Here is a 144179-nt window from a genome sequence, read left to right as displayed (position 1 = left end):
AGCAGGTAACCTTAGGTGATCTCAGTATTGAGAGCACGCACATGGTCTGAATAAAATGGCTGATGATGGCACGGCTGTTAGCTGCTTTGGTAAAACTGGCTTGCATAGCTCTCGCTCCAGCCCACTCACACAACCCCTGCTTGGAAGCTTGCTCGCAAGACTCCTGCTCAGATAACCCCTTTGTGATGGACCACCTTGCACCATGACTGGGTGCCTCCGCCAATCGTTGCTTCCTAGTCGCCTTGAGTACCATAAGCACCGCACTGGACACCATCAGCACCGTAGTCCCCCTAGCCACCACAGCTTGGCTGGGGTCTTGCTGTCCCTTCCCACCCTGGACCAAACTCCAGGATCCAGCTCTCAGTGGAAAGGCCTCTCCAAGAGAGTATAGCAGGTATAGCTCTTACAAGAACTAGTGATTATAGCCAATATAGTAATCCAAAGAGCAATCCCAAGAGCAGGGATAGCTGGTATACCTGTTCCCTACAATCACAAGATGATGCTGCGTGTTGAGGGTGAAGAGAACAGGTTAAATGGTAGCCATACTGGCCTTATATGCAAGTCCCCATGCAAGGGTGACACCCACATGGACCTTGTTGGGGACAGGGACACAAACTTACACACCAATAATAACAGAGTTACAATATAAGGCACTCCCAGACATGGCATACAATCCCTTCCCTCTGCCTGGGAGATAATTGAGTCAATTACCGCATTATCTCCAGGCAGAAAAATCCAACATTTCTAAAAAGTCCCAAAAGTACCCCAGAACACATAATATCCCCACAAATGTTACATCCCCTGATAGCCCTGATCTGGGTGACCAACATATCCAGAATTCACCCAGATCTGTTAAGGGGTTCAGAAATTCTATGGAAGTCATTTTTTGACCGACAGCAGGCATGCCCAAACAGTTCCATAGAATCAGGGCTTGCGTTCGGTCTAGTTCAGTAGTTTGAAAACGAACAAACTGCCGAAAAGAGTCAAAAGTCTTACCCTGGAGCTTGTCCCTTCACCCAGATGAATGATCTCACTGAACAGTGCCTTTCTAAGTTGAATAGAATCGAACGCAGGTGATGATGGAAGTCCAGCGGTGTTCGGGAGTATCTTTTTTTTTTACATTTTTTATTTTGCATTTTCAGATACAAAATGGTAACAGTTTGCAAAGTTAAAGTGGTGGTAATAGTACATTTACGTGTTTGGGTAACAAAATACCCAATTCTCTTTAGTTGTGTTTGGGAGTTTCTGTATCAGATTTCAGTTCCATGAGATTCATGCCCAAACACTGCTGCCATCCTTTATTTATTTATTTTTTAAAAGTCCCCTTTTTTTTAAAATTAAAATTACACATGCTGCTGCTAGGGCACAGTTTTTTTTTTATTTTATTACTTAAAGACAGTCACTGACACTAAAGTTTGCAAGTGTAGGAAAGCTTTGTTCTTCTCAGGATGGAAAGAGTGAGTGGGTTGTTAATTTCTCGCTGACTTTTCCCTTTTGTTTAGTAAAAAATAAATCCTGTTTTTCTTCTGTTGCAGCTTTGTACAATTTTAAGTTAATACAAGAATCCAAGATAGCAAAATGAAAAAGATTACAATCATTAAAAGTTCTCTCACTTCCTATTTTTTTTTTTTACTCCAGATATATAATAATCAAATGTTGGCATTGCAAAAAAAATGTTGATATTATATATCTATTAGGCCAGGCAGTCGTGTAGCAGTTTTTGCATGTCTGTTCAATCATAGGCACCATTTGTGTGTCGGTTTCTGCTGAAGTGGTTTGGAACATCCAGTATTGTTCTCTACAAAAAGCTTACATTGGAGAATGCTACAAAAATTATACATCAAAATGTTGCAGGAGTCTGCTACATGAACAGTAACAGTAAATCACTGTGACCACAATGATTTCCTAATGTTAAGCCATGAGATTTGGCCACCAGGTAATTAACAAACCTGTAGAGATAAAATAAAAAATCAATATTATAGAAATATGTGCAGATCATAATTTCTATTCATACCAAAATATTCAAAGCCGTTGAACTCTTTTATTTAAAAGAGTTCTCTATTCTTTAAATGATTTTGCCTTATACTACCCTATGGGTCTAAAGCTACACCATATCTAGATAGCTCTTGCTCAAAATTGACTAATATTTATGTAATATGTACTTTACAGTGGAATTATTAATGCCTTTGTTTATGTTTCCTTTCACATTATCTATTATGTTTCCATTGTTCACATGTCAGTCATGATTATTGAGGGGAATACTCATGCTCATTACTTATTTGGATATCTATTTATTGACACATAGTGGATGTGTATATCAGGTTTAATAAAAACCTTATGTGCCCAAAATGTCACCTTTCAGTTTGGCATCTTAATAAAGGATTACATTCTGGACATCCTCTTCAATTTCTCACTCAATCCTCAGACAAAGGAGCAGATTGGGCATATCAATCAGACTTTGGAGTAGTGTCTTCAATGCTTCAGATCTTACCTCCAAAATGTCTGGCATTCCCTTCTAGTCACTGCAGGGTTTGCAGATAAAAACTAGATGAACCAATACAGTAAACACACACAATTCTTTGACAATTACAGATTCCATCCAGTAGCTCTTCCAAATGTACCATCCTCTGCTGAAGTCCCTGATGTTTCCTTAAGTCTAAATTTACGTTGATGCCAACTTGGCTGCTCAAAAACAATACAAGTCGCAAGCAGAAAACAAAAATGCAACCTTGCACTTTTCCACAACCCTGGTAATAAGTTGTGGGTTTCTTCTTCATTGTTTACCTGGGAAAGAGATGGTGTAACGGATTCATCCGCACATAGAAACGTTTATGAGGGTATTCACTGTCCTGATAGTAATAGTTGTGCCCATCTGCAACCATGCACCCTGATACCTGATAAACCAAGCATGTGACGTCACGCTCGCGCCCGTTTTGGGGGTTAAAGACCGGTTACAACCAATCGGAATAACAGGAGGGTTAGTTAAACTACTGATTACATTCTTTAATTGCCCTATCGTGGTTTCTGCCTGATGGTAATCCGAGAGTGCGTTCCTGATCTTTTGGCATTTGACTTTGGCATCGTTCTGACTTCCCTGATTTCTGGTATCCTTGACTTTTGGCTTTTTCTCATCGTTGTATCTGATTCTCTATCCCTGACCTCGGCAAGTATTCTGACTATTCTTAGATACGTTAAGTCTGGCCATTCTAAGGTCCAGTTAAATGTTATCCTTAGTCCTAGGTGTGATACAGTTCTATGTGCAGGATCAGTTAGTAGTCCTAACATTATGACATGGCCATAAATCCTGTAGAATTGTGTCAGCATATAGCTGCTTGAGAGAGAAAGCTAGAGTAGAATGATCACCGTATGGATCAATTTACCCAAGCCTTCAGTACACTTCTTACTCGAACAGCACATCTGCAGCTTGTCTGACTGTGTCTCCTCCAACTAGTGTACCTCCACCTATTCAATCAGGATGTGGAATTCTCTGCCTGAAGAAGTGGTTTTATCAGAGTCCATACAGATGTTCAAACAGCTACTAGATGCATACTTGCAAAGACAGAATATTCAAGGATATAATCTTTCAATGTAGGGTAATAACTGCTTGATTCAAGGATAAATCTGACTGCCATTCTGGGGTCAAGAAGGAATTTTTTGTCCTAGCTTGTTGCAAAATTGTGCTTCAAACTGGGTTTTTTTTTGTTTTTTTTTTGCCTTTTGGATCAACAGCAAAAAACAGGTGTGAGGAAGGCTGAACTTGATGGACGCAAGTCTCTTTTCAGCTATCTAACTATGTAACTATGTAACTATGTATATTAAATAAGGCACTATCTCCCTATCTCATCCCCCACATTTTGATGGTTATATTCAAGAATGTCAGGGATTCCTAAATCAAATTGAGTATCATTTTGAGACCTCACCGGTATCTTTTCCCACAGACAGAGCTAAAATGGGTTATCTGATGAAGCCTTAGCTTGGGCCAACCCATTATGGGAGAGTAATAGGAGTATTTCTTATAATTACCAGGAATTACTTGCGGAATTCAAATTAAAATTTGAACCATTAGGCAGGGAGGATGATGCCTCTACTGCCTTAATGAATATCAAACAAGGGAACTGGTCTATCTCAGATTATTCCATAGAATTTTGCACATTGTCTTCTGAGGTAGACTGGATTAACAACGGATCAATCGTTGCTTTTAAAAAATAATTATCGAAGAACATACTTGACAAAATTGCTGCCAAAGATCTGCAAAAAAAAATTAAACAATTCATTACCTTTGTGATGCAGATTGATAATAGAATTAGGACCAGAGAAATTACTAGAAGTAGGAACAGACATATGACCTTGCCACTAGCACCTCGATTCTCCAAACCTGTTGTCCCTGACCTACCGGTGCAACCTGAATCCGAACCCATGCAACTAGGGGTTACGAGAATGTCAGAGGCAGAGAAACACTATAGGAGAAAAGAGGAGATAAAAGGGTTATCACTAGGGTTATCTATCACTAACATTCTAAGTATGGTTCTGCACATAGAGTCACTCTAATCTCTGTTTTTTCACCTCCAACTGGTCACAATTATTTGTCTACTAAGGGTGATTCCCTTTGACGCTAATCTAGGACTCTAAGTATATAGAATGCATGTCTCCTTGTAACTACTGTATGTAACCTATATATACCTAGTGTTACATTCATCTAGCACGTCTCTAATAGGGACACTATCAATCCCCTACAGGTGCTAGATACCTATTTTACAAGGTATTACTAGCATGCAGTCCCACTGTGCCTGCATGGTTTTAAGATATGGTTGACCATTGTGTCTTAGTATGTGTAATTACAGGATACTAATCACATTAGCATCATCATTAGCCACACGGCATACTCAAAACCATTCAGGCTTCGTTCAGTGACCATTTCACAGTTACTCATGTCATTTAAATGACATTTACCTACCTTACACGCTCAGAGCTACTTGACTTGACCGTATGCATTTTTGAATAAAGTCTCTAGTCAGTTGCATTTTCTGAGCCAATTTGGTAAATAGGGTATTACTGGGTTCCCTGGAGGTGAGCCACTTAGGCTAGTTTGCACTTTCTTTCACTATTTGTCCTATTATCATTATTCATCCAATTACACTGATTTGAACATTTAATATATTCTATCCTCACAGGTGGAAATTCTTTTGTTAGGGTTATTTAAACTACTTTTTACATTCTTTCATTGCCCTGTCGTGGTTTCTGCCTGATGGCAATCCGAGAGTGCGTTCCTGATCTTGATATTTTGGCATTTGACTTTGGCTTCGTTCTGACTTCCCTGATTTCTGGTATCCTTGACATTTGGCTTTTTCTCATCGTTGTATCTGATTCTCTATTCCTGACCTCGGTAAGTGTTCTGACTATTCTTGGATACGTTAAGCTGGCCATTCTAAGGTCCGGTTAAACGTTATCCTTAGTCCTAGGTGTGATACAGTTCTGCTTGTGGGATCAATTAGTAATCCTGACAGCAGGATACACTATGGGAAGAAGGCAGGCTGATTGAGGCAGTGTTGTGTTCTGGGAAATGTTCTGCTGGGAGAACATAGCTCCTGTTATTCATGTGGATGTTACTTTGACATGTACCACCTAGCTAGAGATTGTTGCAGACCAAGTACACCTATTCATGACAATGTTTTTTTCTTGATGGCAGTGGCCTCTTTCAGGAGAATAATACACCCTGCCATATTGCAAAAATTGTTCAGGAATGGTTTGAGGAACATGACAAAGATCAAGATGTTGCCTTGACCTTTAAATACTCCAGATCTCAATTTGAATGAGCATCTGAGGGCCCAATCCATGGAGGTCCCACATCACATCTTAAGGACTTAAAGGATCTGCTGCTAATGTCTTGGTACCAGGTGCTACAGGACATGTTCAGATAGTTTGTGGAGTCCAAGCCTCAATGTATCAAAACTCTTTAGGCAGCACGAGGTGAACCTATGTGAGATTAGGCAGGGGGGTTTAGTGTTGTAGCCTATCAGTGTAGAATGAGGACTTAGCACAGAGTACCAAAGTTGTGCATCCATTGCCTTTTTTTTGGTGGTGGTGATGTATCTGGTGATGAGAATTATTTTTCCAGACATTGCACCTTTTCCTCTGGCCCAGGACCTGTTTAATTATACATTTGATTTAACAAAAGAATGGTGGGCATACCCGACTGCCAACCATGTGCAATAGATTCATGTAGTCAATACAAAAATAAGGGTGCTCACTCTAAAGCCTATTTCCTGAGGCTAATTTGACAATTTACTATAGTAATAAATGAGGAGCACAATCAGCTAAAAAAAAATACACTTTATTATACAGGTACAAAAAGCACAGGTATCACCAAATATCTCACTGCAAATCTCAGTATAAATAGAATCATACATATACAATCAATATGAGGGCTATAACCCAATCAGAGGATAAGCATAATCAATCCTGGATATGCGGACTAAATAGTACAAATCCAGGTACAAAAGAGAATGGATTCCTGTATACAAATGTTCACCAAACAGTACATACCAGATACAATTGAACGTATCAGAGTGAATGAGAGGAGGGTGAAGAAGTCACAGAATAGCTCCCAACGTTTCGGCGTGTACGGCTTTATCAAGGGAGCTATAGTCCTCATTATTATTATTATTATTATTATTGCCATTTATATAGCGCCAACAGATTCCGTAGCGCTTTACAATATTTTGAGAGGGAGGGATGTAACAATAAATAAGACAATTACAAGAAAACTTACAGGAATAATAGGTTGAAGAGGACCCTGCTCAAATGAGCTTACAGTCTATAGGAGGTGGGGTATTAGAAACATTAGGATAGGAAATATCAAGTAGGAGTGAAGCAGAGCTGGAGGAGAGAGCAAAGCACTATCCCATAGGAGAGCAAGAGACAGGTATGTAAGGGAGAGATTACTCTGGGAGGCCATACGCTTTCCTGAAGAGATGGGATTTAAGGCCCTTCTTAAATGATTGAAGACTAGGGGAGAGTCTGATGGCAGTAGGCAAGTTATTCCATAGGAGAGGAGCCGCCCGTGAGAGGTCCTGCAAGCGTGAGTTGGCCGTACGTGTGCGAGCAGCGGTCAGGAGGTCGTCGCGGGCAGAGCGGAGGGTACGAGGAGGGGCATACCTCTGGATCAGTGAAGAGATATAAGAGGGGCTGGAATTGTTCAGTGCTTTAAATGTATGGGTTAGCACTTTGAATTGACTCCTATAGGATACAGGGAGCCAATGTAAAGACTGTCAGAGGGGCGAGGTGTGAGAGGACCGACTGGATAGGAAAATCAGCATTCATTACAGACTGTAGCGGGGCAGTACGGCTTTTGGGGAGACCAATCAGGAGAGGGTTACAGTAATCCATGCGGGAAATTACTAGAGCATGGACAAGCTCCTTGGTAGCATCTTGCGTAAGAAAGGGGCGGATGCGGGCTATGTTTTTGAGTTGGAACCTACAGGACTTGGCAACAAACTGGATGTGAGACTCAAAGGTGAGACAAGAGTCAAGTATGACGCCAAGACAGCGCGCTTGTAGGGATGGACTCATGTGGATATCACTGACTTGAAGGGAGAGTGAGAGAGGAGGATCAGTATTAGGAGGAGGAAAGACAAGGAGTTCAGTTTTAGAGAGGTTAAGTTTGAGAAAGCGTGACGACATCCAGTCAGAGATGGAAGAGAGGCAAGCAGTGACACGTTGCAGGACGGCCGGGGAGAGGTCCGGTGAGGAGAGGTATATCTGAGTGTCATCAGCGTACAGGTGGTAGTTGAATCCAAAAGAGGCAATAAGTTTTCCAAGAGAGGCAGTATAAAGAGAAAATAGAAGGGGACCAAGGACAGAGCCTTGGGGAACTCAAACCGAGACAGGGCGAGGGGAGGAGGTATCCTTGGAAAAGGAGACACTAAATGAGCGTCATATTGATTGTATATGTATGATTATATTTATACTGAGATTTGCAGTGAGATTTTTTCATATTGGTTTTAATTTTTGGATTTTAACTATTTTTATGTTTGCAGATTATCTTTAATCTGTGATTATGGTGCTGGGGACTTTTCTACTAAATGCACATAAATGAACTCTGGACCAGTCAGGTATTTATCTCTTATATTCTATAATATAATTATTTTATATATATATTCTATAATATATTCTATAATCTAATTATTTTAATATAGATCTCTGATTTATTGAATACATTTTATCATTGTTTTTTCACTCCTATGCACTTTATCTTAGATGAATGGGTTTCACACCTGCTGTTTATATTTAAATGGTCAGACAGTTACTTTTTATTGTGATATTTCATATAAAACACTTCAACACTTAAAATATTACTAGGAACTAGAACTATTCACAGCTTTGTAATCTGTCTATTAACATGTACACTGTCTATCCAAATTATATAGACCTTTTTTTACATACAACACATATCTTTATATATAATTATTTCGTTATTCTATTGAATTTTTGGAACACATATATTGATTATCTTTATCTCTTTATATATATATATATATATATATATATATATATATATATATATATATATATATATATATATATATATATATATATATAATATATGTATATTTTTTCTATTATATATAGGTCAGATAATCAAATATGATCATACTAAAGTTATTGATAGTAATGCTTGAAGAGAAATTGGAACCGATCTGGCTTTAATTCATTTTATTGTTTATTTTTTAAAAAAAAATCAAATTTTGTCTCCATATCCCAGAAATGGTACTTGGTGAGAAGGATTCCAATTGAGTTAATTTGCCCTTGTGACACAGCTGTTAGCCTTTACTATCAATGTGGCTATACTGGGGGTTGGATATGGATGTAATTTTAACTAATTGTTTGATGGGATCTTGTTAATTGTTAATCACTTGTTTTCCTATAAAAATGAATGTATACATGCACTTAGTAGCTTGACAAAGACCGTGTAGGTCGAAACGTTGTGATGGAGTGGGTTCAATAAAATTGCCTTGCTTGTACCTTGGAGTGCCTGGACCTTTCTTCTATTTGTTATTCAGCATTTGGTCTCTGGTACTGAGACTGTCTGAGTTGCACCCAGCTACATACTACTTAAAGGGCTGGAGTGCAGTTCCACACCCTACCATAACATTTTTTTTCTGTCAAAGTAGTTCAGGAGAACCACAATTATTCTCCTGTACAAATCTTATACAAAATTCTGCAGCACATATAAATTTCATTTATTGCAAATTCTTATCACTTTTTGCATTATACACATTTTGCAACTGCTTTATTTTTATAACCTATTTATTTGTTCAAACAATGTGGACATGTGACAGTTCATTAGAACTTGAAAAATTAGTCACTAACGATCTTTGTCTGATTATGAGGCTATTTAAGCAGAAGCAGTGAATTTTCCATGCACCTAACATTATTGTTGCATAAAATTATTCTGAAATCAATACACAGTATTAGCACTTGCAATAGCTGAGATTTTTAACATGAAAATGTTATTAAAATGATTTCTTGCCTTTCTTGACCTCCTCATATTAAACAATATATTTTGAAACAATGAACACGATTTGTTTCCTAGAAACAAGACCTTTGTAAATCTCAAGGAAACAAGCTTAATACAAGCAGACTTTTTTATAGTTTATTCCATGATGGAGTCGCATACTGCGGAAATTAGATTTTGTTTTGCTAGCTAAACTTACATTATGTTACCTGTATACGAACCAACACCATTTCTTACTGACTTACTTGCCATATATACAGTGAAGAATCAGTCCAGTCTGCCTTTGCTTGTATATCAATATAACATACAAAATACACAATCCAGTGCACTCGCTTATTCTCTAAACAATGAATTAAAATCTCACAGATTGATATAGTTTTAGTTAAAAACATCTCACCTAGGCAAAAAATAATGGGGGTTTAGTAACATTATACGATCATATATTGCATAAGCCTGCCATTAAGTTAATGTACCCTATTCTTGGCAGGTCCTGCTCTAGCAGCCTAATGCCTGCTGTTATGAGATCAATCCACTTACTTGGGAACTCCTGGGACTCTCTGTTGGTCAAGGCTAAATAGGATCCTGAAATGAGGCATCTGTGACAGGCAGGGGTGCAAAACCAAGGAGTTGGCCTGGACTCCTAAATATATAAGTAAATAAAACTAAAGATGTTTTGTTTGGACAGCAGTGGCTTCCTCTGTGGTATCCTCCCATGAAATTCATTCTTGTTTAGTGTTTTACGTATTGTAGATTCGCTAACAGGGATGTTAGCATTTGCCAGTGACTTTTGTAAGTCTTTAGCTGACACTCTAGGATTCTTCTTCACCTCATTGAGCAGACTTCGCTGTGCTCTTGCAGTCATCTTTACAGGACGGCCACTCCTAGGGAGAGTAGAAGCAGTGCTGAACTTTCTCCATTTATAGACAATTTGTCTTACCGTGGACTGATGAACAGCAAGATTGTCTATTGTTGTGACTTAGATGATGATCAGATCACATTTTATGACCAATTTGTGCAGAAATCCATATCATTCCAAAGGGTTCACATACTTTTTCTTGCAACTGTATATCTAGAGTTAGTTTAAGCATTGGGTAAGGGTATGTATGGTATAGTGTTAGTGAAGGGATTGATATAGAATTAGTATTCACTACAGAAAATCAATTTTGATCCTAGCCATAGTAGAAATTTATTAAACAAGACTAATACATTAATCTGTTTTGAGTTATTTTTATTAATTTGCACTGGATGTGTAAAAATGATTATAAGCAAAAATGTAATTTTTCCATTTTAAATATTTTATTTACACTTGGAGTTGTGTTTGATAGACATATAGGATATTAAATAACAACTCTTTCTATCATTTCAAAATCAATATTCAATATGTATGGGGCACATAAAGAGAAACTTTATGTTAAATATATACAAAAATATCAAAATATTACATATGTTGAGGGCACTTGGAAATAATGTGCTCATGAGATGAGACATGTGGTACCACCAAGAAAAAAGCTTATAATTTGTTTCCTGAATAACTGAAGTGATAGATGAATGAAGAACATTGCTGCCATACTACCATGATATTCGGGCACATACACAAATGCACGCACACACATACTGATACATGTATAAATTCAGATACATGCACATATAAACACATTTTGATATTTGCAAACACTTACACAATGATGTACAAAGACACACAATGAGACCCAGATACACACATATTGACAGTTACAGATGTCAAATGACAGCAAGTGTCTTGTTGTTATGTATTGATACCGCCGTGTGCATGTCTGGCATTGTGTAGCGGTATAGCGTACATGTATCTGAGATTGTGTGTCTGCCAGTAAGTATCATTGTGCATCTCTGATGTGTAAATCTTTGTGTATCTGTATCCATGACTAGAATGCATATCGGTGTCTCCGTTTATATATGTGTCTTTGAATGCATATGTATGTGTGGGGGCTGCTTGTAGTCGTGATGTGTGTGTCGGTTTTTTTTGTATTTCTGTGTTGTGTGAGTATGAGTGTTGCTATCTGTAGAGTATTTTTTTTTATCATTGTTTAGCTCACCACCCTCTTTCTTACCTTTTTCTTGCAGGGAGGGAGATTCTAATTCTTATTCCCTGGTAATCCAGCATTTTCCATGGTGGTATGGTGGGTTCCACATGTCTGACTCCAACTGGGAGGAAACAAAGTAAGTGAGCTGCTCCCCACTAGAGATTAAGCAGACAGAGAGCAGAAAGATATTTGGTTCTCCCCTGAAGCCTGTGCTGCTGTGAATGGAGAAATGGCTGCTTAGCATGGCAATTGTGTTTACACATGTAGTGGCATCGATGGCTTAATAAAGGGGTTCCAGACAGTAAAGTCCTCACATTACTGTCACTAAAATGATTAAACATTAAGTCATATCAAAGGCTACATTTCCCTCCAACAGTTAAAGGGAATATAACAACATGGATACTCTAGTATAGTACAGATAAACCTAGCAAAGCTAAGGATAGCTTTCCCACAATTTAAGCCCAAAAATGCAATATCACCTAGTACTACTACTACAAAAAAAAAGAAGAAATTAAAGTACTGCAAGAAAAGATGGAGAGGCAACCATAAGCCTAATGCATTACTCTGGCACTGTGCAGCACTGATCTGCACACTGAACACATTTGAAAATACAGACAACGTTTATAATATTTCCATGGGTCTCTGGCTCAAAAACCCGCCAACTGCTACTGTATCAAGTAGCTGGCACAGTAACACAGAGTAGCAATAACAGTAACTGATTAATGTAATCATAATATGATATAGTAGCAACTATAAGACCCCAGAATAAACAGACTAGCAATTATTGCTAGTCACTAGACAAATACAGTGGTAATCAGTCTGCCATGGGAATAGGGACAAAAAAATGTTCAGAAGAATAAATGAAAGGTGAATCTAGACAAAGTCAGTTTATGTTCTGTAGTCTTGTAATCAACACCAGCTACTTGTAACTCTGCCCACTTCTCTCCTGGTTCCTGTTGCCTGGAGCCTGAAAGATACTGTCTATAAGTATCGTTTGACCATCTGAGGATTTCCTTTGTACAATTACAGACAAGCAGGAAATACAGGACATGTGAAGGAATGTTAAAGGGACCCTCCATAGTCCAAAAAGCACTTACAAATCATGTTTAGTCCATATACCCCAAATGAAAACCTTTGCGAGCCCTCCCTTTCTTCTTCAGCCCAGACTTCCTATGACTGTCCAATCGCAAACTTCCCAACATAACTCATTGAGAAATCTTTGGAAGATAGGTCCTCTAAACAATTGCTGCCTCTTGATGTTATCGCCACTGAGCTAAACAAACCAGGAAGTAACAATACCTGTTTTCTGCTTGAAAGCCAAGGGCATGCAACAAGGTTAATATGTGAAAGTGCCAATTTCTATTAAAATCTGCACTTTTTGTAAATTAAAAAAAGAGAACACACTTTACACATAAAGAATTTCAGAAAGCTAATGTGCCTTAGGGTCCAGAGTGTTCCTTTAAACACAGACTTTATTGCTAAAAAATATGCTTATAGGATAAGGCAAGTGTAACGGACCGTTTCACTTACAAGAGGATAAAACCCAGTTTAGGCGATATCCCCCTTTCCAGATGCACAGGCAGCTACTGCAAACACCACTCTCCCGACTGGAACCACACGAACTCTGGAATCAGCTGAACAGGAAAAGCATACCATCCGCTTACACTCCTGGCAGTCAGCATACAATCCAATTCCCCCAAAGAACGAGACGACACATCGCTTTGAGGGTTAAGCAGGAACTCTGGACTGGCACATCCAGCCTGGTTTTTATTACAATTTTACACTTACAGGCCACACCCAGGGGGAGGCATACAATAACCAATGACATAGATGTTAGCTCCCACACATCCCCTCCCCTTAATGTGACACATAATCCCATTATGCATACAGTGTAAAATATACTTTTTACACAATATTTATAACTTCAAAACCATACATCACATTCACACAAAATTACATATCCACAATCAATCCATTCAGGGGAACAACATATTAAAAATGGCATGGATCAGACCAGGGGTTCAAAAGTTAGTAAAGTATCTTTTAAAACCCCTAGCTTTCCAGCTCAGACCGGGGCCTTCTCTGTGCTGGAGAAGTAATCCAATTACCTCCCAGCACAGAGACAGACTCCATTAACCACATGGTTACAGAAAGACATAAAACACTTTAAAATACAGAAAGTTACTTTTTATCCATAACACACAGACATTTCACATATCCCCAGATAGCTGGGATCTGAGCGCACAAAACTACTGAATAGCGCGCAGATCCTATTCACACAGTACAATTGCCATGGAGCTAAAGTCTTTCCCATAGTCTTTCATTATATGAATAGGCTCCATGGTATAGCTATCTGGGGTATCACATTCCCATAAAGTCTGGTCCATAGTCCAAAGTCAAGAGGCGGGCAATCAGCCCCCTCCAAGGACACGTGGCGAGGTTGGTTTTGCCACAACAAGTATCACAAATTACTATGAATGCAGTATACTAACCATCTCAAAATTGAGAGGTCAACTCCACAAGGCTCTGTACTCTGTTGTCTGCTTGTTACCAGTGAAAACAAGACATGTTTCATCTCTCTACATATACAGTATAATTGCTTTCCTGCTTATACAGCTATTAAACTATTATACTTTAAGTGACATATTTAAACTATACATAGATCACCACCACATTAAGGATGGAATGCAACATATGTAGAGGAAGAATAGATAAATCATACCTAACAGCACTATAACATAATACGCAAATATAACACAACATGTACACATAGAAAAAAGGCTAAACCCACTTTGCTGTTGATTAGAAGTAATTGGGGTGAAAAAACTAAGTTTTAACTAAATATTTTCATGATTTGGCACAGATGCCATCAATATGTCTCCTTTAATGGGCTCCTCACCTACAATTATTTCGCTGTCCCATAGGACGCATATTGTAAATGTTACCTTGCCCGGTAACAGACAAATACCCTTTCTTTTTAGACACTGGGGCAGTCCTTTCCATTGTGCAGGAAAAATATGTTTTTCCCTATGAAAAATAAAATTATGTATTAACATGTGTGGGGGTAGAGGCGACTCCGACTGACATTCTACTACTGATAAAATATCATTATTATTCATATCTCAATTTGACTCAACTTGGCAATTAAAATTGCTATTTATGCATATCTATACTCTAGAATTTTAATTCTATTTTCAAAACATATTGCTAAACAGTTGAAAGAACATAAAGGGCAACATGTTCCAATTTTTCTTAATAATATTGGAAACTTTCTGAGCTTGGTTGTGAAATGTAATGGGAAAGACCAGTGCTGGTCTCTTTAAGGGGTCCTGTGGCTTGGTTGCTTTATCTTGTGCTTTTTCCAATGCTAAATCTAGGACTGTACCCCCATATCCACGTTCCACGAATTTGGTTCTCATCTGTTCTAATTGTTGTTGTCTAACATCATCTTTTGAATTGTTTCTCATAACCCTAAGAAATTGGGCTTGAGGGATGGAGTTTTTCAAATTTCTCGGATGGGCACTGGTATAATGTAAAATTGTGTTCCGATCCGTAGGCTTGGTATACAAAGAGAACTCAACTTTATTGTTTACTACAGAGAGTTCCACATCCCAAAAATTCAATCATTTTGATCCACAAAGTAATCGAGCAAGTATTAAAATGTTTTTATCTACTGTCCAGGCTGAATCTGTCAAAGCATTACAACAATCAGGTCAGATACGGAGTAATCTGAGTAAAAAACAGCATGCTCTTATTAACAAATTAGCACAGGACTCTTCTATAGTTATACGCCCCGCCGACAAGGGTGGGGGTATAGTCATAATGGACTATGCCAAATACGCTGATGAAGTCAAAAGACAACTCAGGGATGGTAACACTTACCAAGAACTTGAGGGGGACCCTACCACCATGGTACAGGCAAGAATAGAAGAAATACTGAGTATGGGATTAAGAGCCAACTACATAGATTTGAATTTGTATGCATACCTTACTCAAAAATCACCTAGAACACCGGTCATGTACACAATACCTAAAATACATAAAGACCAAACCGCACCACCAGGAAGACCCATAGTATCGGCGGTAGGTGGAGTCCTTGAACCTCTGGGGAAGTGGTTGGATGCACAGTTTAAGGAGACAGTCCTAAACCTACACACGTGCATTAAGGATACCCCCTCACTGTTGCAAGCCTTACGGCAGCTTTATGTGGAAGTACAAAATCCAGTCCTGATAACTATGGATGTGAGTAGCCTCTATACCATCATCCCGCATGATGATGGTATAGAGGCTATGAGAAGAGTCCTGTGTGCCTCATCTACATACAGTGGTCCACCGATCGAGTTTACTTTGGAGATATTGGAGACTGTATTGAAAAATAATTACTTCAGGTTCGAACAACAGTGGTACATGCAGATCTCGGGCACTTTGATGGGTGCGCCGATGGCACCCATGTATGCGAATACATACATGTATGTATTTGAGGAAGAGCACATACTGAAACCATATGGACACAACATCATAAGATACTTTCGCTTTATCGACGATGTTTTGATTCTATGGAGTGGTACCATGGAACAAGCACGGCAGATGGTTGAATCCATCAATGAGTTAACCACACCAGTACGGATGACAGCGGAGCACAGAAAAAGTCCATTTTTTGGATGTGGAACTCTCTGTAGCAAACAATAAAGTTGAGTTCTCTTTGTATACCAAGCCTACGGATCGGAACACAATTTTACATTATACCAGTGCCCATACGAGAAATTTGAAAAACTCCATCCCTCAAGCCCAATTTCTTAGGGTTATGAGAAACAATTCGAAAGATGATGTTAGACAACAACAATTAGAACAGATGAGAACCAAATTCGTGGAACGTGGATATGGGGGTACAGTCCTAGATTTAGCATTGGAAAAAGCACAAGGATGTGTGCGATGCCTAGGATGCGTGACGTGCGGCCATATGGTGCCAGCATGCACATTTTCTCATCCGCATAAGAATAAAATCTACAGGATAAGATATACAATTACATGCAAATCCACGTATATCATATATAAATTATCATGTCCTTGCGGCCTGTGCTATGTCGGCAAGACGGAGACACAAATTTGTGAACGTATCAGGGGACACAGGTCCAATATCAGAACAGCTTTCAGGGACGGAGTCACAGACAAACCGGTGGCGAAGCATTTTTTGGAGTATAAACACTCTCTGGCCACCCTAAAGTTTGTGGCAATTGACCATGTTCCACTCCCAAGAAGAGGTGGTAATAGAGGCAATATGTTGCTACGCAGGGAGGTGTTTTGGATTTATGAACTGGACACAGTTGCACCTAGGGGTTTAAATGAGCAGTTGTCATATGCCCCATTCATTTGAATAAGACTATATGTTAGTCCTCTTGAGTAAAGCTATGTTTTAAAGAGTAGAATTATCCCCAATAGCAGCACAATATAGGGCCTCAGTTATATGACCTAGTAGGTATTAAACGATGGAATAAAGGGGGTTTGACTTAATTAAGTATGCTTTATTATAAGGGCAAGTAGTATCATTTTAAGAACTGTATATAAATAGCACATAGTATCACTTTAATATTCAAATGTGAGCACTTTAATGTACATAAACGCAAGTAGTATCACTTTAAAAAATGTACATAAACAGCACAGAGTATCACTTTAATATTTAATGTGAGCACTTTAATGTACATAAACGCAAATAGTATCACTTTAAAATTTGTACATAAACAGCACACAGTATCACTTTATTATTCAATGTGAGCACTTTAATGTATATAAATGCGAGTAGTATCACTTTAAAACAGATAATGCAATTTCAAGCATTTATTCACTTAAAATCACAGGCATATACTTTGATGCATACAATATATTATTATAAGCACTTTGATGTACATAATTGATCACTGCAAGCACTTTAATGTACATAAGAGCACTTAGTATCACTTTAAAACAATATTTTGCACTTTGAATGGCTATGTTTTTAACACTGTGGATAGGATCCTTATTATATAGAATAATGGGTAATTTCCCTTTAAGAGGCACAGGAAATACCTTTAAATAGACTTTATTTCTCTGAAGGTTGTTCAAAATCAGATTTAGATGGTCTTGGAATTTTAATAGTATTAACTCCAATAATTGTACCATTGTCATATATTATAGATAGGACACTTGAGAACTTAGAGCAAGGATGAGTAGCTGGCACTTTTCTGCACATCGTAGGTGGCATAGAGCCAGTGAGTTACATGTAGATTGTGCTGCTATATCAGGGGACTAGGATAAAACGAATGATCGATTTTAATTGTCTGATGAATTCACCTAGTAGGCGCCCGGGCAGTGTGCAGCAGCATTTCGGTGCCGGGGAGCTTGTTTACATTGCAGGTTACCCTGACAACGGCAAATGATGCGAACACGCTACTTCCGGTTTCGGAGTGTTCGCACATGCGCACATGGAAGTGAGAGACGCCGGGCGCCTGAATACACAGGTGGTAAGTGTTTTTAATTTTTCTTATGAGTCTGTTCAGCTATATATAAGCAGTTATTTGTATATGCAATGTTTTTGTAAGCTGAGTTGATCCTGATGAAAGCCACTGATGTGGCTGAAACGTCGATAAGATGACAGCAACCATGTTTTAAGCAATTTTAAATAAAGAAGAAGTGTTTTAATTCAAACAACAGACTGTGAGTGCAAGCCTTCATTTTTGGTATTTATATATATATATATATATATATATATATATATATACATACATATATATATATACGTATGTAATTTAATCTTAAGTGTATTTTTATATTAGTATGTGTATATATTAATATAAAAATACACTTAGTATGACATTATATATATATATAATTATATTTTGTATTAACATTTTTTTTTTACACTTGCAGGGAGACTGCCTGTCAGCACAGCGCCTAGCAACGGTGGAACGCAAACAGCGTGGGAACCAGTTGGACTATTGGCAGGTCCATATTGGCAGTTACTGCACAAGACACACATGATAAGGGTGAGCATTTCATTCCTTTGGATGTCTTTCTATGCCTGTAATGTCATATTTGCCATCCTGAGGAAGGCTCCTGATGTGTGCCGAAACGTTGATGTATATTCTTTTATTTTTTTGATATGAATTAAAAGTTACATTTTATTATAATTTAAAAGACCCTTTGCATTCCGTTTACTTGGATACCTACAAATTGTGCTGGATTTGCACCAGGCAACAGTGTCATTTACACCTGGAGTGCAAGCATACTGGATTTTTTTTATATATATACATATATAATATATATATAATATATATATATATATTTAAAAAATAGCAAAAGTTCTTTAGAATTTTCCCACGCTGTGTAATTTGACTCATAACTCTCTGATTGGTTACTTAATCCACCAATCAGAGAGTTATGAGTCAAATTACACAGCGTGGGAAAATTCCAAAGAACTCTCCCACGCTGTGTAAAATGACACAGAGCACTCTGATTGGTGGATTTCAAACCAACCAATCCGAGTGCTGTGACAGTTAAATGTAGAGACTTACCTGTCAGTCTCTTCATTTACCTGTCAGAGCACTCTGATTGGATGGCTTAAATCCACCAATCAGAGTGCTCTGAGCCTAATTGCAGGGCGGGGCAAGGCTTTATAAGCCTTCCCCCGCACTGCAGAGCTCAGTCTGCGCGGAGCCCTACATGGGTGAAGATGGATTTATTTTTTTTGCACTCGTTTTTTTTTTTTTCTATAATTGCATTGGTTATTATGGATTTTTATTTGGCCTTTTTTGGGGCTGTAAAAAGAAGATTTTAGAAGAAAGAAAACATCGAATGGTAAGTTGTTTTTATCTAATTTTTTTTTTACAGGTTTTTAGTTAAAGGTCCCCCCTGCATTATTTTTAGGGTGAGGGGGGTAGGTAGGGTATCATTTTTATTGGGGGGAGGGGTGACTAGGGGTTTGGGGACCCCTAGTCACCTGGGGGGAGGGGACATTTTTTTAGGGCCCCCACCCGCCACCTTAGGTCCCCCTCCTTATTAGTATTTAGGGCCCCCACCCGCTGCTGAGGGGTGGGGGTCAGGGGGGAGGACACTAGGACCCCCCCTTATTTTACTGTAGGGCCCCCACCCACCGCTGAGGGGTGGGGGCCAGGGGGTAGGACATTAGGTCCCCCTTATTCTTGTTTTGGGCCCCCACCCACCGCTCATGGTTGGGGGCAAGGGGGGAGGGCATTAGGTCCCCCCCTTATTCTAGTTTAGGGCCCTCACCCACCGCTCAGGGGTGGGGGCCAGGGGGAGGACATTAGGTCCCCCCTTATTATAATTTAGGGCCCCCACCCACCACTCAGGGGTGGGGGCCAGGGAGGAGGACATTAGGTCCCCCCTTATTATGATTTAGGGACCCCACCCACCGCTCAGGGGTGGGGGCCAGGGGAGGACAATAGGTCCCCCCCCTTATTCTGATTTAGAGCCCCCACCCACCGCTCAGGGGTGGGGGCCAGGGGGGAGGACAATAGGTCCCCCCATTATTTTACATTAGGGCCCCCACCCGCCGCTCAGGGGTGGGGGCCGGGCGGTTACAGGTTACAGTGGTTACAGTGAGCAGCCTCAGGCTGCTCACTGTTTAATAGACATGCCCCTACTCGCGCTATAGCGAGTAGGGGCATAATTTACTAATACTAAGTAATCTTTACTTAGTATTAGTAAATTGGCTGAAAGACCAATATAGGTCTTTCAGCCTTTTAGTAGATAGCTCCCTAATACCGTGGGAATTAGGGAGTTATCTACTTATTCATTCCTGTCATTAAACTGACTGGCCAAGTAACTTACATTTTATATGAATGTATGTTACTTGATTGTTGTAAGTGTTGCAAATGCTTACAGGTGAATCCTGGCTATGTTTGTATACTTTTTATTTAAAATTGTATACAATGTAACATTCTTCTTCTTTCACTGGGTAAGTATATTAGTACTTAGGCAATACTGTGCTTCGGCACTTCGGCACTTTGGCACTTTGACACTTCGGAACTTCGGCAACTTTGGACCTTCGGCACTTCAGCACTTCGGAACTTCGACACTTCAACACTTCGGCACTTTGGTAATTTTGAAACTTCGGGACATCGGCAGTTCGGCACTTCGGCAATTCGGCACTTCGGACATTCGGAAGCACCCGAATGTCCGAATTGTCCGAAATTCGTCCGAATTCCTATTCGGACCAAAACGAATTGCACATGTCTGCTGTACAAGAAATACTAAAAAATCCCCATTCTCTACATAAAGAGATATATTAAGGAAGGCTATTAATAGAGTAAGAAACACTGTAATTCCAATTAACAAAAAATATATAAGTGTAAGAATGGGGAATATCCCATATTCGATTGGAAACATAAAATGATGTGCTGAAGTGTATTATTTGTATAATGAATCTCTATTATTAAAGAGATATACATGAATAATATTGAAAGTTTACAAAGAATCTTTTGGATGCAAATGGTAGTAACAATTACCTACAAAGTGTAAAATTTTTTGGAAAAATATAAAAAAATATAAAAAAAAATTTATGAAATAAATATAAACAGTGTTGTGCACAAAGAGCCTTCCATAAATACAAAAATGTTTTGAAAAATTATTCAATACAATATATATATATATATATATATATATATATATATATATATATATATATATATATATATATATATTTTGTACTCGCATATTACATACAGAAAGAGTGATACAGTTATATTACATTTATACTTAGTTACTATTATGATTGTTATAGTTAAATCCAAAGTTGAGATCAAGAGACACAAAAGGATGTCTTCTCAATACTCTGGAATGTTAAAGTCATAGTACTACTTTTTGATATATATAGAAGCCACCTATTATCCCAGATTAACTTATTTAGCAAATAACTAATAGTGTATCTAATTAGACCAATAATACTACTTATTGCCAAGATACCTATGATTTGACTTGCAATCAAAACATTGCTCTTCTATAGCACACTTATGTAACAAACTGTAATCTGCCACTCTAAGTTAAAAACAATATATACAAGCAGGACTCATATTAGAGAAAAGAATGATATGATATCATGTCATTGAGGCCTTTTGGTGCAACTGTATCAAGAAGAAATATCTAATATGATTCTCTATTTAGAAGCATCTTGCCACGATTTCCTCCACGTCGTGGTTCAGGGATGTGATCTATGGCTGTAAACTTGAGGGATGTCAGTGGATGCTGATTATCCCAAAAAAAAATTGCGACCAGTTTGTCGCTGTTCCCATCTCTGTAGGCTGTACGGATATTAGATCTATGTCCTCGAATGCCATCACAGAGAGGTGTCTCAGTTTTACCTATGTAGGATAAACCACAAGGGCAAGTGAGTTTGTATATTACAAACTATGTTTTACAGGTAATTGTATGATTTATATGGAACTTCTTACTAGTATGGGGGTTATTGAAGATTCTTGACGACACCATATGGCTACATGACACACAGCCTGAACACCTGACACTGCCTCGTTGTTGTGTCTTCCCTTCCCGCACATAACTTTGTGTTGGATCCGTTTTTACCAATAAATCACGAAGATTGCTGTTTCGTTTGTAGCATATTAGAGGTTTCAGTTTGAAAGTTGATGGAAGTGTAGGGTCATAAGCCAGCATGTTCCATTTTTTTCTGATGATGTTAGATAACTTCACAGATGTATCATTATATGTTGTTGGACACATTAAGTGATTCTGTGTCTTTATAAAATTTCTTGGAGTGAATTCTCTGGCCTGCTGTAATGCCACATCCAAATGTTTGATGTTGTAGCCTCGATTTAAAAATTTCATTTTCATTTGTTTAAGTTGTTCTTTCCTTATTAGCATTGTTCCGAATAGTTCTTAAGAACTGTGCTTTGGGTAATGAAGCCTTCAGACATTCAGGATGTGCACTTTGTGCATATAAAATGGTGTTGCGGTCAGTGGGTTTAGTGTACAATGAGTACTGTATTATCAACCCAAATTTGTAAATGAAGAAAATGTACTTTATCCATACTGATTTCAGATGTAAACTTAATAGGGCTATCCAATTTGTTAAGATTGTTGACCATCTGTTGGGCTTCTTGTGTAGTGCCGGTCCAAATAATAAGTACATCATCGATAAATCTGAAAAATCTAAGAATCTTGTCTCCATAACATGGGAGAATATAAGTTGTTTCATATATATATACAGGAAAATATTCGCATGTGACGGAGCCATGGTAGCCCCCATCGAAGTGCCGGCTATTTGCATAAACCAGTCTTCCTCAAATCTGAAATAGTTGTTGGATAACGCCAAATCCAGTAATTGAAGAGTGTATTCAATAGGTGGACCTCTAAAAGATCTGGATTGTGTCAATACTTGCCTCATGGACTCAATGCCTTGTACATGAGGGATGACTGTGTAAAGGCTTTTAACGTCCATAGTTATAAGCACAGTAGATTTCCCATTAAGTTGTAGAGATGACAATTCTTTTATTAATGATGGTGTATCTTTGATACATGTATCCAATTCCAGAACCAGTTGTTTAAATAATGATTCTAACCATTTAGCAATAGGTTCCAACACACCTCCCACAGCCGAGACTATTGGCCGTCCACGGGGGTGCATTGGATCCTTATGCATCTTGGGAATAGTATATATAATTGGTGTGGAGGGAGTTTTATTGTACAAGAAATCAGAAGTTTTAGGTTCTAAGTATCCAGCTAACAATCCCGTATTCAAAATATCATCAATTTTACGTTGTATCTCTTTTGTAGGATCTCAAGATAATTTCTTGTAAGTAAGAGGACATTGAAGTTGTTGTCTAAGCTCTTGTGCATAGTTATCATATTGCATGACCACTATTCCTCCTCCCTTATTTGCAGGGTGTATAATTATACTTGGATCCTCAGCTAAATTCTTAATCAGCTTCCTCTGTTTAAAAGTGAGATTTTGGGGGGGCGTGGCTGACCACCGAGCAAGATGGCCGCATAAGGACTTACTCCGGCACTGAGCTCTTATAAATGAGCTTTTAAAGGCAAGAATTAGCGAGAAAATAAACAGGCAAACGACACCAACAACGATGTCAACCCACAGAACAAAGAAAACGACCGCTAAAACGGACAAAATTATTTTTCGTCAACAGAGGCCAAGCCTCGCAAACGGGTGTGCAGCCAGGCGCCCAAGATGGCGACGGGGATTCGGATACAAGCCTCCACATGGCGGACAACACACAGACCGACCAAATCACAAAAAGCTACCTGGAGCGCGCACTAAACACCCTATCCAGCAAGCTGATAGCCTCATGGCAGCAAACAGCAGAGACCATGAGAAAGGAAATGCAAGAATTGGGAACACGCACCTCTAAAATGGAAGACAAAATGGAGGACTTCGCTTCGGCCCACAATGATATGGCGGACCACGTCCAACACTTGGAGGAAAAGGTGGAACGTCTGGAGGCACAAATGGCAGATGCCGAAGATAGGGCACGGAGGAACAATATCCGACTGAGAGGAGTACCAGAGTCGGTGCAACCGGTGGATCTTCAGGCCTATGCACGAGGCCTACTGAGCGCCTACGCGCCGGACATACCAACAGATATGATGTTGATTGACCGAATACACAGGATTCCTAAGCCCGCTTACCTGCCAGATTCCACTCCACGAGATGTGCTGATGCGCGCCCACTATTTCCTCATGGCAAGCCGAAACCGCGCTCACCCACATGAAGATTACCCCACAGTGAAGATCTTCAATGACCTTTCGGCGGCAACGCTGAAAAAGCGACGGGCGTTCCAACAAGTTGCAGCAGCTCTAAGGCACCACGGCACCAAATATAGATGGGGCTATCCAACCAAGATGCTAATCCAACGAGGAGGTGTCTTCAAACCCGTCCATACTCCGGAGGAGGGCGTCAAACTTCTAAAAGAATGGGACATACCGATCAACCCGTCAGAGTCTGTAGCAAAACCGATTAACAAGGCGGCAAGGGAGTGGAACGCTGCCCACAAGAGACTTACCTAAACAACACGATGGCAGGGGTCGCAAGTATTATCCACACACAACACCACAGCTACATTGTCCTACGCTTCACTCTAAAACTCATATACACATGTTAATTACAGATGCTCTTCATTTAGCTTTCCTTTCCCATACACATACATACCCCCACACCACACATAGTAATGGAGCGGATGACCCAGATTATGGGCCGCAGAGCAACATGCCCTGATTGCCAATCGTGGACACTATCACTCAACCTAACACACCTGGACTGGCTACAGTTTGTTAAAATCTCACAGTGGCTATGCCACTGGACACCTAATATCGTTAATACTGTTATTTTTTTTAGTATTATCTATTCAGATTCTGCATATGTTTATTATGATGCCGTGGGCGCTGGGGATTTAGAGTCATTATGCCAGGAATAATGTAATGTTACATGTATGGACGTCTAGCTAAGTTAGGTCCCATAGACCCCAGGGTGCACTGAAAGCATAGCCGCGCTGTGGGCCGGCGTCCCCCGTGGGCCCTCGTGGACCAGGAGATTCTGGGCCTTGTACGGTCGGAGGCCATGAGGGTTGCGCGGGGGGGCTGGTCCTGGATGCGGCCCTGTCATTGGACGCACTCTTTTACGCGGCCGATGAAGCAGGCTAGCACCACCCCTATGCACGGCAGTGATCTTGTCGTGCATATCGGCCGTGGCCCGGGCAGTGGCCAATGTACGAAGTGGCTGTGTGCGGGGACGGTGGTGGCCTACCTGGGCTATGGTGGATACAGCCCCACTTGAGGAGCTTCAATTGTGCTAAGTGGTATATGACACACCCTGTTATGCCAAGGTCAACAATTAGAATGGAAGCCAATAGAGCCCATATGTAACTCGCCTTTGAGCCTTTTTATGATGTTAAATATGTTTCACAGAGCTCGACAGCCACATCATGGGAGAGCCCAGGAACTCCCACACCCGAGGTGTGGACCCCCCGCACCTCACCCTCCCAGGAGGGAACCATGCTCAACTCCTCCAAGTTCGACCACCCAAGTTTTACCCCCTCCCCCACCCCAACCCACAGAAGAGAGGACCAAATCCTGACATGCCTACCCACTACGTAGTACACCATTATCCTATGCCGCAGTGGAAACTAACCCAGCTGGTACATCGTGTCTCAATCCAGCATCTCATTCTACACCCTTGTCCACAACGATACGCTCCCACAACACTAGAGGGTTGAACCACCCGCATAAACGACGCATTCTATTGGAAGCAGCAAATCGGGATAAAATAGATATACTGTGTGTCCAGGAGACCTACTTTGTGACAAATAGAGTCCCCAAATTTGGTCTACGAGACTACCCAACTCAGTTCCATGCCACACACTCCTCCAAATCCAAGGGGGTGTCTTTCCTGATGCACCATTCACTGACGTTTGAATCGCTGAGTGTACGCAAAGATGCGCAGGGGAGGTTTATAGTACTACACTGCATAGTAAATAACACTGAATATATTTTGGTGGGGGTATACAGCCCAAACACGAACCAAAAACAATTCTTACAGAAAGTATTGAACAAATTACCCGTCTCCATCACGGGAGATATCGTTATCTGTGGAGATCTAAACCATGTGCTAAACTCACACACGGATACATCCCTCCCCAGTATTTCCCCACGACACTCCGCAACGAGGACACAAAGCAAGGCCCTAAACGACCTACTAATGGAACATAACTTATATGACACCTGGCGCATACTACACCCTATGGACAAGGAGTTTACTTACCACTCACAGGTACACAAATCATTCTCCAGAATAGACTATGTATTGGTATCAGGGACACTGGCGCCAAGACTAACTCACTGTCAGATTGGAGACATTGTGTGGTCGGACCACGCGCCGGTCACGGTGACCCTAAGAGACACCTTTCCCCATAGAGGACGAGCGCCCTGGCGACTGTACGACTCCCTACTGCACGACTCTACATTTCGGACGCGACTGACACAGGATCTGGAACAATATTTCCAGACCAATGATACTCTGGACATATCCCCCGGCTCACTGTGGCAGGCTCACAAGCCAACCATACGAGGGATACTGATTAGCAGAGCCGCCTACATTAAACGCACATCCAACGAGGAATACATGACACTGCTACGAACAGTTAGGGATGCCACAGCCGCGCATACATTAAACCCAAATGCTGCTCATCTCACATTAATAGCGTCCGCCACTAAACGACTGAATGACATCCACCTAGCCAAATCATCCTACGCTATGCAACGCTTAAAAATGAGACAATACTCCCAGGGCAACAAAGCGGGGAAAGTTATGGCAGCAATGTTAAGAAAAAAACAATCCCAATCTAAAATCCCTTACCTACACACTAACAATGGGGCAAAAATATACAACCCCCAAGATATTAACAATGAGATGGCAAAATTTTACCACGCACTATATAATTTGAAACAAGACGAAACAACCCACCAACCTACAGACACTGAAATCAGACATTTTTTAGACCTCACCCGACTGCCTTCACTAACGCATATTCAAGCAAAACAACTACAAGCTCCCATAACGACCCAAGAGATACTTAAAACCATCAAGTCATTACTGACTGGCAAGTCCCCAGGACCAGATGGTCTAACAAATTATTATTACAAAACATTTGCTGAAATATTGGCCCCGCACCTGACAACATTATATAACCACATAACCACCACGGGCAAAATGCCGGGGGAAATGCTAATGGCACATGTGGCCACACTCCCTAAACCTGGGAAACCACCAAATAGATGCCAGAACCTGCGTCCAATCTCGCTCCTCAACACGGATACAAAAATATTAGCTAAGATTTTCGCCAACAGACTGTCATCAATCATTCCTACTCTGGTACACGCAGACCAGGTGGGGTTTGTGAGTGGCCGCCAGGGTGCAGACGGGGTGAGGAAAGTGTTGGATTTGCTGGGTGCACTGCGGGGAGGGGGAGCGCCGAGCGTGTTGGTGTCGTTGGACGCTGAAAAAGTGTTCAACCGCCTTCACTGGCCCTTCCTCCACGCGGTCCTAGGGAGATTCGGATTCCCCCCACGATTCAAAGCATTGGTAGAAGCGCTGTACTCATGCCCTTCGGCACAAGTGGTAAACGGGGGCTTCTCATCTAACAACTTCCACATATCAAATGGTTCTAGGCAGGGCTGCCCCCTATCCCCAATATTGTACATACTTGCCCTGGAGCCGCTCACGCACCTGATTAGGAATGATCCCATGATCCAAGGAATTAGAGTTAAAAATGAAGAATATAAAATAACACTGTTTGCGGATGACATCCTCCTCACGCTACAAAACCCACACTCCTCCCTGACGACGCTACACAATCTGATACAACAATATGGAAAATGCTCATACTATAAATTAAATATCACCAAAACACAGGCATTGGGCATCCATATACCGCAACCCGAGCTAAGCCGCCTTAAAACAAATTTTGCGTTTGAATGGTGTACGGACACACTTAAATTTCTAGGGATAGCCTTAACAAAAACATTGGTGGGCATACACAAAGCAAATTACATCCCACTTCTCGCGGAACTAAAATCCCTTGTCCATAGCTGGAAGGGGAAATTTATATCATGGGTGGGCAGGGTAGCTGCTGTAAAAATGCTACTCCTCCCAAAGATACAATATTTGTTCAGAACCATCCCGCTTGCAATACCCAAACGTTACCTAAGTGAAATGCAAACATTGGTATCCTCGTTGATATGGAACAACACAAAACCTAGAATAGCAGCAGTTGTCCTGCCCTTCATGAAAGGGGGTATGGGCTTGCCGAATATAGCTCAATACTACAAAGCGGCCATACTAAGCCCAATCCTGGCGACTACTGGCAACCCCAACCCCCCACAGTGGGTACGTATAGAAGCATTTTACACTAACGACTTCACAATACCTGCTTTGGCTTGGATGTCTAGGAAATTACGGCCTAAACATAAGGACATCCTCCCCACTACCAGACTCACACTACAAATCTGGGACCAGTTTGGGAAAACACATATATTGAAGGGGGGCACATCTCTGGCAACGCCAATAGAGACGTTGTCCCTGATCATACCGGGATTCCAATTTCGCATATGGCACAATCACGACATTAAATATCTATACCACATATGCCAGGGCCCAAGCTTGAATACCTTCACCGAGATACAAAAACAATATGGGGTACCCGACACAGTTTATTTCTCCTATATGCAATTAGCGTCATGGTTTCGGATGCAAACAATCTGCTCCTACCATCCGGAGGGTGGTCTACAATTAACGGAGTTGGAATTAATATGCCTCAACTTAAAACCAAAGAAAAAACTTATCTCATTACTTTACGCAATATACAACACCACAGTAGGCCCCCAAACCTACACCTTCACAAAAACATGGGATAGTGATCTGAGTACTCAAATAACTGAGAGTCAATGGGCCTGAATATTTAGGGGACACAAGAATCTCTCCTTATGCGCCTCACATATAGAGATTACACGTAAAATAATGTATAGATGGTACATGGTCCCAACAAGGCTCAACAAGGGGAACCCAAATATTCCAGATACCTGCTGGCGATGCACAGGTAGCAAGGGATCCATGCTACACATCTGGTGGTCATGCCCAAAACTTAAAACATATTGGAATGCTGTAACACAAATAATACAGGACAGCACGGGCGTCCACCTAAACCAAAAACCTGAAACCTAGCTATTCCAACTATTTCCCAATGATCTCACGAAACCCCAAACATATCTCATATACCATACCATAGTAGCAGCCCTACAAACGATAAGCAGACACTGGCGAGATCCGACCCCACCGCCTGTGTCCCAATGTCTCACAGCAATACAGATGACGAAACAATACGAACTAATGGCACGTAAAAATGCACCACCAAAGCAATTTATAGCAGTAGCCTGGAACACATGGGAATGCTACATGATGAACAACAAGGGGGGAACCCCCGCATCACCGCAATTCAACCTAGATACATAGTTATGAGAGGTGAAGACCACGGTAATAATAACACTCAGACACGCACTACACTGTTTCCAGCCTTCGCAGGCAAAATGCATGAGCTCCTGAATTAAACTGGGTTAGGCAAAACACTACTCACTGATCATTGAGCACAACCACCTTCCCTTCCCTTCCCTTCCCCCTCGACCCTCCCCTTTTCCCCATTTTATGTTAATGTTATACTGTTTGTTGTACTGTAAACTGCATCAACTGTATCAACTGGTGGAAACTATATAATGTAAGCACTACTGGATATATGTTTCACAACTCTCCTCCACTGTAATATTCTCTTATTGTACAAGATGATACATGGTATGTTGATGCTACAAAAATGCAAAAAAAAAAAAAAAAGTAAGATTTTGTCGTTTGTTCTTATGTTTGGTAATCTGTTCCTTAGTCTCATACATAACTGAGGACATTCCTTCTATTGTTTTTGCTTTCTATCTATCCACATGGTGTCTGTTCACTACTCGGTTCCGTTTTGTATTGATGTTTCAGACGTTATCCATGGCGATGCGTACATTGTTGCCGTGGTAACGACGTATTGTGACGTCATCGCGCATTGACTATGGGTAAACGCAAGGGCGCGATGTTTTCGCGCATGCGCGATGGCGTGTGGAAAACGCAGAGGTTTAGTCTTTGCACCTGGGGTAAGTCACTTTTCTGTAATTATTGCTGCTATATATTAGATTTATTTGTGGGGTATTTGTATGTCATTTGATCCTGAGGAAGGTCCCTGCGTGGACCGAAACGTTGATCTCTCTCATTTTATGGAATAAAGAAACATTTTTCATTCTAAGACCGTGAGTGCAGTCCTGGATTTCCTTCTTTCTCTATGTTTATCTACATCCCCATGGGGACTGGCACCCGGCAAGTACTAACAAATTTAATGTACATATGTGAGCGTGAGTGCATGGATCCATATATTTTTGGTATCTGATATATATATATATATATATATATATATATATATATATATATATATATATATAAGTAAATAAAAAAATTATAAAAAAGAACAAATAACAAAAGCTAAGTTTGGCCAGCGTTTTTGGCTAAGTGGCTACTACAAAAGACTGGAAATGCCCCATTTGGAATACCCTGGGTTATCTACATTTGTAAATGGTATGCCATGATGGGGTTATTTCACATTCCTGGGCTACGATATAGTCTCAAAATGCAACAAACCAATCTGGCAAACTGAATTGGGCAAGCCCTATATTGACCCTGTAACTTTCCAAAACACCATAAAACCTGTAAATGGGGGGTATTGTTATACTCATGAGACTGCGCTGAACACAAACATGAGTGTTTATAAAGGTAAAACGTATCACAACAATGACAACATAAAAAAAAGTGCAGTATTTGTGTAGAAAATGCAAAAAAACTAATAAAAACGCTAACTTTGGCCAGCGTTTGTGACTAAGTGACTACCACAAAAGACTGGACATATTTTATTTTGAATACTGTGTGTTGTCTACTTTTACGAATGGTATGCCATAATGGGGTTAATTTTCATTCCTGGGCTGCTATACAGTCTCAAAGGCAACATAGGCCCAGCAAACCAATCTGGCAAATGTCAATGTGCAAACATGGAAAAGGGGAAAGCCCTACATTTGACTCCTGTAAGTTTGCAAAACCCCATAAAACCTGTACATTGGGGGCACTGTTGTACTCGGGAGATGTTGCTGAACACATATTGGGGTGTTCTTTGTCACTAACCCTTAACAGGAACTGAGAATCCATTCCTAAATACAATGTGAGAGAAAAATAACACTAAAAAATGATTACCCAAACGTTTCACAAAGACTGGTGGTAGAATTAGTGCATGGAAAATGGTAAAATACCACCATTTGAAATACCCTAGGGTGTCTACTTTTAAAGAATATATGGTTTGATGGGGGTAAATTACATTGGCCGACTTCACAAATGTCCCAAATAGGACATGGGTGCATGATGACCAGCTGTGAAAATTCCAAGTTGGAAAACTGGAATGTTCACCCTGCAAATAAGGTCTTTTAGACCCAGAGAACCCTACACACCTAAACATGGGCGGTATCACTGTACTCAGGAGATGTTGCTGAACACATGTTGGGGTGTTCTTTGGCAGTAACCCTTAAAGTTCTCCGTACATGTATTCTTAAATTGCTATGTGTGTCAAAATAATCACCAATTATTATTTTTTTTTTTTACATTTGGCATAGATTGGTGGTAAAATGGTTGCATAAAAAGAGCACGAAAATAGTCAAAATAACCCAAGTTTAATACCTTAGGTCATCTTCTTGAAAAAAATGTATACATATGAAGGGTTATTCAGGGATTACTGACAATGTAACGTGTTAATTTTGAAAAAAATGGTTTGGAAATAGCAAAGTGCTTCTTGTACTTATAGCTCTATAACTTTCCAAAAAAAGCTAAAAACACGTTAACATTGGGTATGTATACACTCAGGACAAAATTTTGTAACTATTTAGCATGGGTGTTTTTTGGCGGTTGTAAATGCGTAACAGATTTTGGGGGTCAAAGTTCGAAAACTTTTTTCATCATATTTTATAAAAAAGTTTATAGTAAATTATATGATATGATAAAAATAATGGTGTCTTTAGAAAGACCATCACAGATGCACAAGCATACTCACTGTCAGACACACACTATTATACATAAACACCACACAATGCCAGACATGAACACACGGGTACCAATACACACTGCCATACACATTGTGATTGTATCTATTAATGCATGTGTGTGAATGTGTGTCATTGTGTGTCTCTGTACATCAGTGTGTCTGTGTGTATATATGTATGTGTGTACATATGCATACACGTGTCAGTGTGTGTATGTGTGCATGTGTATTTGTGCGTGTGTCCAAACTATCAACATGACTGCAATGTGAGGGTAATATGGTATGGGTAATGTCATGGTAATGTTTTAACATATATAATATACATATGTATTTACATGTATACATATATATATATATACATACATACATACGTACGTACAAAACACATACAACTGAGAACTGAGTGCGTATTGGACAAAATGTCTTTTTTTTTCTGTTAAATAATGTATAACGAAAAAAAAAAAAACATTTTAACATTACTTTCCAGGAAACCCCAAATCCTCAAATTTTGGGGATATTGTTGCAAACCACTTAGTAGTGATTGGGTTAAAAAAAAAAAGTCATATGAAAATAAAAAAAAATTAAACAAAAAGTATACATTATTTTAAAGATTTTCAATTCAAAAGTACTAAAATACTTGCTGTGATTATTAAAACTGTGCTTTTAAATAAAATAGATTTTACTGGAACAGTAACAAACTTACCCAGTGACACACTTACCCCTGTTTCTACATTTATTTTCCTGTACTAGTCCACCACCTGTTTGAAAAATGGTCAATTAAAGTTGGGAAAAAAAACTTTGTTGACATTCAAGGTTTATATATTTGACATAAGATGTGGGAGCCCATATTTTCTTCTCCATATAAAGAATAAAGTAAAACTTTTACATACTTTTAAATACGTTTTTATTCATATAACTTTTTTTTTGTTTCAGTCTATAAGTAAAGAATACACTGCCTTTGATAACTACAACTTGTCCTGAAGGACTCCTGTTATGCATAATGGCAGCATATGTCACACAAGGACAAACTGCAAGTGCAAAAAGGAATAACAATTAAAGTTACTTTCAAAACATTTTATCGACCACATTGTGGAAAATGACAATTCAATATACAAGATATTTATTTACTTTTTAATTGTCAGCTTTGTAAGAACAAGGGGACCAACAAAAAGCATTAGAGATATATTATGCATACTTGGCAGGCAATAACATACAAGATAAAGTTGAATCAAAATGAAACAAACTTAACTAAAAAAAATAGCATAACCTTTGTTTCCCACTGGATTGCAAATTATACATTCAAACATATTTCCCCTCACCTTCCTAATTCCGATCCTCTTGACCCTCACAGTAAATTGTATTGCGTTAGATGTAACAATGGTGTGTATATATGTATGAAAATACTTGATGAGTCATAAAAAAACCTGCACATTATCCCAAATGCCAAAGCATATTTAAAAAACAGAGTTTAGTACTACTGCAGTGGGCATTACAGTGTAATTACTTAATGCTAACCAGATCTTGAAGAACATTCTGGTCTTTGTGAATGAAGAATTCAACCCAACTTAAATAGAGATAGGATGTGATCTGAGTCAGTGGCGGACCCAGAGCATGATCTCAGGAGGGGCACTTGAGGTTATTTAAAGAAATAATCCATGCACAATAACACTACAGATCTGTGTTGTAGTAATGGGGCCAGGAGTGCCAGGAACCCCTCCCAGAGTAAGTAGTCAAACTAGTGTCTGCTGGGATATGGGGCTGTAGTAGGGCATAGAAGCAGTGATGTGTGTGTGCAGTGTGTGTGAAATGTTCAGTGTGCGTTTGTGGGATGCGTAGTGTGTGAATGTGTAGGGTGTGTGGGGCAATGTGTGTATGGGGGGCTGTGTGTGTGTGGGGCAGTGTGTGTGGGTGGGCAGTGTATGTGTATGTAAGGTGGTGTGTGTGTGTGTATGGGGGGGCAGTGTGTGAATGTGTATGGTGTGTGTGGGGGCAGTGTGTGTATGGGGCAGAGTATGTGGGTGTGGGGAAATGTGTGTATGGGGGGCAGTGTGCAAATGTGTATGGTGTGTGTGGGGGCAGTGTGTTTATGGGGGGGGGCAATGTATGTGTGTGTGGGGCAATGTGTGTATGGTGTGTGCTCCAGGGCTAGAGTTAACTCTCGCGAGATCTGGATCGTTGCCATGGTAACCGCGGCAATGCTCCGTGCTCGCGGAGAAGGATCCGGAGGAGATGCAGGCTGAGCTCCCGGGTCCTCTCTCCACTGGCGGATCAGGCTCTCTCTCTCCCTCCCTCCCTACCAGCTGCCCGCAAGGTGCCTGCAGATCGGGAAGGGAGATCACTGATCTCCCCTCCGGTCCGTGAAGGCACATATTGCAGGGCTGGCGCTTTTTTTTGCGGGCAGGAGAGAGCCTTACGGGGGGGGGGGCAATTGTCCCGTTTCACCCCCTGGATCCGGCAGTGATCTGAGTGCACCTATTGTTGCATAATCACCTTCCTAGGCACTGACAAGGCCATGACAATGAATTTATGATGATCATCAAGCAGAGCCAAGCAAAATTAAAAGAACTTGATGCAGGGATGGATGATAATTTGGGGCTAAGGAAGAAAGATAAAACAATGGAGTACTAGATAAAGGATCATGTAACACTTTCATCTTCACCTCCCTGTTGTCAGGATCGGGACAGGGATCCCACACGCAGAATACAAACAGGAGCTAGGTACGTATACCGGACCTTAGAATGGCTGGACTAACGTAAGGAGAAAGCAAAGAATGGTCAGAGACAAGCCGAGGTCGAAGGAACGAGAGAACAGGTAAGCGAAACACGAGCCGAGGTCAAAGGACACGAGAGGTAAGCAGGAACGAAAATACAAGCCGAGTCAGAACCAAAAAGACAAACAGTAATAAGAGCACTGAGTGACCAGACAAGCTAGAACCATGACAGGGCAATGAACCATTACACACATCCCTATTTTATACCTTGGCTCTTTAATTGATGACTCCGCCCCTGACGAGCCCTGATTCGTTGTTCGGGACTAGATTGACAGGTCGGGACGTGATTGCCGTCATGACGTCGGCTCCTGAGCGCCGCGTCATAAAAGGAGGCGGGGCTATCGCGGCCGGCGTGTAAACGGCCACGAGAGCTGTGAGGATCGGGTGAGTCAGCCCCCCTGAGAGGACGGCCGTCTGAAAGTCTAACCTCCTCCGAGGTAGAGACTTCAGGTACCCTGACACCTGTGGAACACTAGGACACCAACATCAGACGAAATGAATAAACTCTCCCCAGCGAACCACACCCTTCAGACATGGTCCAGAATACGAGAAATGAAAGCTGTCTCCCCCACCCCTAGCCCGATGATAACGCTTACTGATAACCAGCTCTTGGAGAGCAGACTGACTTCTTAGATGGAGAGGACTTCACAAAGCATTAGACTCAACGGGACTGAAATCCCTATATCAGCTTGTGGGGAATATTCCGACCCACATGCAAATGTATCGATACTCACAACTGACACATTTCTACTGCACACTACCGGACAGACCTGCAGTTCACAGAACCCTCAAGTGGTTTGTAGAGATCTGTGATGGAAAAACGACCGCACTGAAACCGATTTCTGCCTTATACCAATACTTGTTAGTGGAAACCCAACCGGTAACCCTAACATACAATCGAAAATGGGAACGACTCATAAACAAGACCGACGCACAATGGGAAAAAAAATGTTATCCTACACCAAAAATCCTCGATTAGCTCTTACTACCAGGAAATGAACTATAAATTACTGTTGTTCTGGTATAGAACCCCAGACCTTCTCCACAAAATATACCCCAACACCCCACCAACATGCTGAAGATGCGAGACCAACATCGGAACAGTAAAACATATTTGGTGGGAGTGCCACCGGATCCGACCGTTCTGGAACATGATCATCTCTCGCATCAAAGACGTCCTGGGAGACACAACTCAGCTATCAATGGAGAATGTGCTGCTCCATTCTACACGGGAACCGATCTCAACACACAAAAAGTAAATCCTCCAACACCTCCTTGACACGGCCAGAGCGCTAATACCAACCCTCTGGAAACAAACCCAAGCACCCACAGTCGAACAATGGCTTAATAGGGTGGAAGACATTAGATCCACAGAAGAGCTACATGCTACCATAATGGGTAATCTCACAAAACATGTAGAAAGGTGGCAACACTGGATAATGTACATGGCAGGGCAGAATTCGGTGGGCGCAGCTGGCGGGGTCCAGGACTGAGGGATACTGCTCAATTATCCCATACATCCCTGCAGCCTTTCTCCCACCCCGCCTGACTCTCAATACCCCAACTCCTTAACTCATCTTCCCTCTTAACTCCTCTTCAAACCCTCATACTACCACAAATTCGACGAACACGGGAACCTCAACACAACTCACTAGTAGGGCGACACACAACAACTAGGAAGGGGAAGACACACACTGACACAGATACCACCAAACTGGGAGACAGTAGAAAGGAAGGGAAAACCCCCCACATATAAGGACTAAGACACAACACACGGGAACCAATGGATTTGACAGTGCAATGGTAACACTCGGTCCCATCATGAAAATGACAACCTTCCCATACAACAAAGGTATCTCCTAATAAGATGAATGCTCTCAATAAATTGCTTATGACCTACCCCGTGCAGACTAAACGCCACGAGGAGAAGACAGCAGATCATCAACAACATGCACAAACTATCTCACACACCCTCAGCTCGCACACGCACAGTCCTGGGTAGAACAACAGATTACACTAAACACGATACGAGAGGTAAAGGACAACACATATCATTGCATGCAGACATCGAACGGAACCATTAAAACCCCATGGGAAAGCATTGGATTGGCTCAAAATTGGCAATTTTGATGATGTCACCAAGGCAGCAGAGCCAGGTGGACACCTGGAGAGCTGTAAATAAGGTGAGTTGTGGAGGCTAAGGGGGAAGGGGGGGGGGGGCAAGCCACCTAAATGGTGGGTTTTGACTTTAGGGTCAGGAATACATGTTTGTGTTCCTGACCCTTTAGTGATTCTTTAAAAATACATTGAGAATTGTTTGAAATTGATGAAACAATATTATTAACCAAAGCTGTCTTCTTTTGCAGATATAATTTACTCTTTGCAATTTTTATCCTATAATTGCCCAAATGTAATTGACATTTGTTGGTACTTTACAAATGGCAGTAATAATAATAACAATGAAGATGATGATGATGAGGCATGATTTAACTGTGTACCAAGATGAACACTTAATTTGAGAGCTCCGTTCTCCCTAACAAATATATTCAATTCTGCATTCTGCGGGTAATGGAAAGAAACCAGGATCCACATACCCAAGCACAGCTTGGAAGGAAGTTCTAGCCCAATGGATGGGTTTATAACTATCCTGATGGACTACTTTTAATATAGCACCAACTTTGCTGGCATCTTCAGAGGTCTCTCTCGTTAGAAGGTCTGAAACAGAGAAGCACCTCACCAGTGCCAGGGTGATGGCTGACCTATTTACCCTTTGGCAATTATGGTCACTAAGACGCTGGCGACAGAAAAACTGCTATTATAGTCAGGGGAATGGTATGGAACAGGTACAAGAGTGTGGGGAGGATGTTCATCTTTTCAACTGTAATGCAGTCGTGCCAGATGATATGTGGGTAATTCCATTTTTATCCTGTGTAAAAGTGGTAAAAAGTTCCTTCGGTAAATCTCTGCCGGGTGGGTCATCACCCATACTCCAAGATATTTAATCTAGAAAAGTAGCCCTGAGTGTTGTACATACTTTGGAGGGAATCAATAGGTTCAATACTTCACATTTAGCAAGGTTCAATTTAAAACCAGAGAAGGATAGTCCTGGAATTCTCTCAAAAGATTAGGGAGTGTGGTCAATGACATCTCTACAAAAAAAAGGAGATTGTCCACGTATGCCGCAGTCTTATGATCCATTCTCCTCTAACGGAATCCTCTCCCAGGATCACTAGCAAATACTATTGCATGAATATTTTTCATATTTTCATTGTTGGGCTCTCTATATCAGGCTGAAAATGTTTGAAAATATGGTAATCAATCTACAAGGTATGCAGAAGTGTCTCCACATTTGAATTTAGTTATTTTTTGTTGTTCTCACAATACCAGTGGCCAGGACCTTTAACCCCTTAAGGACCAAACTTCTGTAATAAAAGGGAATCATGACATGTTACACATGTCATGTGTCCTTAAGGGGTTAACCCTTTTATAATAATTATTTATGGGATTATTTCTTTATGATTGTGTCCCAAACTTACCTTTACCCGGCGCCCGCGCCGCTCCTCTCCTCGGACCGCGTGGCCTGAATGCTCCATGTGCCACGCTGCCTGAATGTAATTGTTACCTTTGGTTCAGCAAATGGCTCCCTCTGCTTGTTCGCAGGATGAACTTCAGCCCATAGAGATAAAATATAAAGCCATGACGCCATGTCATCTAGGTGACCCAGTGCTGTTTGGGTTCGCAGAGATGACGTGGTCCAATTGGTCCAAGACGTGGTCCAAGACTTTTGAGCCTATTTAAGGCTTGTTTTAGCCTTCATTCATTGCCCTATCATGGTTTCTTTCGGATCCTGGTTTAGTGCTCCTAGAGATTCGTTTGTGATTTCTTGTATTTGACTTGTGATTTCTGGTATCCTGACCTCGGCTTTGTATTTGACTTGTGATTTCTAATATCCTGACCTGGCTTTGTCTTGACTTTGATTTATCTTGACCCTGTTTCTTGTTTTAATATGCTAAGTCTGGCCATTCTAAATTTTATGTTTATGTTTATGTTTAGGAATATGTTCAGAATTTTTTTTTAGAATTGGAAGTAGGTTTTAGATGAGAGTTTAGATTATGGTTTGGATTAGGATTAGGAGCAGCAAGGGAATTCCTCTTCTGTAATCAACAAGTGAATTAAACTTCTGACGTCACTATTGCTATGTTTAGAATTAAGATTGGGATGAAGATTAAGATTGGGGTTATGACTATGATTAGGCATGGAATTACGGTACTGTTCAGGATTAGGGTGAGGTTTATAATTAGGAATAGGGTCAGATACGTAAGATTTGGTTTAGAATTAGGGTTTGGTTTAGGATTAGGAATAGTATTAAAATGTATCCTTTGCACAGGTATGCATATTATCATTGTTGTATTCAGGCAATTTTGCCAATATATCAGAATTTTCAGCATTATAAGATATTGCATTTAAGATAACATTAAAACAGTGGCACACATGTGACTTAAAGAGATAGGTAGCAAAAATAAAGTGTGTGCGTAAAAATAAAAAAAAAATAATATTAATACCTCAAACTTTGAAAAAAAAATGGTGAACAATGGCACCTTATTAAAGCACAAGATATATCATGTGAAAGTCCTCATGGTGTCCACACTTACAAATGGTATGCACTTATGGAGTAATTTGTAGCTACTAAAATTCCCCAAAATGCACCAAAGACCAATTTGCTGTTAAAATAATGTAGGTTTAAACTTCAGCCTTGACAAAGGTGTGCAGAGGGGTTCATTCTGTACACAGTAGATTTAGCTGAGCACAGTTTAGTGATTTTCATTGCAGTAGCACAAGAAAAACAACACTAAATTGCAATGTGCATGTTAAAAATTAGAATGTAAAATACCACAATAGACTTTTAAATAAATTGGTGCTAAAATGGTTTTAAAATAAGGCTTATAATATACCATATAACATACCCTGCGATATCCACACATATTATACATTTACAGGGTAACGTCCCAAACTATGGAATAGACACATCAAATCCATCTATTAACATTCTTACTGTTAAAACTTGAACATTCAGTTTTCTTATATGGCACTCTAACTGTACAAGACTTTGGGGTTATTGTTTTATTCAGAAGAGTTTGCTGAGCATAATTTGAGGTGGAGGTGATCGTGTGTATGTAAAATATGTTTAAATAAATAAATAAATATGACAAGCTTTGATGTACACTGATGAACAACTAGCAGGGCAGATACCCTGAAGGATCTATTTTCACAAATGTTAGGCCTTGATGGGGTTTTGACGAACTGGACCTCGTCACGGGTTCTTGGAGGGGCATACTTGCCAGCCTCTTGCCCACAGACTATGGACCCTGTAAACGGTGATATAAAAGTCTCTGTTTGTCGATTTGAATTATATGGTTCAGTAACTGAGCAGCTGCACGAACCGGAGACTACCCTGGAGCTTGTTAAGCTTAATTGATAAACTGTTGCAATTTCCACCGCAGTGGTCTAAGTGTTCGTCTGGGTGGCCGCAATTCCTATGGATGACCATGAGGAGGCGGCCATCCTGTTCGCATGGACCAAAACCGCAAATAGACTTCAGGGGGACTTAACTGCGAATGCCCTGGAACTATTTTCGGCTTGAAAATTTGGCGGTTCCCGGTCGGTCCTCCAGTGGCACTTAGCCGCAATTCTATGGGACCATGCCTGCGGCTGTGGGACCATACCTGCAGTCAGTAAAAACTATGACTTCCATAACATTTCTGAACCCCTGAACTGATCTGGGTGATTTGGATATTTTGGGGGATTTTGTTTGTCACCCAGATCAGGGCTATCAGGGTATGTAACTATTTATGGGGATTTTATGTGTTTTAAGGTATTTTGGGGGGTTTGTAAAAATGTGTGTTTCTTGTGTTTGGGGATAATTGAGTTTAGTATAGTGCTTGACTCAATTATCTCCTAAGTAAAGGGGAAGGCTTATTGTATTGTATGTGGGAGTGTCATGCATTGTAACTCTGTTATTATTGGTTTGTAAGTTTGTGTCCCTGTCCCCAACAAGCTCCATGTGGGCGTACCTCTTGCATGGGGACTGTCATAAAAGGCCAGTGTGGCACCATTAAAATGGAGTCTTACTTCTTCCCTCAACACTGAGTCTCGTCTTTTGTTGTAGGGAACTGCTATGCAAGCTATAACCACAAGCTCTTGTAAGAGCTTCACAGCACCACCCCACTGGAGGAGAGGTTTACCCACTGGAAACTGGATCGATTGACGGAGGCACCCGGTCGGGGTGGCAGGTGGTCTGTCACAGGGGTAATTTGAACAAACTGCTTTAATACCCCAAAATATGGAATACGCCCATTATATCAATATATGAAAAAATGCAATTGAAATAACTGAAATGGTCAGGTCTATAATATGGCACTGTGACTTCATAGGGTAAAGACAAAAGCATACATCGGTTTTCAGATGATGTAACTGAACATAATATGGAGTTTTGTACAGGAGTAGTACACATCAGGTCTACATAATACCCATTAAAAAACCTTATTATATGTGTTGATGCTAAAAATTTGAGAAAACATAATATGTAGCACAGATAGGCAGATAAATAGGTATGTAAGTAGCGTGTGATGTCTACTTTATGTAAATATATACTTGTTTTCTGTGATGGCTACTAAGTTTATAAGACAAACATACCAAATTCTAAAATCATTCTGCATTGAAATTTTATTTTACTCCTTGTATTTTGTGGTCTCCACCTACCAGGAAATAAACTGAAATCCTAAACATATGACGTATACTGTTTATCAGGACAAATAGATAACTTCATTTTGAAATACTTTTCCTGAACTGCACTATCTATGCACACATTATCATTACGCAACTGTGAAAAAAAGTAGTTTTCCTTTTTTCTTTTAAAATAAATGAGAATTTGTATATGTAACATCCAAGTAAAGCACTTTTTGTCCTTTGAAAAATGGCCTATAATATGTATTGGCATCATAAATGATAAATATGTAAGTTACGGTTGAACACACATAGCATATATTGCTGGTGTCCTTAAGTACAAAACAAGAAAAGTAAAACTGTGTCCTTAAGGAGTTAGTTTTTTTCATTTATTTTTTACATTTTAGTCTTTGTTCTGATCGTCACTGCCCAAAAACAAAATAATTAAATAGCACTGTTTAGTAGATAGCCTTGAGTGTATTTAAAAAAGTGTTTTTTAATTGTGGGTATATGTAAAAAATGCTTGCAAAACCTGTAGATTTCTTGTCTGCTGTCTTTGCAAGTCCTCCCCTTCTAACCCCACCCAGACTTTCTGTGGCTGTCCAATCACAGACTTCCAAATGCAGCTGAATTGGAATTCTTTGCAAGGCAGGTGCTCTGAGCATTTTTGTTCTACTCATATTAATTAATATTTCCCACATGTAATGCCACTTCGTACATTTACTTATATTAATGTGTTCATATTTCTATGTTAATTTACTTTTTTTTCATTACTAATTTTTTTATCAGTGACCATTGTGTGCTTTTATGTCATAATTGTACCTTAACATATTTTATCCTGATAATTGCAATAATGTCTTGTTGTACCTTACACATAAGAATGGGTTTTGGCAGTTGCAATCCACTCATCTTTAGTGCCTCAAATTCATTAGTCACTAATTAGAAGGGGTTGACCCTATATAAAATGGAGCCCAGGTCCCATTCTGGCAGACAGCCTCTGAGGAAGAGGATCTCTAACTTCCAACCATAATTCATGAACTATCACACTGGAACTCACAGCATCTTGTGGAACTCACAACATCTTAGTCATCAGCTTGGACTATATGGCTGGGAGGACTGCAGTATGCATCCCACACAGCCATCCCAGAGACTAGGAGACAGGGTTTTACTCCCTATTTTGTTTTTAATCGACTGTAAAATGTGCGTGTTTTAATCTTATCAACTAAATCTTAAAGTGTTTATTCATACAGAAAGCACCATGGACTGCACTTTATATTTTTAGGTATACTGAGGACACCAAGTGGATACTTTTATTACTACATTTGATCAATCGTCTAAAAGATATTTAGCCATCCAGGACAAATTGAAGGTACTCTAAGGACACTTAGTGTTTATTCATATTTTTACACTTGGTCATTTTTGTTATTACATGTTAAATTGCATTTTTTTTTTTTTTGTAATTCTTTATTTTTGTTGCGCAGGTGGGTACAGAATTATTGACGAACGCCACAACAGCGTATATGAGCATATTAACAAATTAAACAGTGGCAGCGATACATGCGCATTTTTAGATTTTTAGGTACAGGCTTATCCTTACGCCATAGATACGTCCCTATATGCGTATTCATGTTTAATAGTGGCGTGAGTGTATGTATAGATTAAAATATAACTGATTAGACATTTTCGCGTCAAACAAAACTAGTGGGTTGTTACGTTGCTATATAGTACGGTCGCATAGTAGTAATAACAGTAACGCTTTGCAATTAGACAAAAAACAAAAAACAAAAAACATAATGGAGCAGGAACACATCGCTAGTTATAGTAACAGGCTAGTGCTTCTAATGCATAACGCTATATTCAGGCTATGTCTAGGTCACTTTACTTCAGGGCATGACAGGGTGTACAGTGCTGGCTACTGATAAAGATGTAGTTATATGCAGGTTCCCCGCTTAACTATGTGTATGTGTCATATTCAAGTAAACCATATATGTCAGACTCCTGTGAGTGGATTATAACATGCTTTAGCCTTTAGTTAGCTTATGGTTGGTACCTATAGTAGCACTGAATTGTGAGTAGGGACTGTGCGGACTTATGGGAGGCCCCCAATGCGATTTATAATACACAGGTTTGAGTCCTATAAAAACAAGGAGAGAGAAACAGACTTTAAGTCCCCTTCTTGAGTTGACACATCCAATGCTTTTTTGGGGGTAGTTGTGCGCTTCTCGCAATTCAGAGTCCACTTCTGATGGAAAGTCTCTGTTCAAGAGGTGCCACCTGTAGCCGGTGTCTTTTGGAGCCTTTGGTGAGTAGATCTCTGTCAGCCATCGGTTTGGCGTACCAGGGTGCCCGGTCTGCTTCCAGTCGCTGGGTGCCGTTCTCTATACTGGTAGTCTGCTGGGTGTTAGCAGCCTGTGATACACTCCTTGGCAGCAGGGGTTTGGGTGATTGCCTGACTGCTGCTTCACCACGTGCCGGTAGGCCCCGTGGCGTGGTAGCGGTTGCGGGCAGCCGGCGGATCAGTAAGTCTTCCTGTATTTTGCCCAGAGGAAGAAGAAGAAGAAGGCCACCGAGTTTCCAGCCTTTGTGGAGGTGAGTAGCATGTTTGGGTTCGCTGGTGTATGCAGGTGGTTTCGGCCTGCTTGTGTTCTTTGTGCCATCGCATGTGGCCTCCGCCATTTTGCTTGGGTTGCGGATCTTGACGGCCCAGTTACTGCGCATCGTGTTGCTCGGGTCCTGAGGGTGGGGACCGGGGGGGGGTTAGGGGCCAGTTCCCCGCAGGTCCGACTCCCGGCTAAGCGCTGTTCGGCGGGCAGTGGGGCAGCGGCCGTCCACCCCTCGCACCGCCTGAGTAGGCCGTAAGGTGCCGATGAGGAACCCTCCTCCTGGGGACTGAAGCCCGTTTGGCCAGCCTCTCCCTAGATCCAGGGCTCTTAACCCGCTGAGGGCCACCAGTGCTGGACGTTGTTTTTTGCCTAAAGTTGCAGTTTTGGTGCCTTTTCGGGCCTAGTGTGCAGGAGCTGGTGTCGAGTGCGACCGTCCAGCTCGGCGGTCCGGCCCCGCCCCTAAATTGCATTTTAAGTACAATATAATTTCAGGAAACAAGTTTGGATCCAGCAACCATTCTCCCTTTGGCTGCTTAGCTGTTGCAACCTTATAGGCTGAAACAGCACCCAATCTTGGTTTGCTATATTTTGGACTCCATTTGGACTTTTAAAGGACTTTTGTGAGACTTTCTTGATTTGTTAAGAAGTTAGACACTGTTATGGGCAAATGCAAATATTTCAAGTTTTAGAATGAAATGTTGTATTTCTTAAACTGGGTACTTTGTCTTTAAGAGATATTGCAAATTGACAAGGTGTTAGAAATGGAACATATTGTTTTTTTATACAACGATTCTTTAATAAATTACCTCTTAGAGAGATTTTGGAGACAGAGACGCTGCTCCATTTTATAATGACTGAGAGAGGTTGACATGTTCAAGACAGTATGTTATTCTATTTTAATGATATTGCAAGCATATTGTTTAATCTTATAAACTCTGCTATAAATAATTGTAATCAATTTTATATGTCTAGATTTATATTTTTATTTAATAAAATATATAAAAAGACAAAACGTTATTGCTTTCAAGACAATCTTTATTTTATATTGTATTCTCAATTATTTATATTTTTTAAATAGAGGATCTCTCACTAACTATAGAATATTATGATATTAAGATATCTGTATGGTTAGCCCTGCTAAGTTCTATGCTTTAAGACGTTATAGTGGTAAATAGGGGAACCGGCTGCGGTTACAACTCAAATATGTATTTAGTTACATATTTTTATCCAGCTTATTTCTATAACTTTTAAAAAAAGAATTCTCTGTTTTATCCTGCCTCTGGTTACTCTTTTGCTATATTATCTGTTTTTATATTTTTATATTTTTTATCACATCCTGTATTGGATCTTTTTCCCCCTGCCTTCCTGTACAATATACTATTACATGTCCTCTAGAATCTAAAGAGTCTAGATCCTAAATAGTAGCTAATTGAGGAAGTCACAGGATTGATTATCTGACTGACAGCCAGGGACCCATTCTTCACACACAAAGCATTTCAGCAAGCTAAAGTGATTTATGGGTCTGGCGTGCCCCTTTAACTTGCATGTGGCTGGGAATGGGAATTGGGTTATGGGTCGGGGACTCTCATATCTTTGCAGAATGCCCCTTTTCCTCCTCCTCCTTCCTGCTCGCTCCCATTTTTGGTCTTTTTTCTCATCTGCTTTTAATTTTCCTTACTCTTTACCCACTTTTTGTCCTGTCAGGCTTTATGTTGGGTGCTTTGGTTAAGTAACTGTAGTATTATACTGAGTGTAGCTATAGTATGCAATCGTCCTGTGTTCATGGCATATCTTTTGCTTACTATAGGTACCATTGATTAACAGCATAGTTGCTTTTGAATTTCGTGGGTGTGGGAGGGCTTGCCTTGTTTTACCAGTCAAGTTGTGTTTCCACATATTGAGTGGTTTTTAGAATATCATGACCAGCACAGGGATAGGGTGAGTCTAAATGTTTCTCTTCCCTTACTGAAGGTTTTGCTTCTTGTTTTGTTTGTATTTTAAGGCTGATGCAATGCATGATCATATACCGTAACAAACCCCATTATTTTGGTTAGGTACATTCTGGGAGCTTTGAAGTGCTGGATTGTGTATGTTTTATGAATTGGCCCCAGCAGCACCCTTATAATGTATGCGTGTTCATGTGAGTGCAGCCTTCTTGGTTTCACATGTAAATCTATTTGGGAGTCCAGGCAAACTCCCTGGTTTTGCATTCCTCCCTGCTACAGGTGCCTCATTCCAGGGCCCTATTTAACATTGCACCATAGAGAGACCCAGGAGACAGTTTGTTAGGATAGGACCTGTCAATAGTGGGGTACATTGGCATTGGGGCAGGCTTATACAGTGTTTGATCATATTATGTAGCTAAACCTTTATTATTTGGATCATGTATATCATATTTAATTATGTATATCTATATCTTTTGTTTTTCAGAACTAAAAGTAGAGCATAACTTCAAACTGAATTTGACTCTTGTCGCATTTTCTTGTAATTGAGTAGTCAGCATTCAGTTGATTTCAAGTATATAAATGATCTGATAGGACAACAGCAATTGATCGTAAATTATGGTCAATTAAAATTTAGGCTGATTCTGTCTGTTTTTCTGGGCTTGAACTGTGCTTTGTAAAGAAACTTTTTAATGCATCCACTAATATTCAGTTAGGCTAAATGCTAAGCAATCTCAATTCCCATTTTTACAGAGAGGAAATATGCATATTGCGTGAATGTGTTATTAAACATATTTAGCCATGGCCGAACTCTACCTGTAAATTGTCACTGTAGCATCATTTAAACATTTGGCTATGAAACAAATAAATAGTACAGTCTTGATTAACACATCCCTAATGCTTTTATGCTCCATGCCAGAGTAATCCAAATTTGCAGTTAATGAAGTCAATGCTAACTCAAGCAAATCGCAGAGGTATCATCATACACAACAAACCTTTAAAGTCTTCAAATGGCTGTTACCTCATGAATAAATTGTCAATCAAGGAGAGCCATAAAGGGATTTTACTATTGAAACAGTGTTTATTCATTCTGCATACGTCTAGAAATCTCAAAGCTAGTTTAAAAAAAAGGGGAAAAAAGGATGCAAGGCCTCGTCAAAAACACATCCAATATTTTTAAACTGCAGAAACAATGGCTGTTAGGAATGTGGTTCCATGTGTAAATAAAAATACAATACCATTCTATCAAGATATAATGGGGCAGCTGTTTCTGTTTTGAAAACAATAGCGGTTTTGCAGTTTTTATTGTATAGCCATTCAATATACAACATCAAGTTTCTTCTTTCTAGGGATCCATTTCTCCGAATACATGACATTTTTATTTCACAATTCAAGTAACCGGGTCTCCACAACAGGCACAAAATCGTTATATTTTACAAGTATGGAGACAATATTATTCTACATTAATACAATTCTGCACAAACAGTGTAGGAACTCTATCATCAATCAAATTTCAATGGCATGTATGTTATTTTAATCATGCTCTTGCTTTTTATTATTATAGAAATATTTCCTAATTTTCTCAAAGAATCTATATATATTCAGTGCATTGTCTACTTAAGACCGAGTGTAAAGTTCTAGTACAGAGTATTGTTTAAGAAGCAAACCTACCCTCAATAAGGTTACTTGTCTATTAAGAAATGTTTTCTTTCTTTTTTCCTTTTTTTTCATAATATTGTATTAAATATTTTCTTTTAAAATACAAAATTTAATGACAATCATACAATATATACGAGAAAAGAAAGTTTGCCAGTTGTACAAGTTACACGTTTTATCATTAATAGACACTTGTCTATTAAATTAAAGCAAGGACTGAAGGGAATTTGTAGGGCACGCATGGATGTATGAGGACTTTTTGCACAACCCTAGTAGATCCTGACTGCTTTTTATACATTTATCCATTGTAGGATATACAACATACTACACCTTACATAAGCTTAAAGAAAGTGTGAAACAGAGAACATACATTTATATTATTAAAAAGGTGAAAAAATACAGCATTACTAAATTTGTGGAGATGAGTATAGTTGGAGTGTTTTTGTCATAAGAAAAAATGCCTAATCAAACGAGCAGACTCGTGACTTCGTTTAATTCCATCTACACCCTATTGGCCTTCATTGTATTCACTAATTAATTGATTTCTGTGAATCATATACACTATCTAGAAAAACCTTCAGGGATTTTATACTCTACCTAGGAGACCGTTTAATATTATATACCCTGTACTGGAGACCAGAGGCACCTCTAGACTTTATGAAGCCCCCCACTAAAATCCATAGTGAAAACAAATAGGGGTTTGCATTGTGTGTGTGTATAATGAGTTGTAGCTATATTGACGGGCAGGCTTTCAGCACTGGATACAGAGAGCTAGTCTCTGTATTCTTTGTTCAAAGGCTTGCAGTGCCACTGTGTAGTGAACTCTCTGAATGTATTTATGTCATTATTTGCAAAAAAACACTTTTAATTATTATTATTATTATTAATATTAATTATGCTAATTGTGTATACACTATTCCAGGTTATGGTTGTGTAGCCTGGTAGTTTTATATACATAAGTGCCGGAGTGAAGGGGTTATTGGAAGCAACATTTTTATTTTGGCTTGGTAAAAAAAACTTTAAATATGAAGTTGTAGATAAGAAATCAGTGTCATTGATATTTTCCCCATATATTTCATAATCCTTATACATTTTTTACATTATCATACATATATGTTGCCACTTTATCTTTGCATACACACATATACAGTTGTGCTCAAAAGTTTGCATACCCAGGCAGAAATTGTGAAATTTTGGCATTGATTTTGAATACATGACTGATCATGCAAAAATAAATATTTTATTGAAGGATAGTGATCATAGGAAGCCATTTATTATTACATAGTTGTTTGGCTCCATTTAAATCATAATGATAACAGAAATCACCTAAATGGCCCTGATAAAAAGTTTACATATCCTTGAATGTTTGGCCTAGTTACAGACACACAAGGTGACACACACAGGTTAAAATGACAATTAAAGGCTAATTTCTCACACCTGTGGCTTTTTAAATTGCAATTAGTGTCTGTGTATAAATAATCATTGAGTTTGTTAGCTCTCACGTGGATGTACTGAGCAGGCTAGATACTGAGCCATGAGGAGCAGAAAAGAACTGTCAAAAGACCTGTGTAATAAGGTAATGGAACGTTATAAAGATGTTAAAGTTTATCAAAAAAATATCAAAAACCTTGAGAATGCCAGTTAGTACTGTTCAATCACTTATGAAGAAGTGAAAAATGTGGGGATCTCTTGATACAAAGCCATGGTCGGGTAGACCAAGAAAGATTTCAGCCACAACTGCCAGAAGAATTGTTCGGGATACAAAGAAAAACTGACAAGTAACCTCAGGAGAAATACAGGCTGCTCTGGAAAAAGATGGTGTGGATGTTTCAAGGAGACGATACTTAAACAAAAATTAGCTGCATGGTCAAGTTGCCAGAAAGAAGCCTTTACTGCACCAATGCTACAAAAAAAGCCCAGTTATATGCCTGACAACACCTTGACCCACTGCTTGGCACACTGTAATTTGGAGTGACAAGACCAAAATAGATTGTTATGGTCACTACCATAAGCGGTATGTTTGGAGAGGGATCAACAAGACCTATAGAGAAAGGATAACCATCCTCACAGTGATGCATGGTGGTGGCTCATTGATGATTTGAGGGGGGTGAGCTCTGAAGGCATGGGGAATCTTGTGAAAATTGATGGCAAAAAGAATTGAGCATATTATCAGAAAATACTGGCAGACAATTTGCATTCTTTTGAACAAAGGCTACACATGGACTGCTTTTGGACTTTCTAGCATGACAATGACACTAAGCACAAGGCCAAGTTGACCCTGCAGTGATTACACCAAGGAAAAAGGTGAAGGTTCTGGAGTAGCCATCATAGTCGCCTGACCTTAATATAATCAAACCACTCTTGGGAGATGTCAAATGTGCGGTTCACGCAAGATGACCAAAGACTTTGCATGATCTGGAGGCATGTTGCCAAGATGAATGGGCAGCTATACCAACTGCAGAATTAGAGGCCTCATAGACAACTATTACAAAAGACTGCATGCTGTCATTGATGATAAAGGGTTCAATACACAGTACTAAGGTTATGCATACTTTTTAACAGGGGCCCTTTTTTTGTTGCCATGTTTTGTTTTATGATTGTACCATTCTGTTATAACCTACAGTTGAACATGAATCCCATAAGAAATAAAAGAAAAAATGTTTTGCCTGCTCACTTAAGTTTTCTTTAAAAATAGTACATATATTACCAATTATCCAAAGGTATGCAAACTTTTGAGCACAACTGTAATACACACTGTTACATGCACACATATACACACTAATACACAAACACACACATATATAGGCATACACATACAGACACACTGATGCACAGAGACACAAAAATTGACAAATACAGACATACAGTCTGGCACTTTCTACCTGTATATGTGCCTGAGCATGTGCATCTGATATTGTTTTTATATATTTCTCCGTGAGCATGTGTATGTTTATATCTGGGACCATATGTGTGTTTTGGGAGCTGCTTGTGGTGTGTTGTGTGTATGGGGGGCTGTGGTATTTGTGCACAGTGTGAATGGCAAAGCTGTGCTTCATGACTTTGCGTGTAAGATGATTATTTTCTGGGGGTTGACTCTGACAGGGGGGTAAAGGGGCAACTGTGGCATGGTTAGTGAGATGGGACAATAGGGATTAGTGAGACATGGTTGAAAGGTGAAAGAGACATGGTTGAGGGGTGAGTGTGACAGAGTGAGGAAGGATGAGTGTGACAATATTAGGGATAAATGTGACATGATTATGGGAGTTAATATGGCAGGTTGAGTGTGCCAGAGTTTGGGGGCGGGAGTGTGATAGGGCAGGATAGGAAAATGTGATATAATTAAGGGGGTGGTAGAGCAAGGGGGTGAGTATGACAGGATTAGAGGGGTTAATGTGAGTGATATGGGTAGTGGGGTGAATGTGACAGAGTTAGGAGTGAATGTGGCATGGTTGGACTAGGGAGTGTGACAGTTCGAGAGAAGATGAGTGTGACAGATTAGTCTGCCCTATAAGGGTTACTGTAATAGGATGCATGACTATATCAGTCTGCCAGGTTAGTAAAGCAGCCGGGAGGCTCTAACGAGTGCAAGGCCTTAGGCGGCAGCCTAATTCACCTAATTAGAGAACTTGTATACCATACTGAGTAGACTAACAATCTTAATTTCACTTATGCAAGGCTACGTATGAATTACATTTAAACATTTATGATGCATGGTCAATACGCATTTTTATAAAATAATCCTTTGATGATCTTTTGATACTCATTTAGTTTGAGTATTTTAGTATTTTTAGGCATTTACAAATGTAGGGGAAGATTTATCAAAACAAAGCAGATACTAGTTAGGATACAAAGTGTTAAATGGCTAAAGGCTGAGAGACATTCTATTTGCTTCCATGGCAATGCTCTTTATTTAGCAATTTGTCTCAGAATAACACAGTTTTTAGCTTCATAAATATCCCCCATAGTTCCTTCACTGTCATGTCACAGTATATGACTCTTTTCCCATTTAACAAATACTGTAAATAATTGTACAGTATTTTATGACTTTTTGGGTTTTATGCCCCGTGATGGGCTTGTTGATGGAATATATGAAAGTTATTTGTTACTCTTAAAACTCTGAAGCGTTAAAGTTTATTAATTTGCAATGGCTATGCACAGTTCAGCTTTAAAACTTTTTACTCTTCTGGTAACCTAAGGCTAACCTTCTTGGAGACCACATTATGTGTAATTGTGAACCATGTGGAGAACACAGGTATAGTAGCAATTATGTTGGAATTGTGAGTCACTTTTATTGCTATTTTTATATTTATATAACTTTTAAAGTGATCTGCACCTGATGGAGGTGCCGACAACAAAGCTCCCTCAACGTAATGAGGTGGCAGAGGGCTGAACAAGGAGATCTTTTAATTTGTCTGTCAGATCATGGAGAGGCCCTCACACCGAGAGCTGGAGCTCCAGGTCCTGTCTCAGTTCAGGCTCTAGGTAGCTACCTATGCCAACCTATGGGTAATCTGGCTCTGATAAATAACATGTATTTCAATAAATAAATGATAACTTATATTTAAATACATGAAATCTTTTACAACCCTCCCTATCTATCATCTTCTATCTCATGCACCACCCTCTGTTATTTTCTGCTGTTTTTAACGAAAAAGAATAAAAAATGTGACTGTCATATGGCGTTTTGTTTTGTTTTTTTCCATATGAGTATTAGTAATATCTGCAGGAGGAAGACCTGCTGGAACATTTGCAATTTCTGGACAGTTTAAATAGTGACTATCATTTTTACTATTATATTACTATAATATGTATTTACATGGTTTTGCATCCATCTGTAAATATGCATTTCTGCATGTATACATCTGTACATGATTGTGTAAGGTGTGCCTGTATGTGCAAATAGTGGTATGTTTATATAGCCTATATATAGCCTTTAACGGTGTTCCACTCTGCATAATCTGTACATCCAGAGTTTTATAATATTCAAACTTCCACTTTTGATGAAGGACTATTTTGATAGTTACAACACTATGCTCATTTGGATCACAATAGTTCTTGATATCCATTTAAGTTATTCAGCACTATTAAACAAACAGATTTGAAGTGACATGTTTTCATATTCCAGTTTTGTGATTTTGGTCTAAAGTTGCGCATTACCTCTCTACAACTTGCTATTTATCAACTAGAAACTGTCACTCTTAAAACTACATCCTTACTATGACAAGAAGGGACAGCTGTTATATATTAAATACTCATTTTATTACCAATGATAGAAGACTGTCCGGAAATGTGGTGCTGGTTCAAGTTTAGAAACTGATAGAAACAACTGTTTTATTATCCTCTTCATACTATAATCACAGTTTCATTACTGACAAGACTGTAAATATCATTTTCTAATCATTGATCACTTAGCATTTTTCCAAACTCCCAAAGACATACATTGCAATAATTTATATTTACCATTTTCCGTTTATTGTGTATACATCTCTCTCTCTCTTTATCTTTTTGTAAAATAACCTCTCTTTCTTAAATCCTACAGCAGCTTTCTAAAAAATGCTGATCTAAATGCTGTATCAGTATAGTCTATAGAAGTCAATCCCTTGGAACCTTCATCCTCCTTAATCCAGGCAACCTAACAAAAGAAAAACAAGAAACAACTCAACCATGTAAATAACCGGATCAATTCTTGAACATCAGCCAGATATTTTAACCTTTTCTAATTTTGTCTTTAAATCTTAATTTCAAGGTTTTCAATCCTTCCTGGGAGTCATTGAAAGGAGGTGAAGCCCTGTGCTTCAATGTAGTCTTTCCACCATTAAAAAATATCAGACTTTTAAACATATTTCTATAGTTTAAAATATGCTTTAATTATAAGGGAAATCGTTCCACCCATCACTAGAGAGACCTTTCATTAGTTATCAGAGGCAAATAATCTGGAGAGTTATCTTTAAATGAATTGTTACCGTATATACTCGAGTATAAGCCGACCCGAATATAAGCCGAGGCCCCTAATTTTACCCCAAAAAACTGGGAAAACTTATTGACTCGAGTATAAGACTAGGTTGAGAAATGCAGCAGCTACTGGTAAATTTCTAAATAAAATTAGATCCTAAAAAAATATATTAATTGAATATTTATTTACAGTGTGTGTATAATGAATGCAGTGTGTGTATAATGAATGCAGTGTGTGTGTGTATGAATGCAGTGTGAGTGTATGAATGCAGTGTGAGTGTATGAATGCAGTGTGAGTGTATGAATGCAGCGTGAGTGTATGAATGCAGCGTGAGTGTATGAATGCAGCGTGTGTATGAGTGCAGCGTGTGTATGGGTGCAGCGTGTGTATGGGTGCAGCGTGTGTATGAGTGCAGTGTGTGTGTATGGGTGCAGCGTGTGTATGAGTGCAGTGTGTGTGTATGAGTGCAGTGTGTGTGTAGGAGTGCAGCGTGAGTGTATGAGTGCAGCGTGAGTGTGTGAGTGCAGCGTGAGTGTATGAGTGCAGCGTGAGTGTATGAGTGCAGCGTGTGTATGAGTGCAGCGTGTGTATGAGTGCAGCATGTGTATGAGTGCAGTGTGTGTGTATGAGTGCAGTGTGTGTGTACGAGTGCAGTGTATGAGTGCAGTGCAGTGTATGAGTGCTGTGTGTGTGTGCAGTGTGTGTGTATGAGTGCAGTGTGTGTGTGTGTGTATGAATGCAGTGTGTGTGTATGTGTGTGTGTGTGTGTGTGTGTGTGTGTGTTGCAGAGCCTTGGTGGGGGGTGGGCAATTTTTTATTTTAATTTTTTTTATTATTTTAATTTTTTTTTATTATTATTTATTATTTTTATTTATTTAATTTAATTATTATTATTTTATTATTTATTATTTAATTATTATAATTTTTTTATTATCCCTAATTATTTTTTTTTTCGTCCCCCCTCCCTGCTTGATATATGGCAGGGAGGGGGGCTCCTTCCCTGGTGGTCCAGCATTGGCAGTTCAGTGGGGGGGGGAGAGTGGGGCTGGCAGAGCTGTAACTTACCTGTCCTGCAGCTCCTGTTAGCTCTCTCCTCCTCCGCGCCGTCCGTGCAGCTCCCTCTGTCAGCTCCCAGTGTAAGTCTCGCGAGAGCCGCGGCTCTCGCGAGATTTACACTGGGAGCTGACCGAGGTGCTGAATGGACGGCGCGGAGGAGGAGAGAGCTGACAGGAGCTGCAGGACAGGTAAGTAACGCTCTCTGCAGCCCCCACAGCCCCAGTCTGTATTATGGCAATGCAAATTGCCATAATACAGACTATTGACTCGAGTATAAGCCGAGTTGGGTTTTTTTAGCACAAAAAATGTGCTAAAAAACTCGGCTTATACTCGAGTATATACGGTATTTTATTTAAATGTAGGAAAACTATATATATATATACACTAATTTCTACCTAAGCTCATTTCTGTAGAATGTCAGTATTATCTCACAATTGAACTGTTTAAATAGCCATATGTACAAGGATTCTAAATGGCATGCTTTGCAAATATAATTATGCTAAACAATAAATTGATTAAGGTAAATCGTCTCATGCTATGCATTTGTGTCAATGACCTTATATCTCTATTAACATAATTTACATAATTGTATTTGAAAAGTAGAACTATTTGGTTTATGTTTAATTTAATTCTAACATGTGAAACGACTGCTAATTATTATTATCTGCACATTTTGTAAAAGATGTTGGTTTGATACAGAATAAAGAAATCTGGATTAATCTTTTACTCGTGTATTCATATTACAGTGTTTATATAGGGATATGTTAAAATAATATTGGAAATATGTTTTTTTTTGCTACATAATTACTGCAGGTATACATGTCTGTAATTCCAAAGTAATATTTTAAAAGAAAAGTATATAAATGGAAGAATTTTGCAATGCAACAGTCTCAAGTGATTAAACATAGCACCAAGGCAATTTAACAGAGATAGTTAATGGTGAGTGTGTTATTTCATATTGTGTTCATACAGTGCAGCCCTTGCCTTAGTCAGACAGCCATACTTTTCCTCTCTCATTAGTTCATACTCCCGCAATCCCATGCATCTCTTTGACACCTTTAAATATTTTCTTCGCCCTGCTGTGGCCACCCTCCAAACTAACCTTACAGCCAATAGCTTTGCATGCTACTTTAACGACAAGATTGAACAGCTAAGGAAAGAATTCTCTCCACCTTACCATTCTCGTTCTCAACCACATGTAGATCATGCCTTTCCAACCCTTCAGACTTTCTCCCCGGCTACTGAACAAGAGGTGGCTGCGCTTCTCCTTTCCTCTCGTCCCACCACTTGCCCGCTCGATCCTTGTCTTGTGCCTTCCTTAATACACATCTTCAATTGCTCTCTCTCTTCTGGTGTTGTCTCTTCACAGATCCATAGGTATGCCCCTTCTCGTCTTTCTGCTCTGCATGTGACCTTCTCCTGTCCGGTGCTGGCATCTGTATGGCCAACTCACGCTTGCAGGACTTCTCACAGGTGGCTCCCTTCCTATGGAATAACCTGTCTACCGCCATCAGACTCTCCCCTAGTCAGCCACTAGAGGAGGACTTAATCCTGCAAGGTGATTATTACAGTTTATAAAAATGACAATAATTACACTTGCAAGTTAAGGTTAAGGTTGATGGGAGTTGGCACCCAGACCACTTTAATGGGCAGAAGTCGTCTGGGTGCCTGGAGTGTCCATTTACGGGAGACTATAGTCTCCCAGACCACTTCAGCACATTGAACTGGTATGCATGCATTGACCCAGGTCCCATAACCCTGAGCAGGTAATTATTGTAGTTTTTGATAAACTGCAATAATTACCTGCTAGGGTTAAAGGAGCACTATAGTGCCAGGAAAACAAACTTGTTTTCCTGGCACTATAGGGTTATTAGGTCCCCCGCTCCCTCAGGGCTCCCCTCCTGCTGGGATGAAGGGGTTAGAACCCCTTCAGCCACTTACCTTTATCCAGCGCCGGGCTCCCACGGCGCTGGTGACCTCTCCTCCCCCTGCCGATGTCGGCTACGAATACGCATGCACGGCCAGCCGCACCCGCATTCAAACTGCTCATAGGAAAGCATTACTACATGCTTTCCTATGGTCATCAGCGTGTCCTCAATGTGACTTTCGCATTGAGGATCATGGAAGCGGCCTCTAGTGGCTTTCAGGGAGACAGCCACTAGAGGCTGGATTAACCCTCAATGAAAACATAGCAGTTTCTCTGAAACTGCTATATTTACAACTGCAGGGTTAAAACTAGGGGGACCTTGCACCCAGACCACTTAATTGAGCGGAAGTGGTCTGGGTGCCTATAGTGGTCCTTTAACTCCTCCTCTAGCGGCAGTCTATGAGACAGCCACTAGAGGGACTTCTGGGCTATTCAGCGACTTTAGACCACTGAAATTGTCGCACATGCGCATTAGGTCTCCCCTGATGATGTTGGCTGGGGAGGAAAGAAGGCAGACCCAAGCCAGCACTGAGGGTCATCATCGCTGAACGCAGGTAAATGACAGGATGGGTTATTAACCCCTTCTGCACCCGGGAGGGATAGACAGAGGGGGAGCCTATAGTGCCAGGAAAACAGGTTTGATTTCCTGGCCCTATAGTTTCTCTTTAGTGTAGTTGCCAATCAATATGTTCTAAAAAAGATTAAACTAAATTTAATCATGAAATCTATTCATGAAGGATACATTTACGCAATACAGCTTTAACACCAAGTTTCATTATTCTCTCTTTAGAGGTAAAGAAAAAAGAGCCAGTTCAAAAGTCAGTCTAAAAAAAACCATAAGTCTTGACAAAGGCTCACGAAAGCCGAGAAGTGGCTCACGAAAGCCGAAAAGTAGTTTATTCTGCACACTAAATAAAGACTGCCTATCAAAGAAAACTCCAGGTGTGCTCAGACCACTTTTTCATTAAAAAAACAAAAGAGACAACTAACCCCAGAAGTATGCAATTTGGGGACATAATTAAAAAGAAGGGAAAACAAGGTATGACCAGGTCAGGGGCCTTCCAATAAGCAGTAGCATATTTTTTGTAAACATGTAGGACATATGGGGTAGTCAACAAAGCATTTCTTGAAAAAATGAGAAAGAGAAAGTATGGATGTTAAGAATGCTACTTCTATTATAATGTGAGATAATGGTTAATCATTTGAAAACTGTTGTAGTACAATGACCATCCCAAAATGTGTGCAAATTAAAGTAAATATTGAGTGAGGAACGAGACATAGGAGTTATAATGTTGTAGGAGTTTTTACAAACAGGAAAGTAGTTTTATTTGAAAACTTTCAACAATGTTTCAGCATCAAAAAGGGCTTTTATCAAGCCTGTTCCAAATAAAATTACTGTTCTGGAAGTTCTTGAGTGCCGGATTATTTATTTATTTTTCAATTTTTGCTATATTCATATCTGGATTGCCATTCTAGACCTGTGTGCACCTTACCCTGCCCTCTGCTGCATTCCTCATTGAGGGTTATTCCAGGTTTTACTAGATAGGTTTTATTTCTGTACATATGCAAAGAAAGAGGAAATGATATTAGGAATTAACAGATTATTGGCCAGGATTATTCACTAAGTGACCTCTGAAGGTCAAGCAGTCTCACTTTAATTGTTTAGTTTTGGCACTGCATTTATTTTTGAATTTGGTTTATTACATTAATTTTGCATTATATATATTCATAATATTTTTTACAACAGATTGCCAAGGCTGACCACCACAAGCCTCCCGTAGAGAGCAGCAGGTGCCTGTCAGCATAGCTTTTAATTGGGTAGCTCCTCTGTCTCCTCTGCTCATCATCTGTGTACTCTCCCTGCCTGGTCTCTTTAGTTATTTTCTGAAGCAGAGCATTAATAGGGATAAATATTAAATGTGATAGAGTATCTTGGCTGACTCCTATTTGAGGATAATGTGCACAGACAACCAGAGGCGGAACTAAAGCAGAGAGGGCACTGGTGCAATAATTTGTTTGTGCCCCTGAAGACACATGCCCATCGGGTGGCCCTAAGTGCAAGGGCCACTTGATGAGCCTCATCAGCGCATGGGCCTCGGTGTAGCTGCAACACCAGCACCAGCTGTAGTTCTGCCGCTGTGCCTTTTTGTATTACAGTCAAGACAACTTTTCATGGAAACTGGAAAACCTTTCCAGGGGTCTGTTTATGGTGTACTAGGTGCAGCTAGGGACTGTAGTGCTTGCCTACCAGTGACAAAGATTTGGGGCTACAGGAATCCTCAGCCCTTCCCACTCTAGCGCATCCTCCCCCAAGTGACACACCAGGTGTGTATGTATGCAAAATAATTCATCATAGCTTATACACTGAGCAAAATTATAAACACAACACTTGTTTTTGCCCCCCATTTTTCATGAACTGAACACAAAGATTTTCTATGTACACAAAAATCCTATTTCTCTCAAATATTGTTCACAAATCTGTCTAAATCTGTGTTAGTGAGCACTTTTACTTTGCCGAGATAATTCATCCACCTCACAGGTGTGGCATATCAAGACGCTGATTAGACAGCATGATTATTGCACAGGTGTGCCTTAGGCTGGCCACAATAAAAGGCCACTCTAAAATGTGAAGTTTTACTGTATTGGGCAGATGTTTTCAGCTTCCAGGAATTGTGTACAGATCCTTGCAGCATGGGGACGTGCATTATCATGCTGCAACATGAGGTGATGGTTGTGGATGAATGGCATAACAATGGGCCTCAGGATCTCGTCACGGTATCTCTGCGCATTCAAAATGTCATCAATAAAATGCCGCTGTGTTTGTTGACCATAACATATGCCTGCCCATACCATAAACCCACCGCCACCATGGGCCACTCGCTCCACAACATTGACATCAGCAAACTGCTCACCCACACAACGCCATACACGCTGTCTGCCATCTGCCCTGTACAGTGAAAACCTGGATTCATCCATGAATAGAACACCTCTCCAAAGTGCCAGAAACTATCGAATGTGAGCATTTGCCCACTCAAGTCGGTTATGACGACAAACTGCAGTCAGGTCGAGACCCCAATGAGGACAACGAGCATGCAGATGAGTTTCCCTGAGACGGTTTCTGACAGTTTGTGCAGAAATTCTTTGGTTATGCAAGCTGATTGTTGCAGTAGCTGTCTAGGTGGCTGGTCTCAGATGATCTTGGAGGTGAAGATGCTGGATGTGGAGGTCCTGCGCTGGTGTGGTTACACGTGGTCTGCGGTTGTAAGGTCGGTTGTATGTACTGCCAAATTCTCTGAAACGCCTTTGGAGATGGCTTATGGGAGAGAAATGAACATTCAATTCACGGGCAACAGCTCTGGTGGACATTCCTGCAGTCAGCATGCCAATTGCACGCTCCCTTAAAACTTGCAACATCTGTGGCATTGTGCTGTGTGATAAAACTGCACATTTTAGAGTGGCCTTTTATTGTAACCAGCATAAGGCACACCTTTGCAATAATCATGCTGTCTAATAAGCATATTGATATGCCACACCTGTCAGATAGATGGATTATCTTGGCAAATGAGAAGTGCTCACTAACACAGACTTAGACAGATTTGTGAACAATATTTGAGAGAAATAGGCCTTTTGTGTACATAGAAACAGTCTTAGATCTTTGAGTTCAACTCATGAAAAATGGGGCAAAAACAAAAGTGTTTATAATTTTGTTCAGTATATTTACATTTTTGCCCACCCCTCTTATTGAGTAAAAATTTTCAATAGACCATGTAGCAGCTACATAGGCATTTGCTTAAAAAACTAAGCAAAAGCGTATTTTGCCACAATATTGTGATGAATAAGTAAAAGCATTCTTAAAAATAAAATGCACAGTAGACAAAGAAGTGAGCAGAAATGATTTATGGACATGATACTGAGTTACCAACATAAAGCCACATTACACTAATTACAGAAAAAACACAACTGATTATTCTTACCAAGCTAAATATAGCTTACTGATGCTTGAGTTATTGACCTCAACATCAAGAGGATAAATAGACCTTTTAATAAAATATGTCAAGCACTCTAAACATTTATGTATGTTCTATCATATGATAGATGATATGATAACTATTGATTTTGTTTTCATAAATAAAATCACTAAGAAATTATGTAGACATATTAAACTAAATGTTTTCAATCATTATAAATTCTATGAATATTGATAAAATCTTCATGCATTAAACACTGATATTACTAGCTATATTCTTGGATGTATACATACTATAGTTGCATGAATAATTAAAAAAAAGTGATTTTCATCATATATGAATGCATACACAACTTGATAAAATCATCATTACAAAAAGAAGAATACAGTTATTAATTACAAATGTTGGTTGTTGGATATCTACAAATATTATGTGGATATTAATCTGTAGACAATTCTGAGATGTTCATCTGCATATCATTAAAATCTTTTATCTTGAATTTTTTATTAAATTCTGCTGTAATTAAAAGAACACTCCAAGCACCATACACATTACAGCCATCTGTACAGGTTATGTCCCAGAGTTGGCTTGGTGCTATCAGATGATAAGTAATCAAACCATCTTTGACATCTCTCCTGACACTCTCACCCACTGAATGCTGTCCTTTATGGTCCTGCTGTCCTATGTAGCTCTGTACAACTAACTGGATTCTCTTAAATAAATAAGACCAAAAGCAGAGGCTGTGTTTGGGACCAATGCAAGCCATCAAAGTGTATGAAAATGATATGATGAGATGACTTACTGTGGCACAGAATGAGGGCAGTCCTGGCACCATAATCATTGTATATGGGGTGTCCTGTAAAAATAAAGAATGGCAATATATGGTTTTAATATATTATCTTTAGTAATCTGACATAGTTAATGTGATGGTTGTTTAACATAATTGCAGTATCAGATATATATATATATATATATATATATATATATATATATATATATATATATATATATATATATATATCACTTCTACAGGCAAACTATAAGTGATGACAAAAGTACCACCACAATTTCTTCCTTCTGAAATAAAACTATTTTCATGGACTAAAATGTTCTCAGTTGCTTGTAGTTCTATGCTAAAAAATAATCACAAAAATGTGGGAATTCAAAAAGAAATGCATATATGAACATAAACTATAAGTAAACAATATACAATAAATAAAACCAAAATAAATATATTTAAATAAATAATAACATACAGTAATGCAGGGAACAAGTGAGAGAAAAAGTGCCATTACAAATTGTTTTTTTTTCTGAAACAAAAATATTTTAATGGACTAACTACTGTTCCTATTTTTACATTAGTTTGACTTAAAAAAGTGATTTTACAAACAAATATGTGAAATACAGGTGCTTATATCTTAATCTATTATTATATATTTGTGTAGCAGCTGAAACACTGCGTGGGTGCTCCAAAATTACCCACTAGATAGAACACTTGAAATATACACAATACCAGGTGTTTAAAGTGGTTGACCCACTAAACACCCAATATTAATAGTGCAGCGCTTATTAAAGTATATATTACAGTTTAAACTCACTCTTCAATACTCAGGGTAGGTTAAATCATATATGGAAAAAGAAACAAAAATATATAGTGTGAATCCGTAACACAATAGGTAACATATAGTGATGGGGGTGAGTGGTATTAAGCTCACATGGTAAAGAGCCTTTTGAATATAGGCTCTAAAATTGGAAGCAGGTATATCTTAGGGTGACACACAACCCCTCTTGTTCTTGTGAAGATGGTAGTTGGATATATATAGCAGGGAGATAAAAAGTGAAAAGAAGACTTCTAAGTGCAGTGTGTTAGTCACTTACAGTGAACTATAACTGTATATACGCTTATGTGTCCTTTCTGGGTGACACTCCCCTTTGGTACCCGGTATAGGGAGTCTAGATCCAATGTTTAAAGTGCACATAGTGCTCTTTATTTAGTAAATCAAAATAAAATGAATGCTATAACAAATAAAAGTCAATAAAAAAAAGTATAAATACAATATCTGTGGATCCTCTGACCTCTGAAGGTCAGTAAACCTGTCAGTAAACATTCAGGGAATTATAATAACACGTTTATAAAGGGGTGGGGAAGGCCATGTTTAACACAAAATATATATTTTGCCTGCAGAATTAGCTATATGCAAATCTACCTGAATATGCAAATTAGCAAGTCTTACTATTCAGGTAGTGATTGTGGTTGAGTAGAATTGGTTCTAAAACCGTTTCTATTTTTGCTCCTTTGCCAACCTGGATAAGAAACAGGAGCAGGTGGCTTCTTAATCTGATGTTGGTAGGGGGGAATGGGTTCCCTAAATTTTCTAGGCATAGGATTCCACAGGAGACAAATTCCAAGAAAATCCTCTATCTTTCCCTTCATCCTCTGCTCCTTTTTTAGGGTCACACCCCCCTCAAAGAACCGAACGATTAATGAGAAAGAGAAATTGGGTTCAAGAAGAAGGGGAATTAGAAGTGGAAGACCCTTTAACCCCTTAATGACACAACTTCTGGAATAAAAGGGACTCATGACGGAATATATCCGTCGTCGGGAAGAGAGGAAAGACCAATACTTAGGTGTAGTTAATCTGTCAAACAAAACCTTCACTGAAGATCAACTAAGAGTGTTAAGTAAGGGATTGAAATTTACCCCTACATGTTCTAATGATGCTTTTAATTCATTTATAGATTTACAGAAATGTTATTGTAAGCTGTGTTTAAAAAAACATTTTTTAAAACATCCCCAAAAAGATTTTAAAGATAACCAAGATGTGAATGATGATATGGTACACACCAAACTAAAGAATACATCAACATTTTTTCCCAAGTACCATTCTAGTGGTGCTATGCAAGTTTTTGAGAGATTAGTTATAGAGGATATTAAGAAAATCCCCAAAAATAAAAACAAAAGATGTGAGAATAATCTTAAACCAACAGAAAAAAGAGCCCTTATGGAACTAAGTAAAGATGAACAAATCATTATAAAACCCGCTGACAAAGGGGGGGGGGGGCTGTGGTTATCCAAAATAGGGACGACTACATTAAAGAGATTTATAGACAACTGGGGGACTCGAACACTTATTTAAAGTTGCCGGGTAATCCTATGGAGTCTATTAAGAATAAATATTTGAAATTAATAGAGAAAGGACGGACATTTAAGATTTTAAATAAGGATGAATATGATTATCTAAATGTAAAAACTTCAAAAATCCCTGTGTTCTACACCTGTCAGGATCGGGACAGGGATCCAACACGCAGAGTACAAAGAGTGGAAAGGTACGTATACCGGGCCTTAGAATGGCCGGACTAACGTACCGAGAGTAAAGAATAGTCAGAGACAAGCCGAGGTCGAGGGAACGAGAAGACAGATAAGCGAGAGACAAGCCGGGTCAAGGGATAACAGAGAAGCAGGGTAGTACAACGAGCCGAGTCAAAACCAATAGAGCAAACTAGAATACCAGAGCACTGAGTGACAAGACAAGCTAGAACCACGACAGGGCAATGAGCTGAAGTAAGGAGTAAGCTTAAATACCCTGGCTCTGGATGGAAATCACGCCTCTGACAAGTACCGATTGGATATCGGACACTTGAGTGACAGATTGCTCGTGATAGCGTCATGACGTCACGTATTGAGCGTCCTGCTAGAAAAGGACGTGGATTCCTCGCGGCCGGTGTTTAAGTGACTGGATGAACCGCGAGGAACGGAGGAAACAGCTCGTCTGGACGGATAAACCACCAAGTCTCTACCTCCCTTAGAGGTAGAGGCCTCAGGTACCCTGACAGTACCCCCCCTCTCAGATACGCCCACCGGGCGGAATGAACCGGGGCGAGATGGGAAGCGGAGGTGAAATGCTCTGCGAAGGCGAGAAGCATGGACGTCCTCCTGAGGTACCCAACTCCTCTCCTCAGGACCATATCCCCTCCAGTTGACCAGATATTGCAATTTTCCCCTTGAAATTCTGGAGTCAATGATGGAGCTGACCTCGTACTCCTCCCGACCCTCCACCTGAACAGGACGAGGCGAGGGAACCTTAGAGGAGAATTTGTTGCAAATGAGGGGTTTCAACAAGGAGACATGAAAAGAGTTAGGAATGCGTAAGGCAGGTGGCAGAGCAAGGCGATACGCAACCGGATTGATACGAGTGAGAACCCTGTAAGGACCTATGTAGCGAGGAGCAAACTTCATAGATGGAACTTTTAGGCGAATATTCTTGGTACTCAACCATACCCTATCCCCAGGAACAAAAACAGGAGCCGCTCTTCTATGTTTGTCAGCGTGTTTCTTGAACAGCGAGGAACTATGTAATAGAATTTGCCGAGTCTGATCCCATAATTTCTTCAGGTTGGCGACATGATCATCAACCGACGGTATCCCCTGAGAAGAGGAAACCGAAGGAAAAATCGAAGGATGAAAGCCATAGTTCATGAAGAAAGGGCTAGAGCGAGTTGAATCGCAAACAAGGTTATTGTGTGCGAACTCCGCCCAAGGAATCAGACCGACCCAATCGTCCTGGTGTTCGGAAACAAAGCAACGCAGATACTGTTCGATCTTTTGATTAGTACGTTCAGCAGCTCCGTTAGACTGAGGGTGATAGGCAGAGGAAAAGTTCAATTTGATGCCCATTTGAGAACAAAAGGATCTCCAGAAACGTGAGACAAATTGAGAACCTCTATCAGAAACAATCTCTGAAGGAATCCCATGTAGGCGAAAAACCTCTCTCGCAAAAATCTCCGCCAATTCAGGAGAAGTCGGAAGTTTAGGTAATGGCACGAAATGGGCCATCTTAGTAAATCTATCCACCACCGTGAGAATAACAGTCTGTCTCTTGGAAGCAGGCAAATCAACGATAAAGTCTATGGACAAACAGGACCAAGGTTTCTCAGGAATGTCCAAGGGGTGTAACAGGCCACATGGAGATGCATGAGGTAGTTTAGTCTTGGCACAAGTCTCACAAGCTGCGACGAACTCCTCAATATCTTTTCGAAGTGAAGGCCACCAGAAATCCTTGGATATCAGAGAGTATGTCTTGCGAATACCAGGATGACCAGCTAATTTACTTTCATGAAAACATTGTAAGAGCTCCAGTTGAAGTTCAGGAGGAACAAAGTTTCTTCCCTCAGGAGCGTTTCCGGGAGCTAGATGTTGTGACTTCAAGATCTGGTCAAGTAGCGGAGAATGAATTTTGAGACTGGTATTAGCAATAATATTGCATTTGGGTACAATGGAGGACAAAAGTGGTTCAACTGAAGCAGAGGGTTCATATTGGCGAGATAGCGCATCAGCTTTAGAATTCTTTGACCCAGGTCTGTAAGTCAGAACGTAATTGAAATGGGTAAGAAACAACGACCAACGAGCCTGCCTGGAGGACAGACGCTTGGCCTCTCCGATATAGGACAAGTTTTTGTGGTCTGTCAGAATGGTAACAGGATGTAATGTACCTTCCAATAAATGTCTCCATTCTTTCAAAGCCTTGATAACCGCTAGTAATTCTCTGTCCCCAATGTCATACCTGCTTTCAGTACCGGTCAATTTTTTAGAGAAAAATCCACATGGATGTAATGGTTTATCAACACCCAACCTTTGAGATAGAACAGCACCTAAACCAGTCTCTGATGCGTCTACCTCAAGCAAAAAAGGCAGAGAAGTGTCAGGGTGAACTAAAATTGGAGCGGAAGCGAAAAGCTCCTTGAGAGTCTTGAACGCAAGGAGAGCTTCAGTAGTCCAATTCTTAGTATCAGCCCCCTGTTTGGTCATGTTAGTGATAGGTGCAATAATGGAAGAATAGCCCTTAATAAAGCGCCTATAATAATTGGAAAAACCAATAAATCTCTGTATGGCTTTAAGACCTGTGGGTAAAGGCCACTCTAGAATGGATTGGAGCTTATCCGGATCCATCTTAAATCCCTCCCCAGAGATCACATAGCCGAGAAAGGTTACCTGGGTTTGATCAAAGCTACATTTCTCTAACTTGCAGTACAAGCCATGCTGGAGAAGCTTGTGCAAAACCCTCCTGACTTGCTTGTGATGAATCTCAATCTCACTAGAATGAATGAGTATATCATCTAGGTATACAATGACGCAATCTTGCTGGAATTCCCTAAGAACCTCATTTATCAGATCCTGGAACACAGCTGGCGCATTGCATAACCCAAAAGGCATAACAGTATATTCATAGTGACCATATCGAGTATTGAATGCCGTCATCCACTCATGTCCCTGCTGGATTCTCACCAAGTTATATGCCCCTCTGAGGTCTAACTTGGTGAAAATTGTAGAGCCCTTCAAACGATCGAAGAGTTCGGTGATCAAGGGAATCGGGTAGGCATTTTTAATGGTTATCTTATTCAAGCCTCGATAATCAATACAAGGTCTCAAAGAACCATCTTTCTTTTTAACAAAAAAAAATCCAGCCCCGGCAGGGGAGGAGGACCTCCTGATGAATCCCTTGTCTAAATTCTCGTGAATATATTCCTCTAGGACTGAGTTCTCCTTTATAGATAATGGGTATACATGACCTCTGGGAGGCATGGTACCAGGGAGTAGGTTAATTTTGCAATCAAAGGACCTGTGTGGGGGTAAGGTATCGGCTTTCTTTTTGTCAAATACTGCCTTTAAATCTAGATACTGAGGCGGAATTAGTGTTTCTGTAGGATTGTCAGAGGTATTCGATGTATTAGTTAATCCAAGAGGTAAGACCTTCCGCAAGCATTTTTCTTGACAATTCTCTCCCCACGAAACTATCTCCCCTGATTCCCAATTAATAATAGGGTTGTGTCTCCTCAGCCAGGAGTACCCCAGGACTATGGGAATAGACGGAGAAGAAATGAGCATTAAGGATATATCCTCTTTATGCAGGATGCCAACAGTCAAGTTAATCGGTATGGTCTCATGGAAAATAACAGGCTCAAGTAACGGTCTGCCATCGATGGCCTCGACAGCCAGAGGTGTCTCTTTTAACTGGGATGGAATAGCATGCTTGGCAGCAAAACCCTGATCTATAAAGCTCTCAGCAGCTCCAGAATCGATTAGTGCCATAGTCTTAACTACTCCCTTCTCCCACTTTAAAGAAACGGGTAACACAAGCCTGAGCTCCTTGTAGTTGTGAATAGAGGACAAAGTAGAAACACCCAAGGCCTGTCCTCTAGAGGAACTTAGGTGCGAGCGTTTCCCGAACGATTGGGACAATTTAGGCGTAAATGACCCCTGACTCCACAATACATACATAAACCCTCCCTTCTCCTGTACTGTCTCTCCCTTTCAGTGAGATGAGTACTGCCTATCTGCATAGGTTCAGGAATACGTAAGTCTTCGAACTCAGAGATTTGAAAGGTAGGCGCTAGTTTAGAGGAGGGTCTGCGGGTCCTATCTCGAGTGTTCTGCCTCTCTCTTAAGCGTTCATCAATACGAGATATAAAAGAAATTAAATCCTCCAAATTTTCAGGGAGTTCTCTAGTAGCGACCTCGTCAAGAATTACATCTGATAACCCATTCAGAAACACATCTATATAAGCCTGTTCGTTCCACTTAACTTCTGCCGCCAAGGATCTGAACTCTAGTGCATAATCCACAAGTGTTCGATTGTCCTGTTTAAGGCGCAACATTAATCTAGCTGCATTGACCTTTCTGCCAGGAGGGTCAAAAGTTCTTCTAAACGCAGCTACAAAGGCATTATAATTATAGACTAGTGGATTATCATTCTCCCATAAAGGATTGGCCCATCTCAAAGCTTTTTCAATGAGTAGAGTAATAATAAATCCAACCTTTGCTCTATCTGTAGGATAAGAGCGGGGTTGTAATTCGAAATGGATGCTAATCTGGTTTAGAAAGCCACGACACTTCTCCGGTGACCCGCCATAACGTACTGGTGGGGTAATACGGGAAGAAGCACCTACAGTGGCTACCTCTAGACCTGAGACTGCAGGAGAGATAGAAGGAGTACGTGTCTCCTCAGGTGGATTACTAGCACGAGACAAAAGTGCCTGTAGTGCCAAAGCCATCTGATCCATCCTATGTTCCATGGCGTCAAACCTGGGATCCGAAGAACCAAGCTGACTGTTTGTACCTGCAGGATCCATTGGCCCTGTCGTAATGTCAGGATCGGGACAGGGATCCAACACGCAGAGTACAAAGAGTGGAAAGGTACGTATACCGGGCCTTAGAATGGCCGGACTAACGTACCGAGAGTAAAGAATAGTCAGAGACAAGCCGAGGTCGAGGGAACGAGAAGACAGATAAGCGAGAGACAAGCCGGGTCAAGGGATAACAGAGAAGCAGGGTAGTACAACGAGCCGAGTCAAAACCAATAGAGCAAACTAGAATACCAGAGCACTGAGTGACAAGACAAGCTAGAACCACGACAGGGCAATGAGCTGAAGTAAGGAGTAAGCTTAAATACCCTGGCTCTGGATGGAAATCACGCCTCTGACAAGTACCGATTGGATATCGGACACTTGAGTGACAGATTGCTCGTGATAGCGTCATGACGTCACGTATTGAGCGTCCTGCTAGAAAAGGACGTGGATTCCTCGCGGCCGGTGTTTAAGTGACTGGATGAACCGCGAGGAACGGAGGAAACAGCTCGTCTGGACGGATAAACCACCAAGTCTCTACCTCCCTTAGAGGTAGAGGCCTCAGGTACCCTGACAACACCCTCCCTAAAATTCACAAAAATAACACCAATCCACCAGGCAGACCAATAGTGTCTGGAGTGAATTCCCTATTGAGTCGACTGTCTGAATATATAGACAGACTGTTACAACCAATAGTCACTTCACGACCTACTTATCTTAAGGATTCCTCCCATCTCATTAGAGAATTACAAAATAAAACATGGGAGGAGGGTTACATATTGGTAACCTGCGATATTAATAGTTTATACACTATTATTAAACATGATTTAGTATGTGACTCTGTTAGACATTTTTTATCAGACAGTTCAGTTCCAGAAACCCAAAGAGATTTTATTATAGAGGGCATTTTACTCATTTTACAAAATAATTTTTTTTGGTTTGAGGGTTCTTACTTTTTACAATTGATCGGGACTACAATGGGGACCAAGTTCGCACCAGGCTACGCCAATCTGTTTATGTCCTTCTGGGAGGAATCGTTCCTCTCAGGGGATGTACCTTGGAGTGCGAACTTGGTCCTCTATCGCAGGTATATAGATGATATTTTTTTTATTTGGAAGGGGGGTGAACAGCAACTTACTTCATTCTTTCAATTTTTAAACAATAATTCTCGGAATATTACTCTTACCAGCGAACATAGTACCTCCCATGTGATTTTTTTAGACCTGGTTATTTATATAGAGGATTCTTGTATTAAAACAAAAACGTTTTTTAAACTGGTTGACGTCAATAACTACATTGAAACAACCAGTTGTCACTATGCCCCTTGCATCAACAATATGCCAAAAGGACAATATATAAGAATGCTGAGGAACTGTACAGATCCTCACCAATTTGATATCCAAGCTAATACATTAACGTCATTTTTTAAAGAAAAACATTATGATCCTATAGCCCTGAAAGAACAGGTCCATCAGGTGAAAAGTATGGACAGAATTGAGGCACTTAAATACAAACTGAAGAGAGACACATTAATTAGAGAGAAATAATATGTACCCCTGATTTTAGACTATAATGCTAACTCTAAACAGATTAAGCATATAATCAACAGACACTGGCATATTCTGAAAACAGATGAGGATCTTAAAGACATTATAGGCGAGAAACCGAAGGTTATTTTTAAAGGTGCTAGGAATATTAAAGATCATTTGGTTAAAAGTTTTATAAATTGTAAACAGGGAGACAAGAATGTTTTTAATCAAAAACCAGGTTTTTACCCATGTAAAATGTGCCTACCATGCAAGAATACTATTTTTAAGAAAGACACACAGAGCACGTTTAAATCTAAGGTTACATGAACCAGTTTTAAGATACGTGATGTTGTCACATGTCACTCCACCAATGTGGTGTATCTCCTCTGGTGTCCCTGTGGGCTCCAGTATGTCGGTATGACTACTAGAAGCTTGAAAACCCGCATTATGGAGCACATGGGGAACATACGGAGGGGATACACCAAACATGGTGTGTCAGCACATTTTATTGAATACCATAATGGTGACACTTCTCTTTTAAGTTTCATGGTTATTGGGAAAAAGCGGATGAATTGGAGAGGAGAGGATAATGTCCAATAACTTAGTAAATTAGAGGGTAAATGGATTTTTACCTTGGACACTATATGCCCAAAAGGTCTTAATATAGATTTTGAATTAGTCAATTTTTTATAAATTTTACATATATATTTATTATAATGTGTATGTTTTTTATACACTTTTACATATTTTTTTTTATTCTTGGACATTTCCTCTCCCTTCTATATCCCCTTCTGTTATATTTATTTTGATTTTACCTATTATGTCCTGTGTTTTGTGTGTACCACTATTAACATGTATTTTCTATTGATTTATTAATTCACAGCTTACCTAATTTCTCAATTTTTTTACTATGTTATTGTATAACTTGTTTGGGCAAATGCCCTCCTTCAATATGGACACTTTCTGTGACTAATTCCACCATGCTCGAGTACGGAACGCATGGTGGAACGCAAAAGCATCACGTGACCGCATCTAACCAGAAGTCACGTGCGTCTTGCCGAAACCGGAAGTGATATGGTCGGCGGCAATTTAGAAGTACAGCTGGATGCAGTTGGACGTATCAAGGGGGCTACTTAAGCCCTGAAGTTTCTCCAGGAATTTAGCACTGAGGAAGGCCCTATCAAGGGCTGAAACGCGTTTGCACTTTACTGGACTTTTATTGGGACTTTCTTTTGGCGGTATTGTTATATTGTTTATATGCTGTGGTGTTCTACTGCTTTTAATTTTCGGCCATAATTGTGGTACAATACTGTGCTGTATTCTATACTTATATCTGCCTACTTTGTCCCTATATATTAATATTTTATTATTTAATAAATCTATATTTACACTTGAATCTGTGGATTTCGAGTTCTTCAACCGGAATTTACCGAGAGCCTGGATAGGCACCCAAGGGTGAAGTACATAGAGCCTATGAGGCTCCATCTTTGTGAGTTCAATCCTCATACATTATAATTGCTTGTTGTTACCCATATGGAAAGCACTATGTATGTCCCATTTGTTTTACAGATGTAACCACCATACCTATATCTACAATAGGTGGTATACTTATTTTATACTTTATATTCGGGTTGGCTTATACTCGAGTATATACGGTATATATCTATGTCTATATCAATATAGAGTTCAGTAGAACATTTTACCAAATGTTAATAGTTTAAAAGGATTTTGTCTCTGTATAATATATAGTTGGACATAGTTGGAGTAAGTAAGAATCCATGTAATACCAATGGGGCAATACATGTCAGAATTATGTAAATGTATATAACACAAAGAATATAACAATGGGAAAAGGGAAATTGTATAACTCTAGGCTGATTTACACTTACATAGAATTAACAAGATACTATATTGCGTATAGGTACTGAACCTTAACAAGCTATTTTCAAAAGGACAAGACATTGTATAAAGCCAGTAATAAAATAAAACTATAGTTCATATCTAAGAGTACCTTTAGGAGCAACTTTCTACCTGATAACTGGGATTATCCCTATATTATCCGAATTATTTTTATACCAGAAAGTTGCTCTAAGCTCTCCTGCAGTTATCTGCCCAATAACATCTAGACTCCATCTACAACCTAGACCCACAGAGGGTAGCACTGTCTTTCCCAGTTTTTATTTTTCGTCTGTTTACCTCTATGTAATGATTTATTAAAGTTTTTTTGTTTTATTCATATATATTTTTGTATATGGTCTACCATGGCAAATGAGCTATATACCATTTTGTATGGGCACACCTCTGGTTAACGTGGGTTGGAGGCTGGATTCGTCCTCCTCTCCAGCAACCTTTAACTATTGGGGATTTCTTTCTGATTTATCGCTTTGGTTTATGCCCACTTTGCTGCCCATCTAGTCCTATTTTTGTGTCTTTAGGATTGGACTTTTGTCTAACCCTTCAGCCACCTTTTCTCTACATATCTAAGAGTAAGCTGTTAAGTGTCCTTAAGATTGAGATCGTTGTGAGCATGTCGGTCATCGGACTTTGGTCCATTCTCTGATGATCTTGGTTGCTGTTCCTGGTGAATGACGCGTTGGGGATCTTGTATTTTCTATGTCCCATTGGTTCAGTAAATGCATCCCATCCAAAGCAGATAGAATAACTTTCTGTAACGAATATATACCCCAACTCGCAGGATTCAACTCTACAAAAGACAACACAGAGGAGAGATACGTCTACCGGACCTTAGAATGGCCGGAATCGACGTATATGAGAGGAGACAGAGTCAGGAACGATCCAAGGTCAAGGGCACAGAGAGACAGCGTAAACTAGGACTAGCCGGGGTCTGGTACACAGTAAACAGCAAGCCGGCAAACAAAACAGATAAGGATAAAGAGATAACGTAGTCAAAAACAAAGCCAAGGTCAATACGAAGGAACACAACTGAACACAACAAGCGCTAAAGGGAACTGAAACAGAAACCACGATAGCGCAGGGATTAAAGGGAGAGGTACGTTTAAATAGCTTCTAAACTAATGTGATTGGCTCCTGTCATATCCACACCCCCTAAAGGTAAGTGTATGGGGAGTGTGGCATGACAGGGGCCAATGGGAGCCTTTTGACAATTTAGGCTCCCACTGTCTCTTTAAGAGCGCGCCCGAGACCCGCGGCGCGCTCTTAGATTCAGGCGGGACACGTGAACGCTTCTCGCGGTCACTGCCCGCCTTCCTAGTGAAGCCGTCGGATGAGCCGTGCGCGGCTTGTGCAGCAGGACCGCGCACGGCTCGAAGAGAGGACCGCGACCGGCCCCTGGATAAGGTAAGTAACGCTATACTTTCATGGTTCCATTTCACATCACCAAAAACATATTTGGATAGCCCTATCTGTAAAGTATTTGATGTTTCCTGAGTGTAATCTCCTATTACGTATGTAACATATATATTTTTTATATTGTTAGCGCTGTTCACCTTTTTTTTTTTTTTAATTTTTTTTTTATTAAATTCTTTATTTTTGAGGTGCGCATGTTAACAAACGTGCCCATGGTGCCACAACAGCATTCCAGGGCGAAACATTCAGATATATATATACAATGTGGCATATGGAGGGTCTGCACATTTTTATGATGTGAGTATGAGTCGTGTGCCTATAGCCCACAAGAAGAATGTGTGTGAGTCCATGCTAAGTGTGTGCTGGACTTCTGAGGTGTCTGTCATATCAACTGCGGGTTAAAGTTTGACTGTGGTCGCAGACAGGGTGTCTAATTGAAAGCTTGTGTGCCTAGGCTCGTGGGACTTAACTGTTATCAGCGGTACCTGTGCATTCATGCATTATTCGGGTCTGCGGTATAGTATTAAGCCTGTGTCTTTGTGCTATCGTGGAGGCTAGGGGCGCAGCGCCCATTTTAGGGGCTGCTTGTGCCAGTCATCTGAGGGTGCGACCGAGGGTAGGGGGGGCGTCAGGTAATCTGCCTCTAATAGAGAACATGTGTTGTAGTGGTGCACAAACTAGGGGACATTCTAACATGGATAACATGGTTTGCCTGGTAGGGCAACTTGGTGTCGTTACATGTCAGTAGACATGGTTCGGCATTAGTGAGAGTTCAGGTAGTCCCTTCTGTAAGGCGGACCGTCGGTGGCTGTCGGGGGACAAATGCAGTCACTCTTGCCGGGTCCCATCGTTGCTTTGCGGTATCTTCCCTTTGAGGTGTGACTGACGGCAGTGAGTTCAAAGGTAGTCCCAATGTACGCATCATGGCTGTTGCTTCGGTGATGTCGCGGATTAGGTGTCGTGCTTCTCCTTGAAGTATCAATAGGGTCCTCGTGTGCCGCCAGCGGTATTGGATGCCGTTCTGTCTGAGGATAGTGGTGATTGGCCTCAGGGTTCTCCGCCACGCCAGGGTACCCCCAGATAGGTCCGGATAAAAGGTGAGCCGCATTCCCTCAAATTCATAGGGGTCTTGGTTTTTAAGAGCTGTGAGCAGTGCCGCTTTTTCTCGCCCGCTGTGTAGGTGGACTATTAAGTCCCTTGGTGCTGCCGCTGGTGCCTTGGGAGCTTTTGGTATGCGAAAGCATTCATCGAGGGATAGAGATTTAGCCTGTCTTGGGGGTAACAGCGCCGCTGCGAGACGTCTCAGCAGGTGGGGTAGTTCCTTCGTTAGTACGCTTTCCGGGACCCCCCTAATTTTCAAGTTGTTTTTTCGTCTCAAATCTTCTAACGTTGCAAATCTGGCATCATAGCTGTCGTTTTGTTTCTTGAGCTCCAAGATTGTTTGCTGCATTGAGGATATTTGCTGTGTATGTTCCCCAGCAGTATTTTCCACTGTACCCAGCCGGCCTGTCAGGCCCCGCAGGTCTGCTCTCAGGTTCGCCATGTCAGCCAGTATAGTGTTTTGTAAACCCGCCAGCAGGTCTTTAAGTACCGCCGTTGTCACCGGTTCCTTGTCCGGGCTGAGCGGTTTTGCATCCGACGGTGGTCTCACCGGGGTTACATCCACTTCGTCATCCAGGGACAGGTCGTCGGACAGGTCTGAGTAGGCCCCGGAGTAGTCGGCCATATTGGGCCTAGTGGCCTGCTGCGCCTGCCTGAGGAGTGCGCCTATGTCCTGGCTGAGGTGAGGTTTGTCCGGTTTTATTTTTTTGTTCTTCCGACCCATTGTGTGGTACGGGTCTCGCTCCTGCCTCTTTGGGTTTTTTGGTTGGGTTTTGCCGTGGTAGGATGGCAAATTGTCTATCTGTGTCTCGGAGCTCCGAGTACATGCGGCCATTCGATTCAGTCGCTTGGCCACGCCCCGCTGTTCACCTTTTTTATATATTTGTCTTGTTTTTAACAAGGTTAAGGGAACACCTTGTTGGTGAACTGCAGCTTATTCACAGATAGAGAGCACTTATTTTTGTATTTTATATTTACACTTTCATGGTTCCATTTCACATCACCAAAAACATATTTGGATAGCCCTATCTGTAAAGGATTTGATGTTTCCTGAGTGTTTGTGTCAACAGGTGCAATTTGCATCGCCATGCCATTGTGTAAGATGATAAATCTGAGAACAAATTAATTAAATGAAAATTTGTCAGGGACTTTTTTATAAGAATTGCTGCTTTCATCAGGATCTCTTTATGTTGGTAGAAATTAATTCTTGTAATAATATCCTTAGATGATGCGGGGGCCTAGCACCCATTAGTTATTATATGCGTTCAATCTATAACAAGGTCGACCACTGGAATTCGGGAACCAAATGTCTTACATATTATTTTACAAAGTTTTCCAATTTGGAATTTAAAATGGATTCAGATATTCTCTGGAATCATAGATTTGCTGCTTTTTTTTTCTGATTTTTGAAACTGAAAGTGAGATTTGTTTTTTAGTCTGTCCACCAGCTATGGGAATCAACCAGTTTATCCATTTTGGTTTCGAGTTTGTCTGTTCTTTTGACAAGAGCATTAATAGTTTTACCAACCTAGACCTAAGACATCTGTCTGGAAATCCCTTCTAAGCTCTTGGAGTAGAGTTTTCATTTTAGCATTGATCTCCTCTGAGCTCAATATAGTAACATAGAGTCTGATGCCAAGTCTTCCAGCCATGGTGTTGTGGCTACTAGTGATGGATCGACATCAGGTTTGTTGCGTCTTTGTTTTTTGAACAGAAAAGGGTTGAGCTTAGCCAGTGACTTGTTTGGCTTCTTCCCTATCATTGTCTGTGAAGATTTTAATAGTTCAAGTTACTCTGTCATTTTATCACTGCTGATTTTGCCTGTCTTTCTCTGAGGCTGTTCTTTCAAGGGGCCATCTTGGTCATTCTCCAAATCATACCCCACTTTTAAAACTTTTAAACAAATTTGTGAGACTATTTTTAACTAGACAAAACTTTGAAGTGTCACTCTAAATATTATCACATATTTGCAGGGCCGTCTTTAACGTGGGGCAAATGGGGCAGCTGCCCTGGGCCCAGTTACTCCCGGGGGGGCCTGAAGCAGCTGCACCATGGGCCCCCGCTGGCCTCAACCATTTCTTCCCCCCGGCTGGTAAGCCGCACACTAAGCAGGGCTTCTGTCAGCAGGGCCCCTTGCTTTTTTTTGGCAGCCAGCTGGGAGGAAGTGACGGGCCCGTGCCACTTCCTCCCACAAATAGAGGAGCGCGCGCCAGAGAGAAGAGTAGGCAGAGTGGAGAGGGGCTCGCTGAGAGAGCCAGACCCCAAGTCCCAACACCTTCAGCCACCAGCAGTAAGGCCAGCCCCAAGGTAGGAAACTGTGTAAAATTAATGTGTGTGTGTGTGTCTGTGTGTGTCAGTATGTCTGTGTGTCAGTATGTATGTCAGTGTGTGTGTCAGTATATCTGTCAGTGTGTGTGTGTGTCAGTATGTATATCAGTGTCTGTGTATCAGTATATCTGTCAGTGTCTGTGTGCCAGTATATCTGTGTGTGTCAGTATGTCTGTGTGTGTGTGTTTGTCAGTATGTCTGTCAGTGTGTGGGTCAGTATGTCTGTCAGTGTGTGTGTCAGTATGTCTGTATGTGTCAGTATATCTGTGTGTGTGTGTCAGAATGTGTGTGTGTGTGTGTGTGTCAGTATGTCTGTGTGTGTCAGTATGTCTGTCTGTGTGTGTCAGTATGTCTGTCAGTGTGTGTGTCAATATGTCTGTCAATGTGTGTGTTTGTGTGTCAATATGTCTGTCAGGGTGCGTGTGGTGTCAGTATGTCTGTCTCTATATGTGCCTGTATATCTGTTAGTGTTAGTTTGTATATATGTGTGTGTATCTGTATGTTGTCTTTGTGTGTTTCGGTGTATCTATGTGTCTGTCTGTGTATTTGCATGTGTGTCAGGTTGTGTATCTGTGTGTCAGTGTGTATATGTGTCGGTATATCTACATGTGTGCCAGTGTGTATATCTGTGTGCCTGCATGTGTTTCAGTGTGTATATATCTGTGTGTGTGTGTGTGTGTGTGTTTATGTGCATACATTCAGCATTCACACTAACACTACACACAAAAATACACCCCTGCATTCAAACTTCAACACTATGTACAAACACACATCTGTGTTACACACCAAAATTATATGTAAATACAGTCCTGCATTCAAAAACCAACACTACACATAAATACATGCGTGCAGTCAGGCCAACACCACATACAAACATATTCCATACAAAAAACCTGTTTACATTCAAATACACAAAAACTGCTTAGTGCTAAATACAAGCCTGCAAACATGGGTAAATGGTAGAGCCCCAGCAGTCAATGCATTTCTGGAGTTGCAGAACAGATAGGGCTCTACCTTTTAATCACCTGTGCGATAGGGAGGCCCAAAAAGATTATTGCACCTCTCTACTTTAGGTCCGCCACTGCGTTGGGGTGGAGGATGTGATTGCATGCCTGGGGAGGGGGGACAGGGTCAAGGGGGGCCAAGCAAATGCTTTGCCCAGGGTCCAGTCAATATTAAAGATGACCCTGCATATTTGCATGATTGACGTTGATGATGCAAAGAGCACCCTGCACCAACTCTCTCCTTTAAGAACTGAAACAGTACAAATTTCTGCATCTCTAAAACAACTCATAGTTTAAATTTTTTACCAAGTTGTGCATGCAGCATGATGTGAATGCCTCATTCACAAACTGTGAACTGTGGCTCTGCACATGGTTCACTAAACAGTGATTTGTACTTTATCTAGACTGGTAGCATGATATGGCTGCAATATGCATAACAGTTCCCTATAGCCTCATTGTGATGAGAGGAACTTTTCTTGGGGGATAAACTTGTTATACCATAAACTACCACTGTTTAAGTAGTATGGGTTAACACTCAATGTCACAGACCAGAATGAGATTCTAATGATAAAAGTGTATTTTCCCAGTGAAGGAACACTTTGCCTGTAACTGCAGGCAGCCTCATTAAACAGTACATTAGTATCATTTTTATTTCATTTTTTTAATGAATAAGTTGCAAATGAGTCATAGTTTCCCTTTAAGAAATTAAATGAATATAAATGGAAGGAAATGTGTTAAGATGAAATAAACTTGTGAAACATGGATTACTGCAAAATTAATAATACTACACCTTCCCAGCACACTAAAGAAGCAATTTACAGAGATTGAATGAGGATACATACAGTCATGATTTATTGAGATGCAACTGATAGTCTGAGCAAGTAACACATTTGACAGGGAATGAGGTCCTGATATATGGGAACATTTTCCTAATTGTTTTTCTTTAGCAATTCTACTGAGACCAATATATAAATCCATTAACATACAAATTAACGTAAAACTTTAATAGAGTTAAATGAAAATTGAGGTCAGTTTTATTCATTATCATAAGGTCTGTGAAATTAAAGACAATACTTCATTATATAGTAATAGCCTGTTACTATACCTAATTTGTCTTACATTTTGCAAATATATAATTTACATTTACAATTCTTTAGTATTATTGAAAAAGCAGTAAAGTTTGATAAATGTACAATAGAATATATACGTATGACTGTTATATACAGTATAGCGTTAGTATCCTCGCTATTACCAACTAGTACTGGTTTGGAGGTTTATCGCTACGAGTACAAAATATGATAGTAATATTATTAATATTAATAAAAATAATAATCATATTATAGCTCAAGGTTTATACACATTTAATAATTTATAGTTTTGCAGATTTCTGCATAATCCTAGCCTCCTGGTTGTCCACATGTCTGTGTCCTCTCTCTCTCCCCTTCTCTGCCATTTTTCCAATAATTTTTTTTTTTTGCCACATTCTTCCTTTCACTCCCGCTACATACTTTCACTTTTAAACAATATTCATTCACCAGTTCTTATAGGCTCATACATTCTAGCATACATCTCAGCAGCAGTTGCAAAGCTCCCCACAATATCCAATCTCACTCTCAAATTCCCAGTACCACCGCATACACGTTATCTGTAACTGTCCACACTCGCTCCTCCACTACAATGCTGCATTTTTGTCTTTTTGTTTTTCACTCCATTCTCATCTGTTCATGCACCTTTACTCGTCAGTTGTGTGATCAGCTCTCAAACCACTTTCATAATAGTTGGGATGCTATCTTGTGAAAAAGCTACTGGCTTCGGAGGATGGTTTTGTTTATTAAGTAGTACATACATTCTCCTCAAGTTATGGTGCAGTTTGATAGATCCTTAATACCTCATTCATGACTTTGTAGGTGTGAATACTTATGCAAGTCACTATATTTGAGGGTCAGTGTTCATATATGTTTTTGTGTGTTTCGATCACTGTGTCTTTTCATTACTTTATGAGGGGAAATGTATGTTTGCATATGTTAGAGTCCACATACATGTATGTATGCAGTTAATCTACGTATAAATGACACTAGGTACCTACGTGTATATATGCATGTGTGAAAGTCAGTTTGTCAAAGCATGCACAAGTGAGGGTCAGAGGTTGTATGGAGGTATGCTGGTGAGTAATATCAGTGTGTATGTAAAATAGAAGTGCAACGTAGAAAGTAGATAAAAAATGTGATACAGGAAATAAAGATTACAAATATATATTAACATACCATTTTAATGACCGACAAATATGCTAGTTGTATAATGATTATGTCATCATGTGGTTAGAAGTCATGAAAACACTACATCTTAAATTTCATGGTGTTCCAGGTTACTGCTATAATTACTAAAGGCACCGAGTGTCGAGGCACCATACCTTTTTTTTTATGAAAAGGGGGCTACTGACTGAGCATCAGCTGACCACTCTAAGACAATCAGCAGCACCCCTGCCCATAAGCAATCCGTGTTCCCTTTAGCTGAATTTCATAAACGGATGTCGATTTGGACAGTGAAAAATGGCACTGGAGAGCCAAGTTTGCAGTAAGGTAAGGAAGCACCATGGACCTCTGGAGTGTTCCTTTAACGATATAAAAAATTATAAATCTATTTAGTTCATTTTAAAATTAATTGAAGAATCAACTTTCTATAGCAACAGAAACCTGATACTTTATAAATGCTTATTAAAATAGTATTAGCTGTCTCAACAAATCCAGATCTTTTTATTAATATGTCCTGTTATCCAGAGCTTTTATTACTCGTTTTTATTTCCAAGAACGTTTAGTTTGGAGCTGATTTAATAATGCTGTATGGAGAGTGTTAAAAATATTATTTAGGAGATCTTTGCACTTGGGAGTTTTTAATTATGGACTGGAGACAATGCTTGTGTGAGAAAGTTATTATTAAAGTGTACAATGACACTTTTAATAAATATTTTTTTCTATAATGAGTTAATAAATTCTTAACAAAATTAATGTTCACAATCTAACATGGGGAATTATTGCTTGCTTCAAGGAATCACACTTTGCATATTGCATTGTATAAACATATAATTATTCTAATGCATTCTGTTTTGAATATTAAAAAATATATTTTTTAAAAAATAAGCCAGCAGCATACATAGTGTTGTATCTAATAGCACCTTCATGTTCTAGATTGTACAGTTAAAAAAGGAAACAACAAGGCGCTTGCTCACTAAGCAGTGAGATGAGGTGGCTAAAGTCAGATGAACTATCTTGTTCAGCCCTTTGAGATTTGTATATCAACTTTTTAATGGGTCCAATTTTCTCATGCACAATATTAGAAAAATAAGAAATTAATATTGGATTAAGCAAAACAATTGCTTTACTTTATTTTTGTGCATGTGCTTCTGTTATAATTTCCTGTTACTGTTAAAATAAAATTACTTATTAATTTACTTTTGATGATTTATTTTTTTTCTATTAAAAAGGTACAGTTCTAAGAAATAAAATCGGCCAACTGGTTCTGCTGCAGAAAAGGAAAATATTGTAAAATGATTCAGTAAACCAAATAAAATATTGGTTTGGTACAACACAAATCAAGTGTGGTCATAATCTCAGATAAAAATAAACAAACAGAAAAATTAATACATTATTAAAACCATTGATTCTCCTTTTTCTTAGCCTAAATAACTTGGGACTGGAATTGCTCTTGTTACAAGCAATATACCTTGTAAAACATTAGAGGAGCTACACTATAAATTAATCTATCGTTGGTATATGGTTCCCCAACAAACACAAAAAAGCTATTGCTGGTGATCCCGGTCACATGTATTACCCTGCCCCCACTCCCAACGACCCAAAGAATAAATCTCTTTATAATTTTTATTTTTATTTTATTTTAATTTTTTCCTCTCTCTCTTTCTGAATAACTGAAGAATGAAATGAACATCCTTGCACTCTTGCTTTATACTTATAAGATTTATTAACCTAATGATCACTAGCTTGAATGCAATGATTTTTGATATTTTTCTGTATTCCTACAAATCTAAATCTGTTTTCAACACTGTATATTTGTAATGAGATATCTCTTTTTTTGTAATAAAGAAACATAAATGTAAAAAAAACCTTAGGAATGTATTTAAAAATGGTACATTTGATCCCATATTTGATTAGTGATGTACCGAACTGTTCGCTGGCGAATAGTTCCCGGCGAACATAGCGTGTTCGCGTTCGCCACGGTGAGCGAACACATGCGCGGTTCGATCCGCCCCCTATTCGTCATCATTGAGGAAACTTTGACCCTGTGCCTCACGATCAGCAGACACATTGCAGCAAATTAGCAGCAGACCCTCCCTTCCAGACCCTCCCACCTCCTGTACAGCATCCATTTTAGATTCATTCTGAAGCTGCATTCTTAGATAGAGGAGGGAAAGTGTAGCTGCTGCTCATTTGATAGGGAAATGTATAGCTAGGCTAGTGTATTCAGTGTCCACTACAGTCCTGAAGGACTCATCTGATCTCTGCTGTAAGGACAGCACCCCAAAAATCCCTTTTTAGGGCTAGAACATCAGTCTTCTTTTTTTTGTGTAATCTAATTGCAGTTGCCTGCCTGCCTGCCAGCTTCTGTGTCAGGCTCACAGTAGATACTGTGCCCACTTGCCCAGTGCCACCACTCATATCTGGTGTCACAATAGCTTGCATTTAAAAACAAAAAAAACTTTTTTCACTGTAATAGATTAATTAGCAGTTAGTTGTCTGCAAGCGTCTGTGTGTCAGGCCAACAGCGTGTACTCTGCCAGTGCACAGTGCCACTCATATTTGGTGTCACAATAGCGTGCATTTGAAAACAAAAAACTTTTTTCACTGTAAGAGATTGAATAGCAGTTAGTTGTCTGCAAGCGTCTGTGTGTCAGGCCAACAGCGTGTACTCTGCCAGTGCACATTGCCACTCATATCTGGTGGCACAATAGCGTGCATTTAAAAACCCCAAAACTTTTTTTTCACTGTAATAGATTGAATAGCAGTTAGTTGTCTGCAAGCGTCTGTGTGTCAGGCCAACAGCGTGTACTCTGCCAACCTCTGCAAGTGCACATTGCCACTCATATCTGGTGTCACAATAGCATGCATTTAAAACCAAAAAAAAACTTTTTTCACTGTTATAGATTGAATAGCAGTTAGTTGTCTTCAATCGGGTGTGTCAGGCCTACAGCATGTACTCTGCCAACCTCTACAAGTGCATATTGCCACTCATATCTGGTGTCACAATAGCGTGTATTTAAAAACAAAAAACTTTTTTCACTGTTATAGATTGAATAGCAGTTAGTTGTCTGCAAGCGTCTGTGTGTCAGGCCAACAGCGTGTACTCTGCCAGTGCACAGTGCAACTCATATCTGGTGGCACAATAGCGTGCATTTAAAAACAAAAAAAGTTTTTTTTCACTGTAATAGATTAATTAGCAGTTAGTTGTCTGCAAGCGTCTGTGTGTCAGGCCAACAGCGTGTACTCTGCCAACCTCTGCCAGTGCACATTGTCACTCATATCTGGTGTCACAATAGCGTGCATTTAAAACCAAAAAACTTTTTTCACTGTTATAGATTGAATAGCAGTTACTTGTCTTCAAGCGGGTGTGTCAGGCCTACAGCGTGTACTCTGCCAACCTCTGCCAGTGCACATTGCCACTAATATCTGGTGTCACAATAGTGTGCATTTAAAACCCAAAAACTTTTTTCACTGTTATAGATTGAATAGCAGTTAGTTGTCTGCAAGCGTCTGGGTGTCAGGCTTTCAGCGTGTACTCTGCCAACCTCTGCAAGTGCACTTTGCCACTCATATCTGGTGTCACAATAGCGTGCCTTTAAAAAGCAAAAAAGTTTTTCACTGTAAGCTAATAGCAGCCAGTGTACTTCAAGTGGGTGTCAGGCCTACAGCGTGTACTCTGCCAACCTCTGCCAGTGCACATTGCCACTCATATCTGGTCTCACAGTAGCTTGCACGCATAGTACCACTAATCCAAAAAAAAATGACAGGCAGAGGCAGGCCACCCCGCTGGGGCCATCGTGGTCGTGGTGCTGTGATTCCCTTTGGCCCTAGAATAATGCCCAGTTTTCAGAGGCCACGTACCCTGAACTTGAAGAGTTCTGAGGACATAGTTGACTGGCTAACACAGGACACCCAATCTTCTACAGCTTCCGCTCGGAACCTTGACGCACCATCCTCCTCCAGCTTAGCTTCGGGCACCTCTCAAGAAACCATTCACCCGCCTGCCGCCACCACAAACACTAGCACCACAGCCGCTTCACTTGGTATGTCAGAGGAGTTATTTACACATCCGTTTGAAGAAATGAGTGATGCGCAACCATTATTGCCAGAGGATGTAGATAACAGGGATCTGTCTCAGGCAGGCAGCATTACACACATGGACGTACGGCGTGATGATGATGATGTTGTACCTGCTGCTGCTTCCTTTGCTGAGTTGTCAGATACAAGTGAAGCGGTTGATGATGACGATGCGTCCATGGATGTCACGTGGGTGCCCGCTCGGCAAGAAGAAGAACAGGGCGAAAGTTCAGATGGGGAGACAGAGAGGAGGAGGAGGAGACGAGTTGGAAGCAAGAGGAGGTCGTCGCAAGGAGCTAGTGGCACAGTCAGACAGCATGCATCGGCACCCGGGGTCAGCCCGACAACACGCCAATCAACGCATGCTGTGTCCACCACCAGAATGCCGTCATTGCAGAGCTCAGCAGTGTGGCATTTTTTTGTGTGTCTGCCTCTGACAACAGCGATGCCATTTGCAACCTGTGCCAAAAGAAACTGAGTCGTGGGAAGTCCAACACCCACCTAGGTACAACAGCTTTGCGTAAGCACATAATCGCACATCACAAACGCCTATGGGATCAACACATGAGTACAAGCAGCACACAAACTCAAAGATGCCATCCTCCTCCTGGTCCAGCATCTTCAGCCATGTCAACCACTGCTGTCCTCCTTGCCCCCTCTCAACCATCCGCCACTCCGTCTCTCGCCTTGAGCAGTTCCCGCTCATCTGCCCACAGTCAGGTGTCTGTCAAGGACATGTTTGAGCGTAAGAAGCCAATGTCAGAATGTCACCCCCTTGCCCAGCGTCTGACAGCTGGCTTGTCTGAACTATTAGCCCGCCAGCTTTTACCATACAAGCTGGTGGAGTCTGAGGCATTCAAAAAATTTGTGGCTATTGGGATACCGCAGTGGATGGTACCCGGACAAAATTTCTTTGCACAAAAGGCAATCCCCAACCTGTACTCAATTGTGCAAAAGGAAGTAATGGCATGTCTGGCACACAGTGTTGGGGAAAGGGTCCATCTGACCACTGATACCTGGTCTGCAAAGCATGGTCAGGGCAGGTATATAACCTACACTGCGCATTGGGTACACCTGCTGATGGCTGCCAAGCATGGAATGCGTGGCTCTGCAGAGGAGTTGGTGACACCGCCACGACTTGCAGGCAGGCCTGCTGCCACCTCCTCTACTCCTCCTACTCCATCCTCTTCCATAACCTCCTCGGCTGAGTCCTTTTCTGCTGCTGCATCTTGCTCCACATCAACTGCACCCCCCCAGCTCCCCAGGTACTATTCCACATCTCGTATACGGCAGTGTCACGCCGTCTTGGGTTTGACTTGCTTGAAAGCAGAGAGTCACACCGGACAAGCACTCCTGTCCGCCCTGAACGCACAAGTGGAAAAGTGTCTGACTCCGCAGCAACTGGATATCGGCAAAGTGGTTTGTGACAACGGAACAAATTTGTTGGCGGCATTGAAGTTGGGCAAGTTGACACATGTGCCGTGCATGGCACATGTGTGTAATTTGATCGTACAACGCTTTGTGCATAAGTGCACAGGCTTACAGGACGTCCTGAAGCAGGCCAGGAAGGTGTGTGGCCATTTCAGGCGTTCCTACACGGCCATGGTGCACTTTGCAGATATCCAGCGGCGAAAGAACATGCCAGTGAGGCGCTTGATTTGCAACAGCCCGACACGTTGGAATTCAACACTCCTAATGTTCGACCGCCTGCTCCAACAAGAAAAAGCCGTTAATGAATATTTGTATGACCGGGGTGCTAGGACAGCCTCTGGGGAGCTGGGAATTTTTTTGCCATGTTACTAGACGCTCATGCGCAATGCCTGTAGGCTCATGCGTCCTTTTGAGGAGGTGACAAACCTAGTCAGTCACACCGAAGGTACCATCAGCGACATCATACCATTTGTTTTCTTCCTGGAGCGTGCCCTGCGAAGAGTGCTGGATCAGGCCGTAGATGAGCGTGAAGAGGAAGAGGAAGAGTTGTGGTCACCATCACCACCAGAAACAGCCTTATCAGCATCGCTTGCTGGACCTGCGGCAACGCTGGAAGAGGATTGTGAGGAAGAGGAGTCAGAGGAGGAATGTGGCTTTGAGGAGGAGGAGGAAGACCAACCACAACTAGCATCCCAGGGTGCTCGTTGTCACCTATCTGGTACCCGTGGTGTTGTACGTGGCTGGGGGGAAGAACATACCTTCATTGAGATCACTGAGGAGGAGGAACGGGAAATGAGTAGCTCGGCCTCCAACCTTGTGCAAATGGGGTCTTTCATGCTGTCGTGCCTGTTGAGGGACCCTCGTATAAAAAGGCTGAAGGAGAACGACCTGTACTGGGTGTCCACGCTACTAGACCCCCGGTATAAGCAGAAAGTGGTGGAAATGTTACCGAATTACAACAAGTCGGAAAGGATGCAGCATTTGCAAAAGAAATTAAAAAGTATGCTTTACACAGCGTATAAGGGTGATGTCACAGCACAACGGGAATCTAACAGGGGAAGAGGTGAAAGTCATCCTCCTCCTCCCACGACCACGCCAGCAAGGACAGGACGCTTTAAAGACGTGTTGTTGATGGAGGACATGCGGAGCTTTTTAAGTCCTACGCATCGCCACAGCCCTTTGGGATCCACCCTCAGAGAACAACTCGACCGACAGGTAGCAGACTACCTTGCCTTAACTGCAGATACCGACACTCATAGGAGCGATGAACCCCTTGACTACTGGGTGTGCAGGCTTGACCTGTGGCCTGAGCTATCCCAATTTGCGATAGAACTTCTGGCCTGCCCCGCTTCAAGTGTCCTGTCAGAAAGGACCTTCAGTGCAGCAGGAGGTATTGTCACTGAGAAGAGAAGTCGCCTAGGTCAAAAAAGTCTAGATTACCTCACCTTTATTAAGATGAATGAGGGATGGATCCCGAAGGGACTGACAGTGGGCGATACATTCGACTAAAAAAGGCCTGATGAGATGAGCTGTCTTGGGCTAAAAATGGTCCACACGCTGCTGTATTTTAGCTCTGAATGACGGTTGACTTGCGTGACTTATCCGCCACCAACTAGGGTTCAAGCCGCAATGTTTTAGGGCACTTTCTGCCTGGGAAAAAAAACATCAATTTTTCTGCAACAATACCTAATTTTTCAGGCATGTGTACATGCCTAATTTTTCGCCTCTGGTGCTGCACTGTGGCTTCAAAAACCAAACCAAAAAAAAAGGCACATAACAGGGATTAAACTGATAGGAATAGTACTACTTAACACACCACTCCTATCTGGTGGCACATTAGATTGCACGCGCAGTGCCCCAAATTTGAAGTAGGAGGACCGACCAAGCATCTTTTTCCATCTCCCGGTTCTTAAAATCAATGCCATATACACGTCCCCTGATAGGGCACCAGCTATTTATTCTCTTGGGCGCCAGTTCGTTATTCTCTTTTTCAGTTCACTAGGGACATTTTACTGCACTATGGGCACTTAGACCCACTCTTTGTCTTGCACAGTGTTACTCCTAGCCAGCATCTGTGATGGGAAATCAGGCAGTCATCTAAATGTTTAGATTGAGCTTTAGCTTAGAACACCCTTGAAGGTGTTTAAGGAGATTAGGGATAGTTTAGAGGATTCTTCTTAGACCTCTCTGAGTCTTTATAGCCCTTCTACCTATCCAGCATTTCTGGTAACTAGCTAAGAGAAAGGGTGGCTGTGTGTCTGTGATACATTTAACTTTATATCACCTTATTGACACTTTTTATGACAGCATCACTCCGGTCTCCATACTCTCTGCCTATACCCATCTATTTAAAGGGAATTTCCTTGCCCCAGGCAATATTATATAATAGGTAATAGTATTACCATTATTACACAATTAGCCACTATAGGGGAATGAGTATAGTATCCCTTTTTTATTTATAAAGACTTAGGTCCATTACTCAATTTACTTTAACAAAGGGTACTAACCACGGTATTAGGAAGCATTACTCTACTTTCCCTTTCTCCCTCTCCCTATTTTCTCCCTATTATACACCTATGCTCACAAGGATTTGTAGGTATCACTTTATTATACTTGTCTAACCTTTTCCTATGCCAGTTTTAGATCTCTTTCTTGGGAATTTTTCTCTTTTTTCAGTTTATTAGCATACCTGGGTACAAGCCCTCGGTGGGGCTGGCACCACCACCTGACCACATTTCCTCGTTTCTTCCACTCATACCGCTTTTTCCATCTTTGAAGGGGTTTGGCGAAACAAGGAAATAGTCCTCTACTCGTAACAGGGATTAAACTGATAAGAATAGTACTACTTAACACACCTTATAATAACGCACAGAGAGGCAACGCAGAGAGAGGAGTCTGAAGAAGAGGAGTCAGAGGAGGAAGGTGGCTTTGAGGAGGTGGAAGACCAAACACAGCAGGCGTCCCAGGGGGCTTGTTGTCACCTTTCGGGGACCCTTGGTGTTGTACTTGGCTGGGTGGAGGAAGAGACCTTCAATGACATCAGTGAGGACAAGGAACGGACATGGCTAGCTTGGTATCCAACCTTGTGCAAATGGGGAGTTTGCAGTTGTGCACGGTGCGTTAAACGGGGAGTTTGGTCTGTCACTGTGAAGCGGGCGTAACCCTTACACTACCTGATCATACAGTAGGTCCCCCCTCTCATGATTTTTATGGCCCCCACCCACCGGGGGTCCAGGGCCCCATAGTGCCTCACTGTCAATTACAACCCTTCCTTGTTAATCTGAATCATAGGCAAGGGGATGGGAAGTTGCCACAGGTGACCAGGACACCATAGTTCACCATTTAACTACAATAAACTAGGGGTCCCAGTGCATTCTAACCATCATAATCACTTAAAAGATATGAAGTGGTTAGAATGTTCAGAGTGTTCCTTCAATGAAAAAGAAACAAGTAATCCAAACCATACAATGTATTATTCCAAATACAAGATAATATACCAGCAGTATAAAAGTGCACTGCTGCTAATTAGTGTTGTCACCCACTGTGTAAACATAACAGAAATTAGAGGCTTTATTTACAAAATTTGACAAAAGTGTTGTTCGCTGCCATGACATTAAAGAAAATAAGAAAAACAAATGTTCAAATGTCCTTTTATTTTTCTTATTTGATAATTACTTAAAAAGCTCAGCCATGGTTTTTTTTTTATGTACACTCTTAACAGAGTTGTCCATTTTCACTATTTTGTTTTATTTATTTTTTATTTTGTTTGTGTTTTTTTTATGATTGATTCTTTAGTTTGTTGTTCCTCATGCTTTTACTGGCTTTATATTGCAAATAGTTGACTTTTTCCCCTGCAAACATAAAAATGAGTTTCCTATTCTCACCCAGATAGCAACTTGTAGCATAGACTAGCATAAGAGCAAAAATACCCAAAAGGACAGTACAGATCCAAAATGCAGACTGATCCTCTCTGCACAACCCCGGGTTATCATTACAGCCAGTTCAGGCATTATGAGCAAGGTACAGATATACCCCTCTAGGTACTGTGAGCAAGGGGTTCACATTTGGATTACCCTTTAAACTTGGAGCAACAAAACAAGGGGCAAGAGAGTTCTGAGAATGAGCATCAACTCAAGTAGCGTGCCCATTGGTGGGTGGATCTCATGTTGGTTTTATCGTAACTTGTGTCATTACAAAAAGAACCATATACATTTCAATTACACTGATCACACCCAAAAGGGTCCAGATGCAAATAGGAGGTCGTCCCTTTGAGAAAGATACAGCAAGCCCAGATTATCATTTCATCCTTGTTAAAGGAGCACTATAGTCACCAAGACAACTTTAACTTAATGAAGCAGTCTTGGTGTATAGATTATGCCCTGCAGTGTCATTGCTCAATTCTCTGTCATTTAGGTTAAATCGCTTTGTTTATGCAGCCCTAGTCACAGCTCCCTGCATGTGACTTACATAGCCTTTCTCGACACTTCCTGTAAAGAGTTATCTAATATTTACATTTCCTTTATTACAAATTGTGTTTAATTTATTATTTATTTTCTCCTGCTCTGTTAGTAGCTTCCTAGACCCTACAGGAGTCTTCTGTGTGCAACTAAAGTTCAATTAAAAAAGCAGGTGATAAAAACCTCTGTTAAGGTAAGCAAGTTAACATCTGATTGAAAATAAAACCATTCATTTTTTCATGCAGTGTATGTAAGTCACAGCCAGGGGAGGTGTGGCTAGGGATGAAACAGAAACACAAGTGATTTAACTCCTAAATGGCAGACAATTGAACAGTGAGACTGCAGGGGCATGATCTGTACACTAAAACTACTTCATTCAGATGAAGTTGTTTTGGTGCCTATAGTGTCCTTTTAAGCACCGTCAGTAAGGTATTGCCGATACCCCTCTAGGTACTGTGACGATGCAAATGGCCCTGGTTTCTTTCAGCTTAAAATCTGAACGGGGGTCTTCCAAATCACATGCTTCCTGAGCTGTTATTTGTTCTCAGTACTCTCTTGCATCTTTTTTTTTTGTTCTCCCTAAGTTTAAAGGGTAACCCAGATGTGGACTTCTTGCTCATGATGCCTGGATGGTTGTGGCTATATATTTAAGATAAAAAAGACTATAATTAAGAAAAAAAAAAGACTATTTCCTCCTCTGTGCTTGACAGGTTTGTGAGCTTCTTCTACCAGGAGGGGGATTGGTTATGTCCCAGAGGATATTCTTCCTACCTCTTGGTTGCGTAGTTATATGCTCCCTTGGAGTAGTTTTTCCCAACAATATCTGTGCACCTGTAGGGACTCCATTAAATCTGAAGCTCTCGCACTTGTGACTCTAGATATCAATTCCATTGATCCCTTCTTATATTTTTCTCCTGGTCCCATCGATTTACATCCCCTCGAGCTCATAGATGATTCCTGTCCCCATCGCCCCACCATCCTTTCAATACAGCAAACCTGTATGAAACAGTTTTAATCCACCCAAGGGATAACTAGAAGGGGGAGAATAATGTAAAAAGCAATAAAACAGAAACAATTTGTGCCATTTCATTACTGTAGAAATGGCATTTGCCCGTGATCAGCTGTATATCCTTGCCATTAACACTAAAGGGCTAAACAACCCTCACAAGAGGTCAACCACACTACAGGATATCCTTAAGTATAGGGTTTCTGTAGTAATGGTTCAGGAAACAAATTTATTTGAGAGCAAAGCCCTCCTTTTTAAAAACAACTAATAGCTCACCAGGTATTATAGCAATTCTTACTCTGTCAACAAATAGCATTCCACAATTTTATTTTCTCATGATATATCCTTTGTAAAGCGAGATAAGCTAAAGGACACTGCAGGGAGAATCATTTTTTTGAAAGGTTCTATTTGCAATGCTATGTATACATTTTTCTCCATATATTTACCTAATACCTGTCAACATGCTGCTGTTTCTACTCCTGTCCTCTCTTCCTGGTTTTCAATAGGGTATCTGGGTTGTGGGCAGTAATATAAATATGTCATTGGATCCATGATTACCATTACTGGGTAAGACCCACATTCCATCAAGTATTCTGTGAAAAATTAGACTTTCTTTATTTAATATTTGTCTGTTGGACTGCTGGCAAGTACAGTATCCAATATGTATATTTTTCAGATCCCATATATGTCTTATAGTTGGATAGATTACTTCTTCCTCCCATTTGACAATCATCACTTACTGTTTCCTCCTCAATATGCCCAATGACTTGGTCAGATTATTTCCCTTAACTTATCACCTATCTTCTCTTTACCTAGACCAAAATTGACATAATGGTGTCTCAATTAAACTCGGCAACCATCCATGAATACCTTATCCAATTTGAGGCTACACGCAAAAGAGATATTCAGAAACATTTAACACTCTTACACAACCCAATTGAAGAGTTGGAGCTTAAACATAAAAGCTGCATGTCTAAAGAAACTTAAGCCCAACTCTTACTTCTTGCTTGCCAACTTAATACTATTCATATTTCAAGGCTTCAAAATATGTTTGCTATAACAAATGATTATTCTATGAACTAGGGTATAAACGTGGAAATCTATTAGCAAAGGCCTTACAAAAAACAAGGACTGATGCACCAAAACATGATGGAATAGTATGCCACTCCATAGAACAACTGATCACCATGGCCCAGGGTCAAATGTATAATCACACCTCTCTGCTGGCTGGATGGGAATTCTACATATCCTTTGTGATTATGATGACACAACAAAATTCTCCTGGCCACCAGTCAGACCTACCCAATGACACCAAATTAAACTGAGGTAATGTTTCACTGTTAGCGTGTCTTATGTACCTATCCTCTGTACTGTGGGGTTATTAATACTTTCCAGAAATATGTTAATTCAGTTTAGTTTGATTTTGATAATAAAAACACCACTTACACTGCATGTGACATTGATTGTTAGTCGCTTATACTATAGTACTGTTAAAAATCTGTTGCCCATGAGACGGCACTTCCCCATCATTTTAACTTTCTTTAAAATGTAAGAATGAAAAAAAATTAATGGACTGGTATAAAATCCACTTTGGAGGTAAACACAGAAAAAAACAAGTTTGAGGAGAGTTTTTGAAGGATGTTCAAGCAGTATCAGTAAGCTGTTTATTTCCCATGTTTAAATTAACAGAGGAACCACCAAAATTGAGGTACTGTTGTCTAGTGGTGGGCTTAATACAATATGGACATACAGTATAACCATATCCCCATATTTAAAAATACAGAAAAAAACAGACTGCACCAAATAAGAAATACTATATAATCATATACACACACAAATTTAACAAATAAGCTTTTGAAGATATTGCTTTTTTGGAGGTCAGTCTATTATCCTCCTTAGTGTTTAAGTAGACACTGTTGTTGGTGGATAACTGGTTGACCTCCTGAAAAGCACTATCTTCTCAACGCGTTTCACCCATAGGCTTTTTTAAGTGATAATAAAATCAGTTCCTGCATATCTTCAAAAGGTTCTTATCTCCAAAAAAAAACCATATATAACATTATAAATCGCTGGTAAGACCACACCTTAAATATGCTGTGCAATTTTGGGCACCTGTTCTAAAGAAAGATATTATGGCACTAGAAAAAGTCCAGAGACAAGCTACAAAATTGATAAAAAAAAAAGGAATGGAGCATTTTAGTTATGAAGAAAGGTTAAAAAAATTTAATCAGTTTAGTTTGGAAAAACGGCGCCTGAGAGGGCATATGATTACTTTATACAAATATATTTGGGGCCAGTACAAACCTTTATCTGATGAATTTAAGCAAAAGAAATGAGCTTACAATTAAAAGTGCTGACAAGGGAGGAGGAGTGGTGATTATGTCGACTCAATATTATGTTGCAGAGGCATATCGGCTTCTTAATGACCACTCGACTTACAAAAAGCTTGACCGTAATCCTAACTGTATCTTTAATCAAGATCTGAAGGGTATGCTACAGGAGGCTAAAGTAGCAGGTACTATAGATGAGTCTGTTTTTTCTTTCATCTTTTCAGATTTTCCCAAAGTGCCCACATTTTATTTTCTCCCGAAAATTCATAAATGTAAAGACAAACCACCAGGGAGGCCGATCATAAGCGGCATTGATTCACTTACATCTAAGCTCTCTGAGTATATCGATTACCATCTACAAAAATATGCTCAGGGAGCTAGGTCATATCTGAGAGATACTAAACATCTCATTCAGGAGCTGGAATGCATTGAATGGGATGATGATTATGTTTGGGCTACTTTGGATGTAACCTCACTCTACACCGTAATAGACCATGATTTGGGTGTAGAAGCAGTGAGACAGAATCTTGACCGTGATGCTGACTTGGATACATTTTTTTGTGATTTTTTGGAGAGGGCTATTCGTTTTATTCTCACGCACAATTTCTTTAGTTTTGACGGAGATTTTTTTCTTCAGATCAAGGGCACTGCAATGGGCACCAAGTTTGCACCAAGCTATGCCAACGTGTTTATGGACTGCTGGGAAAGATCGTCTGTCTGGTCCAACAACCCGTTTGGTGCAAACTTGGTGCTCTGGAGACGGTACATCGATGATGTCCTGATGATATGGCGTGGCCCTATAGACCAGCTACATAGTTTTTTTGAACATGTCAACCATAATTCCTTATCATTGGTTTTCACTCCTAAAATTGGTGCCCAAAGTATTGACTTTCTTGATCTGTCAATATTTATTGAGGATCGGAAAGTTAAGACTAAGACTTTTTTTAAAGATATTGACTCTAACAGCTTTATTGATACCAAAAGTGGACATCATCCGAACTGGCTTAGAGGGGTTCCTAAGAGCCAGTTTGTTAGATTACGGAGGAATTGTAGCGATCTAGATTCCTTTTTTGTACAAGCAGAGGTTCTGAAGAAACGCTTCCTAGAGAAGGGGTATTCCCCCGAATTTATAGACTCAGAAATTGCGAGAGTTGGGAAGATCTGTCGAAAGGATCTTCTTATAAATAAGAAGAAAGATATGATTAGAAATCCTGCCTTCGATTTTTCCTTTAATACTCGGTACAATGGAAGAGCTTTTGATGTGCAGAGGATTATAAGGAAACATTGGGGGTTGTTAGTAGAGGATGAATTTCTGGGGAAACAGATACCTAAGGATCCCAAAGTTATTTTTAGAAAGGGCACAAATTTAAAACAAATCCTTGCCCCCAGTACTTTTCGGTCGGTGAAGGGTCACACTAGTCAGAAGGGAGGTTTCTATACATGTGGGAATTGTGTAAGTTGTGGCCACCTTTTTAGTACAGTCTTTGATTTCGTGAGTACACAGACGCAAATGAAATTTAAGATTAAAAATAAGATATCTTGTTCCTCCACACATATAATATATCTCCTCACTTGCGGTTGTGGGATGCAATATGTGGGAAGAACTGGGAGAAAATTAAAAATAAGATTGCAGGAACATAGAAATAACATCAAAAAGGGTCTTTTGACTCATTCAGTGCCGGTACACTGTAATAGCTGTCCCATCTTTAGCTTTAATACACTTAAGTGCATAGGCATAGAACAAGTAACTCTAAACGAAAGAGGTGGGGATCTAATGATGGTTTTGAGACAACGTGAGGGTTACTGGATCCATACATTGAAAACCATGAAACCAATGGGTTTAAATGTTGATTTTGATTTGATTTGCTTTCTGTAATTGTTTATTTTATTTTATTTTTCACTTTTATTTATTACTTATCTGTTGTTTAATTTTTTATATATTGTTGGGTTTGGTCTGTTTAATTTTATAAATTTAACAGATTAGGCTTAATGTTAATTTATATATATTTCATTATTTCTATTCAGATACTCTATTCCACTTTATTATTATTTTTATTTTCTCCCCCAAAGGTTTTTTACATCAGTTATGGGTTCCACAATGGTTCTTTACATCAGTATCAGCTTTGCAATTTCATTGTCTATTGTTTCTGGTATAATATGATATGCTGCTAATCTATCTAATACATCTGTTTCCTTCATTATGGACTTGTGGGTTTAAATGCCCAAGTATAACGGGACTTTTCCTTTGTCTCAACTCCGAATTGATTAACGGAACGAAACTGAGGCTTGGACAGCATTTCCGGAACGCATGACGCAACCGGAAGTAGTCCGAACCCGGAAGTAAGCGGCGGAGTCGGCTGTTTCGCGCCAAACCGGACGGATTTAAAAGGAAGGTCCCTGGACTTATTTTCATGCCAGCATTTGGAGGACTTCATATCTGATGCCCCTGAGGAAGTTCATTCTATGAACGAAACGCGTAGGGCTTTTCCTTTAGTGCTAGAGTTTTTTAATTTTTTATATTGTTGATTTTATTTATGCACCTGGTTTTTCTGCTCCTTTGGATTTCTCCACTGGGATGTACCATTTCATCTGAAACCTTGATGTGCCTATTTGACACTGCAATTCTGTAAGTGTATTTGTGAATAAAGTGTGTCTTTTTTACTTGGATACTCTGCACTATATTTTTATTTCTTTCCTCTTATGCATGATTCTGATGGTCTACAAGTCCTGAACTCGTTAGAGCAGTATATTTGATGTGCCTTCAATCAAACTGCCTTTTGTGAGTGCAATCATTTAAACCACATTTTTATTATTTTGCAACAGTATTGCGCTATGTCCTTCTCTATTATTTCTGTATTGTAGATTGCCATTTCTTTGGTACTTTGTTGTTATTGCCTTGAGGATATAAGAGGAATCCTTTGTCTACAATACAGTTAATCTAAGGGTAATTTGTGTGTTTGTTTCACCCAATACCCATTAAGTGTGTTTGCTATCTACACACAGGTGAATGTACACTGTTTGTTTTTAAACCTTTATCTGGAAATCTATTCATAAACAGGGCTATACATAGATATATACAGAATAGGGTGTTTAGGGCTTTCACTGATGTGCCTAAAATAAAGGACAAAGATACGTAGTGCAATATTGTCTGGAATCAATTATAAAACAAAATATTCCATTACACTCACAAATTCCAAGTGTTAAAAGCGTGTTAGAGGTGCCTCCCCACGATGTAGATGGGGGGTAATTATGAATCCTCCTTCAATGATGACCACAGGGTGCCCCGGTAACTAGGATAATCCAATGATCCAGCCACACCAAAACTACATGAAACATAAAATAAAATAAAACATAAAAGTCCACAGGTCCTACGCGTTTCGTTCTATATACGAACTTTCTCAGGGACCAATTAATAAAAATACATCAATCAAAAAAACAATCTAACATCTCGCTTTCCTAAACTGCTTTAAATAGGGCTAGTCCCTTGAGTCCATTGGTGAGAACTGATGGGCGTCTCCTCTTCGGAACTCCGTTATTTGATCGTGGATTCTTCCTCATCTGAAGATCGTTGCTAGCTTAATGAGCACTCCGATCGCGCTTTCTACCAACACTTCCATGTTGGTACACATGTCCCGCTTGTGTTCCATCCAATATGGCCGTGCATTCCAAGTTTCAGGATCGGGACAGGGATCCAACACGCAGAGTACAAAGAGTAGCAGATACGTATACCGGACCTTAGAATGGCCGGACTAACGTAATACTACGTATAGAATGGTCAGGGACAGGCCGAGGTCGAGGGAACGAGAAGACAGGTAAGCGAGAGACAAGCCGGGTCAAGGATAACAGAGAAGACAGGTAAGTAATAACAAAGCCGGGTCCGAACCAAAAGACAAGAGAATACAAGAGCACTGTGTGACTAGGCTGGCTAGAACCACGACAGGGCAATGAGCAAATGCTGAGAGCTCCCTTAAATACCCTGGTTCTAGAGACTAATCACGCCTCCGCCGAGACCTGATTCGTGTCCGGGATTGACTGACAGGTCGGGCTAGAATAGCGTCATGACGTCGACTATAGAGCGTCACGTTACAAAAAGGCATAGCTCTCTCGCGGCCGGCGTTTACATGCGCGAGAGGACCGCGAGGAACGGGAGAATCATGCCGTCTGGATGGAAAAACGTCTAAGTCTCTACCCGTCTCAGGGGTAGAGACTACAGGTACCCTGACAGTACCCCCCCTCTCAGAAACGCCCACCGGGCGGAAGGAACCGGGACGAGATGGAAAGCGGGAATGAAAAGCCCTGCGAAGACGAGGAGCATGGACATCCTCCTGTGGTACCCAGGTCCTCTCTTCTGGACCATATCCCTTCCAGTCAACCAGGTATTGGATTTTCCCCCGGGAGATTCGAGAATCGATGATGGAGTTGATTTCGTACTCCTCCTGACCCTCAACCTGAACAGAGTGAGGAGAGGAGACCTTGGAGGAGAATCTGTTACAGATCAGGGGTTTTAGCAAGGAAACATGAAAGGAATTAGGAATACGTAAGGCAGAGGGGAGCGCTAGGCGATACGCAACAGGATTAATTTGATTCAGAATCCTATAGGGTCCAATGTAACGAGGAGCGAATTTCATAGAAGGTACTTTCAAACGAATGTTTCTAGTACTCAACCATACCCTATCACCAGGTACAAAACTAGGAGCCGGCCTTCTGCGTTTGTCAGCGTGTTTTTTATACAGTATAGAATTATGTAGGAGAATTTGTCGAGTCTGATCCCACAACTTCTTCAGATTGGCAACATGAGTATCAACCGACGGTACCCCCTGGGAAGAAGGAACCGAGGGAAGAATGGAAGGATGAAAACCATAATTCATGAAAAAGGGGCTAGAGCGAGTTGAATCGCAAACAAGATTATTGTGTGCGAACTCTGCCCAAGGAATCAGACCGACCCAATCGTCCTGGTGTTCAGAAACAAAACAACGCAGATATTGTTCAATCTTTTGATTGGTACGTTCAGCGGCTCCGTTAGACTGAGGGTGATAAGCAGAAGAAAAATTCAATTTAATGCCTAGTTGAGAACAGAATGATCTCCAGAAACGTGAAACAAACTGGGAACCTCTATCAGAAGTAATCTCGGAAGGTATCCCATGTAAGCGAAAGATCTCTTTAGCAAAAATCTCAGCTAATTCAGGTGAAGTCGGAAGTTTAGGTAAAGGCACGAAATGAGCCATCTTGGTAAACCTATCCACCACTGTGAGGATAACAGTGTGCTTTTTCGAAACAGGCAAATCCACAATAAAATCCATCGCCAAACAGGACCAAGGTTTTTCTGGAACTTCCAGGGGATGTAAGAGACCACAAGGAAGCGAATGAGGCAGTTTAGTCTTAGTACAGACCTCACAGGCTCCGATAAAATCCTTAATATCCCTCCGCAAGGAAGGCCACCAGAAATCCTTAGAGATCAAGGAATATGTTTTGCGAATGCCCGGATGACCAGCCACCTTGCTCTCGTGAAGACACTGTAAGAGCTCCAGTTGGAGTTCAGGAGGAACGAAGTGTCTAGACGCAGGAGTCAGTCTAGGTGCCAGATGCTGCAAGCTCCTGATCCGATCAAGAAGCGGAGAATGGATTTTGAGAGTTGTGTTAGCAATAATATTACACTTAGGTACTATAGAGGATAAAACCGGCTCAGATATGGCAGAAGGTTCATATTGGCGAGACAAGGCATCAGCTTTAAAATTCTTAGAACCAGGCCTATATGTGAGTATGTAATTGAAGTGAGTGAGGAATATAGACCAACGGGCCTGTCTCGATGATAATCGTTTAGCCTCCCCAATATAGGATAAGTTTTTATGATCCGTCAAAATGGTAACAGGATGCAAGGTCCCCTCCAATAGATGTCTCCACTCCTTCAAAGCCATAATAACCGCTAGGAGTTCCCTGTCACCAATGTCATATCTGCTCTCAGTACCCGATAATTTTTTGGAAAAATACCCACATGGATGTAATGGTTTATCCACACCCAACCTTTGGGACAGAATGGCACCTATACCCGTCTCAGAAGCGTCAACTTCGAGTAGGAAAGGCAGAGTAGTATCAGGGTGAACTAAAATTGGTGCGGAAACAAACAGCTCCTTGAGAGTCTTAAAAGCCAGAAGTGCTTCAGTAGACCAATTCTTAGTGTCAGCCCCTTGTCTGGTCATATTGGTGATAGGAGCAATAATAGAGGAGTAGCCCGTAATGAAACGTCTGTAATAATTAGAGAAACCAATAAATCTCTGAATGGCCTTGAGACCCTTAGGTAAAGGCCAATCTAAAATGGATTGGAGTTTCTCCGGATCCATTTCAAACCCCTCTCCAGAAAGCACGTAACCAAGAAAGACAGTCTGGCATTGGTCAAAGCTACATTTCTCTAATTTGCAGTACAAGCCATGTTGAAGAAGTTTGTGCAAAACCCTTCTGACCTGTCCGTGGTGAGTCTCAATATCCCTGGAATGTATAAGTATATCATCGAGGTATACAATAACACAGTCATGTTGAAACTCCCTAAGAACTTCATTAATTAGATCCTGAAATACCGCCGGGGCATTGCAGAGACCAAAAGGCATTACTGTATACTCATAGTGCCCATATCGAGTATTGAACGCAGTCTTCCACTCGTGTCCCTGCTGAATTCTCACCAAGTTATAAGCACCTCTGAGGTCTAACTTAGTGAAAATCTTGGAACCCTTTAATCGATCAAAAAGCTCGGTGATCAAGGGAATCGGATAGGCATTTCTAATGGTTATCTTGTTCAAACCTCGGTAGTCAATGCAAGGTCTTAAAGAACCATCCTTCTTTTTAACAAAAAAAAATCCCGCCCCAGCAGGGGAGGAGGATCTCCTAATGAACCCTTTGTCTAGGTTTTCACGAATATACTCCTCTAAGACTAAGTTCTCATTCGTAGACAAAGGGTATACATGGCCCCTGGGAGGCATAGTACCAGGAAGTAAATTAATTTTGCAATCAAAAGGCCTGTGTGGTGGTAAGGTATCAGCCTTTCCTTTGTCAAATACCGCCTTTAAATCTAGATACAAGGACGGTATCTGTACTTTAGTAGAGTCGGTAGAGTTATTAAGTGTGTTAACAATACAAAGGGGTGACACTCTCTTTAAACATCTCTCTTGACAACCCTGACCCCACGAGACTATTTCCCCTGATTTCCAATCTATAATGGGGTTATGTCTCTTCAGCCAGGAGTATCCCAGGACTATGGGAACAGAAGGAGATGAAATGAGTAGTAGAGATATCTCCTCCTTGTGTAGAATACCAGTAGTTAAGTTAAGAGGTGTGGTTTCCCGGAAAATCACAGGCTCAACTAAAGGTCTACCATCTATGGCCTCAACAGCCAAGGGTGTCTTCCTTAACTGGGATGGGATAGCGTGTTTGGTGAGAAAAACTTGGTCGATAAAGCTCTCAGCAGCTCCGGAGTCTATCAATGCCATAGTCTCTAAAGTTCCCTTCTCCCAAGTTAAAGAGACGGGTAAAAGAAGCCTGTGTTCTTTGTAGTTATGAGTAGAGGACAAAATAGAAACACCCAAGGCCTGTCCTCTAGAGAAACTGCGAGCGTTTCCCGGGCGATTGGGACAATTCAAACGTAAATGACCTCTGACTCCACAATACATACACAGTCCCTCCCTTCTCCTGTACTGTCTCTCCTCTTCTGAGAGGCGAGTAAGGCCTATCTGCATAGGTTCTGGAAACTGTGGAGTTTTGGTTTCAGGGCTTTGAAATGATGGAGCTAGTCTAAAGGAAGGTCTACCGGTTCTATCTCGAGTGTTCTGCCTCTCTCTTAGATGTTCGTCAATGCAAGAGATAAAGGAAATTAAGTCCTCCAAATTCTCGGGAAGCTCTCTCGTGGCTACCTCGTCAAGTATTACATCGGATAATCCGTTTAAAAATACGTCTATATAAGCCTGTTCATTCCATTTAACCTCTGCCGCCAAAGACCTGAACTCAAGTGCGTAATCCACAAGTGTTCGGTTCTCTTGTCTAAGGCGCAACAGTGATCTAGCTGCATTGACCTTTCTGCCAGGGGGGTCAAAAGTTCTTTTAAAAGCAGCTACAAAGGCATTATAGTTATAGACTAATGGATTATCATTCTCCCACAACGGATTAGCCCATCTCAGAGCCTTCTCAATGAGTAAGGTGATAATAAATCCCACCTTTGCCCTATCAGTAAGGTAGGAACGGGGTTGTAGCTCGAAATGGATACTGATCTGGTTCAAAAAGCCACGACACCTTTCAGGAGAACCAGCATAACGTACAGGTGGGGTAACTCGGGAAGAAGCACCTACAGTGGCTACCTCTAGCCCTGAACTCACAGGAGGAATAGAAGTATTACGCATCTCCTCAGGTGGATTATTAGGACGTGATAGTAACGCCTGTAGTGCAAGTGCCATCTGATCCATTCTATGCTCCATGGCGTCAAACCTAGGATCAGGAGAACCAAGCTGACAGTTTGTACCTGCAGGATCCATTGGCCCTGTCGTAATGTCAGGATCGGGACAGGGATCCAACACGCAGAGTACAAAGAGTAGCAGATACGTATACCGGACCTTAGAATGGCCGGACTAACGTAATACTACGTATAGAATGGTCAGGGACAGGCCGAGGTCGAGGGAACGAGAAGACAGGTAAGCGAGAGACAAGCCGGGTCAAGGATAACAGAGAAGACAGGTAAGTAATAACAAAGCCGGGTCAGAACCAAAAGACAAGAGAATACAAGAGCACTGTGTGACTAGGCTGGCTAGAACCACGACAGGGCAATGAGCAAATGCTGAGAGCTCCCTTAAATACCCTGGTTCTAGAGACTAATCACGCCTCCGCCGAGACCTGATTCGTGTCCGGGATTGACTGACAGGTCGGGCTAGAATAGCGTCATGACGTCGACTATAGAGCGTCACGTTACAAAAAGGCATAGCTCTCTCGCGGCCGGCGTTTACATGCGCGAGAGGACCGCGAGGAACGGGAGAATCATGCCGTCTGGATGGAAAAACGTCTAAGTCTCTACCCGTGTCAGGGGTAGAGACTACAGGTACCCTGACACCAAGCGGCAGAGATGTACAGAAGCCCACAGTCTCCCGCTCTGGTCGCCAGAGGAAATGATTGCTCATACATCTAGATGAAAAATCTGTTAAGATGCAATATCTGTACACTTGCATAAAAAATATCCTTTCAATCAATCTATACAAGAAATTCAAATTATTAAAAAACAAGATGGGGCTCCTTATCTCAGCATCCCTCTTGTTAGTATAAAAACCTTTAAAGGACTAACATAATCTAATAAATAAAAAAATATATATTTAATTCAATCAATTTTACTGTGAAATTGTGACAAAGTGCTAATTATGTGAATTATATTGTTAACACGATTGTTTGTCTATTAGGACACTTTTTTTTATTAATTATGCTTCACAGTCTAAGCAAAACAATGTATTAAATCTATAAATAAACTTCATTTATCCAAAAACCGGTGTACAGTGAATACCATATTACAAATCCATATTGTGCTGATACATTAATTTTACTTTCAATTATATATAATTTACATTGATCTAATCCAATACTGAAATACTTTATTATTCATTAAGTATATATTAATCATATGAACTCTGATATTGGTGGTTCTATATAGTAAATTATTATAAAAACTTATGACAACTATTTTGAAAAAAGGAAGAAATATAAATATATTCAAACATATTCCCAGATAGTTTGGTTATCCTAGATAACATACTAGATCCACATCTACATTTAAACCTCTTGGGGATAATGTTCCCAATTCATGGATCCAGTATCTTTCCCTCTGTGCCAGTCTCTTTTCCCTATTTCCTCCCCTCCAATGGGGTAATACACGTTCTATACCCATACATCGGAATTGTTTTAAAGAAAAAAAGGGACAACTGTTACAATGGAGGGGAACGGAATGAGTTTCCAGTTTCTTTTTAATATTGTTAATATGTTCCAATAATCTCACTTTTAAACACCTCTTTGTACGGCCCACATATCGACTGCCACACAGACACCGGAGTAGATAATCACGAAATCCGAGCGGCAGTCAATACCTGTCCGCACAGAGTATGAACAATCCTGACAAGAACCCAAAAAGGCAGAAGCCTGACTGGTGTCAACCTGAGAACACGCCTTACACGATTGACACCATTTGAAACCCTTTGTCTGCATTTTGGTATTTGAGCTAATACTTCTTTTTAAGGCATAACTAGGGGCCAGAAAGTTTTCAAGATGTTTTCTACTTTTATATACAATTTTTGGTTTAGCAGGTAAAAAGCTGCCCAATAGGGGTCCTCTAGAAGTATAGGCCAATATTTTTGCAAACTCCTTTTAATTTTTGAATGATCACTATTAAATTGGGTGAGTAAGGCTTGTTGACAAATCCCCCTTTCATTTCTCCTTTTTTTAGGTTTCTCTGCTAGAAGTTAATTTCTATCTGTTTTGGATATATTACGTATCTCTTTTTCAATTGTTTTATGGTTATAGCCTTTATATACAAGTTTCCCAGCTATATGTTGTGCCTGGGTATGAAAATCATTTTTATGGGAACAGTTATGTCGAACTCTCATCAGCTGCCCTCTGGCTATGCCCTTTAACCAAGGTTGGTAATGGCAACTTTGTTGGTGGATGTAACTGTTCCCATCTGTAGGCTTAAAAAAACATTTGGTTTTATTTCACTTCCTTCACCCAAAAGGGTAAAATCCAAAAAATTTATCACTTTATGATCCCATATGGGAGAAAGTTTTAAATTGTAATCATTCTGATTCAGATAATGAACAAAGGACTTAAATTCAGCCTCCGACCCTCTCCAGACAATTATCACATCATCGATGTAACGCCGCCATAGGACCAGGTTCCCCCCCAGTAATGCCCCGACCACACGTAGAGATCTTCCCACCTGCGCATGTAAATATTGGCATAACTGGGGGCAAACCTGGTGCCCATGGAAGTGCCCACCATCTGCAAATAAAATGAGTCATTAAAAAATAAATAATTGTGCTCCAATATAAATCTTACTCCTGAAATTATAAAATACTTTACATCCTGAGTGATGGTTTTATCCTGATTCCAAAAAAAGGATATAGCTTCCAAACCAAGATCATGGCTAATTACTGTATAAAGCGAGGCCACATCTAATGTGGCCCTGCTAAAGTTGTCACACCATTCTAAATTCTCTATCTCTTGTAAAAAAAAAAATGTATCTTTCGTATTTGATAGCGCCTGTTGAGCGTATTTCTGCAGATGAAAATCCAAAAAGGCCGATAAGTTCGCAGTAACTGAGTCTATGCCACTAATTATAGGCCGACCTGGTGGAGTCTGCATATTTTTATGTATCTTTGGGATAAAATAAAAAATCAGAATTACAGGATGTTCGTTCCACAAAAATTCAAAGTTCTTATTTGAAATTATATCCCCAATCTTTGCCTCATTTAGGAGATCTTTGAGATCTTCATTAAACAACAGGGTCGGATCTTTCTTTGGTTTTTTATACGTTATTCCATCAGATAAAATATTGGAGGCTTCTTGTCGATAATATTGGGATGACATAATTACAATAGCACCCCCCCCCCCTTATCTGCCTCTTTAATAACTATATCCTCCCTTGAGGTTAAATCTTTTAAGGCCAATTCCTAACCCTTTGTTAAATTTGATGTTTTACCTCTTTTTTTAGAGTTATTTAATTTGGTCCATTTCTCAAAATCTTTTTCAACCAAACTTTCAAAAGTCTCCAAATGAGACCCTTTGCTTTGAACAGGAAAGAATTTAGATTTAGGTTTAAAAAGATATTTCGTTGGATTATAATTTTCTGGATCACCCCCCTCTGTTGGGTTAGGGAATTTTAGGAAATGTCTTTTAACTGTCATAGATCTCACAAATTTATTTAAATCAATATATAATTGGAAATCATCCGCCCCCTCACTTGGAGCAAACTTCATACCTTGTTCCAATAAATTTAATTCTTGTATTGTTAATCTTATTCCTGATATGTTTACAATGCCCCTCTTAATTTCATCCTCATATAATATTAATCCCTTCTCGGGTTCTTGTCCTGTTCCTCGGTTCTCATTCTCTTCTGGGGGGATTCTGAATATAGGGGAGAGAAGCGATTTGGATGTTCCCATCGCTCCTCTCGGGGTCTGAAATAACTTGTAATGTTCTTTTCTTTGGGGACTCTCGATCTCCCTTGAAAATGTTCTTCCTCTTCCCTGTTGGAAATATGATTCCTCCTCACATTTGTATTATTTCTGAGTGCATAAGCATAAGAGTAAAAAAAAACTGTTCTCTTATGTGAAATTGCATCATTAGAACTAGGGTTTCTACTACTATTACCAACCTCTTGTGTTTTCTTATGTAGCTGTCTGTTTTCCCTTTCTGGTAACCTCTTACTAGGGTTTCTGTTTTCCCTTACAGGGGATTTATTCCTGGAATCTCTAAAGGGTATTCTTCCTACTCTTTTTTTTATAATTGGTTTCAGGTGGACCCAATTTCCTACGGGTTTTTAAAAAAATTATTTTTATTTTATTTTTTGTAGAGAAGTTGTTATAAATATTTTTCTTTAAAACAATTCCGATGTATGGGTATAGAACGTGTATTTCCCCCATTGGAGGGGAGGAAATAGGGAAAAGAGACTGGCACAGAGGGAACTAGATCCATGAATTGGGAACAGTATCCCCAAGAGGTTTAAATGTAGATGTGGATCTAGTATGTTATCTAGGATAACCAAACTATCTGGGAATATGTTTGAATATATTTATATTTCTTTATTTTTTCAAAATATCAAAGTTCATATGATTAATATATACATAATGAATAATAAAGTATTTCAGTATTGGATTAGATCAATGTAAATTATATATAATTGAAAGTAAAATTAATGTATCAGCACAATATGGATTTGTAATATGGTATTCACTGTACACCGGTTTTTGGATAAATTACGTTTATTTATAGATTTAATATATTTTTTGCTTAGACTGTGAAGCATAATTGATAAAAAAAAGTGTCCTAATAGACAAACAATCGTGTTAACAATATAATTCACATAATTGGCACTTTGTCACACTTTTACAGTAAAATTGATTGAATGAAATATATATATTTTTTTTATTAGATTATGTTAGTCCTTTAAAAGTTTTTATAGTAACAAGAGGGATGCTGAGATAGGGAGCCCTATCTTGTTTTATAATAATTTGAATTTCTTGTATAGATTGATTGAAAGGATATGTTTTATGTAAGTGTACAGATATTGCATCTTAACAGATTTTTCATCTAGATGTATGGGCAATCATTTCCTCTGGCGACCAGAGGGGGAGACTGTGGGCTTCTGTACATCTCTGCCGCTTGGAACGCACAGCCATATTGGATGGAACGCAAGCGGGACACATGTACCAACACGGAAGTGTTGGTAGAAAGCGCGATCGGAGCGCTCATTAAGCCGGCAACGATCTTCAGATGATGAAGAATCCACGAGCAAATAACGGAGTTCCGAAGAGGAGACGCCCATCAGTTTTCATCAATGGACTCAAGGGACTAGCCCTATTTAATCAGTTTAGGAAAGCGAGATGTTAGATTGTTTTTTTGATTGATGTATTTTTATTAATTGGTCCCTGAGGAAGTTCGTATATAGAACGAAACGCGTAGGACTTGTGGACTTTTATGTTTTATTTTATGTTTCATGTAATTTTGTAATCCTCCATTCTTTTTTACAATTAAACCGTTTTTTATGGGAGCTGTTTGGTGTGGCTGGATCATTGGATTATCCTAGTTACCGGGGCATCCTGTGGTCATCATTGAAGTAGGATTCATAATTACCCCCCATCTACATCGTGGGGAGGCACCTCTAACATGCTTTTAACACTTGCAATTTGTGAGTGTAATGTAATATTTTGTTTTATAATTGATTCCAGACAATATTGCACTACATATTTTTGTCCTTTATTTTAGGCAGATCAGTGAAATCCCTAAACACCCTATTCTGTATATATCTATGTTATATGGTTACCAACTGGGAGGTGACCGTGGGAAGCTGTGTACCTATAAGCTAAGTTGTTTAAAATAATTTTGTTTGCACTGATCACTTTAACACTGGTGGTTTGCAAATTTGTTTTTGAAAGGGCTATACATAGGATACGAGGTCACACATTTAGGCTGGAAGAAATGAGATTTCATCTAAGGCAAAGAAAAGTTTTTTTTACAGTAAGAGCAATAAGGATGTGGAATTCTCTGCCTGAAGAGGTTGTTTTGTCAGAGTCACTACAGATGTTTAAACTGCAATTGGATAAATACTTACAAAAACATAACATAGGGATATAATTTCTAATTAGTGGGGTGGTAGCTGCTTGATCCAAGGAGACATCTGACTGCTATTTTGGGGTCAAGAAGGATTTTTTTCCCTAGTTTGTGGCAAAATTGGAAGCGCTTCAGACTTGCCTTCTTTTGGATCAACAGCAACAACATATGTGAGGAAGGCTGAACTTGATGGACACAAGTCTCTTTTCAGCTATGTAACTATGTAACTATGTAACTATAAGTTGTCCTCTTTTCAGTTTGATTTGTATTCCTGCATCCCAGGCAAGTTCTGCTTTTATAAAAACCTTTTAGGTCTCCAAAGCAGTTACTGGTGGGCCGTTTTGGTCTCTCCTTTATATAGCTCCTTACCAAGGAGTGCCTGAAACTAGGTGCCCCCCTAAAGGTAATCACTGGTTTATCAGGTAATGTGTCACCTAAGTCTTTATCCATTTTAGGCCAAAATGTATTTATTGTGCGTCTTATAGCTCTATGTTCAGTATTATAATTGAACAGTAATACATTCTTTGGGGGATTTTTATTATTATTCTTATTATTCAATAATTCTCGTTGTGTTATATTCCTAACCCCATTCCAGGCCATCTCTAGGTTATCCTCTGGCAAATCTTTCTCTCTAATTTTTTCCAGTAGATCCTGAGCTTGTGTTTGAAAGGTGCTTTCTTCTGTGCAGTTGCGTCTTAACCTTAATAGTTGTCCTTTGGGGATATTGTTGAAGCCAAGGGGAATAATTCCCACTATTGTAAGTAACGTAGCCATTTGCATCCACCTTTTTCCTTTTTTTTAAGGATTCTCCTTCGACATAGATTTTCAGGTCTAAAAAATCAATTTCCAAGGGAAATGCCCCAGTCATTATCATTAAGAAAATTAAAACGTCCTTTAAAACTCTCTTCTGCACCCTTCCAGATTAAAAACATATCATCTATGTAATGACAATAGGCAAGTATATGCTCACCCCAGCCATGATCCCCATATATGAAGGTCTCCTCCCAATGGGTCATAAATATGTTGGCATAGCTGGGTGCATACGTGGTGCCAATCGCTGTTCCCCTGCGTTGAAGATAAAAAGAAGAATTAAACCAAAAATAGTTATTATGTAATGACCAACTAATACACTCTAATAAAAAATCAATTTGAGGAGGAAGTAGGTGATGGTCATTTATTAGAAATTGCCTGACTGCTTCACACCCCTTCTCGTGTGGAATACAAGTGTAAAGTGAGGCGACATCGCAGGTAATTAGGAGATAGCCCTCCTTCCATGTAAAATCCTTAACTATCTCAAGTACATCCATAGTGTCCTTTAAATAAGATTTAGTTTTAATAACAATTGGTTGTAAAAATGAGTCTATATATTTTGATATATTGTAAGAGACTGACATAATGCCGGACACAGGGTTTTCTAAATTCTTGTGGATCATTGGTAGGATATAAAAGACAGGGGTCCTAGGAAATTTGACATTTAAAATTTCATACTCTTTTTGTGTTAAAATGCCTCCCAATTTACCTCTGTCCAGTATTTGGACCAGAGTCTTCTTAAAATCCCCTAGAGGATCAAAACATATACTTGCACTTGCACTTTCACTGGACTTTATTCAAGATCAAGAACATTACAATGATAAATACATGCTTATATAGCTAGGCAATTAGGAAAATATTGACTTACCACGGGTGAAGGTGCAGTTCCGACAGCGTCCTGCAGTGAATTGTGTGCATGTGCGTACATGCTTCATCTTGGGGTGCCTGATGACGCGGAGTGTGTTGCCCAGGTGATGTGTATATTGCAAAGGTGATTATAGGAACTGCACTCAATCCCAGCAGCCAACAAGTTAAGGACCAGCAATTCCAACACGTTAAGGCAACAAAGAAATTCCCAGGCACTCAGAGTGTTAGGGCCGCAGGCAGATTTAATGAAACAAAAAAAAGCAGCAACGTTTCGACCTACTAATAGGTCTTTTTCAAGTTCGAAAAATACCTCTTAGTAGGTTTAAACTTTGCTGCCTATTTGTTTCATTAAATCTGCCTGCGACTTTAACACTCTGAGTGCCTGGCGACGTGTATTTATTTATTTATTTATTATTGCTATTTATAAAGCACCAACAGATTCCGCAGCGCTGTACAATTAGTGGAGAAACGTACAATATACACAGACAAATACAAGAGGTAAGAGAGCCCTGCCCATAAGCGGATATCTAGCCATTGGAGATCTTTTATACAAAGTGATTGGCTAGATGGCCCATGAGCTTACAATCTAAAGGATACCATGGGGATTTGAGACAAGATGTAGCAGTTGAAGTTTGGAGGTGATGGCTGAAAAAGTTAACAGAGAATAACACAGTATAAACATCAGTCGCCTAAGGAACGCAAGCAACAATAGTTAAGTGTCAGGAACGATATTGGAGCTATTACTGTGCAAGTGAAGATCATGCAGAAAGGATGCACCTTAAACCTAGGAGGGATGGAGGATTTGATATACTCGGTATAAAAAATAAAATAGTAAATGCATCATATAAACACAAAGTATACCGATGTAATTAAAGTGACAACTGGATGAGGACTATTGCATAGTGAAAAGTGCTGATTACGTGCATATTAAGTGCATAAGCTAGATCAAAATACAGTAGGTTATATGAATATAAAGGCAGTACATAGAGAACATTAAAAAAATAAATTAAAAATAAATCCTGTTGCAGCAAGGGGCTTAAATAAAAGAATGGTAAGAGAGCATTTATTTTAGCACTCGAGGGGCAATAGTGTCCAGCTGAAAGATCCAAAATGTTTCTTTGTTCAACAGTAGTTTGACACGATCTCCACCTCGTCTGGGTAGTGGTATATGGTTAGTATAGCCAAAAACTTGAGAGCTGTTAATGGATGTTGATGACTCAGAAAATGTTTGGCCACTGGTTGTTCAGAATGTCCATTCCTATAGGCTATGCGTATGCCAGATCTATGTCCCCTGATTCTTTCACATAAGGGAGTTTCAGTTTTGCCAATGTAGGCTAGACCACACGGACATGTGAGTTTATAGATTACATAAGGGTTTTTACATGTAATGGTGTGCCATATCTGGTAGATCTTGTTGTTATGAGGGTGGTTGAAAGTACGTGACCACATGTAATGCATCCTAGACAGTGTATGCTGCCACAATTTAGGGATCCAATAGCTTACTCATAGCTATTTACTGGGTCTGTATGTAGTGTGCCATCATACAAGAGTATCTTCTAATTATTTTTAACAATTTTGGCAATGGCTGTAGTAGATGAGTCATTAAAGGTCATTGGAAATACCATCCTTGGGCTCTTTGTTAATCCTTATTGGCGCAGGTGGACTTTGCCTCCTCTAGTGCTTGCAACAGGTTCTGTATATCAAATCCTCTATCCTTCCTAGTTTTAAGGTGCATCCTTTCTGCATGATCTTTACTTGCACAGTAATAGCTCCAATAGCTATTGTTGCTTACGTTCCCAAGGCGACTGATGTTTATATACATCACCAAGGAAACACACTCCTTGTCATCACACCTTTGGAAATTAGGAAAAGATTGACTTACCCCAGGTGAAGGTGCAGTGCCGACAGCGTCCTGCTGTGAATTGTGCGCATGTGCTCCACCTTGGGGTGCCTGATGAAGCGGAGTGTGTTGCCCTGGCGACGTGTATATTGCAAAGGTGATTATAGGAACTGCACTCGATCCAAGCAGCCACCGGTGCTCTGGAGCAGGACCAGCAATTCCAACACGTTAAGGCAACAAAGAAATTCCCAGGAACTCAGAATGTTAAAGCCACAGGCAGATTTAATGAAACAAAAAGGCAGCAACGTTTCAACCTACTAATAGGTTTGTGTGTGTAATGTATTTATTAGTTTTTTTTGTATTTAACCACTTAAGGACACATGACATGTGTGACACGTCATGATTCCCTTTTATTCCAGACGTTTGGTCCTTAAGGGGTTAAGCACTGGGTGTTGGGATGCACTGTTATCCTGATAAAAGTTCAGTGGTGAGCTTAAATGTTGATTCTTACTGACATCTGCTGAATAAAAGCTAAGTATTATTTTTCACCCTATGTCAAGTCCCTGGAGTACCGTATATACTCGAGTATAAGCCGACCCGAATATAAGCCGAGGCCCCTAATTTTTCCCCAAAAAACTGGGAAAACGTATTGACTCGAGTATAAGACTAGGGTGGGAAATGCAGCAGCTACTGGTAAATTTCTAAATAAAATTAGATCCTAAAAAAAATATATTAATTTAATATTTATTTACAGTGTGTGTATAATGAATGCAGTGTGTGCGTATGAGTGCAGCGTGTGTGTGTATGAGTGCAGCGTGTGTATGAGTGCAGCGTGTGTATGAGTGCAGCGTGTGTATGAGTGCAGCGTGTGTATGAGTGCAGCGTGTGTATGAGTGCAGTGTGTGTGTGTATGAATGCAGTGTGTGCAGGGCCGGTGCAAGGATATTTGCCCCCCCCCATATGTCCTGACCTCCCCTCCTCCTCCCTCAGTGGTCCTTACCTCCCCACCCCCGTGTTCCTTCACCCCCCTCCCCCAGTGGTCCTGACTCACCCCTCCCCTAGTGGTCCTCACCCTCCCCTCCCCTAGTGGTCCTTACTTCCCCCTCCCCTCCCCTAGTGGTCCTTACTTCCCCCTCCCCTGGTCCTTATCCCCCCTCCCTCCCATAGTGGTCCTTATCCCCCCCTCCCTCCCACTGTGGTCCTTATCCCCCTCCCTCCCATAGTGGTCCTTATCCCCCCCTCCCTCCCTCCCATAGTGGTCCTTATCCCCCCTCCCTCCCATAGTGTTCCTTTTCTCCCCCCCTCCCTCCCATAGTGGTCCTTATCCCACCCCCTCCCTCCGATAGTGGTCCTTATCCCCCCCTCCCTTCCATAGTGGTCCTTATCCCCCCCTCCCTCCCATAGTGCTCCTTATCCCCCCCCTCCCTCCCATAGTGGTCCTTATCCCCCCCCTCCCTCCCATAGCGGTCCTTATACCCCCCCTCCCTCCCATAGTGGTCCTTATCCCACCCCCTCCCTCCCATAGTGGTCCTTACCCTCCCCTCCCCTAGTGGTCCTTACTTCCCGCTCCCCTCCTGTAGTGGTCCTTACTTCCCCCTCCCCTCCCCTAGTGGTCCTTATCCCCCCCCTCCCTCCCACAGTGGTCCTTATCCCCCCCTCCCTCCCATAGTGGTCCTTATCCACCTCCCTCCCTTAGTGGTCCTTATCCCCCCCCTCCCTCCCTCCCATAGTGGTCCTTATCCCCCCCTCCCTCCCATAGTGTTCCTTTTCTCCCCCCCTCCCTCCCATAGTGGTCCTTATCCCACCCCCTCCCTCCGATAGTGGTCCTTATCCCCCCCTCCCTTCCATAGTGGTCCTTATCCCCCCCCTCCCTCCCATAGTGGTCCTTATTCCCCCCCTCCCTCCCATAGTGGTCCTTATCCCCCCCTCCCTCCCATAGCGGTCCTTATACCCCCCCTCCCTCCCATAGTGGTCCTTATCCCACCCCCTCCCTCCCATAGTGGTCCTTATACCCCCCCCCTCCCACAGTGGTCCTTATACCCCCTTTTTTATTATTATTTTTTTTTTATTATTATTATTTTTTTTTATTATTATTATTTCTTTTTTTATTTATATTTTTTATTTATTTTTCGTCCCCCCTCCCTGCTTGATACATGGCAGGGAGGGGGGCTCTCCTTCCCTGGTGGTCCAGTGGCAGTTCAGTGGGGGGGAGAGGGGGGCTGGCAGAGCTGTAACTTACCTGTTCTGCAGCTCCTGTCAGCTCTCTCCTCCTCTGCGCCGTCCGTGCAGCTCCTTCTATCAGCTCACACTGTAAGTCTCGCGAGAGCCGCGGCTCTCGCGAGATTTACACTGGGAGCTGACCGAGGTGCTGAACGGACGGCGCGGAGGAGGAGAGAGCTGACAGGAGCTGCAGAACAGGTAAGTTACAGCTCTGCCAGCCCCCCTCTCCCCCAGTCTGTATTATGGCAATGCAAATTGCCATAATACAGACTATGACTCGAGTATAAGCCGAGTTGGGGTTTTTCAGCCCAAAAAATGGGCTGAAAAACTCGGCTTATACTCGAGTATATACGGTACTATCTTTATACTGACTGCTATACATTTGCTGAGGCGCACCGGGCATTTATATTTTCCTTACACTGGAGTGCAGACACTGGCATAACTAATATATATATATGAAAAAAATATGTAGCTTGGCACTCACCCTGTCTCAATTATTATTATTATTGATTATTATTATCAATGATCAATAGGTATTTATTTCCCAAAAAAGGTTTACATCATCAGATCGACGTTTCGACCCTACAGGGTCTTCCTCAAGATATATATATATATATATATATATGTACATGATTATCTAGTATTTCTTATTTGGTGCACTTATTTGGTTTTTTTTCTGTTCTTTTCTGTATTTTTCCTTGTTCCTCTTGGGTTATTAGGGTTTCTAAGTAACAGACCTTATTCTGCTGCCTTTGGAGTTAGCAGCACTGTATCTCCCCTTCTTTTTTTTTTTAAACCCTTATATTTGTTTGGTAAGGTAGGTGATTTTAAGTAGCCTTGTAAAATGTAAAACTGCATTTTATGTATGTGTGTGTGCACTCTTCCTTAATCTGTATTTTGTATATATTGTGGTCTTTAGAACAACATAACTACTGATCAATGCAGGTTTTGGGTGTGCCCCCCAATTCCCTTTTTTCAAATATTTCATTTTCACATGTAAATTTGGCAAAGTTATAATTGGGGACACTGATGTACTTAGATGAGAAAAGTGCAGGAAAATATTAAGACAATATCTGGCAGATATTTGTGATAACATTATAACATCAGAGAAAACAGAATATCAACTTATCTTGTCTACTTGTGGAAAAAAAAATAGTTGTTTGATGGCTTCTCTTTCAATGTGTGCACTGCTGCACATCCCCTAATGATATATGTGCCAGCCAAAAAGCAAACTGTCAAAATTCTAGACTTAAAAACTAAAATAGGCTCCTTTCATGTTTGACCATGTAACTTCAAAAATGCCAAATAATGTAAAAAAGAGCATTGTTATACTTGAGGGTGTGTCTATAAAAGAAAACATTCACTTTTGCTGCAGTAAAATATCATGAGGTTCACAAAAAGGAGAGAAATACAAACCTGCAAAGAGATTGGTAATATCTGATGAATACAGATAAGAGAAATACAACAATTACTCCAGACAAACAATGAGATTAAAAGTGTTTGAAGCAATAAAGTATTCACTCTGTAAATATATACCATAGTTATTTTTCATGTATTTGTTCAGCCTTCATAAAATATTTGGGAAATGAAAAGCTTTAGACAGTATACAATGTCCTGTATCTTGAACTATTTCACACAGGGCCTGAAATGTTAGTATAAAAGGCAAAAATATATATATTTTTAATATAATACATTAGGACATCAAAAATACATAATTCAAAACAGTCAAATACCTTACTTATACATATTTGTAAGAACCCTGATGGCATTAGTATACTTTAATGAAAATGGCAACAGGATGCAAAATTAATGTCTGCCACATGCAGTAACTATAATGAAAGAAAATGTCTCTAAAACAAAACAAAAAAATCTTATAAAGCAATCTTTATCAATTTGTGGACTGCTAATGTAATACTAACAGTGAAATGGTATACTCTGTTGCTGACTGTAGGAATGGTATGACCCATTGACATTTCCTTTAATTTTTGGTAGTAAAGGGTGATTTTCATTATATCAGAGACTAGTTGGTTTTGGCAATGAAATTATTTCCTCTGCAGGCTGATAATTATTCCTAGAGTACAGGAATGATGATTGTGGGGCATTGTGGACTAAATGCTATTATCAAAATACATGTAAATAATAAGGACACTTGTTTCATACTTATCATAATTTTATTTTCCTGATTGGTATACATAGCGGCATTTACTTATGAAATTGGTAAAATAGATACACCCACAGTGGCATACACACAATCCATGGGGCCCCGGTGCAAAACTGATCCCTGCCCCCCCTCCATCTCCCCCATGACACAAACACACATACATACATACATACACACATACACAGAGACACACACACATAGACACAGACAGACAGATACATACAGACACAGACAGACACACATACATACAAACAGACAGGCACACATACATACATACAGATAGACACACAGACACATACATACAGATCGACACACACACCGAAACAGACAAACACACACACACACACACAAGACACACATACAAACAAACAGACAGGCACACATATAGAGACACACACACCCACACACAGACACATACAGACAGATGCAGACACATACACACAGACACATACATACAGACAGACAGACACACACACATACATACAACAAATACCTACATACATACAAACAGACAGGCACACATACATACAGACATACATGGGGTAGCCTGAGTCTGCGCCTGCGCCAAGGGACATTGGCACTGGATTCATATAAGTGGTGGGGGGGTGGTTTACAAAGCCTACAGTGCCTGAAAAACTGACATGTTTTCCTGGCACTATAGAATCTCTTTAATTGTAGTTACAATATCTGCCTCTAAGAAAAGATGTTGCAACAATGACAACATAATTTACAGGATATGCAGAAACAAATAAAACAAATAGTAGATATAACTAGGCAAAGGCAAGAAGGAGCACATCATTCAGATAGTAGTGAAAGAATATCAGGATCAACCATAAAAAATGTGGCAACTGCTAGTTAAAAATAGAGTTGGATTAAAGAACAGAATTATAGACTCACTACCGATTACAGTGATTAACGATATGCTGGATAACATTAATATCAACTCTTGGAGGAGCAAGGGAATAAACAAAATCATAGATATAACAGAGGATCATAAAATTAAGCCCTTTCAACAAATAAGAGAAGAATTTGGTATCCTACTGAAGGATAGCTTTAACTACCTAATAATTAAAGAGTTTGTCTCAGCTTATGAATAGAGAGTGTAAAACAGATGGCAATTTTCAACTTGTCGAAAAAAAAAAACCTGTAGAAAACATGCTGTCTAAATGTGTTACATTTTTATATAAGTTAAGACATGATAAACTTTCTGTAGCAATTGAAAAGTGGGAAAAATATCTTCATATACAAATAGAGGAGGAAAGTTGGAAAAGTTACTTTAATAAATTATATAAACACGTCCACTGCTTAAATTTGACAGATTTGCAGTTTAAACTTTCGAGTAGATGGTACCGAACACCGAATCTTTTAAATAGTATACCCAAACACATCTGATAAATGTTGGCGGTGCAATATTGATAAGGGCACTTTATTAAACATATGGTGGTACTGCCAACCGACATATATTTATTGGAAAGATATAACTACACTAATTGACTTTATGACAGGAAATAAACTGGCAATGGAGCCGGGAATAATTATATTAAATTTAGATAAGTCAGAAATGAAGATAAAGGATTCGATGATAATTTTACATATCATCACAGCAGCTAAATTACTGATAGTACGGAACTAGAAAATTGTACAAGCCCCATCTATAAGTGATAGTACAAGTAATTTGACAAGCAAAAATGGAAGGAGGCATCTAGGTGAGCTTAAAAACCGTTACATGCAAATAGAATACTTGGACAACTGGATAGATAAACTAGAATTTTTCTTAAAAACTTTATAAAGGGTCTCTCATATAGAGAAACGGAATGGAACTGGGAAATGGATAAAAAGATGAATAGTGTATGTAATGTGGTGGCAATAAGATAGGATCATATGGGTTAATCGGGCGCATAACAAAATATAGATGACAGTAGTTGATTAAAGAGACGAAAGGGCTCTCTCTCTCCTACAAATAAAGATAAGCAAATTTATTAGGGTTATGATAGCGATAATTAAGACAGGGATGGTGTGGGGGTGGGGAACAGGCGGTGAGAAATAGGGAAATATAGGAGGTAATAAAGGTTAATCCCATTGGTTTCTTTTTTTTTTCTCCTTCTGTTGGAGTTATGAATAGAAGAAATATTGTATTAATGATGATAGAGAGACTTTGACGTTATGTACACTATGTAATAGTTTTAATAACTATACAATTTTAAGGATTCTATCTGAAATATGAAAAAAATAAAAAAAATAAAATGAACTTTTGTCCCCAAACATTAGGACATATGTTTAAAGATAAAAAAAATACTATAAATGGTAGAAACCAGGCCATACATTAGAATCATTTTGATTACATACTGTTAACCAATATAAGTAATAGGCAGGGCACCATTGAAGAGGTGGTAAGCATACATTGTGGCAGCATACACATAAATAAGCAGAATTGCTGAAGATATTAAATTGCCATTATGAGAACAAAACAACTACTGACCTGACTTACTCTGACCTTATCTTCAGACAATGATAATGGACTTAGGACATAGCCTATGATGATTTTATGATGCAAGTGCAGCATGTTTTATCTACTAAGCTATTAACACCAGTTCAAGTATATAATTCACAAATATTAAATCAATGGAATGAAAAAAATGAACGTCACTGACATGGATATAGGTACAAAGACCATGTGAAAAATATCAGCCAAATGTTTGTCATAAAAAACTGTAATATTGTATTATACAGGATGACTTCACAAATTAAAGGGAGAGTTTATGCACCTTTGGGCACCATAACAACTTCATCTAAATGACGTTGTTATGGTACCAGGAGGCCCATGTGTGCAGGGATGTATTTACCACAAGGCAAACAAGGCATTTGCCTAGGGCGGCACTTTCAGGGGGGGGCACAAAAAATGCCACCCCAAGCTACCAGACAAATGTCTTGCTTGCCTTGAGTTCTGGGGCTGTCCACCTTACTGTGAGTGAGTGAGTGTAGCTGTCAGTGTGTGTCTGTGAGTGAGTGAAAGTGTGTGTGTCTTTCAGTGAGAATGGGTGTGCCCGTGAGTGTGTGTCAGTGTGTGTGTGTCAGTGTGTGTATGTCATTTTATGTGTATCTGAGAATGTGTGCCTGTCAGTGAGTGGGTGTGTCAGTGTGTGTCTGTCAGTGAAAGTGTGTTTGTTAAACAGTGTGTGCTTATGACTGTATGTGTGTGCCAATGACTGTGTATCTGTCAGTGAGTGTATATCAGTGCATGTATCAATGAGGGCATATGTCTGTCAGTCAAAAAATAGGCCTTTGCACGAATTGGGGGGTCAAATTTAGATTTTGGGGGTGCCCGAATTTAGTTGTGCCTAGGGCAGCACAAATCCAAAATACACCACTGCATGTGTGCATTTTTACCTCAAGCAACTTTTGCCTCCAGCAACTTTGGGATGACTCCACATTCATTTAACTGTACCTTTTTCAAGCCATTTCTGTGAATGAAAACTCAATGATTGGCTGAACGTTCTCAGAAAATTAGCGGCGGCCCTGCCTGGCAGCACTCTGTGCTTCCTGAAACTAAAATCTCAAAAGCCAGATACCACTTTGGGGGGAGTTGTTTTCATCATATTGTATAATTTACTATAACATTTTTTTTATAAACTATGCAAAAAAAGATTCTAAATTTTTTCCTGAGTTTAGAAATACCCAATGTTAATATGTTCTTAGCTTTATTTTGGAAAGTTATAGGGCAATAAGTACAAGTTGCACTTTACTATTTCCCAGCGCAATACTGTAATACTGATATCTGTCAGGAATCCCTGAATAACCCTTCACATGTATATATTTCTAAAAGAAGACAACCTAAGGTATTAAACTATATTTTAATTTGGTATTTTGCCAAATTAAAAAAAATAAAAATAATCGGTGAGTTTTTTGACACACATAGCAATTTAAGAATAAATGTACTGAGAACTTTAAGGGTTACTGCCAAAGAACACCCCGATATGTGTTCAACAACATTTCCCAATTACAGTGATACCACCCATGTATTGGTGTGTCGGGTTCTCTGGGGGCTAAAATACCTTATTTGGAGGGTGAGCATTCCAGTTTTCCAACTTGGAATTTTCACAGCTGGTCATCATGCACCCATGTCCTATTTGGGACATTTTTGAAGCCGACCAATGTAATTTACCCCATCAAACCATATATTTTTGAAAAGTAGACACCTCAGGGTATTCATTATGGGGTATGTCCAGTATTTTTTAGTTGCCACTTAGTCGCAAACACTCGTCAAAGTTAGCATGTATATTTGTTTGTGTTTTAAAAACGCAAAAAAACTATTATGAATGCTATATTTGGTCTGTGTTTGTGACTAAGTGGCTACTAAAAAAGACTGAACATACCACGTTTGCAATACCTTGGGTTGTCTTCTTTTGCAAATGGTATGCCATCATGGGGATAATTCTCATTCCTACGCTCTCAAATGCAACATAACCAATCTGGAAACTTTCAATATGAAAAAGGGCCTTAATTTTGACCATGTAACTATCCAAAACACTATAAAACCTGTGCATGGGAGGTACTGTTATACTCGGGAGACTTTGCTGAACACAAATATTAGTGTTTCAAAACAGTAAAACGTATTACAACAATATCATCAGTGAAATTGTTGTTTGTGTGTGAAAAGTGCAAAAAACGTCACTTTCACTGACAATATTATCACTGTGATAGGTTTTACTGTTTTGAAACACTAATATTTGTGTTCAGCGAAGTCTCCCGAGTATAACAGTACCTCCCATGCACAGGTTTTAGGGTGTCTTGGAAAGTTACAGGGTTAAATAAAGTGCTAACAAATTAATTTCTCTGGACTCACAGCCTGGGTTGTCAGACAGGCCCCCAAATTGCAATCAATAAAATTACTCAATTAGAAAAAAAATATTACATGAATATGCACCTAGAATTTTAAAATATATATACATATTTATATATTTGAAGTATACATGTATATTTATGAAATTATTTATGTGATTATGTATATGGGCATATGTATATTTTTTATTAATTTTATTTATTTATATATATATATATATATATATATAAAAATATATATATATATATATATATATATATATATAATTTCATTCTTAGTGTATTTTGATATATATTTTGGTATTTATATATATATATATATATATATATATATATATATATACACATATATATACACATGTGTAATTTTACTCTAAGTTTATTTTTATATTAATATATGTATATATTTATTTTTACTTTTTTCACCAGTTCAGGCAGTCCCCATGCTGGCAGCACTATGGACACCTACTGCAGCCATGTGACCACGAGGGGGCAGAGAGGAGCAGGAATATCATGAAAGCCACTGGACCCTGGGGAGAGGACCCAGATGACTCCTAAAGGTAGGAGCAATACAATGTATTTGTGAGTTTGTGTGTGTCTAAAAGTAAGTGTGTCTGTCAGTAAGTGTGTGTGTGTCTGAAAGTAAGTGTGTCTGTCAGTAAGTGTGTGTGTGTCTGAAAGTAAGTGTGTCTGTCAGTAAGTGTGTGTGTGTCTGTCAGTGAGTGTATGTGTGTGTGTCTGGAAGTGAGTGTGTGTGAGTCTGGAAGTGAGTGTGTGTGTCTGTCAGTAAGTGTGTGTGTCTGTCTCTCCACATGGGCATGCTGGGCAATTGCCTGGGGCCCCACAGGCATAGGGGCCCCACCGCGCTGCTCAGCATGCCCGGCCAAAAGCAGAGATGCTTTGATCTCCTCTGCCGGCCAATGGAGAGGCCCATGGGACTCCTTGGGCCAGAAAGGGTAATTTCCCTTTGATTGGGGAGAGAGGGAGCTAGGACCCAGGGCTGAAGGAGAGGCCGACCTGTAAGGCAGATCGCTCCTCCCACAAGCAGGCTGTGTGGAGCGTTGTCATGCATTACCATGGCAATGCTCGTCAAAGCATTCTGCGCGCAGGAGGACAGGAGCCAGCCTGCAGCCAGATTATCTGCAGGCTGTACAGAACTCACAACTGGACCACCATGGCTGGCTGTGTCCCCCCCCCCCTCTTTCACCAAAGGTAAGAAGAAGGATGGGGGGACATAGAGATTTTATTTAATGTATAGTAGTATTAAAAAAAATTAAAACCACCTCTCAAACTCTGCAACACACACACACACACACAAACACAGCACCCCACTCACATAGCACTCCACACACACAGCATCCAACACTTACATAGCACTCCACACACACACACACACACACACACACACACAGCACCCCACACTCACACACACCGGACTCGTACACACAAACACATACACTGCACCTCTCACTGCAGTATGTGTGTATCAGCAGTCTGTATGTATTTAGCAGTCTCTTTATGTGTATTTAGCAGTGTAGAAACATTGAAACATAGAATGTGACGGCAGATAAGAACCATTCGGCCCATCTAGTCTGCCCAATTTTCTAAATACTTTCATTAGTCCCTGGCCTTATCTTATAGTTAGGATAGCCTTATGCCTATCCCACGCATGCTTAAACTCCTTTACTGTGTTAACCTCTACCACTTCAGCTGGAAGGCTATTCCATGCATCCACTACCCTCTCAGTAAAGTAATACTTCCTGATATTATTTTTAAACCTTTGTCCCTCTAATTTAAGACTATGTCCTCTTGTTGTGGTAGTTTTTCTTCTTTTAAATATAGTCGCCTCCTTTACTGTGTTGATTCCCTTTATGTATTTAAATGTTTCTATCATATCCCCCCTGTCTCGTCTTTCCTCCAAGCTATACATGTTAAGATCCTTTAACCTTTTTCTGGTAAGTTTTATCCTGCAATCCATGAACCAGTTTAGTGGCCCTTCTATGAACTCTCTCTAAGGTATCAATATCCTTCTGAAGATACGGTCTCCAGTACTGCATACAATACTCCAAGTGAGGTCTCACCAGTGTTCTGTACAATGGCATGAGCACTTACCACTTTCTACTGCTAATGCCTCTCCCTATACAACCAGGCATTCTGCTAACATTTCCTGCTGCTCTATTAAATTGTCTGCCTACCTTTAAGTCATCAGAAATAATCACCCCTAAATCCCTTTCCTCAGATGTTGAGGTTAGGACTCTATCAAATATTCTGTACTCTGCCCTTGGGTTTTTACATCCAAGATGCATTATCTTGCACTTATCCACATTAAAGGTCAGTTGCCACAACTCTGACCATTTCTCTAGTTTACCTAAATCATTAGCCATTTGGCTTATCCCTCCTGGAACATCAACCCTGTTACATCTCTTAGTATAATCAGCAAAAAGACATACCTTACCTGCAAGACCTTCTGCAATATCACTAATACAAATATTAAAGAGAATGGGCCCAAGTACAGATCCCTGAGGTACCCCACTGGTGACAAGCCCAAGCTTCGAATATACTCCATTGAATACAACCCTCTGTTGCCTGTCACTCAGCCACTGCCTTACCCATTAAACAATATTGGAATCCAAACTTAAATATTGCAGTTTATTGATAAGCCTTCTATGTGCAACAGTGTCAAAAGCCTTACTGAAATCTAGGTAAGCAATGTCTACTGCACCACCCTGATCTATATTTTAGTTACCCAATCAAAAAAATCAATAAGATTAGTTTGGCATGATCTCCCTGAAGTAAATCCATGTTGTCTCTGATCTTGAAATCCATGTTCAACAATCCTATCCTTTAACATGGTTTCCATCACTGGCCTATAGTTGCCCGACTCCTCCCTATTACCTTTCTTGTGAATGGGCACAACATTCGCCAACTTCCAATCTTCTGGGACTACTCCTGTTATCAATGATTGGTTAAATAAAATTGTTAATGGTTTTGCTAGTACACCACTAAGCTCTTTTAATAGCTTTGGGTGTATTCCATCAGATCCCATTGACTTATTTGTCTTTACTTTTGAGAGTTGAAATAGAACCTCTTCCTCTGTAAACTCACGTGTAATAAATGACTCATTTATCCTTTTTCTTAACTGAGGTCCCTTTCCTTCATTTTCATTTGTAAATACCGAACAAAAATAGTCATTGAGGCAGTCAGCTTGACCTTTATCCTCTTCTACATACCTTCCTTCTTTTGTTTTTACTCTAACTAATCCTTGTTTTACTTTTCTTTTCTCATTTATGTATCTAAAAAAAGTTTTGTCCCCCTTTTTTACTGACTGTGCTATTTTCTCTTCTGTGTGTGATTTGGAAGCTCTTATAACTTGCTTAGCCTCTTTCTGCCTAATCTTATAGATCATTCTGTCTTCCTCACTCTGTTTTTTTATAATTACTAAATGCTAACTTTTTGTTTTTTACTATTTTGGCCACATCTGCGGAGTACCACAATGATTTCTTGAATTTTTTGCTTTTACTGACAAGCCTAATTCTGTTGCCTTCAGTAGTGTATGTGTTCATTTAGCAGTCTGTATGTATTCAGCAGTCTGTGTGTGTGTATTCAGCAGTCTGTGTGTGTGTGTATTCAGCAGACTGTGTGTATGCATTCAGCAGTCTGTGTGTGTTTGTGTGTGTTTGCATTCAGCGGACTGTGTGTATGTATTCAGCACTCTCTATGTGTACTCAGCAGTCTGTCTGTGTGTACTCAGCAGTCTGTATGTGTGTGTACTCAGCAGTATGTCTGTGTCTGCATTCAGCAGTCTGTGTGTGTGTATTCAGCAGTCTATGTGTGTGTGTCTATTCAGCAGTCTGTATGCATGTAATCAGCAGTCGTTGTGTGTATGTATTCAGCAGTCGGTGTGTGAAGATATTCAGCAGTCTGTGATTGTATTCAGCAGTCTGTGTGTATGTATTGTATGTATGTATTGCATTTTTTGGAGGTACGAATAAATATAAGCTTAATTGTATCTAAATTTAAATTTCTATTCCTGTGAGTTGTGCTGTTGTCTGTCAGTAAGTGTGTGTCTGTCAGTGAATGTGTGTGTGTGTGTCTATGAGTAAGTGTGTGTGTGTGTCTGTCAGTAAGTGTATGTGTAAGTGTATGTGTCTATTAATAAGTGTGTCATTGAGTGTGTATCTGTCAGTGTTTGTGTGTCTGTCAGTGTGTGAGTGTGTGTGTCAGCAAGTGTGTATTTCAAGTAATTGGTTGTCTGTCTTTAAATGTGTGTGTCTGCCTGTCAGTGCGTGTGTGTGTCTGCCTGTCAGTGAGTGTGTGTCTGTTAGGGTTTGTGTGTGTGTTTTATTGAGAGTGAGTGCCAGTGTGGTTGTCAGCAGGGCCAGCCTTTGGGCTGTGCAAGCTGTGTGTTCACACAGGGTGCCATGACAACAGAGGCGCCCGGCGGCCAACACAGCTCGCAAGTTGGGGACACCAGCATATTCAATTAAAACGATTCCCTGGTGGTTCACTGGTGCACACCAGGAGTAGGTGCAGTCAGATCATATCCTCTCCCTCGTGGTTCTGGTGCTCAGTTAGTGAGTCACAGCACAGGCTCAGAGATTCTCAGCCTGCTTTCTGACAACATTGAAAGTCAGAGCCGTGAAGGAGTGGGTATGGCAAAGGTCTACTGATTAGCATAACATCAATATCCTTTATAAAACCAGGAAAAGGCGGGCATGGATGGTGAGCTGATTCGGTGGTGCAATAGGCCACTTGACTGGATTTGCCCCCAGGCCTGAGGCTGCCAGCCCTCCCCTGGGGGGGTGACTGTCTGGGCTGTCAGACAGTCGCTCCAGTGAAGAAGAACACCGATCGCCGGCAGGGGAGGTAAGTACATATGGAGGGAGGGTTAGGGAGGGAAGGGGTTAATTTTATTTATTTATTATTTTCTTTTTTTAAATACATTTTAACATTTATTTATTTTTTCACTTAGTGCCCCGACCCTTCGAGGCACTCAGCACAGGCAGAGCATTGGAAGCTTGCCTGATGGCTTCCGATGCTCTGCCGCACTGCCGGGCACCACGTGGAGCAACCCAGAAATGATCCAGGGGAGCGATCACCCAGAGGCCCGGCAGTTAGGGGGTATTTACAGGATGCCTCAACATCATGGGCATCACTACAATATCGTTAGAGCGGCTGGAAGCTATCATGACTGCTTCCAGCACTCTAACTAGCCGCGGACGTAACAGGTGCATCTGTAGTCTGTAAAGGACCGTTTTTTGTCGTATGTACCTGATACATCCGAGGTCGGGATGGGGTTAAATATTATACTGGACTCGTACATTGAGGCTGTGTCTTTATATCATTTGTAACGGACCGTTTCAGCAGACAAGGGGTTAAAATCCGTTTAGGCGATCTTCCCCTTTCAGATACAAAGGCAGCTACTGTAGAACACCAAACTCCCGAACTGGATACAAGTTAATGCACCAAACTCCCGAACTGCATAAAAGGGAATAAGGTAGCACTCCCAACTCCCGAACCGGAACCTCACGAATAGCTGCTAGCAGACGAACAGGAAAAGCACCCAAGCGGCTTACACTCCTGGCAATCAGTCTCTAACAGCATACAGTGAATCCCCCCAAGAACAAGACAGAGCTCCGTGTTGAGGGTCAAGCAGTGGTCTGGTTTATTATGGGCTACCCGCCCAGTATTTATGCAGGTCTCCCACTTGGTGGATACTCCCCTAGGGGACCAAATGGGAGACTGTAACAAAAGAAAGACAGGTATCAATTTAGGACATACAGTCACAATACTTTCCCACAATGCATCATGGCTTCCTCCCTTCTGCCCTGGAGATAATTGAGAAGTAATTCAATTATCTCCCAGGACAAAGGCAAATCGCCATTATGCATGTGGTGAGCACAAAAACATTAAAACACTTTAAAATACACAAAGTCATATTTTATACATAAAACACAGACATGTCACACATCCCCAGATAGCTGGAATCTGAGCGCACAAAACTACCGAATAGCGCTCAGATCCTATTCACACAGTTCAATTGCCATGGAGCCAAAGTCTTTAATTACACGAATAGGCTCCATGGCATAGCTATCTGGGTTAACACATTCACATAACAAAAGTACCGGATGAACATGTATTCGTTAGATCTGTACGAATAAGAACCAGGCGGCGGAAGGCTCAGCGTTGTTCGTGCAAATAAGTGTCCGTTTTTAGTTCCATAGTTTAAGCGCCGAACACCGCTGGCCATACGGGACTTTTAAAATGGCCGCCGCCACGTGTTCGGTAAACGAACAAAGACCACCCTGCATTCTTCAATTAAGCTGCGGTTAACCGCAGCTTCAGGGCTGTCAATTGGCGGCACACTCCAGTTCCCGGGTGGTCGCGCCTTCAGCAGTTTTTTCGGTAGATAAAATCTACCAAACACCCTGGCAGAAAGGCACAAAATAGCCTTTCTGCAGGGAAAAATAAAGCCTTTTAAAGTCTGGTCCATAGTCCAAAGGCAGCAGGCGGGCAACCAGGCTTCTCCAATTCAATGTGGCGAGATTGGTCTCGTCACATCATTCATATATACTGTGTCTGTGTTTTCACACTGACTAATACATAGAGCATATAGCAGACACATATACTGGGGTAGAGTCTCTTCACCAACTTATACATAGAGCATGACGTGGATAAATATTGAGGCTGTGTCTTCACATTAACTCATACATAGAGCATATTGTGGACACTTATTGAGGCTGTGTCTTCATAGTAACAGATCATTTAGTGGACACATATACTTAGGCTGTGCTTCACACCAACCCAAACATAGATCATATAGTGGATACATATAATGAAGCTATGCTTCACATCTGCTCACATACAAAGATAGGTGCATCACGGTACAAAATCCCCGAAATGATCTGGAGCTGAAACTGTAAAAAACAAAAAAGCGTTTTGGGTTGCAATCTGCATTAGGTAGATTGCAACCTTTTTTTTTTTTTTCAATTTGACAATTTTTATTTTTCATGTCCAAATATCAAAACTGGGATACAGAAGGAAAAAAGGGGGTGGGTAAAGAAGACACTTACAATGCGACATTCCATTTACAGTGATACGTTTTCAAAGTCACAATCGGAATATACTTATGCATGCTACTGGTGCTTTATCATGGGCACATCTGTGTGGGCTGCCTCCCAGTTGGTTTTACCGTGTACTCCTGGGGAGGGGGAAGGGGGGTGGGGCTGTAGGGGAGGGGGGGATGAGAACGGGGTACCTTACTTCGCTATAAATGTGTACATAGTGGGTATATTGCCTGCCTCTCTGTCTTTAGGGCCGTTGACCTTATAATCCTCGCCTTCTTCTCTCGAATGTGGACGCTCGTTCCTGATTGTTTGGTTTGTCTATTACTCCTGTCTTAGTGTAACTAAGGTAACGCTTGTCCCTATCCTCTTAGGGGTTCAGCTCTTTGTCCCTCTCTATGTATGCCTCCCAGTCTTTCTTGGCCTGTATCATGTGCCTCGATGGGTGGAACCCCTGGTAGGTCCCAGTCTCATACGTCAGGTTCAGTGTGGTTTGCTGGATGACATTAGATCTCATAGGTGCTTGTGTTTGTTTCCAATTCCTAGCTATCAAGAGGTTAGCTGCCATTAGTATGTGGAATATTAGGCTGGCTTGTGATTTAGTGTAGGTTTCTAGCGACATGAACAGTAAAGCTGTTTCTGGATTTAGCTTGGTGTCAAAGTGTAGCGCTTCATTGATGGTCCCTTCTACCCCGCTCCAATATTCTTTGAGAGCCGTGCAGGCCCACCAGGTGTGGAGCATTGTGCCTTCTGCTTTGGAGCATCTCCAGCAAAGCCTGGAAGTGCCTGGGTATATGTTGGCTAATCTGGTTGGTACCAGGTACCATCTGTATTGCAGCTTGCGGAGGAGCTCTAGGTGGGAGGCGCATCTGGACCTACCTTTGTGTGCAATGAATGCCTTATTCCATTGCTCAACTGTAAGTGTCATGCCTAATTCCCTATGCCAGGCGTCTCTATAATTGTCCTTTTGTGGTTGGTCTGTGGAGTCAATGAGAGCGGCATACATAAGTGACAGCGGCTTTGTGGGCATGGTCATAGTCGTACATGCCTTTTCTATGCTTTTCGCTTGTGTCGGAATGGTTGTGGTGGTGTCGTGCGACAGTATGCCTTTTAATTGGAGGTAGGAGAATATCAACCGCTGTGGTAGATCAAACTCAGCTTGCAAGTCAGGGAATTGTTTTAGGAGTCCCTGGCTAAACAGGTGAGTAACCAGTGTGCACCCTTTCTCAGTCCATCCCCGGTGGTCAAAATTGGGGTGTGCTATATGTAAGCTAAATAAGGGAGTGGCCAATGTCCAGTTGGTGGTGTACCCCAGTTGAGGTCTTGCTTTGTCCCATATCCTCAGTAAGGTATCGGTTGTGGTGGGCATCTCAGGGAGCGCCGGGCGTTTCCCATGAGGTACCCAGAAGAGATATTTGAGGCCTTTGGGACATGTCCATGTGGACTCCATCTCCACCCATTGTGGTGGGTTTTGTGTCGTGTGTGCCTGTAGTGCTGTAGTCAGCAGTGCTGCTCTGTAGTATGTCTGGACCTCTGGCAAACCCAGCCCTCCCTGCGACACCTGTCTGGTAAGGATCTTTGTGGCTACCCTCACTTTTTTGTGCGCCCATACGAAGCTAATGAGGGTGTTTTGCAGCTTCCGGAGGTATATGTGAGGTAGTGGAATCTGTAGTGTTCTGAGCAGGTATTGGTATTTTGGCAGTAGCATCATCTTTACCGCCGCTAGTCTCCCTACCCAGGACAAGTATTTAGTCTCCCATTGTTTTAGTGTGTCGCTAATTTCCCTCTGCAGTCTCCCATAGTTGAGCTCCAGGAGACCTTGCGGCTCTTTTGGGATTCTCAATCCCAGGAAGGTGAGGTAGTCGTCTCTCCAATCTAAGGGGAAAGTGTGTTTCAAGTGGTCTATGTCACTTCGTGGTATCCCTATCCCCATTGCCTGCGTTTTCGAGATGTTGAGCTTGTAATATGAGTGCCCTCCGTATGTTTCTATTTCGTGTAGGAGGTTCGGCAGTGAGATGTTAGGTTGCGTGAGGGTGAGCAATATGTCGTCGGCGAATAGGTTCGCCTTGTACAGCTTGTTTCCAATCTCCACCCCATGAATCGCCGTGTTCTCTCTTATCCTAATCGCCAGCGGCTCCAGCGCCAGGACGTAGAGCAAAGGTGATAGGGGGCACCCTTGTCTCGTTCCGTTTGTGAGCCGGAACGGCTTGGATAAAAAACCTGCATTAAGTACTCTCGCTGAGGGGTCGCTATAAAGGGCTTTGACCACCGACACAAACCCTTCGGGGATGTCGAATTTGCCTAATACCTGCTGAAGGAACCCCCAGTGCAATCGGTCAAACGCCTTTTCGGCGTCAAGGGAGACCATGAGACCCGCCCCTTTTCTGAGTTTCAGATGGTGGAGTATATTGATAACTTTCCTCGTATTATCTGCCCCCTGCCTCCCTTTTATAAAACCCACTTGGTCGTGGTGGATGATGTGCGGTAATATTTTCCCCAGGCGGTTGGCGTAGAGTTTAGCGAAAAGCTTGGCATCGGTATTTAGGAGGGAGATAGGTCTAAAGTTCTGCGGCACCGTTGGGGGCTTGTTCGGTTTAGGGAGTGTTACAATATGCGCTGCTAATGTTTCCCTGGGGAGTTCCCCTTTGAGAGCCGCCTCTGTGAACAGTCTAGCCAGGTAAGGTGCCAGTATGGTGCTAAACCTCTTGTAATAGTGGTTGTCAAACCCGTCTGGCCCTGGAGATTTCCCCAACGGGAGGTCTTTGATCAGGTCTATGATTTCCTGTTCCTCGATCGGTTTGGTGAGCGCTGCTTTGTGTTGAGCTGTGATCTTAGGTAATGTGATCGTGTCTAGGTACTTTCTAATATTGAGGTCTGTCGGGTGCGTTGTGTGTGTGTTGTGCTTTATGTTATAGAGGGAGGAATAGTATGTAGCAAACACCTCACTGATTCCCTTAGGGGTGGATATTTTGGATCCTGTTTGGTCTGTGAGGTAGGATATTTTTTGAGTCGCCTGCCTGGTTTTTAGGCGTTGCGCTAATAGCTTACTAGCTCTGTTGCCCTGGACATAATGTGACAGTCTGAGTCGTTGCATGTTTAAGTTGACCGTGTCTAGTGCGTGTTGGAGTATGAGCTTATTGAGCTGGGCTATCCTGGTTTTTGTCTCTATAGTCGGTGCGATTTGGTTTAGTCTGTTTATCTCGTATAGTTCTGTTTGCCATGTTCTGAGTTGTGTTTGCCGCTGTTTTTTCACGTATGCCGCTCTGCGTATTAGTAAGCCTCTCGCTACTGATTTGTGTGCCAGCCACAAGGTAGCATCTGAGATATCTTTGGTATCGTTTAGCTGGAAATATGTGTGGATATCACCTGCCAGTGTGTCTGCAAACCGCTCGTCCCTCAGCAGGGAGTTATTAATTTTCCAGGGGTTGCGGTGCTTAAAGTCGTAATTGTTTTTTAATTCTAGGGTTACTGGTGCGTGGTCGGACCATGTGATCTGCTGTATGTCGCTGGATATGATTTGGTCAAGTGCTGAGCCTGCCACCAGAAATCCGTCGATTTTCGAGTAGGAGTTATGCACAGCTGAGTAGTGAGTGTACATTCTCTCTGTTGGATGTGTGATTCTCCAAGCGTCATATAGGTGATGGGTATGTAGGAGTTTCGCTATGGCCCTACATTGCCTATTCAGGGGGCGGTGACGTAACCTATGTGTCGGTAGTGTCGTGTCGAGTGTTGGGTCTAGAATGTGATTGAGGTCTCCTCCAATCACTGTGACGCCCTTTTGGACAGAGCTCGTTTTGGTCAGAATTTTGTGCAGGAAATTTCGCTGATTGGTGTTTGGGGAGTAAATGTTTACGATGGTGTACAGCACATCGTTAAGCTCTCCTATGAGAATTATGTATCTGCCGTTTGGGTCTATGTCTGAGGAATGGAGCTTAAACGAGACAGTCTTACTAATCAGGATGGACACCCCTCTAACTTTCGCTGGAGACGTGGCGTGGAATTGGTTCGGGTAGTCATTAGTCAATATTGCTGGGTGGTCATTATGCCTAAAGTGCGTTTCTTGTAGGCAAAGGACATCAGCTCCTAGGGCCCTAGCTTCTTTGGTGAGCAGATGTCTTTTCACCGGGGCGTTTAGACCTCTGACATTGAAAGAACAGACTATCACGGTGGGTCGTGGGATCGGTACTCTGCACCTCTGAGGTGGTATTCGATAGTTTCGGGGGTATCTGCTCTTCCCAGCTCGCTCGTGCTGAGCAGAGTCCTCCCCTGTGTGTAGGGTAGTTCCCTTAATGTGCCTATGGATTCGTTAGCAGTCTCGACCCCCTGGCATTCGGTGTTTGGTATAGTTTGTATATTGCTGATCATTGAATCACCCACTAACCCTGTCCCCGGTTTTGTGGTAAGGTACATAACATAGAAATCAAAAACATAACTGAAAACAACATACAGTAATGCAGTAACTTTAACCAAAGTATATACATAAACAATAAACATTCTTTAGTAATATTGGTGCCGTGTATTCGGCATGGCACTGCATTGGCGTGCCGTGGGGGAAGAGGTCTTATGGCCTCCTGTCCTACAGGAATATCAATTCCCTGTGCGGCTATACCACATGCGTATGCTGGGCAAGCCCAGCTCTCTGCTAAAGTTTCGCGACTTTGCAGCTTTCGTGTAGACGTAGTGTCTTTTGTTGCTTAGTGCTTTTTTTTTTTTTTGCTCGTTACATTTAACATGTCAGTGTAGTCTCGCTTATTCTCTCTACGGAAGAGTATTTTAGAGTCATGTGGGTGGCCCCTCTGTACTTTTTTTGTTTTTAGTGTTTCGTTTTTTTTTTTTTTTTAAATTGTATAAAGCTACTTGGTGTGGGTATGTTGTGTTGGTCCGGCTCACCTTAGTGAACTAGGAGGGGAGAGCCAGAGCATGTTTCCGTGCTACCTTCCTATCCCTTGTGCTCCCTGCGGCCCTCCCTCCCTCATCCTCTCACTCTACCATGGGCATATGTGATGTAATGTGTGTGCATTGCAGTTTCGTACATTACCCAGCCTTGCAGCTTAAATGTCCATGCATTAGGTCACCATAGGGCGCCCACACTGACAGTCATTGTCCTTTATCTTTTTTTCGCCTTTTTCCAGTCTTGTGTCACTCTGGATCTGTCTCCTTCTTGGGCCTTCGTTGGCGCAGCTGCGATGTTCCATTCTCTCAAGATTTTCTGGCCTTCCTCCGGGGAGCCGATGGCAGTAGTCTTCCCTTCTTTCAATACCAGGAGTTTGGTGGGATATCCCCATCGGTATGGCAAGTGGTTCTCCCTGAGTCGGGTGGTTACCTCTCTGAAGTCTCGTCTCCTCTTGAGTGTGTAAGAGGAAATGTCCGCATATATGGCTATGTCTTTGTAAGCCGGTGGCATCTCCCTCCGTTTTCTGCAGGCAGTGAGAATCGCCTCCTTAGCATGATAATAATGCATCCTGAGCAAGATATCTCTTGGAGTGGATGGAGGTAGAAATGTGGGTTTGGCTGTCCTGTGGATTCTGTCTAGCAGGAGTAAATCTTGCGGCAGGTCCGGGGCTAATTCTCGTAGTAGGCCCGTGATGTGGGCAGAGAGATCCTCAGTTTTCACCGTTTCCGCTACTCCTCTTATCCGCAGGTTGTTGCGGCGCGCCCGATCTTCCATGTCGGCTATCTTTAGGTCGTGATCATTTAACCTTCCAGCCAGGGCCTCTACCGTGTCTGCTAGGGAGTTGTGGGCCTCTGCCAAGTCTGCAAGCTGATCCTCGGCGTGCGACGTGCGCTGGCCTATATCTTGGATTTCTTTTTGCAGGTCTTTAATAGCGGTGTCCAGCTTACCCACTATCTTGTCTGACATCTCCTCCAGCAGTTTTTTCAGAGAGTTGTGTGTCAGTGGGTTTTCTTGGTCGCCCGTATCTGCTTCAGATTCTCCTTCGGCGCCATCTTGGAAATGTTCAGCCTGGCTTGGGGCCTTCCCCTGCGCCGTCCGTGCGGCGAAAAAATTTGCCTTCTCTCCCTTCTCACCCGCCCGTTTGCCTTTAGTCTGAGACATATTAGTTGGAGGTAAGTTTTTGTAGCGTTTCGTCGCGTGATGGGCTTAGTATTCCGCCTTTAATAGCCGCCGCGGAACGGAGCTCCACTTACACGCGGCTGCTCCGGTCTGCGTCCAGGACACGCCCCCAGATTGCAACCTTTTTATACCAGGCCCTTGTCTTGCATATAATTAGGTAGGGCTGCAGCAGCTGATCTGCCATATCAACCCCACCCATATGCCGGTTATAGGACTTGATGCACACTGACTTTCTTGTGCTCTCAGCTCTGCCACGTACAGAGACCTCCACAGTCCCCTCAGTGTGGATCGCGTTAAGAAGGTACACATCCTTCTTGTCTCGGTACTTAACTGCCAACAGCTCCTCTTGGCGCAGAGCTGAAGTCTCCCCCCTTCCTAGCCAGGTGCATGCAAGTTGTCCTGGGAAACCTGTGCTGTTCTTTTTGATTGTGCTGCAAGCTACTGTATAAAAACAATACAGTAGCTTGAACAAAGGGACACTTGTATAAAAAGTGTCAGTATACAAGTGGTACCCTTTGTGCACCAGGGGGAATATCAGGTCCTAGACAATCTTGCCACTAGTTCCCATATGTTCTGGGCAACCTGGAGGGTCAAGATGGCTATCCTTTCCCTCGTACACCCGGAAGGCCTTAGTATACCCAGTGTCGCTATCACAAAGCTTATACATCTTATACACCATACCTAGAGCGCTTGGAAGGAATATACTGCTTGAATCCCAGCCTTCTCTTATACTTCATCAGGGATTCATCCGCGCATGTATTCCTTCCAGGTGTATAAGCCTCTGCAAACCTGGCAGTGAAGTGGGTAATCAGGGGGCGGATTTTTTACAGCCTGTCAAACTGGGGATGCTCCCTAGGGGGGCACAGGCTGTTGTCGCTGAAGTGCATGAAATGCAGAATCATTTCATACCTCTTCCTATACATACATTGGGAGTAAATGGGGGTAGAGCATGTGGGGCTACTGCTCCAGTAGGAGCGGATGGAAGGCTTCCTTATGATGCCCATCAGCATAGTCAATGCCCAGAATATTTTACATTCTGGCACATCGATGGGGGCCCATTGCTGCTTTGCCAAAAAAGAGTCAGGCTTTGCACCATGGAACTGATCAGCATATAAATTAGTTTGGGAGACAATGTTCCCCAATACATCATCGCCCAGAAACACTTCCATAAACTGCTGAGGGCTAATGCCTGCAACATCAAAATCGATGCCAGGATTTGCATTAAAGGGTAGGATATCTGGCCTCTGGCAATGTGGCACTTTCCACTCCTCAGCAGTACTGCCAGCTGGAGCAGCACATCTCCTTCTGGCAGGGAGACTAGCAGGCACAGATACAACATAACTAGATAGATCACTAGCAGCAGACAATGTATCTAGTGATGATGTACCTGAGCACCTGGCAGTGTCAAAATCAGGGTCGGAGTCTGACATAGACGCGCCAGACTCTAGCGCAAGGATAGCAAATGCCTGCTCAGCGCTATATGACCTCTGTGACCCATGTGGCACAATCACTTTACTTAAACCCTAAAAAAAGGCACAGACATCAAAATATATGCTGCTGTGCAAGAGCCTGTAATCTATACAGTGATAACTGGCAGGACAGGGGTTAATAGCTCTGAAAAGGGCTCACACAAACAAAATCACAGAAAAAGTGAACCCCTAAAAAAATGCACAGACAACAAAACAGTGCTGCTGTGCAAGAGCCAGTGATTATAGTGATCATTGGCAAGATAGTGGTTAATGGCTCTAAAAAGAGCCTTTGGGTCTCAAGATTTTACAAATCCCTGCCTAAAACTACCTAAATATTTAAATCTCTCTAAATCTTTCTAGCTAAAACACAGATATCTCTCTCTCTCTCTCTCTCTCTTTCTCTCTCTCTCTCTCTCTCTCTCTCTCTCTCTCTCTCTCCACACTGATCAGACAAATGGGGAACACACTTGGAATAAAATTGTTATTGCTGCAAGCTGTAATTGGATGACCCTAGCCTGCCCCTGTGATGAGGCAGGCTACGGACACCCCCAGAAGCCCCATGAAGAGAGGGAGGGAGATCCACACTGATCAGACAAATGGGGAACACACTTGGAATAAAATTGTTATTGCTGCAAGCTATAATTGGATGACCCTAGCCTGCCCCTATGATGAGGCAGGCAAGGGACACCCCCAGAAGCCCCACAGAAAGGTAGCTTTCTTGGGAGCCACATGACTGAAGGGAGGGGGGTTAATATTGATTATTTTATTTATTTTTAATTTATTTATTTAATACATTGTTATATCTTCACTGAGTGCCTCGCCCCCTCGAGGCACTCAGCACATGCAGAGCATCGCTGCAATACTATCAGAGCTTCCAGCGCTCAAAACAGCCGCGGACGTATCAGGATCATCCGAGGTCATTAAGGACCATTTTTTGTCAGACGTACCTGATACGTCCGCTGTCGGGAAGGGGTTAAACATATGTCATCTACAAATGTGTTAAATAAGCCACCCAAGGAAGCTTTCTCTTACCATGAGCACTGGCCTTTCTCTGTCTTCAGAATGGAGTTATTCAGGAAGACTTTATAATGCCAGGATATCCATTATTGCTGGTTAAAATTTACCAGTAAAGGTTAAAGGAGGAGGAAAGACAAGATGGTGGGATATGAAAGAAACATTTAAATGCATAAAGGAAGTCAACACAGTTGAAGAAAAACTACCACAACAAGAGTTCATAGTCTTAACTTAGAAGGGGAAAGGTTTAAAAATACTATCAGGAGGTATTACTTTACTGAGAGGGTAGTGGATGCATGGAATAGTCTTTCAGCTGAAGTGAGGATGTTTAAGCATGCGTGGGGTAGGTATAAGGCTATTCTAGTTTTAAGATAAGGCCAGGGTCTTATAAAAGTATTTAGAAAATTGAGCACACTAGGTGGGCCAATTGGTTCTTATCTGCCGTCACATTCTATGTTTCTATGTTTCTAATTGGTTAAGAGAGAGCAAAATACACATGTCTTGATCTCCAGTGAGAAAATAATTCAAAACTGCACTAGCACTCAGGGTTAAACTTAGGGTCAATACAAAATGTAATTCTCTCCTTCCTAAAGCTGCTTCTGCCCTTTGGGAAGGAGGGAATTGAGTCTATGATATTAATTTGCTTGGGTTAGGCATTGATACTCATATAAAGGGGGGGAGGGGATTTTTAATTATCTTAATGGAGATACAGGTGATACACGAAAAATTAGAATATCGTGCAAAAGTTAATTCATTTCAGTAATGCAACGTAAAAATGGAAACTTATATATGAGATAGACGCATTACATGCAAGGCAAGATAATTCAAGTTCTGAAAAGTATAAGCATGCATATGGACTATTTGGTTTGGGCCCTTTTTGCAGTAATTACTGCCTCAATGCGGCGTGGCAATGAAGCTATCAGACCATGGCACTGCTGAGGTGTTATGGAAGACCAGGATGCTTCAATAGCGGCCTTCAGCTCTTCTGCATTATTCTGTCTCATGTCTCTCATCTTTCTCTTGGCAATGCTCCATAGATTTTCTATGGGGTTTAGGTCAGGTGAGTTTTCTGGCCAATCAAGCACAGTAATCCCACGGTCATTGAACTAGGCTTTGGTGCTTTTAGCAGTGTGGGCAGGTGCCAAGTCCTGCTGGAAAATTAAGTCAGCATCCCCATAAAGCTCGTCTGCGGAAGGAAGCATGAAGTGCTCCAAAATCTCCTGGTAGACGGCTGCGTTGACCCTGGACTTAATGAAGCACAGTGGACCAACACCAGCAGATGACATGGCTCCCCAAATTAACACAGACTGTGGAAACTTCACACTGGGCTTCAAGCATTCTTCCTCCAGACTCTGGGTCCTTGGTTTCCAGATGAGATGCAAAAGTTGCTCTCATCAGAAAAGAGGACTTTGGACCACTGAGCAAGAGACCAGGTCTGTTTTTCTTTAGCCCAGGTAAGACGCTTATGATGTTGTTTGTTGTTCAGGAGTGGCTTGACAAGAGGAATACGACATCTGAAGCCCATGTCTAGGATCTGTCTGTGTGTGGTGGCTCTTGATGCACTGACTCCAGCCTCAGTCCTTGTGAAAGTTCAAAACACATTTGAATGGCCTTTTCCTGACAATCTTCTCCAGGTTGTGGTCATCCCTGCTGTTTGTGCAACTTTTCCTTCCACACTTTTCCCTTCCAAATAACTTCCTATTAATGTGCTTTGATACAGCACTTTGGGACCATCCAACTTCCTTCGCAATTACTTTTTGAGGCTTTTCCTCCTTATGGAAGGTGTCAATGATGGTTTTCTGCACAACTGTCAGGTCAGCAGTTTTCCCCATGATTGTGATTCCTACTGAACCAGACTGAGAGACCATTTAAAGGCTCAGAAACCCTTTTCAGGTGTTATGGCTTACTTGGCTGATTAGAGTGGGACACTGTGAGCCTAGACTATTGAACCTTTTCACAATATTCTAATTTACTGAGATTGTGGATTTGGGGTTTTCATGAGCTGTAAGCCATAATCACCGCACTTGAACTATCTTGTTTTGCATGTAATGCGTCTATCTCATATATTAGTTTCCCCTTTTACGTTGCATTACTGAAGTAAATTAACTTTTGCACTATATTCTAATTTTTCGAGTATCACCTGTATTTATCTGCGTTCACTTTTGTACTATTAACTTGTGGCTAAGCTCTGTATTTTAAGCTCCTACAGAGCACATAGGAGATCATAACTTTACAGTGACAACTTAATTTCTACCTTGGAGTATTAATTGGCTGTCACATAGTCCTTTAACACAAAACCTCAAAACAAATAAAAATTCCAATGAAACATGAGCTCTACAACTGATGAACTAAGGTTATGATCTGTTAACCCCTCTAAAACTATTTCTCCAATGTAATCTACACAAAATAAGTTCTGAGATCACATTATGTCACCAATATATGGCCAACAATCTATTTTTTTTTATTATTATTAATATTTTGTTTTACTATTACATGGTTTTGCAGGTATTTACTACCTCCTTGGCATCATTAGAATGGAGCAACAACGGTTTCAGTAATCAGCTAAATCAATGATGGAAATGGTTCTTTTCAGAAATCATTTAGAATACATTATAATGGTGTATGTGTATATAGAAATATACTCTTTAGCAAAACATTATTTCAGTGTTTTTTTAATTGATCATGTGTTTTGTTAATGTATAGGACATTCACATATGATCTTGATAAATACATTTCTAGAATTACTATTTCACTCATTATGTATTCTAAATTTACATAGATCTTTTGCTTGATTGTTTGTTTGAAACGCAATCTGTATCTCTATTCAAATACATTACTTTTACACATATAAAATTGTTATTGTGCTAAAACATTTCTTCAAGCATTTTATTGACTAATGTATCCAATAATCTTGAGCTAAGTAATGATCAAGTGATACAACACATCTGTTATCTAATAAGATTGTATTTTTTTATTTTCACAATATAACAAAATTAGTGTCTCAAGTTTCTTTACCTAACTCTGCAAGCTGTTTTTCTTACCATACAGTTAACAAGGTAAATTGTATTGTGTTCACCTCTCACATATCCCTCTGAGCTATGAACACCATGGTGCTGAATTTTAAGCAATTTTACTCTGGCTTTAAGCTCACAGTGGACAAGATTGAGTTCATCAGATCTTATTTTACGTGAAGAGCCCAACTCAGATCTGACTCCCACCCAGCTGTGCTTATTTACTTTATGCTGCTTTTTTTCAACAGCTATATTTTTTTATGATATTTTTCTATTTAAAAATATTCCAGCTTTAAAGAAAATTTGTAATATTATTTCTTAATGTGTGTTGCATAATAATAATTTAAATATGTTTAAGGTACAATAAGATCATTAAATGTTTCAAGTTTTTTAAGTAGGCCAGATGGCTTTTATTTTTTTATTTTTTTATATAATCTTGTTCTTTTAAAAATAATTCTATATAAACATTTCTTATTATTGTTATTACATTTAATATGAGTGGTGAGCATATCAAAACAACTCTTTGAACAGATATTTGGCAAAACAGCACAGCATTTTGGGATCTATGGAAATACTAGAAATTTGTATTGCTTGTAACTGCTAAGGGGCAACCACTAAGTTCATGATTAATAGTGCAGTAGTCAGGCATTCCTTTGCCACAACATATGAGTCAAGAATTGCTTTCAGATTAAGTTGACCAACATCTGCTTTATCTGCTAATTGCCTGGATATAAATGTGTATGCGACTTTTATGTCTTAAAATGTTTAAACTGACATACATAAATTCCTTACACAAAATAAGCAATAATTACAGATTGTTATCCACGTTATTTTTTGCAATGGCTCAGTGGATTAGAATGGGATTAGATATTCTAATTTACTAATATAAAACAGAAACTGGTAAATCTACAAATTCACTAACCTATCCTTCAAATAACTGCAATAAGCTGCACAGAAAGTGAATAAAACTGAAAACTAAGATTATTTGAAGGAGAAAATTGTTTGGTTATCAGAGATAAGTACACTTGGGAGAAAATATGTATTATTACTATTATTATTAAAGAGCAAGTCACTGTTATTTCTTTTTGTTAGCAACACAATATGACATAGACAGAATGAACCAAATGAATGTAGGATGTAACCCCTTAAGGACACAGCTTCAAAAGCTTGTGTTACCCTTAAGGACAAAAGCCATTTTTGCAATTTTATGCTGTTTGTGTGCAATTTGCATCTCTGTCATTTATTGCACCAATACATATTATATAACGTTTTTCAGAGGGCAAACAGGGCTTTAATTTTACGTCACATATAAATAGATACATTCTCATTAACCCCTTAAGTCCGGCGGACGCATATTTACGTCCTTTTAAAAGCGTCTCTAAACGCCGCAGGACGTAAATATACGCCCGCCGTTTTTTTTTAACTTACCCGGTCGCCGGTGGTCCAACGCCGGCGATCGCGGTTGGGGGGACTCCCAGGGAGCCCCCCGAGGCAGATCTGCCTCCTCCGGTCCCTCCCGGTCATGTGAGAGTGAGGTCCTTGCGAGGACCTCACAATCACATGGCCGGTATAGCTGGCTTCTATATTGCCAGCAGGGGGACCAACTGTAATGACAGTTGGTCCCCCTGCTGCCTGAAAATAAAATAAAATAATGTTAAATAAGTGTAAAAAAAAAATTTATACTTAGATCATATATATATATATTATATATATATGATCTAAGTATATATATACACATATACATACATACACACACATACACCGTCTAGGTGTATTTTAATATTAATATATATATCATTATATATATATATATTAAGATCAAATTACACGTAGACTGATACTGATTAAATATATATATAATTATTGTTATATATATTTATAAATAATATTAAAAAAAAATATGTAAATATGTAAAAAAATAAAATTAAAAAAATAATTAAAAATAAAATATTAAAAAATATATAGATGTGTTTTATTTCGTTCTAACTGTATTGTGATATTAATATATATATATTTATATCAAAATACACGTAGAACGAAATAATATATATATCTATATACATAAATATATACGTATATATCACTATATATATACCTATATATAAATAAAAATATATAAAAAAAATATATATATATATACGTATATATACACATATGTATATATATACATATATTAATTCTACACATATATTTATGTAATAATTTTACATAATTAGGTATCCTAATTAATTACAATTAGCGGGACCTGCCTGACCACCCATGCCGAAAGTATAGGGAATTTAATTTGCTAGTACTATATTTAACCCTATAACTTTCCAAGACACCATAAAACCTGTACATGGGGGGTACTGTTTTACTCGGGAGACTTCGCTGAACACAAATATTAGTGTTTCAAAACAGTAAAATGTATTACAACCATGATATCGCCAGTAAAAGTGACATTTTTTTGCATTTTTTACGCACAAACAGCACTTACAGGGACGATATTATTGCTGCAATACTTTTTACTGTTTTGAAACACAAATATTTGTGTTCAGCGAAGTCTCCTGAGTACAACAGTACCCCTCATGTACAGGTTTTATGGTGTTTTCAAAAATTACAGCGTCAAATATAAGGCTTGTGAATTTTTTTCACATTAAAATTCGCCAGATTGCTTACGTTGCCTTTATGACCCTATGGTAGCCCAAGAATGAAAATTACCCCTATGATGGCATACCATTTGCAATAGTAGACAACCAAAGGTATTGCAAATGGGGTATGTCCAGTCTTTTTTAGTAGCCACTTAGTCACAAACACTGGCCAAAATTGGCGTTTTTTGCATTTTTCACACACAAACAAATACGAACGCTAACTTTGGCCAGTGTTTGTGACCAAATGGCTACTAAAAAAGACTGGACATCGCTTATTTGCAATACCTTGGGTCGTCTACTATTGCAAATGGCATGCCATTATGGGTGTAAATTTATTTCCTGGGCTACTATACAGTCTCAAAGGCAACGTAACCAATCTGGCGAATTTCAATTTCAAATGTAACATGCTATATTTGACCCTGTAACTTCCCAAAACACCATAAAACCTCTACATAGGGGGTACTGTTTTACACGTGAGACTTTGCTGAATACAAATATGTGTATTTTATTGCAGTAAAATCAAACAGTATTATGACATTGACAGTTAAAATGTCATGTAGAACGAAAAAAATAAAAAAAATCTTATTTTCTCCCATTTTTTCATATTAAATTATGTTTCATAGCTAAATATTTGATATTAAATGAAAGCCCTGTTTCCCCTGAATAAAATGATATATAATAAGGGGGGGTGCATTTAATATGAAAGAGGTGAATTACGGTTTGACAGACATATAGCGCAAATGCCAGGTTTTGTTTACATTTTGTTTCGTTCACAACTTGTACATTTGGCTGCGGTGTTAAGGGGTTAATTATAAAAGAAATGCCAAAAAATGGGAAAGAAAACAAAAATTATTATTTTTTCATCGTTTTGGCAATAATAGCGTGTGCATAATATGTATAATAAATTAATTCATGTGTCTTGATTTATAGAGTACATCATATGTATAGGATTTCAGCTTATTTTGAAAGCTACAGGTCACAAAATACAAAGACTAAAATACAATTTCAATTTGCAACAATTTTAGAATTTGGTATGTTTGTCTTGTAGGTTTAGTAGCCATCACAGAAAACAAAATTGCCTCACAAAAGTATATATTTATATAAAATAGACATCACAGGCTATTTACCTAAGGTTAGTTTAACACTTTTTACGTAACCATTTCATCATCAATCTCTGCTAAATATTGGAGTAAAATTGTGTTTTTTCTCTATTTTGGCATATACACATATAACACGGTTTTGTAATGTGTATTTCATAAAGCTGGTGTGTGCTATTCCTGCACAGAACCCCATATTGTGTTCAGCTTCATCTGCTGAGTATAATGATACCCCCATTGCCTTTGGCACTTTTCTGTAAAGCTACAATGTTATATAAGAGACAAGGTTATTTCAGTTTCTATAGTTAGAATTTTTGTAGATGGATTTGACAGGCCTATGTCTCATTTTAGGGTATTATAGCAGTGTGACTGTTCAAATAACTCCACAAAGGTCTTTCATTTGATAAAGCAGTCACCCCAGGGGTATCTAATATGGTGTATATTGTGCCTTAACTTGTCACCATTTTTTCACCAATTTATGTCAATATTTGTGGTGAGCGGGGAAAAATTGCATTTTTACATATATGTTGCATTTTTGCTGAGTATTTTTTTACACTTGATATGTACCACTGTCATAAAAATACCCAAACTATGCTCAGTTACATCTTCTGAGTAAAACAATATGCCCAATGTATGACCTAGACACTATTTTGTGAAGTTACAGAGCTGTAAAAGAGATGTGGCTAGTTCATGTTTTTAAGTGTGAATTTTCATGGAGGGTTTTGATGCGTCTGTGTCCCACTTTGGAGGGCTACATATTACAACTACACCATAAAGACATACTATTTCTTAAAGAAGACATCCCATGGTTTATCAAAAGATATATTATGAACCTTAGTGTGGGATAATTTTTCAGCTAGCTTGTACCAAGTGTAGTGGTTATAAGCATTTTATATATGTACAGTATATTTTGCAAACCTTATGTGTGCTACGGCTATATAA

The sequence above is a fragment of the Pelobates fuscus genome, chromosome 4 (genome assembly GCF_036172605.1).
Source record: "Pelobates fuscus isolate aPelFus1 chromosome 4, aPelFus1.pri, whole genome shotgun sequence".
NCBI classification, from domain to species: domain Eukaryota; kingdom Metazoa; phylum Chordata; class Amphibia; order Anura; family Pelobatidae; genus Pelobates; species Pelobates fuscus.
The sequence above is the reverse complement of the archived record's forward strand: the minus strand, read 5'-3'. Positions refer to the sequence as shown.